The sequence below is a fragment of the Megalopta genalis genome, chromosome 1, assembly GCF_051020955.1.
Source record: "Megalopta genalis isolate 19385.01 chromosome 1, iyMegGena1_principal, whole genome shotgun sequence".
Classification (NCBI taxonomy): Eukaryota; Metazoa; Arthropoda; class Insecta; order Hymenoptera; family Halictidae; genus Megalopta; species Megalopta genalis.
In genome coordinates, this window is record NC_135013.1 from 17,066,619 (window position 1) to 17,190,247 (window position 123,629).

Genomic DNA, 123,629 nt, shown 5'->3' on the forward strand with positions numbered 1-123,629 from the left:
GTCCATGATCATTTATTTACACGGATTTTCCTGCGACTGTTTCACCGTGAAAACAGAGAAACTGGATTCACAGCGACTACGGTTTACCTCCTTTCCGGGGCACGGAAACTCGACTTTTCAGAAGGTTCAAGAACTTTTCGATCTCTCTCTCTCTCTCTCTCTCTCTCTCTCTCTCTCTCTCTCTCTCTCCATATCCAGTACATTTTATTTAAGCTCGAGAGATCCAGTTACGAGGGACATAAAACGAAAAGTTAAATTATATTCGGTGTCGCTGTTGAAAATCGGACGTTTCGTGTAACAGCCCGATAGACCCGACCGGGAGAAAGTGCTCGGGGAGACGAGGTAAGCGAAAGGGAAAGGACGAAAGAAGGAAAAAGAAGGGTGCCTCGGTCTGATATCTGAGCGGGGATCGCTGATAACCCGAGGAGAAAGATCGAGAAGATCGAGGAGACGAAGACTCGCCCCTTATCCCGGGGCGAGTCGGGATTTTCACGAGGCGAGCGGCTCTCGGAGGTGCATTAATTTTTATAGTCGAGCCGTTCGCGAAGAACGAACGATCGTAAGGTGCGCTTCGTCGGGCCGAAACAGAGTTTGCGTAATCGAGAGGCTATCGTTAGCCGATGACACCGGGAAAGGAACTGCTGCGAAAGAGAAAACACAGTGACCTTTCTTTTTTTGTTCGAACCGATCTTCGAACGGACGAGACGCTCTCGCTGTCTGTTCTCGAGTCACGATCCGATTACCCTCGAGGATGAAACGTTGCTTTCAAGCTTGTCGTCGAATCGAGCTCCTCTCGGATGTTCCTAAACGCGAACAGATGTCAGACCGACGTGTAACGGGTGGAATCTGTTCGGAATTGAATTCGACCCTCGAGATAGAGAGACAGTTTGATAGCGATCTCGCCTTTGCGAGAACGGTTCCGCGCGATCCTTGCGTCGGAACCAGCGAGAACTCCTGTCTCTCGGACGATCGATGCGAAAATCAGGGTATCGGTGACCTTCTTTCTCTCTTTCCCTCGCCACCTTTCACCCTTCCCGACCCTTTCCGACCCTCCTCGACCCTCCAGGAATCCCGAAGAACACCCATTTTCCGTCGCTTCCTCTCCCTCTCTTTTTCCCTCCTTCCTCTGTCCCTCACTCTCTCTCTCTTTCTCCCTCTCACTCGTACAACGCACCGACGACGATTTTCCAAGGAGAGACAGAGCTCTCCTTGGCGCGAGCATGACGTTCGAAGGAGCTGTTCTACTATAGCGTAACACTAAATATCTTGAAATGCTGCAGATTTAAAGGGGCTACTCTAATGCGTACCGTTATACTTGTATCGCTACTCGCATCGCTGTTATTACCGCCTAGTTCTAAATACTAAACGCTAATCTACTGTTATTCTACTTACGAGCAGCATCGTGACAAGTTTTTTCCGTCTAATAACGAGGCTGCGGCCTCCGTTCGACGTCCTACGGCGGCCGAGACGTTGTCGACGCGACCATGAGAGATTTGTTAACTGTGTCGAACCCGAAACAGTCTCGCACGGAATTTTTGACGATTGGCGACAGCGAACGTGTCCGTCGAATGAATGATTTGACCGCGCGTCGACGAATTGTTTCGTTACTTGCCCATCTCTGACGTTTGATAGGAATCCGGTTTCTCGTTGTCAATTCGAAAGCCGTGGAATCCGTAGTTGTACGCGTCGCGTCAGCAACGAGCCCCGTCGCCGTGCGACCTATGATTAAGGTCGCAGCCTTAAGGAACGCGTTTCTTGTAACTCTTTCGCTGGACTAAACGCAACTAATCGCGAAAAACTTCACGGAGGAGAATAGCAATGGAAAAAAAGACGCTTCTCGAAACAAGAAGACACGCGTACACGAAGAATATACACGTACACACACACACACACACACACATGCATTGTCAGAGATGCGACAGATGAACTAAACTACACTTGGGATATGCACACGCGCACGCGCACGCACACACGAACGGACAATGATGAACACACACGATGATGGATACACACGTGTACAATTTACAAAAACGTCAAGGTCTTTGTTTTACGAACTTTCTGTGATAATTATTAACAATCACTAAATACGAGGAGAATCACTTATTGCGAGACAACGCGACGGAGAGAAACGGCTGGACGGAATATACGGTGTATTACGGTAACGACGGGGGCGAAAGCCAATGACCGCGCGAAGAGGCAATTCGGAAACGACAAATACGGGAACGACGGTGGGTGGATATAAGGAAACCGCGACACACAATAAAAATAAAATACAAAAAAAAAATGATGAATAAGAGTCTTGTTATGTGATAAACGTTACTGTTCCGTAGCTCGTTGACGATTCACGGGGTCCGTCGACGATCCGGCGATCACGATCGATCGGTCGACGGAAACGCGCGAAGAAGTAAAATCGATACGCGACTTTGAAATGTTGCTCGGTTACCACGAAAATCTAAGCGCATTGTTATTTTGTATGGTTCCATGCGTTTTTTCTAAATGACGACGACGTCGTAACACACGATAACCGGTGGTGATTAATAAAAATAACTTGAAGCACACTCGTCGGATATACGTTATTCTTCCCCGGCACCCTCTCTTCGATCCAATATCCGAAACCGAACGCGATTCATCGAGCGTTCCCGATTGAACGTCGATTTATGAAATTTCGCGTCCGAACGCGAAAACAGCTCGAAACGAAAGTTTCGCTAGTTTGCAACAAATTACTCTCCGACGGAGTCGCGTTATTAGACTGCGGATGCTTATGCAATTGAAAAGTTTCATGGGCCAATTTCGATGAATTATATTCGAAAATTTCGTGCGCTCGATTAGGGCGCGCTATCGCAGGCTAAACGAAACAAAATGCTCGTCAAAAACTTTGTCCAACTTCGAATTTTATTGGATCGCAACGCCAATTAAGTTATATTCAATATATATTGAATATAATTATTAATTAATATAATATAATATTATAATATAATTATTAATTATATTAAATTATAATTATATTATAATATTTATAATATTATATTATATAATTATAATTATATTATAATATTTATAATATTATATTATATAATTATAATATATTATTATATTATTATATATATAATTATAATTATAATAATGTATATTATAATTATATTACAATTATAATATAATTATATAATATAATATTATAAATATTATAATACAATTATAATTAATTATAATATATGTATATATATATATATATATATATATATATATATATATATATATATATATTCAATTAAGTTATATTCAATATAAGATGGCTTTCTTATTAGCTACAAGTCGATTACTTATTAATTAGTTTCGGACGGACGTCTGGAACGTATCTATAATAGCAAGCGCGAATGGAGCAACGCAATTCGCGATGCATTTAATAAACGCACGAAATCCGCAGCCTGTTCGTCGCGTGTAAACTATTCGAACGAAATCCTCTGTGTTATCGACAACTGTACATCCGTCGAATGCGTGCGGGCTATCCGCTTTCGACATTTAAAAATTCACGTTTCCGGCTGCCGCGCGCGCCAGATTTAATCGATGAAGTTCCTCCGTGCGTCGCATATTCTCGTGCACCGCTTTTATCCTGAGCTGAACCTCCTGAACCCCCATCTCGGCGATCTTCACCTTTAGACGCTTCTCCTCCGTCTGCAGCGAAAAATTCTATTCTCAAGCGCAATCCGTTTTCGGTCTTTCGAGGGATCATTCCAATGCGACTCCGTTCTTCTCGTTCTCTACCGGTCGAGAAATGATTCGAAGTTGCAAAAACAACGTTTTCCGATGCTGTTCTCGAATGCAACAACGAACGAGAAGAACGCGTTGGAATCAGATTTCTAAATTTCGTCGCGCCAAAATGATACCTTTAACGGATACGCCACTTCGAAAATTTAGAAAAATGAAAGCCGATTGCAGCGACAAATTGCAGAATGGCCTGAACGAAGAGGAAGCTAGCAGATGGTAAATGTATTCACAAATATATCTGAATAGAGTACGAAGAAAATGTGTGCAGAGGCTTGAAAACATATTAACCCTTTGCACTCGAGTGGTGACTCTGAGGCACAATGAAAATTTGTTATGTCACCTTTCAAGATAATTTTTGATATTAACAAAGGTTATATTTAAAAGATTGTTAAGAGCGCGACTGTTGTGCGAATCTCAAGAGTCAATTTCATATGCATAAAATGCATTTTATTATATAAAGTAGAAATACTGTAAAAAATGATTTCATATTTTCAGTTAAAACAGCTTCGAGTGCAAAGGGTTAACACTAGATTTTCCAAGGGAGTCATTTTGACTGCTTTTTAATTTCAATTAAAAAAAAAATTATGCATATAATGATACAGTTTCTTAGAATTTTGTGACTTTTTGTACAAAATATAAATGCGTTTATTAATCATTGTAGTTACCTCCCTCCCTCCTTCATTTTCGGTATATATATATACATCACGAAGATATAATATTATATAAATATAATATTAATAATATTATTAATATTATATTTATATAATATTATATCTTATATATATTGTATATGTTATACCTATATTGCCCAAAAGCAGTCGTTTTGACTGCTTGGGAAATATAAAATAATCAAATGACTCTTATTATTGAATTGAGTAAATTTCTTATATGACCAGTTCGGCTCTGTATTGAAATAAAATTTTTCATTTTTTTTCGATTACCGTTACATGATAAATCGTCAATTTGGGCGTATACTAGACAAGTTGCAGTTGCTCGATATAAGCTAAAGCAGTACTTGTTATTCGTATCTTTATGTTATTCGTATCTTAAATTTTTTTATCGTTAATATTTACTAATAACCTGTTATACAACTGTAAACAATATAAAAAAATATTAAAAATTAATTTTAAACAAATTTCTTTACACATTAGTTATTCTTTCACGAATGCAGTGATTTTGACTGCTTTTGGGCAATACAGGTATAATACTAAGTTTCAGTCTTTCCAGTGTTAACAACTGTACGGCGTTTCAGACAAGAAAAAGAAAAGGTGGCGTAACCCGATAAACGTGCTCTCGATCAACGAACTTCGAGATGTTGCAGTAACAGCCTGTGCTTCAGCTGGTTCGGATAGTTGGTAACGAAAATCTTCGACCCGAGAGGTTCGTTCCTCTCGACGACGTCCCGTTTCGTCGGGACAACAGCTGTAGTGCTCTCCGCGGTCTCAGCGGAGAGAGACGCGGGCAGGATTCTTCTCGCGAGCTCTTCGGGGCGTATCCTGTGCTTCGACGAGTCGCGCTCTTCGTTACCTACTCGAAAAGAATTGCCGTTACACGCAACACCGCTTCGCGAACTTTTCTCTCAAGCTCGCCGCGTCTCCGAGCAACGCACGGCTCGCCCGACCTTTCCCAAAGTTTCTTTCGCACGACGCCCCCTCCTCCCCCCTTTAAACTGTCTCTATTATCAAACTTCCTGAGTGTTTGCGCGTGCAGTTTCAGAACCTTAGAAAGTTAAATGAAAAATAAAAAAGTAACTGGAGATTGAAATTATAACTCTGCAACGGTACCATCGAGGCCTGTTCTCAAAAACAACTTTCGCTCGTTCGCGTTACAAGATTCGGAGAACTGTGACGAATCGGAGGCGAGACGTTTCTTCGACTGCTTCGGGAGAATTTCGATCTCGCCGCCGTACGTTATGCTAACATATCTTGGCGAAGTTTCGCGGAGTTTCTAGGATGGTCCCCCGGTATAACGATTCATAACCCGAGCACAAGCCGGGTAACGTTGCAGAGTTAATGTCCCTTAAGTGTCCTCGGCGCACACATTTGGAAAACTACGAACTAACGTGTCCCCCTATAGACGTGCGAAACTAACAATCTGTTTGCTGCCCCTTGCTTGCGTTTTGAGAGTCGGAAGAGTCCTCGCAGGTGCGCCTCTGTTCCCGCGACTGCCATAAAACGTCCGCTAGAATCCGAAGAGAGAACGCGTCGGTAAACTCCGGTGCCCGCAACCATTCGTTTTCTACGATTACTGGAAACCGCTTCTTACTTGAGCACGAGTGTAATTCATCTTTCGCGGAGCGGTCGTTAGCGTCCGGATAGAGGACCGACACCGTCACGCTGTTGTCCGAAATGTTCGCGCTGGACACCACGATGCGATTTCTCGTTTTGCAATCAGTCGAATGGTCTAAACTAGAAACATCCTTCTTCTCGTCCAGTTCGTCGCACTCGGGACCGCCGTGGTCGCTGGACGCTCCTCCGTCCGCGTCCTCTTTCTCCATCTTTACGCACGAGAGATCTTCAAAAGTCGAACGTAAGTATTTACTAGCGAGATTAACCCTTTGAACACGAGTGGTGACTCAGAGGCACCGCTAAAATTTGTTACGTCGCGTTTTAAGATCATTTTTATGTTAACAAAGTTTAGATGTAAAACATTGTTAAGAGTGTAACTGTTGCGCGAGTCCCAAGAGTCGATTTCATATGCATAAAATGCATTTTATCGTATAAAATAAAAATACTGTAATTTTAATTTATATGTATTGAATTAAATATATATTAAATTTAAATTATATATATTTTAATTTATATATATATATTACATGTAATTTTAATTTACAGTTAAAATAGCTTCGAGTGCAAAGGGTTAACATGACTTCCAAACTAATCTCTGCAGAAATTTTAAATAATTCACGCGCGTGTACAGTAATGTCTCCCTAATTGACGCTAGGATTGCGCAGAAAAATGGACAACTTGGGATGCGGAGATGCGATTATTATTCGAGCCTTGCAACTCGTTTTTATAATTGTTGAAAATCGGTAACTATAAAAAACGAGTCGCGAGGCTCGAATTCGCAAGGCTCCTCTTCCCAAATTGTCCATTTTTCTGCACAATCTCAGTGTCAATTAGGGAGACATTACTGTACTTTCAATGCACAGTAATTTGGGAAGAGGAGATACGATTATTCGAGCCTTGCAACTCGTTTTTATAATTGTTGAAAATCGGTAACTATAAAAACGAGTCGCGAGGCTCGAATTCGCAAGGCTCCTCTTCCCAAATTGTCCATTTTTCTGCACAATCTGAGCGTCAATTAGGGAGACATTACTGTATGACTATAATCTTCTATAAATCTAAAGTTCAGTCTAACGTCTCGATACTCCCGACGTCGGATCCGAAAATACAGCTCCGACGTCTCGTGTAATAAGTCGATCGCCTAATCAATTATTAACACGACAGCGTGACAGTGCACGTGTACACTGTAGACGCGGGAATTCTTACAAATTTTTATTGCAATTAGTTTCGAAAATAGCAAAACGTATTGCCGTCGTGAAGCACAAAAATATGGCAACTCGTAATGCGGAAGTACACGCATTAAATTCCATCGAACGCAGTCGTTCGCTTTACTACTATATTTTTACGAGATACCATAACTTCTTACGAGTACCATTTTCTCGAATTTCCGACGTCCTTCCGTGCAAATTATCGCGGAACGTCAGGTGTTCTAGAAATAAGGATCAAGATACCGATTACGTCTAACGACGGGCGTCCATCTTCTTGCGTTTCGCTGGGCCAGTCCTTCGTTTCAGACGGCGGCTGAGAACTGTGCTGGCTTTCCGAAAACTTGGATGCGGGTCTGCTCTCAACCTGGACTCGGTGTCGATTCCATTCGGAGTCCTGCAATAATATAACGAGGGAAACGCTGAAGCCCCGATCGTGAAGTTCGATGGAATTTTGTGTATAAAACTTTATATTGGATGCCTGAAATAAAATGGAATTACCTTTTTGGCGAAGCGTCGTATATATTAATATTGCTAAATATTGCTAAATATTGCTAAATATTATTATATATTAATATCGCTAAATATTGCTAAATATTGCTAAATATTATTATATATTAATATCGCTAAATATTGCTAAATATTATTATATATTAATATTGCTAAATATTGCTAAATATTATTATATATTAATATTGCTAAATATTGCTAAATATTATTATATATTAATATTGCTAAATATTTCTAAATATTATTATATATTAATATTGCTAAATATTTCTAAATATTATTATATATTAATATTGCTAAATATTTCTAAATATTATTATATATTAATATTGCTAAATATTTCTAAATATTATTATATATTAATATTGCTAAATATTTCTAAATATTATTATATATTAATATTGCTAAATATATATGCTAATTATTATGTTAACCACAATATTAACGTTCGATCGAGCTGAGAACGTTGTCGTATTAAAAGCTGGAAACCCTTCGGTCCGAATGGAAAAAATGAAAGGAAACTTCACTCGGAAGTAGGATTTATTCGACCGAATAAAAGGAATTCTTTAATTCGAAGCGGCGCTATTTTCAAGCCCCGCCGCGACGAACCTGTCAGATCAATTAGAAGTTTCGCGCTGGCCAGGAGAAAGGTTTTCAGAGCGGCCGAATAATTCGTGGGAGAAACGCGTACCTTTGCAAGCTCCTTGGCCTTCTTGCAGTGGTACTTGTAGTTCTGCCAGTACTTCTTCAACTGGGCGGATGTCTTCCGCGTAAATACCATCTTCCTGAACTCGTTCTCGATGGTGGTCCAGATTTTCCTGCGGGCGAGCGTCGAGGTGCTCTTGTCCAACTGCGGGGCATACTGCTTCATTAGGGACAATAAATGAACCCGTTCCACCTTATCGAATTGATTCTTCTTTCTGTCGGTCTCCGACAAATTACGCGGCATTCTCGAGGAGCTTTATCGGAAACCGATACGGAAGTCGGGCTCTGTACGTATATATCGCGGACTGTCACGCGCTTCTTGGCTTCGCGGGCTCTTGGCTCCTTGGCTCGTTCGGCTTCTCGGCTGGCACGGTCTCACGATAGCGACGAAATCCGAGGCTTAAGACCGTAAGATCGTTTCTAGTCGCAGACTCTCTCTATCGGCGGAAGTTCGGCCGCTTTTGTTTCGCGCGACAAAACAGATCGACGAGAGCGATTCGCTATTCTTTTCGCCGCGATCCTAGCCTCACTAGCCTCGCCCGGTCTTGTCTTCTTCTTCGTTCCTACTCGGAGAGAACAGCGAACAATCGGCTCAACGGAATCTATCGTTCCGCAGCCTATCCCGGCACGCATACTTCACATCATTGCAAGCTCTTTCGAAGATGTTCGTTCGCGATGTCTAAACCGGCGCGCACAGTGCGGCCGGAAAATATTCACCGACCTCCTTTTGTAACCGTTTGTCGATGCGTGGATTCCTTTTAAGAGACAGTTCGACGCGGAAAGCTGGTCAAAATGTGCGGAATATTCCGAGACGTTTCCTTTCAAATGCATTTTTTAAGAAGATAGACGTCTCTGAATTGTAAATATGATTATACACGGTCTCGTTCAAATTCTTCATAGTTAAAATATATAAGAAATACTATAATTTCTTATGTATTTAATACTAATATTAATATATTAATATATATAATATTAATAATATATATATAATAATATAATAATAATAATATATTATTATATAATAATATAATAATAATATATATATAATATTAATATAATAATATAATAATATAATATTAATATATTTTATACTAATTTCTTATATATAACTCGTCGAGTATACTTAACTGTAATCGATCCTCTATTTTCGGGTATTAACCCTTTGTACTCGAGGTGGCGACTCTGAGGCGCCACCAAAAATTGCTATACTATTTTTCAAGATAATTGTAATAGTATCGGACTCGTTTATATCTAAAAGACTCTGAAAATTGCAAGTTTCGTACTTGCCAATAGGCTTTCATATGCATAAATCGCGATAAATCGTATAAAATAGAAACACCGTAGATCAGGAAATATGTTTCAAATATAATTAAAATAGCTTCGAGTGCAAAGGGTTAATGTTTCAACTCGTACAGTTTACTTATCGATCGCTGACATCGTCGAACGATCAGTACAAAATTGAACAACAAGTTCTCGATTTTTATCCGCACTGTGCGACTAGTCGATCTTCTCTTCGATCTAGTCGAATTCATCGTCTACCATCGATCATCGTTCCGAGCGAAACGATGGTCATTTCCCTGAAATCAATTTCCCCCCACGATTTTTTCTACCCCACGATTCCCCCTCGATTACATTTAACTGCGTTTATTTCGGCAGTTCGACCATTGGAATATTCATAGAACGCGCGCCCGTTTGATTTGACAAGCGATTCCTTCGGAAATTGGAAAAGCATCGGGCCATTAGGGATCGATTCCGCTATCGTGACGATACCTTGAAGTTCCAGACAGCACACACGCTCCCCGCCTGTTTGAAACTCCGTGTTCCCCGGCACGGGAAAGATGTTTGTACTTCGTCGGATGGTTTCGTCTCTCGAACCGCATAATTTCTGCGAGGCTACCGCGATCGGAACGCATGGTCGACCGGAGGAGCCACGTTGTTCTCCGTATTTGTGGACGGTCCTAGTTGCGGCTGGCAATTACTCGTAATTATATAGACGGAAACCTCTCGACTTTCTACCGTTCAAATTTCGCCGCATCTCGTTTGCGATCGTTGCCTCGATGTGTCGTTTCTTGCGCAATGTTTGCCAGCTGCGTTGCTCCGACGGCGCTGGCAAGGATCGCGTCGCGGCGATGCACCGGCGTGCATCTCCGTCCGTCTCTAAACCCTTGAAATTGCGCCGCGGTATGCGGCAAGACTACATTTTATAATATTGACACGGGCAAACTTCAACCGTTTAACGCTTCAGCGAGGCACTCCAGTGTAACGTTTCGAAATTAATTGAAAGGGAACCATCGAACCCCGGTCACTTTTACACGTGCGTCGATGCAGGTTTGAAGCAACACGATACATTTTTATAGGACGTTGGATTGACAATTGTGAGAGTTCAGGATAAATAAATAAATGTGCATTTTACGAATGTGTCTATCGTTCGATCTGATAACGTAAAAGAAAAATCGAGGAAATGTTTGAGGAAATTTCAATGAAGAAACCCGGCAATTATTTCGTCGAGATAGACGTTAAACATATTTTCGGAATCCTAAATTGCTTATGTCGGCAATCAACGCGCCTCGCAGACAAATGTCCGCTTCAATGAGACACTCTAGTGTAACGTTTCGAAATTAATTGGAAAGAGAACCATCGAACCCCGGTCACTTTTGCACGTGCGTCGATTCAGGTTTGAAGCAACACGGCACATTTTTATAGGACGTTGGATTGAAAATTGTGAGAGTTGCGGATAAATAAATAAGTACGCATTTTACGAATATGACTATCGTTCGATCTACTAAAGAAAAAATCTGTAAAAAAGGAATCGGGGAAATATTCGAGGAGATTTCAATGAAGAAACCCGGCAGGTAATTCGTCGAGATCGACGATAAACATTTTCGATAACAATTTTCGGAATCCTAAATTGCTTACGTCGGTAATCAACGCGCCTCGCAGACAAATGTCCCCTTCAATGAGACACTCTAGTGTAACGTTTCGAAATTAATTGGAAAGAGAACCATCGAACCCCGGTCACTTTTGCACGAGCATCGATACAGGTTTGAAGCAACACGATACATTTTTACAGTACGTTGGATTGGCAATTGTGAGAGTTACGGATAAATAAATAAGTACGCATTTTACGAATATGACTATCGTTCGATCTACTAAAGAAAAAATCTGTAAAAGAAGAATCGAGGAAATGTTAAAGGAAATTTCAATGAAGAAACCCGGCAGGTAATTCGTCGAGATAGACGTTAAAAATATTTTCGGAATCCTAAATTGCTTATGTCGGCAATCAACGCGCCTCGCAGACAAATGTCCCCTTCAATGAGACACTCTAGTGTAACGTTTCGAAATTAATTGGAAAGAGAACCATCGAACCCCGGTCACTTTTGCACGTGCGTCGATTCAGGTTTGAAGCAACACGGCACATTTTTATAGGACGTTGGATTGAAAATTGTGAGAGTTGCGGATAAATAAATAAGTACGCATTTTACGAATATGACTATTGTTCGATCTACTAAAGAAAAAATCTGTAAAAAAGGAATCGGGGAAATATTCGAGGAGATTTCAATGAAGAAACCCGGCAGGTAATTCGTCGAGATCGACGATAAACATTTTCGATAACAATTTTCGGAATCCTAAATTGCTTACGTCGGTAATCAACGCGCCTCGCAGACAAATGTCCCCTTCAATGAGACACTCTAGTGTAACGTTTCGAAATTAATTGGAAAGAGAACCATCGAACCCCGGTCACTTTTGCACGAGCATCGATACAGGTTTGAAGCAACACGATACATTTTTACAGTACGTTGGATTGGCAATTGTGAGAGTTACGGATAAATAAATAAGTACGCATTTTACGAATATGACTATCGTTCGATCTACTAAAGTAAAAATCTGTAAAAGAAGAATCGAGGAAATGTTAAAGGAAATTTCAATGAAGAAACCCGGCAGGTATTTCGTCGAGATCGACGATAAACATATTTTCGGAATCCTAAATTGCTTACGTCGGTAATCAACGCGCCTCGCAGACAAATGTCCCCTTCAATGAGACACTCCAGTGTAACGTTTCGAAATTAATTGGAAAGAGAACCATCGAACCCCGGTCACTTTTGCACGCGCATTTATGCAGGTTTGAAGCAATACGAATAGCTACATTGGAGATCGCAAGAGTTATGAATAAATAAATATGCATTTTACGAGTGCGTCCTGCATCGTTCGACCTACGAATATAAAAGGAGAAACGGCAAAATAACAACGATTTATTCAAAAGACTTTGCGGGGATTTCATCGGGATAGTGCAGAAACGCATTTTCAGTATTCTAAATTGCTTATGGCGGTGAGCAACGCGCTCTCGTAGATAAATGTTCCCTTCAGCCGAGGGAACACAAAACCGGAGAAAAGATCGTTCCGAGTTATCGGTTGTTCGGGAAGCCTTGACAAAGCGATCTGGTCGGGAACAAATCCGACTGAGCCGGACGCGAGTAGCCCGGAGCCAATTAAAATTAATTAGCGACTGGGATCCGCTTACGCGCATATAGACTCGTTAATTTCCCGCGGGACATCGTTATCGTTTACCTTTATTATTCGTGTGCACGCCGCGAAATGGCAGGCGGCGCGCGTGCCCGTTTATCGCCGATAGATCATGTTTCCGATTCTCATCGCGGCGAACCTGAAACCGGCCGACAAGTTTACGCGAATCGCTGCTGCGTCTCTCTCTCTCTCTCTCTCTCTCTCTCTCTCTCTCTCTCGTTTCCCCTCACTGAGTATTGGTATTAATGTCTATCCGTGCGCACGTGGTCGTGTCGCGGCACCGCCCACGCGCAGAATCCTCTTTAATTGATAATCCCAAGTTCCTAGGCGGAGGCGTAAGTATGCAATCTCACCGCCGGCAGCCGGTTAACCCATTAAGGAACTGCGACCAGGAGCATCGAATGATTAATGGGATCATCGCAGAGTTTGCGGCGAGTCCCTCGCGGTTTCCCAAAACTCGGGCGACTGTCGCGCGAGGCGTTTTTACCGAATCAAAGATTGTCGAACGAAAAATCAATCTTCCACGTTGCAAATCTTCGTTGATTAATGTCCCGAAAGCAGTCCGATCTATTTTCATGCAGCGTATAAGGATTACGCGAGTCAATGACACAAGTACAGTTGATCCTTCGATATATGAAAATTCTCTGCTACTCGAATATGTTTCACGTGTAATCAGCTCAGCCTAGAACAACTTATATGCAAAGCGATTTACTCTGCGAATCAGTCAAGATTAAGTCTGACACTGTGACTAAGTAACTGTTCAGGCACAGCGCATCGTTCATGTCACTCTGCTTAACTCGGATAATCGAGGTTCTATTGTAGTTATGCATAAGCCCTGGCAAAAAGTATTCGAATACCTTTCGAAGCGCATCGTCAAGCTACAGAATCCGTAATAATAATAATGGAATAATGGAAATAACTGCGAAATAATGGAATAGATAATAATAAATGGAAAAAATAATGGAATCCGTAATAACTGCGGCTTTCGCGATCTTTGATTGTTTGTAACTCGTAACAACGCTAATGGATTTCTCGATCTACAAAATTTAACCGAGGATCTAGAAAACGCATTTTTGACATTTTCGTTCGTACAGTAAACTAGTATCTCTTTAAATTAAAAAAGGACATTCAAGTATACTTGGTCCGGTTTTGTAAAAGCTTAAAAGGCGATCGAATGCTTTTCGCCGGGGGGTAGTACGTATCCAAAAAGGGAGGTCAGTCGTTGCGACGTCCTGTTTTCGAGGTAATTTTTCAAGTTGAAACTTTTTACGGATGCTCTCGTCGAGGCATTCAATTGAATACGGCGTATGGTATCGCTTTTGAAATCATTTTTGCAAGCGAACGACCGCGCTTCCCCGCAGAATTCAATTTCGCACCGTTTTGAAACGCTAACCGCGCCGCGAGACGCCGCAATCATCCATCGATCGCAATAAATATAGCACGCAGACGTCGGAATAAACGTGTTCCGATTTGAAACTTTAATCGCGTCGCGCTCTTAAAGCACAGCTTTCCAACCTTCTCGAGCGCTCGTCATCGTTTGCAAAGCTTCTTCGTTCAATGCTATCGTTTCGCCAAAAAATACCGCCGACTGCAACATTTTTGTGTCTTCAAAAGGTAGATCGCAGGATAAGGAAAAGGAAATAACGAGGAACTGAAATTTTAACGCGCCCGTAGATCTCAACGCCGACGCTGGGAAACCGTGTTTTAAAAAGTTGCGCCACTTTTCGCCCAGAAGCTCGGAAGCTGTTTGCAGCAATTTTTCATGGATAAACCAAGAAGTTCGCGGGAAATCCGTGTCAAACGTCCCGAGATGCACAAGAGTACAGTAAATTCTCCCCAATTGACGCTCGGATTGTGCACAAAAGTGGACAATTTGGGAACAGGAGATTATAGATTATAAATTATAAATTATAAAAACGAGCCCTGAGACTTGAGTAGTCGTATCTCCTCTTTCCAAATTGTCCATTTTTATATTGAAAACTGTTTCGACATCGCCATTTTGTCGACAATGTACATTGAAGGATTAAATTGTCCCTAATTGACGCGGAGATTGTGCACAAAAGTGGACAATTTGGGAACAGAAGATTATAGATTATAAATTATAAATTATAAAAACGAGCCCTGAGACTTGAGTAGTCGTATCTCCTCTTTCCAAATTGTCTATTTTTATATTGAAAACTGTTTCGACATCGCCATTTTGTCGACAATGTAAATTGAAGGATTAAATTCTCCCCAATTGACGCTCAGATTGTGCACAAAAGTGGACAATTTGGGAACAGGAGATTATAGATTATCAATTATAAATTATAAAAACGAGCCCTGAGCCTCGAACAATCGTATCTCGTCTTCCTAAATTGTCCATTTTTGTACTGAAAACTGTTCGCGGTCGCCACTTTGCCGGACAATGTAAATTTAAAGATTAAATTGTCCCTAATTGACGCGCAGATTGTGCACAAAAGTGGACAATTTGGGAACAGGAGATTATAGATTATAAATTATAAAAACAGCCCTGAGACTCGAATAATCCTCTTCCCAAATTGTCCATTTTTGTACTGAAAACTGTTTCGGCATCGCCATTTTGTCGGACAATGTAAATTGAAGGATTAAATTCTCCCTAATTGACACTCAGATTGTGCACAAAAATGAACAATTTGGAAACAGGAGATACGATCATAAATCATAAATTATAAAAACGAGCCCTGAGACTCGAATAATCGTATCTCGCCTTCCCAAATTGTCCATTTTCATGCACGAGCGTCAATTAGGGAGAATTCAATCCTTCAATCAACATTGCCCGACAAAATGGCGATTGCGGAACAATGTTCAGTTTCCATTGCCGAGTACGATAAAATTCTCTCGAATTTTCGCGACCCTCGAAATTGTCATTGGCGTGCATCGACTGACCAGAAGAACCATGGAAAGTTTCCAGATCGCCGGACACCGGAACGATCGTTAGAAGGAACGTTCGAAAAATTACGAGGAACCTACGAAGCATCGAGCAGGAGAGGAGAGGAGCAAAACTGCAGCCCGCGGATGTTATTATGGTAAAAGTTGGCGTGCGTTCGCACTGGTTGGGTAATAATTAAGCGTCCTTAACCCGGAGAGCGTGATACTAATTTCGAAGTAGATCTCGCCCCGTCGTTGAATCTCGTCGAATAACATCCTAACGATTTTCGCGAACGGATAACGAGCGTCCGCGTCAATGTTATTCCGTCGTATACTGCCAATTACTCGAACGCTAATGAACGCTCTTTTGCGCGCTCGGCATTCGCGAATCTCGGAATGCCTGAAAGCGGTTTCGCACGGTCGCGTGTGGCACGGAGAGGCAGGACGCGATGAAATTGAAGAAGGACCAATTCAATGAAAGAAAATCGGCTGTCTCGAATCGCGGCGGTGCGATTCGGGAAACGGGACGGGAAAGGCGGCTGAATCGATCGCGTACGTTTTAATTAGGATATCGCTGGTTCGCGGCACTCTGTGCAGGTGGCACCAGCACTCCGGAGCAATTGCACCGTCGTCGAAGCCAGATCTCTGTCTTACCAACCGATTTCTATTCATCGCCGTTCGATCTATCGTTCCCGAAAGCGCGCTCGTTTCCAAAATATTTGCTCAACCCGCGCAACGTCGGTGACGCAAGGCGTTGTTCAACGTCAAAAGTCGAATGGGCCGATCTCGCCTGGAACGCGACGCGACGCGTGCCGCTCGCCGAAAACACGAGAGAATCGAGGACTTCGTCGGCTTCGCGTCCCCTCGGGGCCTGGATCCTCGGTTTTATGCAATACTATTGAAATGTGTAGTATTAAACTTAACCGGAGGCGCGGTACAATCGCAGAAGCTATTCCGCCGCGCGACTTTCTCTCGACGTCCTCTCCTCGCCGTTTACGCTTCCAAAGGTCATTTCGTTCTGGGGCTTTTCTATTCGTCGCCGCCCGAAAATCGTCAAATTCTCAAACACGTCTCGCCGCCCACGCGGGAACCGCGCTTCGATTTCCTTGGCTCGCGTCGGCCCGTCGACGAACATTCCTACGCGAGAAATCCCGTTTCTCTTTGCTGGAAATCCGTCGACGCCTAAAACTCATTTTTTGGAAACGCGTAACCGCCGTATGCCTTTTTTGCGCTTTTTTACGGTTGTCGCTTTCTTTTTTTAACGTTGTTCTTCGCTGTTTAACGTATCGCGTTCCATGTCCAACGCCGAAACTCGTCGAGCGAACGGGTTAATTTCCTGTTATTTTCTCATTAATCCGCCTAATACGACCGCTTCGTAATTACCGCGTTTCAGACGCTGCGTCACGCTGTTTCCCAAGCGGGCATTTTTATTGCCGCTCGCGAGGTCTGTTTGTCACGATCCGCGTCACAGAGTTTTCCATTTGTTCGGGACGATCGGTCATGCCGACGGACGGTTGAGGAATCGAGTTTTAGGAAGCTCTCGCAGCTTTTTAATAAAGCGAAGAGGGATCGCCGTTCTTTCTCTGTTTGCGCGCGTTGCCTGACGGCGGATTTTCGAGCGACCAGGGGAACGCTGGAAACGATTTAGAGGCGTCCACGGGCCGGATCGTTGACAAACAAATTTTCATTGACGCTCTAAATGGAAGTAAATTGTTATTCCGAATGACAATTTTGTTTTCATCCTAGGTTCGAGCGTATAAGTCTCGAGTTCTACGATCGGGAAGCCGGAACGAACTTTCGGGGCCGCTCCTTTTCAACTGTTGTCACTCGATTATCGTCGACCCGAAAACTGTATGGATTTAAAAGGAAGCGGGAGGATGAAAGTTTCAGCAAGTTCTGCTGAATCCGTTCGCTCTATGGGACAATTGTACGGCACCGACGCAGCTGCAACTTTTCTTGCCACTTCATCCTCCCCCGCGAAACTGCTGCGTTGCCCTTAGGATCGGACGGGAAACTGTAACCTTATCCCTTGTATGCGGGGTCTTTAAGAGCCCCGTTGATTACAGAGACAATCATGCGTATGAAGGAGAGCAATATGATGCGGAGTTTTTAATATAAAAATTGAAAAACGATCCTGGTTCCACTATTAAGCAGTTAGCAATTTCTTTGAAAATTGTGCGAGTTGCTGTAATTATACGCTATATGTTTGATTTTCTTCGTAATTTGTTTAAATACATTTTTCTTTAATAAAGAATATAATAAATATAATTTAGTAAAGATAATAATAATATATATAATAATAATAAATAATAATAATATATAATAATATAATATAATAATATATAATATATATTAATATTATAATAATATTAATATAATAATAATAATATTATTAATATAATACTAATATAATATAATAATATATAATAATAAAAAATATATAATAAATATAATTTAATAAATAATATAATAGTAATACATTATTTAACCCTTTGCACTCGAACTCATTTTATCTGCAAATCTAAAATAATTTTTCTCACTTGTATTATTTTCATTTTGCACGGCAAAGTGTATTTTATGCGTACGAAATTGAGTCTTGTGATTCATGCAACAGCTACACTTTCAGTAATGTTTAAAATCTAAGCTTCGATAATATCGAAATTAGCTTAGAATATGATATAACAATTTCAGTGGTGCCTCAGAGTCACCACTCGAGTGCGCGTTGGGGGGGGGGGGGGGGGGTAATAAGTTAAATAACGATATTCTTTGATATTCTATATTAAATTATGTATATTTTCAAAAATATATATTGACGAATATACTCGTCACGAAGTTGTTACGTCGAGTATAGTCGTGAAAAACAGCTAACTAGGTTTTATTACGAATTCTCGGTGGTACTTTTTTTTCTTCGCAGCTCGGAGCATCGTAATGTCCCCACCAGGAAAAGTATTGTCGCTCCTTGTAAGGGTGGCAAATGACGAAACTCGCGCTTCGTACGCGCTCTAACATCTTCATTATCGTCGAACGTGATTCCGACGGTTTCTGTCGTCTTTGCCGGTTCAGTCCGCGTAAAAAATACGTGGCGACCATAAATTACGTTATTCGCCAACGCTCCTCTTCACCCCCTGTTTTATCCTCCAGCGGTTTTAAGCGACCAGGAAACGTAGCGTTCGTCCGCCGAGACTTCATTTTTAAGAAAGCACGATAATTCTTTCCTTTGTGTCCATTTGTTATCGTCGTGCACGAGCTGTCGCCGCGAACAATCACGATATTAATTGTTCGTTGCGCAATGACTGGACGAGAACGTATCGTTCGAATTTTTTAATTTCTGCAGGAAGTTGGAAATTTCAATTTTTAATCACTCCGATCGCTTAGTTTCGAGTTGGCCGATTCAACGCATTGCTGTCTGGCAGTTCATAGTATATATATAAAATAGATAAGATAAAACAAGAAAATAAAATAGAATAAAAATAAAATAAAATACAATAATTTATACAACGAGATAATATATACTATATACTATATACTATACTATATATATATATACTATATACTATATACTATACTATATACTATACTATATACTATACTATATACTATACTATATATATATACTATATACTATACTATATACTATACTATATACTATACTATATACTATACTATATACTATAAACTATACTATATACTATATACTATACTATATATATATACTATATACTATACTATATATATATACTATATACTAATACTATTTTTATACTATACTATATACTATATACTAATACTATTTTTATACTATACTATATACTAATACTATTTTTATACTATACTATATACTATATACTAATACTATTTTTATACTATACTATATACTATATACTAATACTATTTTTATACTATACTATATACTATATATATATATATATCATCTCGTTGTATAAATTATTGTATTTTATTCGAGTTCAATTTATTGTACTTTATTCTATTTTATTTTATTGTGCGATATATATGAGGTACGAGGAGGTGGACCACTTGTAATCCGTAAAGAAATCAATAAAGTTCATTATTATTTGTTATTGGTTATGTCATCGGTGATCCTATTACACCTTCGAAGGATGCTGTACGCGAAAATCTTCGAAAAGGGAGAAGGAAAATTGGAAAACCTTGATTTAACGGACCGTTGCGCAACGTTTGCCCTAAATTCCCTCTTCGGATGGCTCTTGGCCATCTTGGCTCGTCCCTTCTAACGAACCATGCGAAATCTACGCACAGGTTTGAAAATAGCCTAGTTCCGACGCTATGTAAACATAAATAAACAACGTATGGATCTGGAATGTGGAAGTGTCATTTGGTCAGCGCATCGGGTAACCCTCCAATCCTCCATTGTGCGAGTTCAGTACAAGTTCTTACTTACTTGCTTCACTTACAATATGTTAACTTTGCTGGAAAGTAGGGCAATAGCTGATCTGATTTTTCTTTATAAAATCCTCGATCCTTTCCATTCTTCCATACGTTCACATCATTGTAATACCTAAAACACCGCGTAAAGTTCTAATTTTTAGAACTACAGTAATGTCTCCCTAACCGACGCTCAGATTGCGCACAAAAGTGGACAATTTGGGAAGAGGAGATACGATTATTCGAGCCTTGCAGCTTATTTTTATTATCCATTTTTATTGTCCATTTTTGTGGACAATCCGAGCGTCAATTAGAAAGACATTGCTGTATTCTTTTTAGAATAAATCTTGCACAGTACGAATTTATCACTCGGATGTGTACTTTTGCTATTCTATATCGTACTTCGTTGACTTTTTCTCCACCTCCATAATTGCGATCTAAAAATCTTAACTCCGTCTTTAACACTAAGACTACGAAACAAGTCAAAACGACTAGTTTCTGAATTTTTCTTTTACAGTTCCTGCTGCTGTAAAAATGTTTTTGTTAGACATTTTCATACGAACTTCTCATTAAAACATATATTATAACAAAAATCGTAGGAAATGTAAATAAATCCAGTCTTGCCATTGTTATAACATATTTTTCTTTTACAGTTCCTGCTGCTATAAAAATGTTTTTGTTAGACATTTTCATACGAACTTCTCATTAAAACATATATTATAACAAAAATCGTAGGAAATGTAAATAAATTCAGTCTTGCCATCGTTATAACATATTTTTCTTTTACAGTTCCTGCTGCTGTAAAAATGTTTTTGTTAGACATTTTCATACGAACTTCTCATTAAAACATATATTATAACAAAAATCGTAGGAAATGTAAATAAATCCAGTCTTGTCATCGTTATAACATATTTTTCTTTTACAGTTCCTGCTGCTATAAAAATGTTTTTGTTAGACATTTTCATACGAACTTCTCATCAAAACATATATTATAACAAAAATCGTAGGAATAAATCCAGTCTCGTCATTATTATAAAACAGTATACGTTAGTCACGTTTAGGACTCGATAGTTCTAGTGTTAAATATCGTTATCTATTATACATCTATTATATATCTCTATCTATTATTATGTATCTTTATCTTTATTATTTAAATATCTTTTATCTTAATTATTTTGACTTCCTTCTTTCTATTTTCCTGCAACGTCTTTTTTCCGACTTCTCGCTTCGTCATCTTTTCGTATCGGTCGCCGCAAGGATCGCGTTGCATATATATAATTTATAACCGTGCTTGCAATGGAAAGCTTTTCTTCCCGCCGATCCAAGAAATTAAAGGTTACAAAACGGCCGATCCAGGAAATCGAATTCTGGCGCGGAGCGACGCCGTTTCGACCGCGATTTTTTCCTCCGGCGTTCTTTGGACCTGGCGTTGATGATACAATTACGGCGGACGACGGTGATGGCACGCTCTTTCTACAGACTGGCTAAGGAAAGGGGGTACAATACCTATATAAGCTTGAATGAAGATGCTCCCAGCTATTCACTCTCACCTTTCTCACAAGCGTGCGCACGACGCGAATCTTCCGGTCGAATCGCGAGGGAAGATCGACCTCGTCTTCGTCTCTCGTCGAAAGGATTTTCTTCGCAGCGAGGTGAGTCTTTTTCGCAATTTGACCCCGCGTGCCCTCTCTCTCTCTCGAAAATCGGAACAGCGTCGCTTCCCGCGACGATCGGAGACGAAGAATCGCCGGGTGAAAGCGGCGTCGCGACGAATATTTCACTCGGCGTTCGCAGGACAATCGCGGGATCCTTTTCGAGACACGTTTTCGATTTCCTTCCTGTCGACGTCGACTCGTCGTCCTCCTCGTCCGCGATCTGTGAGTGAAAATCCGATCAGACCCGTCCGACTCGTCGGTAAACAAAGTCTCGAATCGCGAAGACAAGTCCTGAGAGTTTCCAGAGGAAACGTTTCGGTTTCAACGGTTCGCGGACTTCGCCGCGGCGCGCGGGTTCTTCTAAAACGCGGCTGCATTTCGTAACGGTCGCGTAATTTTTAATAAGTTAATTGCCGGTGCCGAGCGTTAGCTCACTACGAAGCGGAGAAAGCGATCGATCGCGCGCGGTTGCGTTAATCTCCTTCCGAAAGAGTGATCGTGATCGACGCGTGGCAAGGTCTCACCGCGCGCTGTCAATAGAATTGCTCTGAGAATTTACGGTAAAAGTAAAAGAGCAACAGATGACGACATCCTAAACGCGGCTACTGCACTCTCGTCGGTGATCCGCGGATCGCGGATCCGTGTCTCGCGGCGATCGATTCGATCGGGCAGTTCGGTGTTGGAGGATTCGTGCGACGGTTCGCGAAAGCGCCCGGTCGTTCCGCGCCGCGGCAAATGCCTGTAAGTTCGTATGGACGATGGAAAACAACCGTGAGAATCTGTCACAGCAAAGCGAGAAACGCCGGCTCCTTTCGGAGACCGAAGAAAGCGGGCAAACAGACCGGCGGAACGCTTCCGAACGCGAGGAAGAGGATCCCGCCGCGGCCCCGCGGCGAGAACAGACAACGTTACGCAGATTCGTATGGCACAGATACGACTCTTAGCACATTGCTAGGAACGGGGATCTTTGCGCGCGTGTAATAAGTGCGCAGCTGTAAACATGCGTATTAGCGAAGGCAATTATGTGCGTTATAGTTGCGCGTTTAAACGACGTTCGAGGCAAAAATGTAAGGCAATTTTTCGCTCGGTTGATCTAATATCGTTAAATCGTGTTTTCAATTTAACGCTTCACTCTCGATTTCTTTTTATTGTTTTATGTTGAAGCTTGAAAGTGGCTTATCAGAGTCGTAACAATTTTTGTGTCAGTGTGCATTTTACGGAACTTTTCTAATTCATCGTTCGTTATGCGCGATGTAACTTCTCTGACTTACACTTCTGCTCTCAACGGTTCATATATGGTCGACGCCTCGTTCATGGAATAAACAGTAGAAAGTGCGAATTTTCACAAACACCACGCATTGCACGCGACAGTCGGTCACCGGGTTTCCTAAGATTTTAATAAGCTAGAAAAACTCTGTGCGATATATATATAAAAGGCTCGTTTTTATAATTTATAATTTATAATCGTATCTCCTGTTCCCAAATTGTCCACTTTTGTGCACAATCTGCGCGTCAATTAGGGAGAATTTAATCCTTCAATTTACATTGCCCGATAAAATGGCGATGCCGGAACAGTTTCCAGTACAAAAATGGACAATTTGGGAAGACGAGATACGATTGTTCCAGCCTCAGGGCTTGTTTTTATAATTTATAATTTATAATCGTATCTCATGTTCCCAAATTGTCCACTTTTGTGCACAATCTACGCGTCAATTAGGGAAAATTTAATTCTTCAATTTACATTGCCCGACAAAATGGCGATGCTGGAACAGTTTTCAGTACAAAAATGGACAATTTGGGAAGAGGAGATACGATTACTCGAGCCTCAGGGCTCGTTTTTATAATTTATAATCTATAATCGTATCTCCTGTTCCCAAATTGTCCACTTTTGTGCACAATCTCCGCGTCAATTAGGGAGAATTTAATCCTTCAATTTACATTGCCCGACAAAATGGCGATGCTGGAACAGTTTTCAGTACAAAAATGGACAATTTGGGAAGAAGAGATACGATTACTCGAGCCTCAGGGCTCGTTTTTATAATTTATAATTTATAATCGTATCTCGTGTTCTCAAATTGTCCACTTTTGTGCACAATCTGCGCGTCAATTAGGGAGAATTTAATCCTTCAATTTACATTGCCCGACAAAATGGCGACGCCGGAACAGCTTTCAGTACAAAAATGGACAATTTGGAAAGAGAATTATTCGAGTCTCAGGACTCGTTTTCATAATTTATACACAATCTGAGCGTCAATTCCTGTACTGCCACTTCTCCATGACGAGAAGAGCAGATTGTCCACAAAAATGGACATTTTGGGAAAAATGACATTTTTTGATTATTCGATCCTTGCGGTTCATTTTTACAGTTACGAATTGTCAACAACTATAAAAACGAGCCGCAAGGCTAGAATAATCGTATCTCCTGTTCCCAAATTGTCCATTTTTCTGCGCAATCTGAGCGTCAATTAGGAAGACATTACTGTATTTACTTTATTTCGACCAGAAAAAAGATCGTCTCGAGTAGCGCGCAAAGATCAACGGTCTAGCAGCGATGTAATCAGAACACGAGCGCGGATTTACGTCAAGGTCGCGTATCCTGCGGATTCATTCGGGCGACATTGCTCGCAAAAGGACGCGCGTCAATGAACGCGCGCAGATAGGCGCAGCACTTAGGCGCGGGAGTGCGGGAAATATTTGCGTTCCATAAAAATTAGTGGCGCAACGCGACGAGTAGGAAAAATTGGAATCCCGATGTCGTAATCCCTCGCCTCGGGGGTTTACTCGTTTTCGAGCGACTCGCGTCGTAGCTTGTCGAAGATGCGTCTGCGTTGCTCACCTTCGACGAGGGAATACACTAGCTAGAGAAGCGAGAGAGCTAGGATTTTTGATTTATGTCCGTTTTGCAACCTCGAGCGTTTCGGCAACGAGAGCCCGTCGAGGACGAAACAAACCGTTTGACATCCGATCGTTACGATCGTTGTCTAACACTATCTTGCCGATTTCTTTCAAGGACGGCGGCGTCCTCGACTTTCTAGTCGGAAGTTGCGAAAAAGAGTGATCTTTCCACTTTTATTATTTTCGGTTGCGAAACCCTCGCTATTAATTCCCAATGGAATTAATTATTCCGATGTTTCCGCCGGTGTTTACCTAAATGTCAAACATTTAGGCTCCTTTTACAGCAGCCGGGGAAATAGAAAGTTATTCCTTTTTGCGATAACCGCGGGCATTTGTGATTTGAACCAGCTTTTTATTCCAATCGCCTCGGGAGATCAAAGACGCACAGAGCCGGGGGTAAAAAATTCGTTTTATAGTCTCGCATAAATAAAAATTCACCCAATTGAAACGATTGCTCCGTAAGTTCGAACCACCGACCCAACATCGACAGTTAGGAGATAATCTGACGATGCAATCGACGAAACAAGTCGATCTCGGACCTTTGACCCAGAAAAGAGGCAATTAGGCTAGTCCGACGACGAAGACGAAACGGGTAAACAATTCGCAAAATCCTCTCGGCTCTTCGGGCGGCTTGACCCTTGCGGCGTTCGCGAACGTGGGACGGCTTAGCCTCGGCGTGTTGCGAAACACAATTTAAACGTTGTCGCAATTCGTCGAGGAAATGATCGATCCTCCGAGTCCCCGGAGAAAAGAGTCGCTATCCGCGGAACGGGACGCTGGAATCGGCGGATCTTTGCCAGTATGTGCGAACTCGGCTTTCGTCGCGCTGACAAATTGCCGTGGATAGGGTATCCGCGCCGCTCTCTATAGAAATGCTCGTTACAAGGCATGCTTTCGCCGAGGACGATCCGTTTCCCGTAGTCTCCAAACGAGACGGTCCCGTCGGACGAATACATCATCGACGAATACATCGTCGTTTCAATTCCAAAATATGCTTCGTCCGCTTTACGAACGACAGAGCTCCTCCTAGGCTCCGCGTAAAGTTTCGAACGAACGATTATCTACAAATTTTAGCTACGAATAATAGACGACGCGCGGGAGTGAAGTGGGCGACTGTCGCGATTGTCTCTTCTTTCGAAGGAAGCAATCGCTGTTGACTTTGCTCCGTGCGGTATCGACGGTGGTTGCGATTGCGGCAAGTTTCGAGGCTCTCCATTCATTGAGGCGACGAGCCCGATGGGACCCAGGCAGGCCCGAAGTTCGATCCGACCTCTGGGTTCCACCAAACCACTTTTCCCTCGCCTCTGTTACTCTCGGCCGCAGCGATTCAGCTGACATTGCGAAGTAGAAACCGCGCGCGGCGAGACTTTTCTCGGGCTCGACGCGTAAGGCGATCGATGTCCCCGTAACCCAGACCTATCGAACGTAACAGTTTTCACTGGCAGATCTTCTCTCGCAACCATATTCAGAGGCTCGTTCCCGATTAGCACGCTTACCGGTGCCGGACTAACGCGATCCATTAACACGTCTAATTGAACGGTTCACAAACGAATAGGTTTCATCGTTCGCGCGTATTTGCCGATTACGAAGTCGAGTTTAAACGTGTTGTGAATCGCGTATACTCGTGAGAAAGCGACAGATATTCTAACGAGGAGACAGTGTTTCTAGAAGAAAAATCTAAACCGATTGCTAATGCCGTTTCCTCGCGTTTTTTTGGACGAGAAGAGGAACAACCGTACAGAAAGTGGTTTCTTAACCTTTTAGGCACGCCGCGCCACTATAGTGGCTTCCGTGGATATCATCTGTTAGAACGACACGCCACTATAGTGGCTTTCGCGGATGTCATCTTTCAGAACGACACACCACTATAGTGGCTTTCGCGGATGTCATCTCCCTGGACGACACGCCACTATAGTGGCTTGCTCTAGTAGCTCACTCGCTCATCGTTTGAATCAATTATTATATATATATAATATAATACAATAACATAGTATAATATATTATATATTATATATTATTCATATGCTTTGTTTCACACTTTTTTTGTTTTCGCATCGATTTACAACAGTCTACAGGGTGTCCCAAAAATGTCTAGCAATCCGGAAATGGCAGGTTCCTCGGATCATTTGAAGCAATTTCTTCCTTTACAAAAATTTTCTCCGAGGCACCGTTAACGAGTTATCAACGAAAAACAGTGACCAATAAGAATCGAGTACGGCTGACGCGAGGCGGCCCAGCCAACCAGCGCACGAAGCCCAGTTCCGCTCATTGGCTCGGTCGCCTCGCGCCAGCTGAGCTGAGATTCGACCGCCTCGACCGCTGGCGCCGTTAGCTCGGTCGCCTCGCGAGCTCGCCTCTCATTGGTCACTGTTTTTCGTTAATAACTCGTTAACGGTGCCTCGGAGGACATTTTCGTAAAGGAAAAAGTTGCTTCAAATGGCCCGAGGAACTCGCCACTTTTGGATTGCGAGACATTTTTGGGACACCCTGTATATGTGGACAGAATATACAGTATCAGACTCTGCCGTCCAGAGAAATAGCCTCGCGCAGAATTCAGCCGTACCTAAAAGGTTAAGCAAACGTTTCGAACGTTTCGAATCGAGAGCTTTCTCGCCGAAATTTCGCAACGTTCTCTCTGTTCCCAGAAACCCATTCGATTTTATATAATAGATACTCGGTCGGAGAAGTCGCGAGAGTCTTTCTCCTAGGCTGCAGGAACGAAGTTTCTGTTTTCGAGCCGGAGCACCACCCCGAATCGTTAACGCGTTGGACGGCGAGGCGCGCTTCCCCGCGCTCATTATGCAATCGGGATAATAAACGACTAACTACCTTGTGCCGTCTCGTTATTAAGACCCCGCCGTGCGGCACGACGCACCGCTGAAACGCGGCATCGGCCGAAACCGCAGCATCTCAAGTGCATGCTACGAATTGCCTAACCGTGGCCACCGCAAACAACCACCTTACGCGCAACTCTTTGCAAACTTTACGAATCTTCCGCGATAATTGCGCGGCTATTTTCGACAGCGGCCGTCCCAGCGGCGGCAAGACAATGGACTGAAGTCTGATTGGTTGTCAGGTACGCGTATTTTTGCTACGGTTCTTAGCGGTAATGTCAACGGATCGGACTGCGCAACGGACGGTCGATTATTCGTTTCGATTCTGCACAGATCGCAGAATTGCGGGGAACGTCGCGGCCTGCCATAACTGGTCCATCGCGATTCCTTTCGCGGTTCGATGACGGCCGTCGATTTGAATCGGGGCTCGCCGCGGCCACGGTCAAGCGGAATCAAGTTTACGATTCGAAAGAGAGAGGTCGATGAAATTCGCCGTTTAATGGAGATTACGCCAAGCAAATTCGGGATTCGCGAGAGCGACGAAACGTCGCACCATCTACGGGTTCCAGCAAAAACGCAGCTCGTTATCGAGGGGATCGCCTGCCCGAAAATTTGGCGACGAGCCCCGCACAGACCGAAAGTTTCCCCGTTTCGATCGAGCGTTTCCATCGATTTTCATCGAGCGCGCTCGAAGCACGCCGACGGGCGCGGGCGTGAATCGAATTTTTTGTCGAGCTCGGCCTCGAACGGGAAAAGGATATTAAACGGACGGAAACGTGGGACGCGCCGGCAGTTTGATCTTCTCGCGCAAAATCTTCGGCTACGTTCGTAGCCGCGAATTTGCGCAATGCGAACTTTCACATATTTTCATTCGCGCAATACGGATCCGCGTGGATGATCGCGTCGCAATCTCCTTTATCCGGCCGGATCGTTTAACAAACTCGCACGATCCTAATTAATACCGGGACGTATTCGTTGGAGTCGATCCCCCCCTCCGTGCCGTTTCTCAAGCGCGTTGTATTTTAATGAACGCGCGACGTGCGACCGCGGGACCATGCAACGCGTGTGCACTGTCTCCGGGAATATTAAAGAGCGCTTGAAGAGTTACAAAATGTCGCATCGCACGTACACCGGCCGATTAGCAATAGCTTTTGAAATCCACTTTTACCATTGTAGAACAAACAACGTTATTCCGAGAAGGAACACAAACGTTCTCCTTTCGGTAAGAATCGCGAAAGATACTTTCATCGGTTAACTCCGTTCGCTCGTTAACGCGTTGACCGCCGAGCCTGTTTTGACGAAATCTGTTCCGCACGCCGACATTTTCTTTTTCAAATCAATAAATAATGACGAGAAAAAGATAATAAATAAATCCTTTTCACGACGCCGTCCCGTCAGCAACGAATCTTCAACAGAACTTTCCTTCGAGAGAAAACCTTCGGAACGGATCGCGGTAGACGGGAATTCGCGAAGAATTGCCAGATCTGGGGAACCTTGAGGAATCCGAGACCTTCGAGACCATTTTCCCGATTATTTAACAAACTTTTGAAATCCACTTTGAAGGAACACAAACGTTCTCCTTTCGGTAAGGATCGCGAAAGATACTTTCATCGGTTAACCGTGTTCGCTCGTTAACGCGTTGGCCGCCGAGCCTGTTTTGACGAAATCTGTTCCGGACGCTAACATTTTCTTTTTCAAATCAATAAATAATGATGAAAAAAAAAATTAATAAATCCTTTTCACACGACGCCGTCCCGTCAGTAACGAATCTTCAACAGAACTTTCCTTCGAGAGAAAACCTTCGAAAGGGATCGCGGTAGACGGGAATTCGCGAAGAATTGTCAGATCTGGGGAACCTTGAGGAATCCGAGACCTTCGGGACCGTTTTCCCGGTTATTTAACAGACTTTTGAAGCGCACCACGTGTACGTTGGCGCGCGGAACAGTGAAACATCCGCGACTTTCACCTTTCACCTCGGCCGAGCACGATTCCCTCGGTTGACTCTACGAACTTTTGCCCGGACAAGCTTAGGCTCGCTGCGATCCGCGATCCACGATCCACGCGGCGTACCGGCGCGATGGATCGTTCCCTGCCCGGGGATCGAAGAAACAGTGTCACGATTCGGTTTCACTGACGAGCAGCGTCCCCGGGACCGTTGCGGCCGGCAGCGGCCGATAAAATCGAAATCTCGCCGTGTCGTGCCGATGCCGATGGAAAGCAGGCGCGGATGGATATAGCGGGACACGTAGGCTCGTAAGTTCACCTTCGTCGAAAGCGACAGTGTGCTTCGGGTTCCCCCGGCGAAGACAAAGTCGACGCGAGAGCAGAAGAAGAAGAAGAGGAGTCGGTCGCGGAACTTTCTATCGCTAACGGCTCAGGTTCACGGAGAAACCGCGTTGCCGCGAGTCGATGCACCGAAACTCGCGGGGATCTCGCGTTCGCTGGATCGAACGGGATCGACCGCGGCCTAGCCGTCCGTAATGCAAACGGAAGCTATTAACCGCCGTTGTTCATTGTCTCGATCTCGAACGCGCCGCGCGTCGCTGAAATTACCGCTTCGACGCGACAATCGCGCAATCGTGCCCGCGGGCGTCGAAACACGCGGCGACGGCGGCTGTTAATTGGCTGCGAATCGAGTTCTGTACCAGAGATTCGACGGCCCCCGAATCGCGGGAGGAATTAGACGCTGATTGCGGATCCCCCTGTAATCTGATCTGACGAAACGTTCGCCGATGTACGTGAGAAGAACGAAACAATCGTGGAAACGGCCTTTCCCGGGACCAGAAAACTGTTTAGCGATTGCGCCTCGCCGCGACTCGTTAACCTCCCCGTCGAAATTATGACGAAACGAACGGGAGAGGAATCGTCGACGTCGATCGCCGTGTGGCTAACGAATTTCACGTCCGCGATTCCCCGTAGCCGAGCGCGACTCGCGCCAGACGCTTGGCCGCGATTAATTAACCTCTCGTACCGAAGGTGAACCAGCTAATTGCCCGGGACGCTTTCTATTGTTATTGCGTGCACGGCTAGTTCGCAGCCTTGGAACGAGCGTGCGGTACGCGTTCAAGGTTCCCTAGTTCCTTCTCCGACGAGCCTCCGCGTTCTACTAAAATCCGAAAACTGAAACTGCGGGGCTCTTCCGGCTTTCTGTACTCTTAATTCGTTGTCTTATCGAGACCACGAATTTCGGAATGCGGATGCGTGACGAACGGATGATTGCAGGTCGAGAGGATGAAGGGGATCGCAACGATTCTGATGCTGGCGGTCCTCGGCGCAGCCAGTGGCCAGGAACACGGAGGAGGACATGCCTTGTTCGTCAGAACGTCGCCGGCAGATGGTAAGAGAGACCCGCGTTAGTCTAGATCGCGATCGATCGCAAGATAGTGAGAGAGACCGACAGCCGCGTCAGATGTCAACACGACTAATCAGCGATCCGAGTTGATAAACGAAAACCATTTAACATCCATTAGCACACTCGAGAGTCCAGCGAGCCGCTCCAACGTCGCCCGCGGACGTGATGGCGCAAAATATCCTAGAGTGGATTCAAGGGATCTACCGGCAGGGCGCACGTAAAAGTACGTTCTCCAAAGGGAGCTACCTCTCCCTTAACGTTCGACCATCCATAGAGGTTAAACGAAGCACCGCGTTCTCAATTCCGTCGCACGAAACTTCGGTCGTTACCCTCGATAGCTTGTTCGGGGGGCCGAACTAGTTCGGCGAAACTCCGTGAATCGATCGGAGCCGGTACCCTGACGTAAAGACAAGTCAGTGGCTCGTAGCAAAGTGCAATAACCGTGGGCGTCCGATTAACCATACGTGCTTCCTGGAACTCGCACGCTTGCCGAATGCCAGCATCGTATTAATCTACCGTCCACAGGGGACCACTAATCCCGAGTTTTCGCTCGACCCTCATCCATTCCTCGGTCTTCCCTTCAAACTTTCTAGATTTCTTTCTGAAAAATGCTAAGGTGTGGTTCACAGCTAACGTGGTTGCACATACGGCTCAGAATCCGTGATAAAAGAAACCGGTAAGATCGACGCGAGGGACGGACGAGGGTTAACATTGGAGCCGAACGTTGATCACACGGTTTTAACAAGGTGAATTTCCGAGGTTGCTCTTCTTGCAGTTCGCCAGCAGTCGGACCCGGCGGGCTATCTGCCCCCGTACAGCACCCAGAGGCCGCCGGAGAGGCCCAGACCGTTCCAGCCGCCGACGACCGGTCAGCAGCCGAGCTACTCGTCGCCCTCCCAAAACGAGGTAACGAATTATCCTTACCAGAGGCCGTCCACGGGGTTCCCTCCGACGAACGTTGGCTACCCATCCGGCCAGCCGTCCACCGTTCAAGCTCCGCCGTTCTCCAGCCAGAGACCGTCGACGTACCTTCCGCCGAACAATCAGTCGCCCTACGGACCGTCGACTTCGTACAACCCGCGGCCAACCCCGCCGTCTTACTCGAACGCCGGCTCCTCGGCTTTCCCGCCATTCAGCACAACCAGAGGCTCCACGACGTACCTGCCGCCGTCGTCAGGGTACTCGACGACCAGCCCTAGATCGCCCTCCCCCGCGCAGACCGCTGGTCATTCTACCAATTACGGGTACTCGACACCCAGCGGATTCTCTGCCACCTACGGTTACTCGACCCAAAGATCCAGCCCTGCATACGGTCCCTCCGATGGCGGCGCTTCCAGCGGATACCCCGGACCCAGTGGGTTCACTCCTACTTACGGCTACCCGACCGAAAACCCGAGGCCATCCTTCCCGACGCCCGACTCAGGCTCGAACTCGTACGACCAGCCTACGGGCTACCCATCGTCTCCAAACTTCCCGAACCCCACTCCGGGAGGGGCGTTCCCACCCTCGGAAGGCACCGGCGGGACCAGCGGCGGCGGCAACGTTAAACCGCGACCAGGCCAAGAAGGTGAACAGACGAATGGTTTTGAAGCAATAAAACACCAGTTACTTTTGGTTTCACGTTAAATGTATAGAGTAATGTCTCCCTTACTGACGCTCAGATTGTCTACTAAAATGGATAATTTGGGAAGGGGAGATACGATTATTCGAGCATTGCGACTCGTTTTTATAATTATGGGCAATTTATAATTATACAAATGAACCGTAAGGCTCGAACAATCGTATCTCCTCTCCCCAAATTGTCAATTTTTCTGCGCAATCTGGGCGTCAATTAGAGAGACATTACTGTAGTAGATTCTGATTATTCGGACCACCGTTTAATCGAAACAGCTATTTATTTCGAACAAGACTCGGGGAACAGAATCTGAATCCTGGTCCTCTTCACTTAAGCCTACCGTCAAAATGGCCGGTCTCACATTTTTCGTTTTAACATCATCGAAATCACGAATACTTTTTCACAGGAATTGATTGAATAAATATCTTAATTTGGCTCAATATGATAAAAATGGCTCAGAGTGTAGGTAAATTCAGTGTCATCATTCTCGCAAAGCAACAGACGTCAATCGTTTTTTATTGGGTTGGGGAATAAGTTCGTAGCGTTTTTATTTGAAGGCGATTTTCTTTGTTGTTTTCGTTAAGCTCGCGAGGCACCCAGCTTCCAATTTTTCGGCAAATCCAATTGAATGAAGACGATTGAGAATCGTTTTATGATCGCAGTTCATTTTTTCGGCCAATTCACGACTTGTTCGGTGACCGTACTCCTTCGAAAGTGCTTTGAGACGCTCTTCGTCGAATTCAGAAGGTCTTCCGCTGCGGGGCGTGTCGACGACGTCAAAATCGCCATTTTTGAACTTCGCAAACCATTTCCGTGCTGTAGACTCGCCTATGACACCTTCTCCGTATACGTTGCAAATGTCCCGGGCTGCTTCGGCAGCTTTTTGGCCTCGATGAAAAGCGAAGAAGAGAAGCTGTCGAAAATGTTGCTTTTTACCTCCTGGAGTAATGGCCTCAAAAGTAATAAAAAAAACTTAAATTACTCGAAAAGACGATTAGCACAGTTTTGCAGAGCAGAAAGAGCACTATCGAATGAATATTATACACTTTGTCAAACAACAAAGAATCGTGGTAAAATATAAGAAAATTTAAAAACGCCACGAACTTATTCCCCAACCTAATAGTTCATAGTTCTCCAACTTCTTCTGGATCGCGGCTCTCTTTCCTCCGAAAGGAGTTGATTTAAAAAGATCGATAGAGCAAATGCGGATCTACTGGTCAATGGAAAACTATGAACCAAAGAAAATAGAATGTTCGAGGTAGAACGAGTTTAATGGTTCCCGCAGGATCCAGCGGTACCGCGGTGACGACAGGGCAAGGCGCCGCTGAAGACGAAGACCTGAAGCACCCGCCGCACATACACGCACTCGACGTCGTGTGCAGCAAGACCATGATGACCATCAACATCGAGTTCAATCGGGCTTTCGACGGAGTGATTTACTCCAAGGTATGCGATCGGCTCGCAAAGACTCGCGGTGTAAAGATCGTATGTCAACGAGAAATGTTCGCAGGGCTTCTACATGAATCCGGAGTGCAGATACGTCGCGCAAAACTCCGGCCAGACCAAGTACTCTTTCACCGTGAGCCTGGATTCCTGCGGCACGCAGTTCATCAACGACTTCGCCGGCGAGGCTGGCCAGGCGTATCTCGAGAATGTCCTCGTTCTGCAGGTAAATAATTTTCGCAAGCAAGAGAGCGATATTTGTACGGGCGATCTTTGGACAAGCAATTAAGTTGTTTTTTGCTAAAGAGCTCGCGCCCCGTCCTCCACCATTTCAGGCGTCAGAAGTATCTTTTAAGTGTTTGCTTCTTACGTTAACGGCTGATTATTCAATCGTGGAACACGGTTGAATATGCACGGAACTTTCTAAATGCGATTCTCTGTTTAGAACGAGCCGGGTATTCAGGAAGTCTGGGACACGGTTAGGCGAGTCAGGTGCCTTTGGGAAGGGAACATCAATAAAGCGTTGACGGTGAACTTTTCCGTAGACATGCTGAACCAAGAAATAGTGACGTTCAGCGGCGACACGGCGGTCGCCAAGCTGGATATACAGGTTGGCAGAGGCCCGTTCGCCGCTGCTGCCGACGGACTCGTTAAGATCGGCGAGACCATGACTTTGGTCGTCACGGTCGAGGGAGACCCGGCCTTCGATCTACAAGTACGGGGAGATCTTTGTTGAAAAATCTTACCGATCGGAGTTTAATAGCCGCCGCGAATCTAATCGTCGATCCAATTGTATCCAGGTACGCGACTGCATCGCCCGCGACGAGTCCTCCACCAACATGTTACAGTTGACGGACGAGAGAGGATGTATACTGAAGCCTAAGCTGTTCGGAGCGTTCCAGAAGACGAACGAGACCGGGAACACGGGGGCTTCGATCATCGCGTACGCTTACTTCCAGGCTTTCAAGTTCCCGGACGTCATGGACCTGTTCATCGAGTGCAACGTGGAGCTCTGCAAGACCGACTGCGAACCCTGTCCAGATATGAATCAGGTAGGAGACGTGTCGAACGTGTTAGAAATTTTAGAATAATTATTTTTAAATTTTCGGCTAAGAGTGAAACCGTCTAACACTGGCCTCTTAGCAAGAAACACTTTGGACGCTCGAAGAACCATCCACAATTGAGCCGTTTATTTTGAAAGTGGCATAAGTCACTTTGTTTTTAAGTCGATACATTTAAGGGTTTGCGTTTTAACACGTTTAAAAATACGGATGCTAACTTTCGAGAAGATTTACTTGTATTTGTTATCTCGGGATACTGATATTTTTCTCAGTATAAATAATTTCGTATAAACATTAAAAAATCACCACTTTTCATTACGGTAAAGTGACTTATGCCACTTTCAAAATAAACGGCTCAATTGTTGACAATCGGTAAAAATGAGCCGCGTTAATAATTTATAGCTGAAAACTTCTTAATAAATTGATCGGTGACACTAACTACAGGTAAATTCTCTGTAATTTTCCTTCAATTTCTAAACAAAAATGGGCAATTTGAAAAGAGGAGATACGATCATTCGAGTCTCGCAGCTCATTTTTATAGTTGTCGATTGTCAACGACTATAAAAACGAGGTGCAAGACTCGAATAATCGTATCTCCTCTTCCCAAATTGTCCAATTGTAAGCGATAGAATTTGGTATCTTTGCTCGAGCATGTGAAATTCACCGGTACAGTAAATGCTCCCTAATTTTCGCGTTTTTATAATTGTTTTTATAAAGTGACTTATGCCACTTTCAAAATAAACGGCTCAATTATGCCCAATCCCAAACATCCCCATTCGAGATCATCGACCCCTACTTAAGACTATTCGAAAATTCGATACTGTGTAGCTCGTTCGATTCTACCGAAACGCACATCGATGCTGACCGAAACGAATCTTAATTTTCAAGCAAATCGAGCCAGGCAGACGACGTCGACGATCGGTCGGCCTCCCAGCGCCTAGCAGACCCTCCAACACCTCGGCGGTGCTCCTCTCGGAGCCTGTACGAGTCGCCAGAGGGTTCAGAGTGATCATGGTGGACGACTTGAGCGAAGCCAGCAGCCACGTGCTGGAAAATCTCGAGCACACCAACGTCGAAGAGGTCGCGAAAACCACGACGAACGTTTGTATGACTTATAGTGGCTTCTTAGTGGCCGCCTCGTTCATGATGAGCACCGTCGTCGTGACAACGATCAGTGCGCTGATATTCTACGTGAAACTGCAAAGAGTCTACAGGTCAAAGTCTATAAGCTCGTAAACGTATAACATCGACGTGTTTGGGGGTGGTAATCGACGAGTCGAAGGGCTAGGATAATTTCGTGGGATAAAGCGGGGACCCGAGGAGACTCGGGTTCTGCTGCCATAGAACAATCGATACGCGGTAGCAACAGGTAAGAGGATGCCCAGCCTCCGCCCTCGTATCGTTTTCTGATAGCAACGCTCGCTTCTTCGTAGCCGAGTTTACAACGCTCGACGATTACGTTCTAGATATTGTAGACAGTTTCTGCTTGTTAGTCGATTGCTACCCTCGCGACACTCGTTTCGTACCATTGCAGAATTTTATTATAAACACGTTAACACTTGCTCGACTGTACAGCCATATATCACTTATCTACAATACAACTGGGCCGCGGATCTTTATGCAGAGTGAAATTGTTCTTTTATAATATTGGATAAGTCGAATAGTTTATTTTGCTCCGTACCGATATGATCGCTTTGTCGAAGTCGAAGTTACGTATCGTCAAATTGAATTCCGTGCTTCTAGAGCATAAACATCCGCAGTCTGCAACGAACTTGACGCATTTGACAGCGGTCGGAAAAGTTGTTTTCGCATATGTATCTGACTCTTTGAACTGAACATGAAGCGACAACAGAACCGTAGATCTTAGACAGATTTTTGTTAGGCGAATCCAAATAAATTATGTTTCTTAAGATATGACGTGTCGTTATTATCTGCGCCGTGATCATCCCTCACGATATACTCCAGACGTTAGTATATAAGTATATAAGAGTTGGAAAGAATTATTATTCTTCGCTGTAGCAACTGCTAGCCATGTTGGTAATAAACAAATGCGAGATGGAATGACAACGTAAGTATATCCTAAGTTATTTACAAACAGAATGGTACAACAACTGCTTAACATAACACCAACATAATCGATTTCAACTACTTAGATTATTAGAAGCATCTCCACCTTGTCCGATCTCTCTCGATCCAGCTCGTACTCATACTCGTACACATACTTGAGTACTCGGGTATTTTGATTAAAATATCTGAGTACCCTGGTACTCGCTCAGTCTAGATCCAAGTATCTTAGTACTCTGGTACTTGCTCAATTTAGGTACAAGTAACCGAGTACAAGGACACTCGCGCAATTTAGTATTTAATGATTCAAAGTTTGATTACTCGAGTACACGGATTTAAATTCGGATAGACGAATACATGAATTCAAATTTCGGTACTCTAACATTCAGATTTAAACTCGTTTGCTCGAGTTCTCATACTCGCATCCGGTCCACGAACCTGATATGACTACGCGATTTTCTGAAATCGTAAAATGTATAAATGCTCACCCCTGATTCTCCTTTCTGCTACAATCTCGCCCTTCATATTCATACTGCTAAAAATACGCAAAATATCCTCGGGATCGTTTTCTTTAATGGTTAACAGATAGAACGTCCCGGTGTCGGACAGGATATCGGGAATTTTCGGGAACACTCGATCCATCACTTTTCTACCATTCATACCGCCGGCCCAACTCTTGAACACTAGCCTTTCATCCAGGATTTCTTGATCGCTGGTTACTACATACGGCGGATTGAACACCACAATGTCGAAAACGCAATCGCTGCGCACGCAGCTCAACAAATCCATTTGAACGACCTCTATGTCCGCTGAGTTCAGTTTGCCTGTTTTCTTCGTGACTCTGCAGGCATTGTTGTTCAGGTCAATGGCAAGATGATATGCCTGACAGTGCCTGTTCAGAGCCATCGCCAGAGCGGTGATCACAACACCGGATCCACTGCCAATTTCCAGACACATAGCAGGCTTCTTAGTTTTCAAGTCCTCTAAGTCCGCTTCCAAGGCGTCTATCAAGAGGAAAGAATCCTCGGAGGGTTCGTAGACTGTTTCCAGATCGGCGTCTGACAAATTAGTTATCGGAGTTTCCATGGCGCTTCTATTAAAGGTATACAAGAATTTCTATAAGCATCCTGGGTCATTAATTATTCTTGTTCTGTCGGAGTAACGTCTTCTTTTTCTGGTTCCGCCTGTTGTTCTTCTCTGTCCAACGTGTTCGTAGAATTACTATAAGAGGAGCTATGATCCAATAAGGCTTTCCGTTTTGCCGTATTCTTTTCTACGGCCTGGTGAATCTTATTCAATCTCTCCTGGGTACTATGCAATATGTTACTGACAATCGTTATCTTGTGCTTGGCATTTATCAGCTTCTTTACATAGGAATCTGTTTCCAGCGGACACTGCAACGATTCGTTAATTCTTTGCAATTCTTCCGACAGGGATTCAATTTGCTGCTTCAATTCTATTTGACAAATTCTGTGTAAAAAACAACGAGTGCCAAATTATAAATAAACGTAATATAGAAAGTGAAAAGAGTGATTCTGCATGACTATGTGTTTTTGAGTGGAAGAGAAGGACGCATACCTTGTTGCACGGATTCTTTCATCTAATTGATCCACTGTAGGTTTCAGAAGACTCATTAAACCTTCGGTCAAGGCATCTCTCGTTGGATTCTCGCAAAAATCGTCTATTTTGTCATCTATCGACGTATTGTCACTAGCGGTGTCCACATCCATCTTTTACCTTCTTTCTATTTTCCGATCTCTACATCTTTAGTTGGTGGCAGCACCTACTGCATACATTTATTTGACTTACTCATTTCCTTCAAATACTACGAAAAATAGTTCCTGAACTGACCACAATCCATGAGAAGAGGACACTCTAGTCAGTCTCGAATTTTTCCGGTCGATCAAGCAGTATTATCGAGCCCTGAAATCTCATAAGATGTTTAGGCTATTCCTAAAATATTCTCAAAATATTCTTAGGAATATTATATTATATTATAATAATAATATAATTGATCAACATATGATGTATTCTTATATATTATATTATATTATATTATATATTATATTATATTGTATTATATTATATTATATTATATTATATTACAGTCAAGTACTACTTTATCGACCTAAAACTCGTAGAGTGACTAGAGCGACCTCTTTACTTCTGATCAACGAGCCAATGTACATACAACGCTACCTACATGGACGTGCATCAACTTACACATTATTCACAGTTTTTCCTATGCAAGTGCTCGTAGCCCGTGGTAATCACTGGTTCAATGATCCCCTATGGAAGACGTTCGCAGGATCACGATGGTCCAGCATTCTTCGCACCGTAACACATTCCTCGACCCGATACTCTCGGAGAACAGCCCAGTGCACCGTTTTGCGATGCGTCAATCGTTATACAGTAACCATGCGTACATGAACTTGGACTAACCTCTTCCTTGCCAAAAACATTTCGCACTGAAGATCGCAGGGAACCGAGTTACACCACGGTCTTTATCCTGCCGGGTGTCGTTCCAATTTTTAGACACCTGCGAGGATCTAACCTAAGAAAAGAAATAACTTGTAAATACGAAGCGAAAGAATTTTGAAAATTTACTGAAAATTCGTATCGAGTACGATTAAATTACAAAGACGTAAACCACAGTTTACACGAATATGCAAAGGTGAAAGAATCGTTGGTCTAACGAAGAAGTAGTAAGAAAAGGTTGCTGAAAGGCGACAGCGAGCACAGGGTAACAGGTTGGAGTTTTCGAGAACGACGGTTTGAAGAGCACTCTTCCCGGCCGTTGATACCGATCAACGGCGGAAGGGCGGAGGGCGAAGGACCTACCTGCGACCCTATTCCATGTAAGGGCCGTTCATTGGTCAATGCCGGCCTAGTACCTGCGTGGAGCGCGCAGTAGCAGGCAGGTATGCGTCTATCCTTTCCCGCACATGCCCCTTCCTTGCAAAAGGACGAGGCGGCGTGTCCGTTGGTTCCCGTTACGGCACTCTCCGGTCGCAGCTCGCGAAACATACGTCGAACGCCGACGAGGAATCGAACGGAGCGGCCAGGCAGAGCCGGTGTTGTTGAAATCGCCGCGAAGTTGCTCGGGATCTCCCAGTGTCTTGTTAACTCTGGCCGCGCGAAGTCGACGATTCCGAGACCGACTCGTAGAGTGCGTGCCGTGTGTCGTTCGCCGCGCATGGTCCGTCGTGAAGAACCACCCTGCTCTTTCTAATTACTTTAATTACAAAGAGGCCAGCCCGTGCGACGGGAGTGCGCGTTCCCGGACCTGTTCCCGTGTGCTCCGAGTGCTGCAAGCTGCACGACCGCCCGTGGAATCGACGACAATGGCGGCGTGAATCCTCGTTCTCGATTGGACTCGTCGATCGTTCGCCGCCAGCGGATTGGATTCTCTCTGCTCTCGTGCGTGATCCAGGTGGATTCGCCCGTGAGTCCTGCGAGTAAATTTACTTCGACGGTGTTAACCTGTTCGTTCTCCTGTCTTTAACGGAGCTACCATTTCCCGACGATAGAATACCGTCGGTAACGCGTGCGACGGCTAAAAAAAAACGCTCCGGTATCCCCGGCGGTGTCTTCTAACCACCCTGTACTAAAGTCGAGAAAGTGGGCAGCTTCGAGGGTGATCTCTCGGGTAATCGTGTGTTATCTAAACGTTACACCCGTTATTGGAGCTCTCGTGGTGTGTTACGTATCGGGAAATCGGACGGACGTGTGCTGATCTGCGATCAAGTAGAACGGAACGGTCCGTGGTATACCGGCAGACGCGCGCGTACCACGGATGAATGGGTGACGGTTTGAAAATTTGTCAAAAAAAAAAAGAAAAAATAGTTATCTAGTTGGTTGCGCAACGTTTCAAACACGCCGCTCGAAGATAAAACAATTATATTCGGTTTTGGTCGGCTCGGTTGTGTCAACAGCGGCGTTCTCGAGATTACTCGAATGAAAAATATTGATAAGTCTAAATCTCGCAGATAACGGGTGTTCGCTCGTCCATCCGACCAAACGCATTCGGCACCGTCTTACACCGTAAACACAAACATTCCTGCTGAATTAATCGCAATTTCTTCGCGCGTAATCACTCCCACGTAACCAAAGGGTTCGACTTTTGCGTCTGGAAGAGTTAACAGGTGAACGACCAAGACCATAAACTATAACCATAACCATAACCATAAAACTACATATCATTAGGAACAAAAATAAATTCGCGTGACATCGAGATCTGTCAGGGAAAGCATATACTAACGAAGGGACTTGTCAGTGTTCCGTAGCGGAGGAGCGAAAGGCGATAGGAAAGAAGCTGCATAGAGAGACACGACGCAGGCACAGAGAAAGGTAGAGACGGCACGAGATGAGAATCGGCGAGTCTCGGACGTGGTCGAATGAGAGGTAGCAAGAGAAGAGGGCTTGCCCGGATGGGAGTAGTTGCTGGAACGTCGATTCCTTCGGGTAGCTCGAGGTCGCGGCAAAAGGAGTACCGCGAGGAAGGAAGAGAAGGACAAAGGCGGTGTGTTGTTGTTCGCCGAGGCGGCACGCGGAAAAATCGGCGGTGCAGCGCCCGCTGTAGCTACCATACTATCGCCACCATACGATGGCGGCTACCACCAGCAGATACGGCGGCGGTATGGAGATGAGGCACTCGAGGAGCGAGGATCTGCTCGGCGTGATATCCGGCTCGCGTTCGCCGAGCCCCAGCGTGCCATTGACGAGCACCGCGTCCGAGGACGACCTGATCGCGGCCAGCGCCCTCCACGAGGTCATCGATACCAAGCCACCGTGTCCTCTATTGTCCTCGAGGGTCGTTAGACCGCCAGGTGTTCCCGCCGATCGCATCGACCCCGAAGATTCCATCAGGGACATTGTCACCGAGAATGATCTTTACAGGTTAGTGCCCTATACGCCTCTTTGTGTGTTTACCTTCCCACGTACCTTTAGCTTTCACGCGCTCAAATTTATTGGGTTGGCAACTAAGTAATTGCCGATTTGTTCAATGAAATACAAAATTTTTTTTTTTACTTGGAATGAAGTTTAATCTGTAATGTATTTTCCATTTTGTTCGATGACCTTTTGCCATCTCTCTGACAATTTGAAAATTCCACGCTCGTAGAAAGTCTGATCCTTTTCGGTCAAAAACTGAGTTAAGTGAGATTTTACAGCGTCATCGTCAATAAAAGTTTTACCACGAAGGGAGTTGTCCAGGGATCGAAATAAGTGGTGATCCGATGGCGCGAGATCGGGGCTATATGGTGGGTGTAACATCGATTCCCAACCAATATCCATCAATTTTTGCCGAGTGGACAAAGACGTGTGCGGCCTAGCATTGTCCTGCTGGAAAATGACACCTTTACGATTGACCAATTCCGGTCGCTTTTCCTTGACCACTGCATTCAATTTGTCCAGTTGCTAACATTCACGGATAATAAAAAATAACATAATAATAATAATAATAATAATAATTTTATAATATAACATTTACGGATATCATAAAAATGGAATGATTAAATATTAGTAGCAGGTGAATAAAATTGTATTATTTCGGTTAAAAAGGAATAATTAAGTATTAATAGTATCAAACGAATTTGAAAAGAAATCATTAAATATTAATAGCAAGCTAACAGAATTTTATTTCGGCTGAAACAAAATGATTAAATATTAGCTACAAGAGAATGCAATATTATACAAAAGAGAAGTAATTAAATTTTGATAGCAGGGGATTAAAATTGTATTTTGTTTGAAAAGAAATAGCTAAGTCAATGCGGTCTAGCATTGTCCTGGTGGAAAATGACACCTTTACGATTGACCAATTCTGGTCGCTTTTCCTTGACCGCTGCATTCAATTTGTCCAGTTGCTAACATTCACGGATAATAAAAAATCACATAATAATAATAATAATAATAATAATAATAATAATTTTATAATATAACATTTACGGACATCATAAAAATGGGAGTGAGAGATATCTATAACTGAAATCGGCAATTACTTAGTTGCCAACCCAATGTCTTCTTACGCTTCAAATTTATCTCAAACATCGAAGTGTTTTTGAAATCGTTAAACCAATTGAGATTCATGGCTGTAGGTACTTTTTGAACGCGAAATTCAGGTACGAAGTTGCAAGTCAAATTCTACAGGATGATTATCCATTGGAAACTTGAGAAAGTCGATCAAGCATCTATATATAGGGTGGCGTGAAAGTCGCCAGGCTATTTAAAATTTGAATAACTTTATTATTTATTTATTATTTCTTGGGAATGAATTGTGGAGAAATTCACGATTGGGCAACGAGTAAAAATAATCATTTTAGGGTTAGATAACCACCGTTCGAGCAAGCAGGGAACCATTTGCGATCTATCACGTGTTTCAAAATTCTGTTTATAGTTGTCTGAACCAAAAATTGCAAGTTCATTGAGTTAACACATTGATCGTTCATGTTCTCGATGAAATTCTATTATTCTCACTCGTTGACGTAATTAATTTTCAAGAAGCAATTCTAACGAAGCGAGAGAATAACATTAAAAATAGCTGATTATGAAAGAGCTATTTGAATTTTAAATGACCCATTGACTTGTGCGTACCTGCGCAAGTAATCCGTCTAATCGACGGATCATGCTCGACAAAGAAAGCCTCGAATGACAAAATGTCATTATCTTGTATTTTCAACTGGTTCTTTCATGTTTAATTGTCCTCCGTAGAATGTTTAAGCAACCACGAATGTTCTCAGGTATAAAAATCGAAATACCGTTAGGGTTTATGGATGGTTCCATTGTACTTCAGTTGTTAAAGCACCGTGGAAAAGTAAATACGTGCCGCTTGGAAACGAAACGTGGTTGAACTCGGGTTGGTTTTTCTTATCACAAAGCAGGGTCTGTTTGCCCCCTTCACTTGACAGACGGAAAGTATGCGAACCAGCATACTTGCGCGCTTTATTCATAGGCGATTTACTCGCGAAACACTTCGTGCAATGTTCCTTCGAGTTTCGTTATTAACGTAGCGATAAAGTAATCCGAGCACGACATTCATCTCAATACGATCGTTGCAACGAGAAAATGCTACAATACTGGCACCGTATTAAAAAACATTTTTCTCGTGGTTAAAACGGCGGGAAGGTGTTCCCGATTGAAAGAAATGTTCTTGGCACGCGAGATGCAACCTTGCTCCGATTTCAAAGAGCCGGCAATTGTATCTATCTCGCGGAGAAATTTGAAAGAACGAACCCGACACAATAATTTCCGAAGCTCCTCCGGTGCATATCCTGCCCCAGTTTTTAGTCCTCGCGTAGATAAAAGAAAGTGGTGTGGGAAAGGCGTGGCACTCGGTGCCAGAATACGCCGAACGGTCGTCATTATTTTATACGCGTTTGAAAAGACGAGCATCGTCCGTCGCTCGCGCACCTTCAATTTTTTACCAGGTCCGCGGCGCGTTTTTACCGAACAAGAACTGTCTTTCGCCGTCTTTTATAGCCGGTTTCCGCGCGCTTTTTCCGACGCATTTTTTACCGTTTCGCGTCACGGTCTTCCCTGCGCCTCCGTTCCTCGAACTACGATCTTTCGACTTTCAAACGTCGACGCGCGCGACGAAGTCTGTGTGTCGATGCATGATGTCACCGATTTTTTATCGATTCCTCTCGCAAACAAGACGCGCCACCGATCCGTCAACAACGTTGTCCAAATTTTAAGTCGCGGTCCGTTATCTCCTCGGGCCGGCTCTCTCAACCGTGACCAGAATCGCGGAACATGTTCCTCGCTTAGCAGGACACGATCTTTGCATTAGCGTAAAGGACGTTCCGGCGATCACACTACAATCGAGACGGCGATTAGCTGCACGTTATTGTATTTAAACGTTGAAATATCTTTGAACATCTTCGGGCTGTGACAAATTATCAGCGTGAGAATTATACGTACAGTAATGTCTCCCTATCTGACGCTTAAATTGTCCACGATAATGGACAATTTGGGAAGAGGAGACACGATCGTTCAAGCCTTGTGGCTCGTTTTTTATGGATATCGATTGTCAACAACTATTAAAACGAGCTACAAGGTTCGAATAATCATATCTCGTCTTCCCAAATTGTCCTTATTTGTCGACAATCTCAGCGTTTAACGTTTAACGTTAAATGTATAGAGTAATGTCTCCCTAACTGACGCTTAAATTGTCCGCAATAGTGGACAATTTGGGAAGAGGAGACACGATTATTCGAGCCTTGCGGTTTATTTGTATAGTTATAAATTGTCCATAATTATAAAAACGAGAGCCGCGAGGCTCGAATAATCGTATCTCCTCTTCCCAAATTATCCATTTTAGTAGACAATCTGAGCGTCAGTAAGGGAGACATTACTCTATACATTTAACGTTAAACGCTGAGATTTTCGACAAATAAGGACAATTTGCGACGACGAGATATGATTATTCGAACCTTGTAGCTCGTTTTTATAGTTGTTGACAATCGATAACAATGAAAAAACGAGCCACAAGGCTCGAACAATCGCACCTCCACTTCCCAAATTGCCCATTTCTGGGACAATCTGTGTGGACAATCCGAGCGTCAATTAGAGAAACATTACTGTATATTGGTACAGATAGGAACATCGTTCTGGAAAATGAAATCGTAGAGATTTCGAGATTAGACCGATTGAAATTGTCCGGAGAACAGTCAGATTCGTTTTCACCGAACGGTGAACCGCGATGCGAATTTTTACCAAAGGAATGCGAGAATATTTTCCGAACAGCCGCTATAGACAATTCTGGAAAATGAAATCGTAGAGATTTCGAGATTAGACTGATTGAAATTGTCCGGAGAACAGTCAGATTCGTTTTGACCGAAAGGTGAACCGCGATGCAAATTTTTACCGAGGGAATGCGAGAATATTTTCCGAACAGCCGCTATAGCCAATTCTGGAAAATGAAATCGTAGAGATTTCGAGATTAGACTGACTGAAATTGTCCGGAGAACAGTCAGATTCGTTTTGACCGAAAGGTGAACCGCGATGCAAATTTTTACCGAGGGAACGCGAGAATATTTTCCGAACAGCAGGCTATAGCCACGATCGGACTAATATCCTGAAAACTGTGAGAGCAAGAAGGGAAAGCGGCGTTGCTTACGAGACTTAAAGGTCGCCATTGTTTCGTAACGTGTTAGCCGAGTGATTTTTCGTTCGTAAGCGTCTATATGCAGACCTAATTAATGAGCAATAGAGTCAATCTAACGAAGATTCCGTTGCGATAGACAGGAATAGAACGTAGTTTGTATTATTACACAATGTGATGGAATCCGGCGAGATTTATGCTGCGAATTTTACGCGCATAACGGATCGAATGGTATACTGTTACGCGAATTTCTTTCGATCGCCTGTTCTGGCAGATGCGTTTATTATGAAAGCTTCGGAGACGCTTCTCCATCCGTAAGGCTACGATGTTCTATTTAATTCTTTATGGTCTTCGATCGATCTCTGAGAAAAAGTCTTGTTTCTCGCAGAGGAAAAATATAACGGAGCGAAGAGATGTACCATTTTCTGATAGTTTACGAGTCGATGGGTCTCCTTTCGAGGCTGATATTGCAGATTTGCAAGTCGTGCCACCGGAGATCCGGGACTCGAAATATCCGTGTTGACCGTAAATGCAGACGAGACGCCAGTTACGTGGGTTTACGATGATTTCTCGTACTTTACGATGGACGTAAAAGCACACGAGTGCTTACGCAGGCAGTATCCTCGATCTAAATGTACCTACGCGCTCGATTGTATTTATTAGTCCATTGGATTCTGGAAAAACGTCGATGTCTCTGGATATCAATTGCGCTCCGTTTCCTTCGTTCGCGAGCATCATATCTCGCCATTTAAGGGCTCGTCAAATTTGATTCGATGCTCGTTACACGCTATTTTACGGTTCGGAGTATGTATCTCGCGCGGGAAACAAGCAATTCCTGTTAATTTCAAGGTCTTGGGTAATTTTAGAAATCGTAGATTCATCGTAGATTCGTCGTAGATTGTCGATGTTCCGGCGAATATCGATTCTCGTAGACACGGCGACGAAGACTGGATTAATTTCGTCGAAACACTATTTGAGCCGTTTATTTTGAAAGTGGCACAAGTCACTTTGTTTTTAAGTCGATATATTTAAGGGTTTGCGTTTTAAAAATATTATTAGATTATAATTATGTTATATTATATATATAATTATATATAATATGATAATATATAATAATTATATAAATAATATAAATAAATATAATAAATAATAATATAATATATAATAATATAATAATATATATTATTATATTATATTATATAATATTATAATTTTACGTTTAAAAATATGGATGCTAACTTTCGAGAAGATTTACTTGTACTTGTTATCTCAGGACACTGATATTTTTCTCAGTATAAATAATTTCGTATGAACATTAATAAATCGCCGCTTTTCATTACGGTAAAGCGACTTATGCCACTTTCAAAATAAACCGCTCATTTTATCCCCGGAGTTACATCCTTGAAAAGTTTCACCGGAAGCGCAGACAATTGGGTTTCTGTATTGCGCGTCGAACTATCCGTCAAAGTCGACGTAACGCTAATAAAAGATCTGTAATAAAAATTTGCAACGATCACAACAGGTGTAGGGTTTCATGCTTCGCGACACGTCGCAGTGAACGCGAAATGTAACACTCTGTGACACGTGCAATGCCAAGATCACCGCGTTGCGCAAAACCATTACACGGTGGCAATTATTATTGCCACGACGGATGACGATATCAGAGAAGAACATTTTCTCCGTCGGCTCTCCGCGATCGATGCAGCGAATTTTGCATAAAGATTCGCAGTCTAGTTATGTTAGCCGCGAGAGCCTGTAATTTCGAGGCTACCGTGGAGGTTTCGGTTTACGAAGTGTTCCGAACTGGAAATCCAAGCGACCGCCTTGCATTTTCATGGCGGTCTGATATAAATACCGGCGCGCGCTAATTATAATTCTAATTTGAACCGGAAGCACTGTAAAACTGTGTCCCGCCACGCACAATGGCCGCGTCGAGGAGAACTCGGCGTTTCCGACTCTATTCTTCCATTGTGCCGGCTTTGATTTAAACCAAGTAGTTGAATCATTCACGTGCTATTTTAACAACCGGCATTTCCCGAACACGTCGTTCGTTCCCTTGAAACTCTTTAGGCTCGGCGTAACACCGTTCATCGAATATCGATACACGTCACGAAAATTTCACCTTGCCCGAAACTTCGTCATAGAACCGAAAAACTTTGTTTTCGACTCCGTCAAGCGGAAGAACTTTCTTCAATTAACACTTTAAGTGCCGGAAACCAACCCCCAGGATTCCCACAAAATACGATTTGATTGATGAAATTTGAAAGTTAAAATTCATCGTAATGAAAAATATTTTAACTTTTCTACATCGTAAATATTAATAATAATAATAAATTAACGTTTAATGTATGAATGAATATTTAATAATGATTGTTTATTAATAAATAAACACATTCTAAATCCTAGTAAGATTCAGTTTGCTCGAGCTTGTTACAGTAAAAATGAATTTCGAGAAGCAATAAAAATATCAGTGTCACCCATATGCGACCGACGCGACGCTCAACGTAATAAAAAGCCATCTTTAGTTTCAATAAATGAATGACTACAAAATCTTGCGTTTACTTTGATCGGCCGATCTCGCGATTGCCGATAATTTGCAGTAACCAGATCTTTTCCCCAATTTTCATAAATCATTACGCAAGTCCAGTTTGCTCGCGTCCACGTTAATCGCGTATCGATCGAGACAAACAGGAATTAATTCGAGGGCGTTTCCTCGATCTCCAGACGAATTCCATCGATACCTATCGTAATTAGCTTGTACTGAAAGTCGTTCTACGCGTACACAGTCGGCTAATTAACGAGCTCAGGAAACCGAACGCGGGTACGAAACATATCCGACCGATCGCGAAGGCAGTCGGTATGTATCTTATGCGAGCAGAGAAACATCGTTCAAACGGCGGGTTCTCGTTGTTCAACTGAACGTTTCCTACCGTTCAAGAAGGTGTTATTAAATCGTTAGAATATTAACATAAACAATGCTGCTGGCAAGCCGATGCACGTCTCGCATACAGGAGCCATAGGTATACATAGAGCCGTGTGCAATTATTCCGTACGCAATACGATGGTTAATTAGATCTGGTAACTATGTTACTAACCTGCTCGTGTTTACAGTCGAGCCATTTTCATCGAATTTCTTTTTCAACGGAAACAACCGAACAAAGATAGGAGGTAAAACGTATGTTAGGCAGGAAGAAAACGCGCTCGAGTTTGGCGTAGAGGCGTTTCGGCTCGGCTGATAATCGTTATCTGTAATTAAAAGCAAAATCGCGGCGAGTTACTGTAACGAACGCGGACTTGATTAATTGCATTGATTAAATTGCGCTTTAACCCGGACGCCGCGCTGCCGCCGCCGTTGCACCGCTGTTCCACCGCTCCTTCGTCGAGCTGCCGCCTGTACGGAGTGCTGCTAGTAATTTCCTTTGAAGCCGATTTCATTGAGAACACACACCGTCACGCGGCCCGCGTGCGTGTGCACACACGATCCTCCGCGGAAGCCGCTCCTTCGTCATTAAAAATGGAACGCTCTTCGCTTTCCGTTTTTAAAGCCGCGCACGCGTACACACGCACACACGCGCACGCACACGCACTCGCATCACCTCGCCGCGAATACTTTGTCAATGATTCAACGTCACCCGAAATCAAGCCGCGGACGCACGCGAGAGCAATCCTAGCGGAAATCTGCGTGTCAATTTCTGCGTTCTGCAACACGGAACGCGCGAATCTGCCCGCGTCGCGGGAACCAGCGTCCCGTGATTTTCCTCTCGTACCTGCGTTTTCCTCCGTTTTCGTTATCCAATTATTTACCTAACAATTATTATCGCGGAATGTTTCCACAGATTCTTATTTTTGTTGTTTCACCGCGACGATACGACAAAAGTAGAGTGAATTTTCTGCCAATCGCTGTGATATCAATTTCTTGCACTGCAACGAGTCGGATTCGCGATAAAGATTTCATACTACTACTAGATTTCTATTATTAGATTTCAAGCTCCTACTAGATAGAAACGTTATTCATTTCTCCTACACTCTCCGAAATCAAATTTGACGCATCTGTTGTCGGAATCTCGGAATGGAAGTAAACGAAGAAATGCAAGAGACAAACGTCGTTTTGTTCTATTAGGAAATAATAATTAAAACTAGGTTTAATATTGTATGTATTGTGATGTGTATTGTGACGCAAATATTGTAAAATATTTGATAAAAGTAAGAAGGATCCATTTATTCAGATTTTTAGCGATTGTTATAACATATTACATATTATATTATATTATATTATATTAAACAAATTTATTCGATTACTTCTCCATGAATATATGTTTGCAATCTCACGTGAGCTTACGCGAGATTAAAAATTACAAAATTTTGAGTCCGTCGAAATGACGGATACCGTAAACCTAAGTCAAATAGTTATCCTATTTTGACTCTAGGCTGTCTGTACGGATATTTCACAGCAAAACTAGTAAACATATGATCCTCCAACTCAGTGGATATGTTCACTAATTTCCGGAGAATATAATTATGAATTATGAATACTTTTTGTATTACACTGAAATTAATTTCATCCAGAATTGTGGTCCCAAAGCAAAGAATTCGGAGATTTTTAATCTGTGTCAGATTAAATATCATATATATGATATTTAATATATGATATATATTATTATATATTATTATATATATATCAACATATAATATATATATATATATAATAATATATAATAATATATAATATCATATATTAAATATCAATATAATAATATAAAAAATCAGATTTTTAATTCGTGATCACCGTCGCGACCACGAATAAATCATAAGGATACGGTGAAAAATTGGATTCTTTTCGAGGAGACGAGACAGAAACGTCTCGGCGCGAAGGGATTCGTGGAACCCGGGCAAAGCGAGCCGCGGTTCTCGAGCTTTTTCGCGTGTCGCGAAAGCTCGGAGGCGTGTCCGCGTATGAGACGCTCGCTTCGCAGTCAGTTATTTCGAAAACACGCGGTTCTATTTAAAGCTGCGTCGCGACAGTGCCGTGGCGGGGCTTCCTTGTTCCGAGTGGAAAGGTTAAGGGAAGCGGAGCCCGAGAGAGAGATCGGGGCCGACTGTCCATCTGTATCGCGTATTTCGGTTGAGGTCGACCGCACAATGGACGGATAAAAGCACGGACAGAGAAATATCCGCGCGGGACGTGCCAGAGATATTTCGGAGACGCTTTGAAATATTCGAGAACACGCCACCCCCACCCCCTTCGCAATCCCTTGAAAGCACTTTCTTTAGCTCGGCGCTTATGTTAAATGAAGGACATCCTCGTGCATCCTGTGACACGGATATCGGAATGTTTGCAAATAAAAACGAAGAAGCTCGCGCAGTCAGAATATAGACTTGTCGTTCGCGAATGCAATCTTCACCGATTTGTAAGATTCTTCTATCTTCGATGATTCTTGAGATATTTAAGATCTGCAATGTCGTCGCACAGATTAACAATCTCCGAATTCCTTGCTTTCGGACCACAATTCTGGATGAAATTAATTTCAGTATAATACAAAAAGTATTCATAATTCATAATTATATTCTCCGGAAATTAGAGAATATATCCACTGAGTTGGAGGATCATATGTTTATTAGTTTTGCTGCGAAATATCCGTACAGACAGCCTAGAGTCAAAATAGGATAACTATTTAACTTAGGTTTACGGTGCCCGTCATTTTGACGGACTCAAAATTTTGTAATTTTTAATCTCGCGTAAGCTCACGTGAGATTGCGAGTGGGCGTAGCTTCATGGACGAGTGTGACTTCTTTGCTCTCGTTTCAACGGAGCCAGGACAATGCCCCACGGGGCAACTGCTGCCAGTGGCTAATATGAATCCATAGGATATATGTATTAGGTAACGTAACATCAGAGTTCGTGCCGTAATACATTTTTACTTATCGCAATGCATTTTGTAAACATTAGCCGCTCTAAGGAAAAGAGTTCGAATGATCGAGTTCAGTCTAGAAAAGGCGTGCCCATTTTTGGCATGTTATGCTGTCGTGAAATTCCGCAAACAATACTTGTACTTTTTACGAGATAGGCGTTTTATCGTGGAGTAGAAAAAAGTTCGATCGATTGAAATAAATTTTGATCTTGAAGATCGACTACGTTCTCGACCGGTCTAACTGAATTTGACGAGGACGCGATTCGTAATCCAGTGGATGAAACGCGAAATTTGTAAGACCAACGGATGTCTGAAACTTTGAACATTCTAAAATCGATTAAATGTTTCTCGATTGTAATAATTTCTTAGGGAAGAGAAGAAATTGATATTTACAGTAATGTCTCTCTAATTGACGCTGGGATTGTCCACAAGTAAGGACAATTTGGGAAGACGAGATACGATTATTCGAGCCTTGTAGCTCGTGTTTATAGTTGTTGACAATCGATAACAATGAAAAAACGAGCCACAAGGCTCGAACAATCGTATCTTCTCTTCCCAAATTGTCCATTTTTGTGGACGATCTGAGCGTTAATTAGAGAGACATTACTGTGTAGTGTGCCTAGATTTACTTCAGCGCTTAAATATTAACGACAATAGGACAGAATTTTATTTCGATTTAAAAAAAAAACGAAATAACATTTATACTTAACAGATTATCATCATAAGTAATCATCATCATCATCATCACGAGTCAGACTCGTCAAAGTACGACAAGGGGTTAAAAAAAAAATGCGAACAGCAAGCGATACGAACTTGTGGGACGATGTGTAGCGGTGGGTTGTATACATGTAGTAGTGGTACAGTAGCAGATTTTCTATTGGGTTGGGGAATAAGTTCGTAGCGTTTTCATCAAGCAATTTGTAGGCGATTTTCTTTGTTGTTTTCGTTAAGCTCGTGAGGCACCCAGGCTCCCAATTTTTCGGCAAATCCCATTGAATGAAGATGATTGAGAATCGCTTTATGATCGCAGTTCATTTTTTCGGCCAATTCACGACTTGTTCGGTGACCGTCCTCCTTTAAAAGTGCTTTGAGACGCTTTTCGTCGAATTCAGAAGGTCTTCCGCTGCGTGGCGTGTCGTCGACGTCAAAATCGCCATTTTTGAACTTCGCAAACCATTTCCGTGCCGTAGACTCGCCTATGACACCTTCTCCGTACACGTTGCAAATGTCCCGGGCTGCTTCGGCAGCTTTTTGGCCTCGATGAAAAGCGAAGAAGAGAAGCTGTCGAAAATGTCGCTTTTTACCTTCTGGATATTCCATTTCTAAGCCTCGAAAGTAATAAAAACTTAAATTACTCGAAAAGACGATTAGCACAGTTTTGTAGAGCAGAAAGAGCTCTATCGAATATATTTGTCAATCAGCAAAAAATCGTGGTAAAATAAAAGAAAATATAGAAACGCTACGAACTTATTCCCCAACCAAATAGTTTCGACGTGAATGGAGAGAAAAGAAAAATTGCAGCGGTGAGATTTGTAGGTGAATCGATTGAAAGGGGACACCCAGTGGGTCCGGGGTCAGCCACAGGAAGGGTGAGGCGGTTGTCCGAATATCCGCTATCTTTAGCTCCATTCTTTTCTCTGGGATAGCCTCGTGTCGGCTCGATACAAGGCTCGCAGGCGCACGAGTCAATGGTCACGCGTCGCGGACCACGTTGATTCGCCGATTCCGAACCGGTGGCCTGTGCCGCGCCGGTGGCATTATGTTCCTATTAAAGCCTCCACGAAAAAAAGAACCGGTGGTCGGCTGTCGCGATGGCCGCGAAATCCACGACGAGGGAACTGGGACGAGCGCACTTTCCTCGCCGAGAATTCTTCTATTCCCGCGGTCTCGTAACGAAACGTTCCCCGGTTGCGTTCTCTCGCTACCGCTAGCAAAAAATCCACGCAGACAAATATCCCGGTGGGAGCGGAACGGTCCACGGAATCGGAGCAGTAGGCTAAACGATCGAGGCGAGCCGGTGAAACGGACGTCTCTTCGACGTTTTATCGATCGCCACGGTTGGACACCGGTTGGTAAAAATAGTCGGCGATCTTTTTCCTCTCTCGCGTTCGCACTACGCTGCGTTTCTTCCGTAAATAAATTGAACTTTGCGCGATCGCCTCTCCGCACCGCCTAGATCCTATTTGTCGTCGCGTTGATCCCGTATTTCGAGCACAGAAAGAGAGAAAGAGAATTCGGCGACGTTTACCACGCACGCGATTATCGAGTTCATACAGAAATTCCGTCACGATCTCATCGTGGAGCGTTTGTTCAGAATCGCGAGCGACGGCTTGTTTTTAAGGAAAATCGAAGGCTAGGTAGGAAACCGACGCTACTCCGCTTTCGATTAGTTTATGGTAAGGTCAGGGATTCGCGTAGCTTCTCAAGACGTAGTTCCCGTCGAAAGATGAGCTTCTGATGATGCCTAGTATAAGTTAAAATTGAAGTACTCGATGGGACGCGTTATTTGACACAGCTAATTTCATTTCTTTAGCATACATGGCCAGGTGCCGTTTCAATTTTCTACAAAAATTCAGCATAATACTACTATTACAACTACTACTACTACTACTAATAATAATAATAATAGTAATAATGATAATAATAATAATAATAGGACAATAATAATAGTAATAGGATAATAATAAAAATTAAAATGAAAACAATATGAATACAATATACAAAGTAAACGCAAACTAAACATTTTATGTACTGATAACATTATATATTTGATTTAATAATAATAATATTGATAATGATAATAATAATAGGACAATAATAATAGTAATAGGATAATAATAAAAATGGAAATGGAAACAATATGAATACAATATACAAAGTAAACGCAAACTAAACATTTTATGTACTGATAACATTATATATTTGATTTAATAATAATAATAATGATAATGATAATAATAATAGGACAATAATAATAGTAATAGGATAATAATAAAAATGGAAATGGAAACAATATGAATACAATATACAAAGTAAACGCAAACTAAACATTTTATGTACTGATAACATTATATATTTGATTTAATAATAATAATAATGATAATGATAATAATAATAGGACAATAATAATAGTAATAGGATAATAATAAAAACGAAAATGAAAACAATATGAATACAATATACAATGTAAACACAATCTAAACATTTTACGTCCTGATAACATTATATAGTTGATTTTAAAATTCATTAAAATCATCAATGAAGAAGTCAATGGAGTTAATAGAAGTATTAGTCGAATTGAGAATCCTATTCAAAGAGTCAACGCAGAGAAAACGAGAGACACGAGAGAGAGAGAGAGAGAAATGAGTCACAAAAACTCGTTGGATTCTGGCAAAAGATCGCGGATTGCTAAAATTAATCAGTTTGGTAACACTTTTGGTTTGTTTACTCTTATATATGCTTCGACAATTGCTACATATGTTCAGAAAGTTCGAAACTCTTCAGCAAGCACTCAGCGTTTACCTCGGAACCGTCAACGAAGCAGTCACATTTTTCTATCCAGCCAAAATTGTCTGCCATGCTCCAGCATCCGCAGTGTCCACGAATGCATGAAGCAGAACACAATCAAACCGTTCGTACGTGTTCAACATTACCTCATTAAAGCAATGAATTTCTATCAGAGTTTCCGTGTTCATAAATATTTTACGACCTCTTGCGCATAAAGTGCTGGGGTGAAATGACGCGCGGAGAGGTTTGCCAGGAAATCCGTGAGAACGACTTGTCACGCATGCCGGCAAGCCGAATCGAATCCTGATCGGAGAGAACATCGAATGTTGTCTTGCCAAAAAGTCGATGCTATTTCTGGGTCACCGGTTTGCCCGTACTTTTACCGTTGACCGTGCGCGTCAGAATTTTCTGTATTCCGCTCGAACGGTTCCACCTTCCGCGTATAACCGTACGCTTCGCAGTACGAGATTGCAGATTTTCCATTTCGAGTCCGCGGCCGTGCAACTTGTAATTTCACAATTCGCGGACCGGTAATGGCGGACCTTTTAAACCGCGGAATGGACGCGATCGGAGACACAGGCGATTACAGGAGAAAGGGAGAGGCGTTTCGCCGCTAATGCTTAATTTCCAGGCCGCAGATTTTTCATGCATTCATTTAGCGCGAACGAGTCGAAGATGCAGTATACACTATAAAATCGTGGCAATAAGATCTATATACTGTTACATTTCGTTTAGCTGATCGAGCTTGCTGATCGAGGTATTAAAAACACCGTAAAACTAATGAAGAAATTATTGATCTCGACAGAGCCGTTTTTCCTTTCCTTCGCAATAAATGAACTGGTTACTCTATTTAGGAATCGAGTGGTCTCGACCGGAACACGTTCGCGACTTTTCAATGATTTCTAAGCAGTGGCCCAGAGAATCAGCTCCGGGAAAGTAAAAACGCCGGCAACGATCGGCAGGCTGCTATCAAGTTTCTCGAACAATGTTAATAACGATACACACGCGCTCGCACGTGTTCGCGATCCGGTATTTAATCCCGGCGGAGGAACACGATGGAATTCATTACGGCCGATAATTCGTACATTTTTCAAACACGAACTGTTCATCGACTGCCTCGCTACCGGCTGCCTGCTATTTTCAGGCGGATTTATTTATTTATCCCGTGCAGCGGCGCGCTAAATTCCGAAGACTTCATCGCTGGGGAACGTTCCCGCTAATGTTCGCACCGGGCTACCGGTTTATTGAACGCGTTAATCACGAATTTCGTCCGACAGAGAGAGAGAGAGAAGTTTCACCATATTTGCTCGAGAAACTGCCTACCTTACCACCCCTCGGAAAATAGTGTATCGTAATCGGTATGCACCACCTCGAATGCATCAGACTTTTTTAAACGTATCTATCAAAAGCGGTCTCCAAATCGGTCCAACGCTTTATTTTACCGAAATACTATTAATAGGTTTTTCTAGAACCGGGTTGTGTGTAAAAGAAGCTCGATAATTCTCTTTTAAATAATAATTTCATTAAAATGTTGTTAAATAAAATAACAATAACAATAATAAATAAAAATAATATAAATATATATATAATATAATATAAATTTATATATATATATATATATATATATATATATATATATATATATATATAATATATAAAATAAAAGTAATAAAAATAACAATAATAATAATTTATTGAATTTCAAATGAAACTATTGTCGTTTTTGAGACATCTTTTAACGTTAAGTTTAGTAAGCTTTGAAAGTGATATTTTTATTATAGTGTAAACTTGTACAGGGTGGCCACTGAATGACCGAATGATATAAAACAGACATAAGTTTCACGAACGCACGCTTTCTAAATTTTTCAGTGGCCACCCTGTACAAGTTTACATTATTTACATTCAAGTCCTAAGCATCGGACTTCGTCTATTTTTTCTTTTAATTTAATCTTAATTTTACTCGTTATTGGACATCACACGTGATCATATTAATCTCCAAGGGATGCTCCATAATCTATAAGAAAAGAAAAGAAAAAAGATTGAAAGTGAACAAGCTATTATTTATTCAACCGTCTTTTAAGTGAGACAACAGTTTCGAAAGTGATCTTTGACTTTCATCCGCGATCTTTGATCTGAAAAAAAGCTATTGGAAACTGTCGTTAGATAAAGTGTGTTAAGTGTACTAATCTTTCATACTTTCAGTCGAAACGAAAGTCTAGAATGAAGCGTACAAACTCATGCATGTGTAATTCGAAGTGTATATTTAACAAGAATAGACGAGAAATTCGTGGAAAATGTCTTCCCGAGCGTGCTCCGCTCTCCGTGAACTGGGTAGCAAGTATTCAGATATTCCCATTTTTGTAGATCTTACGATTGCTCTCGTGGCCCATAATTCCGACCAGTGGGAACCGCATAAACGTTCCGTAGCGGTCCGATACAATAGCTCGTCGAACGAACACGTTTCCTCGGAGAATCTCGCTTTCGCTGGATGCTTTTTAGAGACACGCGGGGTCGCGTAAACAAGCGTTTCTTCGTGAAAAGGGAAACGCGCGCGAGTAATAAATATTTTTGTCAACGAGCGCGACGCCCGGCCTCTCCTCTCGTAAATCAGCCCCCCGGCCCCCCGTCCATAGAGAAACTTGCATGTAAATCGGTTCGACGATTCCTCCTGCCGGCAACGATTCGTTCGTTCGCTCGCTCGTTCGTTCATTCGTTCGGCATTCAGTGGGCGTGCAAAGAGGATTTTCAGGCAACTTTCTAAGCCGTGTATCCCGGTGAAAGGGTTAATAACGCTGAATAACCGCGGCCGAAGGCGCGAACGACCGATCACAAAAGGGCTCGGCCTTTCCCCGTCGCCCCACCCTCCTGTTCCCTCCCCCGCACCCTTCCGTGTAGCCGCCATCCATCTCATTACCGCTTGAAAAGATCGGTCGATGGACGAGCACAAAAGGAACCGAAGACTCGTTTCCATTTCTCGGCCCGTTTTTTAGCCTGCAGGCTGGCGGACGAATGCACGATCCTGTGGGACACACCCTTCGACGGGCCTCTCGGCGTGCTTCACCAAATGCAACACAATGCTTGCTGCTACGAGAGATTATTTTTTATTTCGAGTAATCCGAGAACTTCGTTCCTCTTCCTTCAAATTAAAAAACTATTAGGCTGTGCGCATGCGAAGTGATTATGATGATGTTTACGATCTTTTACAACCTTATTGCAAGCGTCATATTTTGCCGAAAAGAATGTTTTCGAAGCCCTGAATTTTTCTCATTTATTTTGAGGCTTGTACAGGTATCGATTTTACGAATATCCGTGTAATTACTTTTGTAAGCGGAGTTTATTCGTTCAAAAAACCTGAATTTCTTTCAAAATGGCATTCATACGTTAAAAGCTTGTTGGGCAAAGTGTATCGAGGCAAACGGGTCATACTTTGATTAAATAAACATCTTTCGAAAACAGATATGAAGTTCTTACAATTCACTTAAAAATTCGATATTTCATATGCAACGAACTCGATATAAATTCTTCGGTTAAAGAGTTCTTTCGCGCTAGATTTCATGTCACATACCGTGGCCGCGCATCGAAATGTGTACGCGAGCAGTCACGAATAGCAAAGCGCAGCTTTCTAATGTCCATTTCTTTCGCCGACTGCTGCTTTTGTTAGCGATCTTAACGGTTCGCCGTACAGTTAAATTTTTGCCATCGGCGTTTATGCGCCTGAATTGAAAAATTCATTTCCCTAGCGGTACACACCGAGGCGGCGGCGAACGTGATTAGGATCCGCAAGACAAACGACGATCGCTATGATAAATCCTCTGACCTTTCGGTCTATATTTCATCGAATAATCGTTGCATGATCGAAGGAATTTTTATGCTCGTTGATTAGACAGGCTACGCAGTTGATGAACATTTTGACGGATTGCCTGCGAGAACGACGGTTCTTCGGAACGCGCGCCTCTCATTGTTCCTTTACGAAACGCGTTAATTAACTTGCCGCGACCTTTAACTAACAGGCCATTGTTGTCTTTTGGTGTTTTCGTTACTATGCCGTACGAAAACTATGGAACGTGATTTCATTGACCGTATAACGGGCGTCGGGCCTTGAAACGGCCGGGATGAAGCTACATTTCAGAAGGAAGTCACGTTCACGGTGAAGAATGTTCGCCACCGGGAGTTCTTTTATTACGGACTTTCATTTCGGGTGCACCTTGAATTCTTAATTCGCTTAATCACCTCTTTAGCGCACCTTATCGAGCCGCGGCGGGCGTACGGATGAGTAAAGGTGTAAGTCATTAAAGCACCTTGGCGTGTCCAAGGTATGACGACAGCGTTTTGGGCTCATTGCCGCCGATATTTGCTACTCGTAAAAAATACGAAGCCTCGGAAAATGTCTTTCGAGTTCAGGAAGGAACGTCGGGGACCACGAGAATAAGATGCAAGTCTGAAAAGGTGCAACGAAGATATAATCTGTGATTATATATATGATTATATATATATATAATATTAAAATATTATATTAATATAATAATATATATATAATATAATAATATAATATAATATATTAATAATAAATGTAATATTTTTATTAATATTATATTAATATTATATTTATTATTAATATATTATATTATATTAAGATAATTAATATATATATATGATTATATATATATATATATATATATATATATATATATATAATTCGTTATTTTATAATTCGCGCAGATACCGAACCGGCGCTGTTACAATATAATCAAGGAAGCCTCGTTAACAGCCGCGAATGATGGATCGCAGAAAGACGAGCAACATGTTTATGAAATATTGATGCGTGCGAACGTGTAACCTCAAAGTAACGCAATAGTTTTATTTTGCCCGGAGAGGCATGTGTGCGACGGAACTCGTTTCCACGCTGACAACATTTTCTATCGCGTGATTAAGAACGGTTCACGTGTAAGACGGATGGAAGAGCGTTCTCTATATCAGTTGTTAAATATTTTCCGCCGCTCCGATCCGGGGGACGAGATAACAGCGCGAAATAGGTTCGATCTTCCGCGCCTACTTTCCTTCTACGCTACAAATCCTTCCAATGAGGCCAACATGACCGAAACGAGCGCCTCGAAGAGTTTACTATACTTCACCAAAGTATCGAAGAGCTAATACTTGTTCTCTTACCTGTCGGCTATCCCTGTCTCTTACTTGTCGCGGCCTGTGCTTCCCATTTTTTATTTACCATTCGCCGGATTAAGTTGACTCTCTTCTCGATTTGATCGAGAAAGACATAACACTTGAACATCTTTTCTTTTTAGCAACAGAACAAAATTAATTCATGAACAAATTCAATTGTTCGATCGTTCTCCTAGCATGCGCCATCGATACATTCGAGTACACTGTTAAATTAATAGTACACATTAAATACACTATTTTATTCTGTAAACCATCGCACAACATACGGATCTCAAAGTTGAATTAACATAACCGACAGGAAGTCTAAAACCATCGCTTCAGGATATTGTACGTTAATCACTTGACTAACTTTCATAAGCGATAATATTTCCTCTCGCGCGAATTTTATTTTATTCTTTCCCACGTGTTACCTTCTCTTGTGCTAAATGGGTTTTCCCGTGAATGAAAGAATAAAATAAATGAAATTCGGAATCTGCTAAATAACAATTTATAGCCCTCTTAATTTAATCAAGAATGTTTGGCCTAACACAGGAATTTTTCTTACCGATAGGATAACACTCGTAATCTTCGTTACACTTCGAAATCGGGTAAATGGTGACTCAAAATTTTCTCAATTATTCATGCAGCGCTTCATGATAAGCGATAATATTTCCTCTCGCACGAATTTTATTTTATTGTTTCCAACGTGTTACCTTCTCTTGTACTAAATGGGTTTTTCCGTGAATGAAAGAATAAGATAAATGAAATTCGGAATCTGCTAAATAACAATTTATAGTCCTCTTAATTTAATCAAGAATGTTTGGCCTTCTTACTGATAATAGCATAACACTCGTACACCTCGAATTTATAAACAAATTCGAAATCGGATAAATGATGACTCAAAATTTTCTCCATTATTCAGGCAGCGCTTCATGATTGATTTCAAACGAGATCCCTGATACCAATCGCGAGGAAAATCAGTCTAAGGGCGAAACGATAAATCACCCCATTCAATGTCACCCCGGAAGCCGGCGGAAGTGCTACCCCATGACCCAGTTCATCCCAGGGAAGATCAATCGGCGTTCAGAATCAGAACTAGTCCACATCCGATCGATGAATCATGCACGTCCGCTTTCGAGGCGGACTCGATCGGGGCCATCTCGAATTTGAATAAAGTTTTGCGATCGGATCCGGAGCAGCGGACACGCTCGATCGACACGGTTGCGGCGCGCACTCGTCCGGATCGAGGAACTCGGTGATATTTTGTCAAAAAAGATCAACTTTCTCGCACAGACATCTATCGCATCTATGCCGCTTCCCAAATGTCCATCAACGTCTCGAAAATCCGGACACGCTATTTCGTTTCGAACATTTATTTCGCTCACGTCGAACAATTTTTTCGATCGTCTCTGAAGAAAGTGCGATGTTCGTACGTTGTTTGTCCGTAAGAATGAAATCATGCACTAAAAATATTGATACTCTGAGACGGGAGAGATCGCAGAAATGGGAGACGGAATCATTCGGCTGGATCTAAAAATGAATTTTAAACATACAAAAAGATCAAAAGAGTCACGCGCGGTGTTTATTCTTTTATTTCATGGGATTTTCGAGGCCGATGGCATGACAGTTCAAAAATGTTCCATGATATAATAATTGATTACTGCATGATTAGCTGCAATCGAACCATCTTAACGTTAAAATCTACCGAGTCGATCAAGATAACAGGTTACACATTTTTTATTTTGAAGTTGCCGATATTATAGAGACTATTTTCAATACCTTAAGCAAGCTTAAAGGTATCTTAGCTTATTATCAAAATGGCGGAAAATCTGTCATCGTTTTGAAGCAATAAAACACCAGTTACATTTGGTTTAACGTTAAATGTATAGAGTGTTGTCTCCCTTACTGACGTTCAGATTGTCTACTAAAATGGATAATTTGGGAAGGGGTGATACGATTATTCGAGCCTTGCGACTCGTTTTTATAATTATGGACAATTTATAACTATACAAATAAACCGTAAGGCTCTCCCCAAATTGTCCATTTTTCTGCGCAATCTGGGCGTCAATTAGAGAGACATTACTATAGTAGATTCTGATTATACGGACCTCCGTTTAATCGAAACAGCTATTTATTTCGAACAAGACTCGAGGAACAGAATCTGATCGAATAGTCCTGGTCCTCTTCACTTAAGGCTACCGTCAAAATGGCCGGTCTCACATTTTTCGTTTTAAAATCATCGAAATCACGAATACTTTTTCACAGCAATTGATTGAATAAATATCTTAATTTGACTCAATATGATAAAAATGGCTCAGAGTGTAGGTAAATTCAGTGTCATCATTCTCGCAAAGCAACAGACGTCAATCGTTTTTATTGGATTGGGGAATAAGTTCGTAGCGTTTTTATTTGAAGGCGATTTTGTTCGTTGTTTTCGTTAAGCTCGCGAGGCACACAGGCTCCCAATTTTTCGGTAAATCCCATTGAATGAAGACGATTGAGAATCGTTTTATGATCGCAGTTCATTTTTTCGGCCAATTCACGACTCGTTTGGTGACCGTACTCCTTCAAAAGTGCTTTGAGGCGCTCTTCGTCGAATTCAGAAGGTCTTCCGCTGCGTGGCGTGTCGTCGACGTCAAAATCGCCATTTTTGAACTTCGCAAACCATTTCCGCGCTGTAGACTCGCCTATGACACCTTCTCCGTATACGTTGCAAATGTCCCGGGCTGCTTCAGCAGCTTTTTGGCCTCGATGAAAAGCGAAGAAGAGAAGCTGTCGAAAATGTTGCTTTTTACCTTCTGGATATTCCGTTTCTAAGCCTCGAAAGTAATAAAAAACTTAAATTACTCAAAAAGACGATTAGCACAGTTTTGTAGAGCAGAAAGAGCTCTATCGAATGAACATTATACACTTTGTCAAACAGCAAATAATAGTTCTCGATAAGTTTAATTCGGACCACAGGGCGCTACTCCTACTAGAATCGCGTATGACCTACACACGTTCGCTTCTTCCATGTACGCTACGCTGCATAGCGATGCGTCGTCATCTGCTCGGAAGTGGCCGCCTCCCGCGGATTAAAAGTTACATAAAAAAGTGATGAAATGTTTTCGATCCGGACCGCGTCGCAGCTATCGATTGCAAGCGTGTCGCAGTCAGCCGGATCCGTCACCTTCGCGAACGCGCTGGAATTACATCGGACAGGTTCTGCCTACGGTGAGGATGCTGGGAAAACTGGGTCCGGGAGGGTGCGCCGGGCTTCAGAAGCCACGGTAAGGACATAGTCGGCCGGAAGCCTCTCGAGGGATCGATTCGTGGATCGGCTCGCGCGGATCGGCTCGTGGATCTCTTTGCCGCGCGCGTCTTTGGGATCGTGAAAGCGAAAGTTCCGAGAGCCGGAGAACGGGCACTGGCGTGCACGAGTGCGAGCCGGGTCGAAGAGAAAAAGAGGCGGAGAGAGGAAGTTTCGGGGACTGAGAGGGCCCCGAGGAGAACGTCCGGCACCGGAGAAATCGACCAGAGAGAGGATCCGAGCGCAGAACAGGCGGAGAGGAGCTGGCCACCATGACCGAAAGGTCGGCTCTCGTTACTTTTCAAGCTCGTTCTACCTTCTACCTCGCCTGGATTCCATTCCGTGGGACCCAGCCGCGTTTCCGGTTTCCAAACAGCAGATTATCATCCTGGGACCGCGAGGTGGCTCGTAGGCAAATGACGCCGGCAATCTTGCGCCCAGTGAGAACACAGATTTGTTTTCGGGATTGTTCTTGGCGCCGACGATTCGCGGGGTGCTCGATGCCGATCCCGTGTATGCTAATTTACCGCGTGGTAATTAAGAGAGAGAACGTGTCTCGCCTTCGTGAAACTACTTTGCGAAATTTATCTTATTTTGTTGAACGACGGCTTGGGAAAACTCGATGCAGTCGTTAGTCATTTAATATTCAATGGTGGGTATTATAAATAACAAAATATATACTCGCCGTGGGAAGTATGTTGACCGCTTTTCAAACACAATAACTTTTTCTAAAGTCAAATGACTTGATTTTTTTCTTTTGTTTTTAGATGTTTGGCCGACTATTTTGCTAGGAAATAAGTAAAAAAATATTTGTTTAGGTTGCAATCGGTTGGTATGATAAATAAATTAAGAAATGGTGTTTTTTCAACTTTTTTTATCTGTATTTTTATCTAATAAAAATTTTAAAAATGCGTTCGGTAACTTATATGTGTATTTTTAAAATTAATCAAAATCGAAAATTTAATTGATATAAGCTGTAAAGAATTAAAGATAACGAGAATCACAGTTTTGTCCCGATTTTTGACACTTTCGAGCAATTATTATCAGAAATCTGCAGTTTATTAGATCTTGTAACGCCTGTAGCTTTACTCTGTGTTAATCAATTTTGGTAAAATTTTCAGCATTGCGTATAAGTTACCGAAATCAACAAAACGTATGTTTTAAATTTTCGTTATAGGCTCGGATAAAAAAAAGTTAGAGCAACGCCATTTCTTCATTCGTTCTTCAATTTGTTTACTCATTCTCTCGCAACCTAGTCGGACTAACATCCCAAAAAGATTCAAGTCATTTGAACCAATTTTAGAAAAGTTATTCCGTTTGAAAAGCTGTCGACTTATTTCCCGCAGCGAGTTTATAATGTATGCAATAACTTCTTTAAAATTGCACCTCATGACTTGGATATGTTTGGGATGTTAGGTCGACTAGTTTGTTAGAGAATGAGTAAACAAAAATTTGTAGACTGCGGATTCCATTCATTTGTAATAAAAATGGATAGGTGAAATTTGAGGAATATTAATATATTATATTAATATTACAAGAGTTTAAGGACATGTACGCATTATTTTCATCTCACTGAAATTATTAAGAAATTCCTGTTTAACTGGTTTAACTCGTGTATATTGCAATTGAAAAAGATCACTTTTATTCTGCATACAGATCCGCTGTCTTCTAATATGCATACTGAAAATTTCATTGAAATCGATTGACATTACTATGAGCTGTTAACATTTAAGATTCGTGAATAATAGCAATTTTCGACGAATTTCGACCAAAAGTATGGTAATTTTATATCTTTCGGTTGCTATAACTTTACCATGCGTCAACTGATTTCCATGAAATTTTCAACATGTTTACAAGTTACCAAAATCTACAAAAACGCATTTTTTAGATTTTCGTTATAACCCCAGACAGAAAAGTTGAAATAACATAATTTTTTCATTTTCTTATCATTTCAAGCACACAATTGTAGCGTAGAAGAAATTTTGTTTACTCATTATTGGGGTTATGGCTTGGATTATTTCTCAAATGAATACGATATTAATTATTTTTCTTAAAAGTTTCATTTTTACTTTTATTTGAGAGAAGGATATGAGAAGAATATGTACGAAATGACTGAGCGACCAAATTCAACTAACTGAAAATCGCCTGCTTATAGATCGCCTATAGATCTATAGATCCTATAGACCTGCTTATAGAGCCTTATAGATCGCCTGCTCGCCTTTTTGGTGTGGTCTTCTCCATCAATCAAAGACACCATTCACCGCCATTCATCGCGTTTTACATTGTATACGCGATACTGGGATCACTAACAGTCGAAGCACGATGTGCTGTAACGATACCGGACACGGAATTATTTAAATTAAAATATCATTTACGGACTTTGTTCATCTTCACTGTACACCTTGCATAAAAATTGTATATGGTACACATGAGGCGTCATGCATACCAGAAAATTAAAACGGCTGTCACGGTTAAACTACATATTATTTCGGGTCCGAAAAATTAGTAAATATTCTTCAGACGTTCTAAAGTAAAGGTGAACAGCGTTTTTCTTAAAAATATCACTGTTACGTAGTAAAAAAAATTCCGGAAAGTTCACGCTTCGTGACTTGTTCAATACTTCGAACGCGGCTCGAGTCCGTCCCGACCTTCTGTCAAAGCCTCGTGCTGCGGACTCTCTCGCGGACTCTCTCTCTCTCTCTCTCTCTCTCTCTCTCTCTCTCTCTCTCTCTCTCTCTCTCTTTCGCACCGTCACCTCTCATTGGCTAGTGTTTTTCGTTAATAACTTGTAAACGAAGTCGCAGATCGCATTTTCGTAAAGGAAAAAGTTACCTCAAATGACCTCAGCTACCCCTCATTTTCGGCTGTTAACACTTTATCGTCCGGTCGTGGTTGAGGCTGCCACTCAGTAAGGACTGGCTTAGTCGCGCGCGCATTTGCTCCCAGTACCGGCTAAATTTTCGCTATTCATTGTGTTGTGCTTATTCCTTTAAAAATAATAATAAATAATAATATAATTATTATAATTATAATTCATAAGGATATGGGGAGGTCAGCATACAGGAGGTCAGCTACTAACAAAACAGTAAAGAAGCGAAAACCGTCGATAGCTAAAAGTCGATTAATAGGCTATCGGTCGATAAGCATTGGCAATCGAAAAGCCGATAAATAGGCTAGCGGTCTCTCTCGATAAAGTGTTATAATAATTGTGGAACACCCTGTATAATATACAGTTTACATTACCATCGGTGCGCGCTGACGGAACCGGCGGAAATGTAATTTTTGTCCGAGGCTAAAGTTTCTTTTTCAACACTCATTCTCTAACCAACCTACTGGGTCGAACATCTCAGAATGATTCAAGTCGCTGTACAAATATAATATTATATCCGCGACATCGAAAGCGGCGATCGAGGGTTTTTCAACTGGGCGGTGCAGCGTTATTGGATAATTGATAGCTGTCCGCGTGGCCGTTTAATTAAACCGTTTCGAAAGCTGCGAATAACTCGGGCTGGAAACTGCGTGCGTCGGGATTCTCAAAGCTTCATCCGCCGAACCCTCGATTATCTGTGCAATCACCTCTGCCGCGACGCCGCAGAGGAACATTACTCGCGATGATCATTTTCTTGCGGACATAATCTCGGTCCGTTTCACCTTTCTTGCAATAGCAATCGTCAAATTGTTTCCTCTTTATCGTGTTTCGCCGTGGCTCGAACGTGTCTCGCGTTTCTGGCCGAAGAAATTGCTCGCGGTTCGTCCGCGGACGAATACGCGCGCGTTTACGGCACCCGTGAATTATTGTATCGACGCGCGATAACGACATGTGTAAGATTTATTTTTAAGCTTAATATACGATACGTCGATCCATGCGCGCGGGAGGAGAAATATAAAGTTTCGGATGTTATCAGGTGCATGCGCGTTTCGATCCCAGGCTGAAAGTGGGAAAAATGACTGCAGCCTGCTATACTAACTGCGCCTACGACTCGAATATCTCGATCGCCATTACTGTACACTGGCAACCTTCTGCAGAATAAATAATCTTATCTTATCGTCGTCGAGTGTCCCGTCTATGGGTGTTACCGCTCGGTTGCCAAAAACGTTTCAAGGCCGTTACGCAACCTGCGGTCCTTGACTCCTCGAGCGTAAACATTTTCGCCGCAGGCGTTCAGGACGTAATGTCCACTTTCAATGCCACCTAATCGACGGATTAGACACGTTGTATAGTGGACATTCTTCCGCAACAAGAATTTGCTCGATTCGAACGTGAACACATTCCATTGCAACGTGCACAAAAAGAAAAGAACAACCTCAATGTCAAGAACAATAAACACGTATCGAATAACGTTCCGTCGTGAGTAATCTGGATATAAAAGTAGCAATAGCGATCGCTGCGGAATTTGTGCGATTACAGCGGATTCCGACGTGCAGAACGCTGCGGACGAGCAACGACAGCACATTCGTTCAACATTTTCATGCGACAATGTTTAACCAGTTAGCTGTGTTCGACGAGTATACTCGTCATGGAGAAATGGCAATATTTTGTGACACGACGAGTATACTCGTCGCGCGTAAGAAGTAGTGACCATTGGCTATTTGAATTGTAATTTTAAGGAAGACAAAAACATATTCTCAAATTTCAAGATGTTCGGAATATTTCGAGGCCAATCCTGCACAAAGTTGTTTACACTGTTATAAAAATAAAATTAGAAAAGAATCACGGTATTGGTGTTCGACGTGCAAAATGCCATTATACAGGATGTCCCAAAAATGTCTCGCAATCCGGAAATGACGGGTTCCTCGGATCATTTGAAGCAACTTCTTCCTTTACAAAAATTTTCTCCGAGGCACCGTTAACGAGTTATTAACGATAAAACAGTGACCAATAAGAATCGAGTACGGCTGACGCGAGGCGGCCCAGCCAACCAGCGCACGAAGCCCAGTTCCGCTCGGTCGCCTCGCGCCAGCTGAGCTCGCCTATCATTGGTCACTGTTTTTCGTTAATAACTCGTTAACGGTGCCTCGGAGAAAATTTTTGTAAAGGAAGAAGCTGCTTCAAATGATCCGAGGAACCCGCCACTTTCGGATTGCGAGACATTTTTGGGACACCCTCTATATTGTTCCTTGCTTTGCTAAATACCACTCTCTCTACAGCAGCAATTTGAATTTTTATCTTTTATAAGTATTCGATTATTCCTGGGTTATTCGTTTATTATGTATATGGTATATGTTAACGTCAAGAGAACAAGTAAATATTAGTAATAAAATTGTTAATTTTATCAAATAAAACCGTCTTTTCGATCCAATATTTTAACTGCGACACTTACATTGTGTTCGACGAGTATACTCGTCGTCGCTTGATTCTCGCGACACATATAGATGCGCGCTCTGAAATGGAGGCGCCACAGCTAACTGGTTAAATATATACAGGCAAATTCAGTTGCAATGCAACGTAACGATTCGACTGTCGATCTTTATGCGGAATCAGAATTTTGCGCAGGAATTTTATGTAAAACTTTCGCGTATTTCTGATACGGTTTTAATCAGTTGATAATAACTTATCTCGAAGTTCTTCGATTCATCTAAATCTGTCTTCCGTTTTAAACGGCATCTGATCACGTCTGCCACAAATGCATCGAATCCGCGGTTAATATTCGTCGAACGGCAGAACAAAATTGTAAATATCGTTGAATTTAAATTCGAACATTTCCTCGTGTTTCAACGATGAAAAAGTATCAAAAATGCATAGAGATCCGATATCGACGGGAGAAAGCCCTCGAAGCTTCGCCGTGCAAAGTTTCCAGCGTTGAAGAGTTCACAAAGATCGTCGTGTTCTCATCGTGTCGGAACTTTTCATCGTGCCGATGCACTGGCACAAAGACCCTCGGATCGTGCAAATAGCTTTTTTTTCCCCCTCGAGAGCATGACTCCGGGGAAGAAAAAGCGACCGTCGGTTCCCATAAAACTCGTTCGATCGGTTTCCGGGTCCGCGTCCTTTGCGCTCGAACACGCTCCGGGGCTGATTGGATGTCCGCGGAGCGGAGCGGATCGAAGAGCAAAGCGGAGCCACGCGGCCGAAAATTCTCCGCGCAGCTTCGATCAAGAGGTGGTTGACATTCGACGTGTCGTGTTTTCTGTTCGCAGGTTCGTGTTGTTCAAGCGCCACTACGACAAATACGTCGCCCTGGCCGCAAAGTACGAGGAAGCGAAGGGGATCGCGTACTACCTGGAAGAACGGTATCACGAAGTCAAGGTACGTGGAAAACGGATTACCGATCTTCGCCGGCCGGAGCGGAAGCCTCGTAAATAAAGGCTGGCCGCGCTAATTGCGCGGAGACAGCGATCGGGGCGCAATCTAATCGCCGTATCGCGCGATTCCCGTAACACTCGAAATACACACTTATTTCAATCGGATTCGTTCCGGGAACGCGCCAATCCGCGAGTTAATTATTTCACGCGATCACCGACAGTCCTGTCCGTTTCTATTCGCTTAATTCGCCGGCGTTTGCTCGACCGATTCTTAAATAAGGTAAAACGGTTTCTCGGAATATCATTGGATGATCGTTTCAAAATTTTCACAGCCTCTCGCAGGCGATACCGATTGCCAAAGATAGCTTACAAATAGATAACATCGTCTACCGAACGAAAATTCGATGGAATTGGTCGGTTGAACGATTACGAAAAGTCTGAAACAATGGGTATTGCGCGGTGTCGGAGGCGCGAACATCCCATTAGCCAATGAAACGTGGCGGATTCGTTAGCCTGGGAAAGATCTTCGTTTCCTCTCTATTGCTCCGGATTACGTGTACGGTTAAAGTAGAATATGTCGCAAGATTAGACATCGGATACGTCGAAACGGAGGCACGTAAATGCTGAAACGCGACGAAGCCAAAAAAGCGACGTCGATCGTTGGCTGCGCTCTTGCGTTCCTTCTCTCTCTCTCTCTATTTCCCTCTCGCTTCCTCTTCGCAGAGAAAGACTGCGGCTGCCGCCGTTGCTGTAAACGTCGTCGATTTCGTAAACTCGGATAAAACGGTCGCCGAGACAATTATACGATGTACAAAGCTCCTGTCGGGCTATTTAGCGACGAGTCCGAAAGCGTTGGCAACGATCCTTGAGCCAAACTCGGACTTGGACCTCTGTGACCGCGACCGAACTGCGAAACTGGACTGCAACCGCGTTTTTCTCGAGGCTCGAGCTTTCGCGGGCCCGCTTGGAAAATCGAAATTCCACTGTTTCACGTTGAATTACGTCCATTCAGCGTGTCCCACAAACTCTGTTCGCTGAAATTGTACAACTCGGTCATGTGGAACGCGCCGTATATTCGATCGATGTTGCAAACGGGCCGTCGAGAAGATCTTTAAAAGAATCCCACCAGCTCGACAACAAATTAATTTAACGAATGCGATACGATCTTCGGGTCTCATTGAAGAACAATACGAAAGCAAACTCATGTCCGCTAGAAAGTTCCGATGATTTTCTGCACGTGATCGCAGACTCGCGACCGCGACAGTTTCCAAGATACTCGTCTGCGGCGTATGTACGTGTACCTGGCGCTGCACGTGACTCGCATTGTTTTTGGACGCTAATTGTCCGTATTCAACGTCCGCCGACGAACGTACCCTTTGAAAATCGCGACGAATGCAGAAACGCGCGCGGCGAGAAAACGCAACAGCGACGAACAATAGAGCGAAACGGCAGATAAAGCGTCGCAGACAATGGCAAGCCGCGGGATTAACGCGCGACGAATCCCGACCGGTTTTCGAGCGGCGGGGACCCTTTCGTTCCAATTCGGCGAAACCGGCTCCCAGAAATTCGCGCGAGTGCGCAAGTAATGGCGCAATTAATTCACGACGACGATTGCGGGGACGCGAGACGGCGCTTCCGCGATCTCGTTAGTTCGCGCGATCGTTATCCGCGGACTGCGTGCTTCGTTTCTTGACGGCCGCCCTCTGCTCCAGCACCCGCAAACTTAATATTATAATAGCGAAACCGAGCCGCGGTGTGATATTTCACCGATCGAGGTGAAAATGATTGGGTTTGGATGACGATCCAGGTGTTCGAAGTCACATTAGAGGCGAGGCTAAACGGATTTGACAGCGGTGCCCGAGACCCGTTCGAATTCGCTAATTAATTCATCGTCAATTAGCTCGATTAATCGTTACACCGCGGATCTTCGTGATCTAAATGCGAATCTACTTCCGACCGTTGCAAGAAAAGGCGAATCGGAACGGGAACGTACGTTGCTTCTGAGAATTATTTCAATTATTCGAAAGTAACACGACTTCTTTTGTACGCTTCCGACGTGTTTACCAGACTCGCAATGATGAAATCCGCAGTCCAGCGATCGGATACACTTCTAAACGGTGCTGTATACAATATGTTAACGCGTGTATCAGGGAATAAATCGCCGGCGGATCGTTCGTATTCTTGATTAATCGCGACCGCGTGATAAGTCATGGTCGAAGGATCATCCAATTAACTATGGTCCAATTTGATGGGTCGTCGCGGTAATTACATTAACGCGGCAGGCCTATTTTTAGCCGACCGTTAGGGTAGGGCTGCGGCTGGTTCACCGTTAATCGAGATAAGGGTTGAAAACTGCACGCGTCGCGGGCATGCATCGGCCCGTCGCGAGCACGCACCTTGATTTCATCGCTTTTCCAACGTGGTCGGCTCGCCGTCGATCGGAAGCTGCGCGACTCCAGAAGGAGAAATCTCCCTCCCACGCGCGCGCTAAATGTCTCGAGTGTTTTTCTGGGGCTTTCGCACGCTCTTCGCGGAGAAATTTGATAGCGATTCTGTTCCGTGGAAACGGAGGCCGCAAGCGCACGCTAACATGGTTAACCTAATCCAGATTAAACAAAGATTTGTTCGATGCATTCGATACCCCGCGTCAACTATAGAATTACTAGGGGAAATGCCGCCACCGCCGCCGCCGCTGCTAGGAACTCGCAAAAATTGGATTTCTCCTCTACTCTCATGCTCTATAATGGGTCTGGAAACTTAGCAAGAGAATCATAAACGCGTTAGAATCCGCGACGGGGGTCGTAGAGTCACGACAAAATTGTAAGGCACGTTAAACAGTTGCGAGGCTTATGGTAAAGGATTGATCCTCAAAAGGAAGCAGTTAAGACAGTTCATATTGTAACGAATAGAAGATAATTCTGCGAAGACAGGAATTAAGCGGTAATTCCTATATTTTATTACAAGTTATTAATTAGTCAACTATAGAATTACTAGGGGAAATGCCGCCACCGCCGCCGCCACTGTTAGGAACTTGCAAAAATCGGATTTCTTCTCTTCTCTCATGCTCTATAATGGGTCTGGAAACTTAGTAAGAGAATCAAAAACGCGTTAGAATCCGCGACGGGGATCGTAGGGTCACGACAAAATTGTAAGGCACGTTAAACAGTAGCGAGGCTTATGGTAATGGATTGATCCTCAAAAGGAGGCAGTTAAGACGGTTCATATTGTAATGAATAGAAGATAACTCTGCGAAGACAGGAGCTAAGTGGTAATTCCTGTATTTTATTACAGGTTATTAATGGGGACAATAGTATAGAGATGATTGCTAACGACGGCATAATCATTTATTATAATGGCAAACAAGAATCTACGTCTCGGAAGAAAAGAATAACATGCCGCACAGGAAACTGGGCTTACTTTCCGGTCGACCTAATATTATTTCACAACGGGTTGCGCAGTATTATACTCGGTAGCTTCAATGGGTATCCCCCAAGTTTCCCGTGTTTAACGACACGTCAATTACCATTCAGGTTAATCCTCGAGATCCTCCTTCCCAGGTATAGTGCTTCGAGTACTGTCTCAGTGTACTTGTCAATTCGAGTCGCCGAAATAAGGGATGAGTCACGGAGCGAGCGATACCTGATTTCTTGTATCAACAGTGTCCCTTTTCAATTTCTGTGAGTCTGACCTAAGAGCTTCCTTTTCGCAGTCATTGTAAACAGAGTAATGTCAACCTGACCGGCTACCTGGACAGGCGCCGTCTTCTTTTTGTTCCTCGTCGAGAAAAGATTTACCAAATTACTTTACAACTGTTTGCCTCTATTCGCATCTTCCAGTTCCACGACAATTGTTGTTATGCAATAATGTTGCCCGTCATAAAAGACAATCTTCAGTCTCATATTGCAGCTTTTCACTCTAAACCTACCGATTCGTTCAAACGATCGGTTTTACGTTTCGTGTTAGATTATTGAAATTATAAGGAAAAGAAATTAATATATCATCGTATATATATATGATAATTTTATTATTAATTTTATTTTATGATTTTAATATAATATTATTATATAATATTAATTAATATTATAAAAATATAATAGTTTATAAAATTATCATATATAGAGAGTATCCCAAAAATGTCTCGCAATCCGGAAATGAGGGATTCCTGAGGTAATTTCAAGTAACTTTTTCCTTAGCGAAAATGCAATCCGAGGCTTCGTTTACGAGTTATTAACGAAAAACCCCGACGAATCGGAGAGCGACTGCGGCCGATGCCGCGTCGCGCCGTCCAGCTGACGCAGCGGCAGTGGTCGCGAGGGCGGGGCGTCAGCGATCTCTCATCGGTCAGCGTTTTTCGTGAATAACTCATGAACGGTGCCTCGCAAAAAATGTTTGCAAAGGAAAAAGTTACTTCAAATGATCTCAGGGACCCCTCATTTCTCGGAAGTACCATAATTTTGGGACACTCTGTATATTATGTCATATATTATATCGTAAAAGAAATATTAGGGGGACCGGAAAGTTATGTCGTTTGTTTACATTAAATTCAAACAGATAAATTTTTAACTAGTTTTTATTTTCAATCAATGATGTAATCACTCTCATTATCAACAACCTTTTTTCATGTAGTATGCAAATTCTTAGTATGCAAAAATTAGTATGCAAAAAAAAAGGAATACTGACATGCGCAGAAACGACATCACTTTCCGGTCCCCCTAATACATATATCATAAAAAAATCAATGCTGCAAGGTCTAAATAAATTCAGTCTTTCCGTCGTCGTAAAGCAGCAGTTACTCTTAGCGCTCGGTAGGTTTAACGTTGAAAATGTTGTAGAATACCAGAGTCGTCCGTAAGCGATGGGCAAATCAGTTAGTAGCGAACTCGAGGGGGTCGCTTGTACGGGGCGAAGAAGCCTTTTCAGAAGGGACGCGTTGGACTCCTGGAGCCTTGTTCCTCGGCGAGGCACCGGTTTCCCCTTGGCCTTCCTCCGGCGGCCACTTGTACGTCTGCTTATCTGTCTCGAACCGCAGGATTTGCTCGCGGCCGGCAAAACCAGACCGTCGAGTCGGGAATCGCGGCTCTCAAGGGGGGAAAAAAAACTCAGGACAGACGAATCGGTTACGTTTCGTTACTCTGCTTTTCCTTCTGCGGTCTCGCGTCTTGTCTTTCGACGTGTCTCCGATCCCTACCCCTTTGTTCGCTCCCACTCTTTCTCTTCCTTTTTTCAACGTCGGAGACTTTCTTCGGTTTCCTGGCGGTCGTTTCCGTTCCGCCCGCGAAACTCTTCGCTGTCTGCTCCGATCCAGCCCGTGGATGGCGTTCATCAACCTCTCGAGGCTGGCTTACCCACCTAAGTTGACCTACAATGCGGCATCTAGCGCGGTGCTGCTTGAGACTCAAGTGGATTAAGGTGGATCCACACCTGGACCGATGCGAAACGATCGCCGAGACACCTTCGTGGACCGCGTTCGAACCGCGCTATCTCCCTTTGGGACGCGAGCCGATCGAAATTCTTCCGTAGCCGTCGATTCTTAGGGTTCCCCGCGTTTGCAACGAAAATAGGCGCGTGCTTCCTTCGGTACCAAAATTGTCGAAGGAAGAAACAAGCTCGACGGTGCGGGCAATCGGTGTGGACTCACCTTAATCAGGAGGCGCGGCACGCCGATTGATTCCTGGTCGTTTTGTTCGGAGCCGTGTTAACTCGAGCCAGACGCGGGCCGCCGTCGATGGGCATAGTCTGGGAGTCTAGGAGGATCGAACCGCTCAATGACGACCTGTTTGCGCACGCAGACTCGGCATCGCGGTGATTAATCGTAAATCGTTTACGCAATCCGACGTACAAGTTTCTCGCGATTCCGCGAGGACACTCGGCGATGACGCGTCGATTTTCTTGTTCATGATTTTCTTGATCAACCATTCGACAGGGCGTGAGATCATAAAGAGGCAGCAGACGCCTTTCGGCGTTTCGGGACCTGTTGCAAGAAAATCGGCGCACTCACGGTGTCCCAGATACTGCGCGCGTTACTTAACCGTCCCTAAACGTTTGTAATCGTGATCGTCGTGTTCGGAGGAGACACGATTCACGTAACTTTTCCCATCGAGGAGTCGAAATCGAATTTCTCGACACGGTTTTAAAAATCCGTGCTCGAATCGCCCGTCGGCTAGCCGCGGCGTGCGATCGACGAGTCGATCGCCATCCGATCAACCTGCACGGACGGCCGCAGACGCGATGACGCAAACCTGATTTAATTGCACGTTAGCCGCGCGCGTTTCGATCGGCACGGCGGCGGCGGCGGTGCGTACGGATGATTCATCGGGCAAAAATACGCGGACACGCTTACGCGATCCGCAAAACGCTTCCGAGAGGACCGCGCGGAACAATGGAATCCACGGTGGAACCGGCCGCGGCGGAGGCCTTTCTCGCATGCAAACATCCGAGCGCGCGCCGCGGCCGTTTCTTCCTCGGCGAGGAGAGCAGCAGACGCGGATGCATTTCGACGCAGCGGCCATGAAATTAGATGCAATGCTGGATACGCGTTCTCTACCATCCGCTTTTTTAATTGGGTCTATTAACTCGGTTAACTCGCGGCTCGGATCCGCTCGCGGCCAACCACGGTTGACAACCGTCGGCCGCTGATAACGACGCCGCGAGATTTTCGTGCCAGCTCTAGGATTACACGCCGAGGAAACCCGGCACCTCTCTATCTGTCTCGCGATATCTAATCGCGAATGATAAGCGCATGTTCGATTTTTCTACGAGCTTTCCTGTACCCAGACTCTTGGGAACGACGGTCAAATATTGCCAGGAATAATATTGAACGACGCGAAGGCGATCGCTGTGCCGGAAGTGAGCGGTGCACGCTCTTGTCCTTGGCGAAAGAGTTGTTGGGAATAGGAAACGTTCGATAACTTGGTGACGCGCTCGCTTTGCTGTATTGTATACTTGAACCTTTTAGGTACGGCTGAATTCTGCGCGAGGCTATTTCTCTGGACGGCAGAGTCTGATACTGTATAGTCTGTCCGTATATACAGGGTGTCCCAAAAATGTCTCGCAATCCGAAAGTGGCGGATTCCTCGGGCCATTTGAAGCAACTTTTTCCTTTACAAAAATGTTCTCCGAGGCACCGTTAACGAGTTATCAACGAAAAACAGTGACCAATGAGAGGCGAGCTCGGCTGGCGCGAGGCGATCGAGCCAATGAGCGGAACTGAGCTTCGCGCGCTGGTTGGCTGGGCCGCCTCGCGTCAGCCGTACTCGATTCTTATTGGTCACTGTTTTTCGTTAATAACTCGTTAACGGTGCCTCGGAGAACATTTTTGTAAAGGAAGAAGTTGCTTCAAATGATTCGAGGAACCCGCCATTTCCGGATTGCGGGACATTTTCGGGACACCCTGCAGACTGTTGTAAATCGATGCGAAGACAAAAGAAGTGTGAAACAATGCATATGAAGACGATTATTTGGTTCGAACGATGAGCGAGTGAGCTACTAGAGCAAGCCACTATAGTGGCGCGTCGTCCAGAGAGATGACATCCGCGAAAGCCGCTATAGTGGCGTGTCGTTCTGAAAGATGACATCCGCGAAAGCCACTACAGTGGCGCGTCGGGCCTAAAAGGTTAATTTAGAAATTTTCCGACGTCGTTGTTCCAGCAGAATGATGTTAACAAACGGTGTCGTTTTCAATTCGCGAACTAGACGAGGTCGTCCAAGAAAATGAAGTCATGCTCGTTACGAGGTCACGATGCAAATGGTACTCTTGTTAGACGATACGATTTAGGAACTGGGTCGTGTCTCGGCGACGTCTTTCGTTATCAGACTGCGGAAGCTTGCAAAGATTCGCATTATCGCGCGCACGTTCTTATAAACGGCTTGTGGAATCGTGGGGAAAATTGTTCTAACTTTCAAAAAAAATAAAAAAAAAACACCAAAGCCTACTGTTTGCCATTTGGAGAAAAATTATAGACCTTGCGGAATACGGGAGAAATATATAGAAATATATAGAAATATATAGAAATATATAGAAATATATAGAAATATATAGAAATATATAGAAATATATAGAATGCGGAATACAATGCGGGATTGTAACGGCAGTGAAAAACTTGATTTTCTGACGGTTCGATTTTTTATTGCAGGCCGAGAGGGACAAACTGGAGGAGAATCGACGCGCCTTGGAGAAGCGATTGGAGGGTTGCGAGTCGGAGCTTCGCGGCAAGGAGGACGAATTGTTTCTGCAGCTGGAGCGAAGCCTGCGACTCGAGGAAGAAGCCGAAAGAGCGAAGAGCGAACGAGACAGCTGCGTAGCGGCACGGGACCAGCTGGACAGACAGCGCGAGGTGGCTTTGCGTCGGCTGCAGATGCAACTGGCGCAGAACGAGATTACGAGGCAGACTCTCGAACGAGCACGACAGGATGTCGTCAGGCAGGCCACGGTGATTCGCGCCGAGCGGGATGCTCTTGAGAGAGAGGTGAAAATAAGGCCGCTGTTTTCGATAAACGACCGGCCACAGCCTTTATCGAGATCGATTAGCTATGAATGCTTCTACTTAATCGCGCTTTGTCCGGCACATTGTGATCCCATCCTCATCCCCAAGCCCCACTAGCTCGTGTGCTTAAACTGCCGCTAAAGTAACGACCAGTTTGCGAATTATCATGCGAATCTCAAGGCACTGAAACATGTAACGATATCGCAACTTGTTCCCTGGTTAAATATCCTTCGGGAACGTCGGTGCGACTGCATAGAGGTCCGCGGATTCTTGTGCCCTATAGCTTATTTCTTGAAAAGTTGAAAGGCTTTATGTTTGTCTGGAGTAATGAGTTTGTCGTTTTCTATTTTTAGAACGAAGTGCTGAAGGAGAAACTACGTGTGGAGCAGGGCGAATTAGGAGAAGAGAGACGCAGAAGGGAGGAAGGTGTCGCAGCCCTGACCCGGGAGGCGATCACGCTGAGACACGCTGCAAGGCATCTGCGAGCAGCGACTCTTCACGCCACGTCGTGCCGCCGTCGTCGCCGGTGTTCCGTTTGTTTGTACGCGCGTCGCACTTTCGCAGAGATTGATGACTATCGCGACGAGTAGGTTCCTTCATCCTTTTCTCGGTTCCCCGGTACCGCGCGACGCTTCTAGAGTCCTCTGCGTGCAAATATGCGACTTGACCCTAGACTGGCACATCGCGGAAAATGTTAGAAAAGATTGAAGAGCCAGCAAGCGGATTCGGTAATTTTTTGGAACGTTAACTTCACATCTTTTCGGCTGTACACACCCGTAACACGGCGCATAATCATAAAGCACCTTGTTAACCTTTTGAGCTCTGAATACTCCTGGCCGAAACGGTTCGTAGGGACGGAGCGCGGCTATCGCTGACCATCGCTGGGGGCGGAATACTTTTTTGCCACACCGAAGTGACCATTCAAGGCGCAAACAGTAATAAATTATAGCGATTCTTTTGCAGAAGGTTAAATAATTGATCTTCCGATTCAATGTCCGATGATAGTGATTCGCTATATTCTATTTCACTGTCGTCCCTTGTGAAATATTCCTCAAGATTTGACATTTTGTAGGGTGTCACGAATAAAAAAAAATAATCGAACAAGTTATATTCCGCACTATCGTTGTTGACGCGAGCGAGACCGTGAGGTTCTTACATTCGCAAGACGATACTGCTGACCGAGTCGTTTCGAGTGCTTCGAGTCGCGAAAAGGTGACAGTGCAGGTAATTATTTTGAAATCTAATTGGTTAGAGAGTGGGATATCAAATGGGATTTCCGTTTCGGAAATTCCCGGGGATTTTTATGACCCTAATATCGCCCAACCGCTACCTAAGGAAGGCAAATTATTAACGAGTGCCCCTGTATTAATTTTACACGAAAATAACTGCGTATCGATTGAAAAAATCGACAAACGCATATATGCGCCCTTAGTCCAGGCCGATGACTTAGAGAAAACACATAAATGCGGCCTTAGGCTACACGGATGACTTTCGCCAAACGCATATATGCGTACATAGAGCTCTAAGGGTTAACAAACAGAATGTCAAGCCCAACCCTCTGGTTTTTCTAGCTTCGGCAAAATGGCCGCAGAGAGATCGTAATTGCAACGTGTTACGGGAAACAGGCGCATTATGAAAGCCAACGAAACGTAGGAATTGATGTTGCGCTCCTATAATTGTTAATAAATTGCCACGTAGAACTTCAGAAGCGATCCAACCGGAGAACAGTTTTAGTTATTGTACACGAGTACCGGTCTGAGCTAAAAGTGAAATGAATCCTTCGAACGTTTCAGCGGCAATCTTTTCAAGTGCCTTCAAGCGCCGCTGCACGATTTGCGCACCTGGTTGCGACCCAGCGCGACGCCGACATCGACAACGTCAACGTCGCGTGTACAGAGGACCAATTCGCCGTTGGCCGACAGAGAAATAAGCTTCATCGACGATTCCAGCGTGGACAGCAGCGCGGTTGGCAGCAACCGCAGCAGTAGCAGCACAACCAGCAGCAACAGTGCTTCGGACGACGAAGCGTACCCCAGCACACCGGTCGCTGAAATCTCGCTGTCGTCGGCCAACTCTAGCGCTCCAGCCACGGCTAGAGCCTTCTCGTCCGATTCAGGGTTCGTGATCTCGATCCCTTCCGTCTACAATATATTATTTCCCTCGTACTGTACACAGCGAATCGCCTAACGCGACAAGGCAATATCACCTGCACGGATAAAAGAGAGTTAACCCTTTCGGTAAGAGCGCGTTGTCCGCCGTGACGCTCCCACTGTACGGGGTGCCGCGCCGAAAATGCGCACATAACGCAGGGTCAGTCCACTTTTGTACGAAGATTTTCTTAAGCGTTAAGTAATGACTGTGCTTAATCCGTTTCTAAATCTTTCTTTAAATGTTTCCTGTAAACATTCTGTAAAGAGTCTACAGAAATATGGCTTACATGGATGCCAGATGTATTCGGCACTCGTCCATATTGGTCATCAGATGGATGCCGGATATATCCGGCGCTCGTACCGAAAGGGTTAAACAAGAACGTGTATAATCCGTCCACGAAAAGATGGCAGTTTCGACAATGCGGTGCGGAGGACTTAGGTATAGTTCGCATATAGTAGGTAGATGAGATTTCAGTTGGTGAGAGATAGATCTTTACAATCTCTTTCTCTATGCTATCTTTTCGTGGACAGTCGGTACATGGTTGATCATCGCGTTAACGCGATATGAACGGTTTCAGTTTATTATATATTAAGTTTCGGTTTATTATATAATCCGTCCACGAAAAGATGGCAGTTTCGACAATTTGGTGCGGAGGACTTAGGTATAGTTCGCATATAGTAGGTAGACGAGATTTCAGTTGGTGAGAGATAGATCTCTACAATCTCTTTCTCTATGCCATCTTTTCGTGGACAGTCGATACATGGTTGATCATCGTGTTAACGCAATATGAACGGTTTCAGTTTATTATATAATAAGTTTCGGTTTATTATATTATAGTCCGTCCACGAAAGATGGCAATTTCGACAATGCGGTGCGGAGGACTTAGGTATAGTTCGCATATAGTAGGTAGACGAGATTTCAGTTGGTGAGAGATAGATCTCTACAATCTCTTTCTCTATGCCATCTTTTCGTGGACAGTCGATACATGGTTGATCATCGTGTTAATGAACGATATGAACGGTTTCAGGTTCTCCTCGGAGATTGGGGATCGAAGATCGAGATGTTACGAGAACGGGGGTAGCAGTACGAGCAGCAGCAGCGGCAAGAGCAGGAAGATCAGCGAGTCTCTGAGCTGCAGCGAGCCAGACGAGCAGAGCACAACGGCGTTTACGCGGTCTCGATGGACTTCATCTTTTCGCAAGCTGTTAGGCCGAAAGCCGAAGAGCAAGTCCGCGTCAGATCGTTCCTCGTAAAGAAACTCGGAAGACTGAGAATCGCGTCGTGGCACCGTGCACGAAACACGAAGTGCGAAATCACCGTGACATTTAGTGCCCCTTTACTGCCCCTCCGTCTTCTTTCTCTCCCCCCCCCTCTCTCTCTGGCTCTCTTTCTGTCTCTCGGTCTCGATCCATAGAAATCGTCCGTTTTGATCGATAAGAGAGCACTGTCGAACATTCCTCGCGAGTATCGTCGAAGCATAGACACCAATCCGACAACTGCCAGCGTATTGACATTCGCATTGCAAACGAACCCTTTCTATAGCTAAACCGAGCAGAACTGGGGTCTGTAGCGCTCATGCGCCGCTGAAAGAAAAAACGGTGGGTGGGCGTGTTCAGCACCGCCCACTTAGCCGCGGAACGTCGCCATTGGTCCGCAAGCAGGGCTGTTGCTTCCAAAAAATGTTTTCGATTGGCTGCTACACAGAGCGTCTAGTCGTGATTATCAACACGATGTAATTAGTTGAATTTTCTGGAAACTACTTCTACCGATTTACGTCATAGATTTTTCTTAGCTCCGTCCACTAATTCCCCTAGGTCCTTCTACGAACTTCAGATTTTCAAGGCAACCTCTTAACTACTGCGAGAGTCTTTCTGTACTCCGCTCGTTAGATCTCTCTAGCTCCCACCTGCAAACTTTGAACATATTATTAGCTCCGCCCTGTAATCCCCTCTAGTTCCTCCCACAGACTTCGAGTACGCTAGCAAAATTATTTAGCATCTACTACCAATTCGTCTCTTAGCTTTTAGATAAATTGTTCTCAGCTCCGGCCACTAATTTTTCCCAGTTCTATCTATGAACTTTGCGCATGTTTTTTAACTCCGCCCAGTGGCCCCCCTCTAGCTCCTCCTACAAACTTCGAGTTCGTTCGGTAAAGCTGTAGTACTCTAATTGTATTCGAAAACGCGTCAACGACCACGGATTTCGAGCGACACTCGAATGAAACTTTTCCTCGCTGATGATCGTCGTTCTCCGATCATTTTACTAATAGGTTTACTGTCCGTAAACGATACAGTGTGTCTGATTCGTCAGCCTGGCAAAGTCACGTAGGAATTGAAACTCGAGAACGGTATCGACGCGAACGATCGATCGAATTGATTCTGGTGCGTAACGATGTTGATCGTGTTTGTAGATGGAAAATATGTTGATTGATATTATTATAGTTGGACGCGAAATTCTAAAACTAATTGTTTCCAATCGGGTGATAAAAAACGACGTTTATTGTTCGCGACACGTTTTACGTTGTTGTCTTTGTACTGTTGTTATTAGGGTGAGTTGTTGTCTTAGCCAAAGAACATATAGTAAGGGGACGGACGCTGGAACTAGAATAATTGGATGACCGTCCGCTTCTATCGATAGATCGCAAAGTTATCGAATGTTGAACGGTATAATCATTTTCCTAGAATCGACTGGAATTTGAAGAGCTTCTTTTCCGTAGCAAAGTGTTGTCCAAGGAATTTCAATGGTTTTGTATACAAATGGTATACGTGTACGTTAATACCAAATAGGATCGTGTTAACTCGAAATCGTTAGAAACAAAACGAAACGGGGCGATTAGAGCGGGAATTGAATTGATTGCGTAGGACTAATTGAATCGAGGGGAAACGTATACGTTAATCGACGTTTACCGATTGCCACGCGGTGAAATTCGCGTATTCAGGGTAACAATGAACAGTTTTCTCTGTTTGGTGTCGTTAAAAATTAGTTTACGATATCGCCTCGGTTACCGGACGAGTATTTCGGTCACAATTTCTGCCTGAGTTCCATTACAAATTACGATCGTCAAGAGATTATCGCATATTTTCTATATATTTTTGTATTCTATTTATGATTCGGATGTCATAGTTCTTACAAATTCACGAAGGAAATTGTCAAATTGAGACGACTGCCTAAATATATCTTAAGTTGATGCAACAACAATTGTGGAAACACTTAGCGTAAATAAACCATCAAATATAGATAAAATACTACTATCTCGAGTTGTTTCTTTGAACTCCCACCAGAACGATGTCGCAGATAATGGAACCGTCTATAAATAAAAACGGTTACGAATTTATTAATTATTTCCTTGCGTAAAAACGCTGCGAAATGTTCAAGCATCTTCACGCGGCACGAAAGGTGAGTAAACGATACACTGACGCATTTCCATTTGTTGCAAGTTAATATTACCCGTTAACATACCTTACTCGTATCTCCAGCCCATTCATTGTATTTAAGATAAATTTCATCGATAGACCTTATTTTCGGCAGTACCATTCTATTTCTTGAATCATCTTAATGTCTTATTGTTGACCTATGGTATTCATTAAAAGATCTATATTTATACGAAGAAACAATTAACATACTGAAGATTACGAAGTTATAATCGCAAGATACGATCAGCGATCGGTATCTATGAATTTTTGATTATGGATATCAACAAGATATCGATACTACGAAACAAAGTTCCGTGTACTCGGAGCAATATATTGCGTTGCCGTTTGTCAATGTCGAATTAATCTACAAATATATTAACATGCATGTTCTAATCATTACGAACATACCACTTCCGTGTCGTTACCAATATTACCAACGGTTCATAAACCGTGGTTTTCTATAGCGGAAATAACGTATCGCGTACGTCTGTACACTTACCGATGACTAATATAATTTCGCGGGAAAGAACGTGTACACTTCGAGTACACTTAAAGAATTAAATTACGAACATTTACGTATGAGTCTTCTAGGATCTACTTTTGCATTTCTAAGACCCGATAGCCAACCTGTAGACTCCGAATTCTTTCTAGAAAAATCATTGATTGACCGGAGGAGAAAATGAATATCAACGAAACAAAAAAAAATATATATGTATATATATTAAATTATAAATAATAAATTAATATATAATATTATATAAATTATTATTAAAATTAATATTATATAATATTTATTAAAATAAATATATATACATAAATTAAAATACCTCCCTGGAGGAACAGCAGCATTTCAGTAGCATTTATTTTGTTCTGTTTTTATTTATTTACTTTGAACCCTTATCTGTTCAATGAAAGCAAAAACTCATTTGTCCCAATGACTCATGGCGGGACTTCTACCTGGCTGCATTGGAAGTTATTTATGACTCGACCTAATATACATATATGCACGTGTATCCAGTCTCCAGAGTGACGAAATATTTCGATACACTAATGTAAAACTGTCCAGGAAAACTACTCAGTTCCCCCGTCTGCAAGTTTCCTCGTTCTTATGGTTAACCGTTTCCTCGACTGCGAACTTCCACTTCTTATCTGAAATATCGGGAACTGCGGAAGATTTGTTCCGTTCTTGTATGACGCAGCCGTACATAAGTGCAAAAACGTATCATGCGAAACAAACTTCCCGAACAATTTAACAATAGAATTTTATTTGGACTTTAAAGCAGCATATTATCGACTTCTACGACCGAAATTAAATATTTATCTTTACATTGTGCTTTTTTGCACAATTGATACCGTCTGATGATTCATTTCAGTTCTGTTTATGTTCCAAAGATACGGTAGATATTCAATTGTTTCGTCGCGTATCAGAGTACCGCAAGAAGGTATGTACAGGGTGTCCCAAAAATATCTCGCAATCCGAAAGTAGGGGATTCCTGAGGTCATTTGAAGCAACTTTTTCCTTAGCGAAAATGCAATCCGCGGCTTCGTTTACGAGTTATTAACGAAAATCATTTGGCGCGAGACGGCCGAGCCAATGAGCGAAACTGGGCTTCGTGCACTCGTTGGCTGGGCCGCCGCGCGCCAGCCGAGCTCGCCTCTTATTGGTCAGTGTTTTTCGTCAATAACTCGTAAACGAAGCCTCGGAGAAAATTTTCGCAAAGGAAAAAGTTGCTTCGAATGACCTCGGGAACCTCCCGTTTCCGGATTGCGAGACATTTTCGGGACACCCTGTATATACAGTAATGTCTCCCTAACTGACGCTCAGATTAACCCCTTAATGCACAGTTTTTTTTAAAAAGGCCGGCCAAAGAAAATCAATTTTTTTAATGTAAAAAAACACAATTTAGAACGTTGTCTTGGCAAAAAAATGAAAAGAATACAAAAATAATCAAAATTTTAATTTTAATTTTGGATTTTGATCCACATTGCAGAAAAGAGCCGAATATTGCAATGTTACACGTACATCGACTTTTTTATCCTTCTTTTCGAATTGCTATTTTTAAAATAAAAAACATATTTTTATCGGTAAAAGAAGATAAGCAATATCTAACCAAATCCACATCCTCAAAGGTTTCCATTTGTTACCGGCCCTGATTCAACTTTTCTTTTGGTGGAGAATTTTGATATACTGCGCTTTTGTTCCATGGAAAAAGGCTATATTTTATTCTTGAATAAATAAGTGTTATATAGCTTACAATCCCATGTAAATGATAAATATCAATAAAACGATTTTTTTTCTTTGCTTTCACATTGTTATTTTCAATTCTCGATTATATTCGGGTGTGAGAAATTATAGCAGCATAAAATACAACGCCGCTCGAATCATCTCGAGTGTGCACAGTTTGGCCAGTTTAGCGCGCTCGAGTTAACTCGAGCGTGCACGTTAAGGGGTTAAGCGTAAAAATGGACAATTCGGGAAAAGGAGATACGATTATTCGAGCCATGTGGCTCGTTTTTTATGGTTATCGATTGCCAACAACAAAATATAAAAATGAGCAACGAGACTCGAACAATCGTACCTCCTCCTCCCAAGAATTGTAACTATAATTATATCTTTGTAATCGTATCGTATACAAGTATGTGTAATACTTGTATAGTATACAATTATAATACTAAGTAATATAATATAAATATAATACAAGTAAGTATAATACTCGTATAGTATACAAGTATAATACTAAGTAATACAATATAAGTATATAATATAAGTAAGTATAATACTCGTATCGTATACAAGTATGTATAATACTTGTAAGTAATATCAGAAACGAATAGTATCGGAAGCTTCTGTTCGTCACAGAGAGAGAGATTCTTCCTTGATGAAAGTTCGCAGACGTTGCAAAGAATTACGTATCGCGCGACGTCAGTTCGCAGAATTGCGACTCGAATATACAGCGTCTCCCACCTATCCGGCGCGGCGATAGCGTGCTCGGCTATATAGAAAATTTGAGTCGCGTGAAAGCGCCGCACAGACAAGTTGCTAGTCAGGCATCGTCGTCCTCTCATCGCGCCGGCGTATCGTCTCCACCGTCCGCGTGTATACATTGTAGTGTATCTTTCGCTTCAACAGGTACGTGTGCATGTGGATTCTCGTGGAACGTCCGTTGTAAACTAATTTTAGACGGTAATCGGTGCCGAATTGTCAGCGTGAATCGAACGCCCAACGTTTCCTATCTCGTACACACCGATCCGCCGATCTACACTTGAAATAATACCTTGAAACAGTGGTTCTCTTGGTGAACACAGATTCGATCGCCGTTTCTGTCTTTATTCGGGGACTTCCGGTCCCGGCGAAGCTCGCTCGTTGACGCCCTCGAATCGTCGTTGTTTATCGGAACTCGTGCAATTGCGTCAATTACATTACAGCTTCCTTTTGCCTGTGTTTAACAACGTATGTATAGCTTAGCGTAGAGAACGCTGCATTCTTACGTAGGTATTATAGCGAGACCGCGATGTACGAACGTGTGCATACGAGAGGTATGAAATTTCACGTTTCGGTGTCACGTTCCCACCTGGAACTGGCAAGGCTACGCCATGTAATTTTACATCGATCCCGTGTTCGTTTCGAAGCGAATAAATCCAAAGTATTTTTAGCTTTGTAATTCGGGCCACGGAATAAATTACTGTAATCTTTCGCGGTAAAAGTGTGCCGGAGAATGCACGAAACCATAACATTTGCTAACGCGCAAGTCTCTACGTTCGGTTTGAGTGTGTTTATGTAACACGCTACGTTCAAAATTTTATCCTTGAAACGAAAAAGCTATTTTCGAACGATGGCTTAACAATTCGTTGCAAAATGGAAATTTCGTTTCGTTCGCTGTTTAAAATGGCAGCATGCTGCACAAGTTGCGTTATCCGTTCGTTGATCCAAGATTCTATCCGATGAACGCGAATTTGTGGATTAATTAGACGTAGAATACGGATATGTTGTCCTATTAAATGCGAATGTTGGCCGAGCATTGAGCTTCATAAAAATAGCACCGAAAACAAAAGCGTTAACGTTCACGCGGAACATAATATTTTCGCAGTTGTACCTACGTTCTTGAGAATCGTAAACATAAATCTCTCGCGGACTGTTCCTTGCGAAAATAATGGTAGCCAGGGCGCACGGTGAAACACAAGACAGACGAATGTACAACACGCGAAGCTCTTGCCCTCGAAGTTCGCGTACTCTGTTAATTAGAGTGTTTCCTCGGCCACGATCCACGATATCAGGAAATTTCTGCAAGGTTACACACGTGTCGTTGCGTCATTTCGCTTGTATTTTGTTCTGTCGCATAATATTTCCCGCTTCGACATATCCTCAACGCGAAGTAGCTTAAAAATGTGTATGTATGCACTCGTCTGTTGTTCGTCGAAAGCGTCTTTAACCTTTTAGGCACGACGCGCCACTATAGTGGCTTCCGCGGATATCATCTCTCTGAACGACGCGCCACTATAGTGGCTTGCTCTAGTAGCTCACTCGGTCATCGTTTGAATCAAATAGTCGTCTTCATATGCATTGTTTCACACTTCTTTTGTTTTCACATCGATTTACAATATACAGACTTATCTTAACAATATAACTGTTAACAATATAGCTGTTAACAATATAACTGTTAACAATATAACTGTTAACAATATAACTGTTAACAATATAGCTGTTAACAATATAGCTGTTAACAATATAACTGTTAACAATATAACTGTTAACAATATAACTGTTAACAATATAACTGTTAACAATATAACTGTTAACAATATAGCTGTTAACAATATAGCTGTTAACAATATAACTGTTAACAATATAACTGTTAACAAAATAACTGTTAACAATATAACTGTTAACAATATAACTGTTAACAATATAGCTGTTAACAATATAACTGTTAACAATATAATTGTATCTTAACAATATACAGACACTCTGTATATTCATGTCAAGTTCCAAAATCAACTTTATCTTTTAAAAACATACAGCGAAAGTTCGTCTCCTTCGAAAATGCAACTTTCTCGTCGGAGTTCGAGAGTAACATCATTTCTATATTTAGAGCTACAATGTATCGGCGTAAGCATTGTCCTCGAATTTTTTTTTTCAAGTTTTAAATGTCGTCGGGGGTGTCTCGATAAAAGGACAGATTTCATATCGACCGTTGAAAATGTATCCTAAGCTACATGTAGGCAATGTTTGCCGATCGGATAGTAGCCGCGCGTTAGGCGTCGCTCTGCCGGCCGGCTCTCTTGCTCTATACTTCCGTTTGTATCTCGTGCAGAAAGAGAGCTGCTCCTAAAGTATGGTCTTAACATTGGCGTAGATTAATAATTAAATATCGTTTTACGCGAAGTTCTATAGAAACCTTCGAGAAACAAAATAGTCGCAACATCGACGTTCAACAGCGACGTCTTCCGTAGTGTTCGTCGTTCACGAAAAAAAAGCAAAAACCTGTTCTTGCGTGACACATCGGTGCATGGTAAAATCATAATTTACATTGTGAACTCTTGCATGCACACCTTCCAGGTATTATACTTTTAATCGTTTCTTTAGACTTGTATCGCGATCAGAATCACGCGAAAATTAAATAAATACGTTTATCATAAAGTAAGTCGTGATATCATAAAGTAAACGCTGAACATTTTCGGTGGTCTAAAAAAAAAATGGTTTTGTCAACTCCAGCGAGAGAGTACTATCCGATCGTTAATCATACACTTATCTGCTTCGTATCGGAACTCGAAATCCACTTCCGTCGCACGACATCGCGCTAATGAATTTCAAACAGGTGCCATGTTTACGAGCGTGTAAAAACGCGAGCCTCGTGTTCGACTCCGATCGATCAGCGATAACATCTTCTATCAACCGGGACCACTCCTTATTCGTCGGACACAATTTTCCAGGTTATAGAAAACGAAAGCGCAACAGCTTCGTAAACGTGACACTTGTTTATCCTTGACGTCTTATCGACCCGTTGTTATCTTTAATCTTAGTGCTCTCTCGGTATAGATAACGAATATCCATCGATGTACTTACCAGGAAAAAAAAAATTCAATCAACCAATCGAATTACATCGATAACGTTGACCTCGCGCGACATTGATACAATCTTTACGCGCTGCAGTAGATTTATTTTTATGAACGATTAAAATCGATCGAACGAAAAACGCGTTCTGTGCAAATTGCAGTGTGTTTATCCCGAGACGGATCGACGGTAATGTCGATGCGCAGTTGCCACATATGTACATTTCGTTCGCCGAATTTATCGTATATCGATCGATTATTACTATGGCGACGGGAGATTCGTGTCAGCCGAAGCACTGATATATCGCTTGTAGATGTATCAACGGAGCAATAATAAATTACAGAATACGCGGGATAATAATACAACACTTAGAGGATGATTGTGCCGTATGCTATACAGTGACACGATAAAAGATTGGCTTATTATCGAGATGCATCGTGGAATGAAATATACGTGTTGCATCACCATGGATTTTCCACTAAAACTATTTCCTATCTCGTGATAATGACAACGAGTATTCTATTATATAACGAAAAAAACAATGCGCACAATCGAATAAGCAGGGATGATAGTCATCGATAATCTTGAGACTAATTCCTGCATTTTCAAAATCATTTACAATCATGTTCTTTCATGGAAATTTTTCTAACCTTTTAAAAAGGATCCTCGTTTGCAAACGGTTGACAATATTCGCTGATCGAGATTATGATGATAAAAGGTAACATATTTACGTTCGATTAGAAAGTACGAATAGAAAGTGTGAAATGCACAATCGAGAGATCAACTAGTCGTAGTTCGCTTTAATATATCTAGAAGACGAACAGTTTAGCGAACAAGACAATAGATGCAATATTTAACGTTACGATGCACTTTGCAAAATATTTGAAGCATGCTGTTGGATATTACTGTACATGGTGCACCTATAATTTCGACGATGTGGATCGATGAATCATATCGCTTTATCAAGTGACTTGTTAGTCATCAATGTTATATACTGAGAGATCTGTTCATACTACAATACTGCTGCGCCTTATCAATGTTTTTCACGCTTACACGAACACGTCACCGCGACGACACTTGCATTCACAGATTTTTTTTTTAACTGTCTACTAAAATGGCGGTCGTCGAATTTTTCCATTTCTCAACGAGTTCGTTCGATTTTCTTTCAGATAAACGTTCGCCATGGATAAAGGCATGCCACCACCAGCTCCAGGTTTCGCGACAGGACCAACACCACCGCCAAGCTATGGTGCTCCACCTCCACACTACAACGATGGACAACCAAGTATGTAAATATATGTATAATCTATTGGGTTGGCAACTAAGTAATTGCCGATTTGTTCAATAAAATAAAAAATTTCATTTTACTTGGAATGAAGTTTAATCTGTAATGTATTTTCCATTTTGTTCGATGACCTTTCGCCATCTCTCCGACAACTTGAAAATTCCACGCTCGTAGAAAGTCTGATGCTTTTCGGCCAAAAACTGAGTTAAGTGAGATTTTACAGCGTCATCATCATTAAAAGTTTTACCACGAAGGGAGTTGTCCAGGGATCGAAATAAGTGGTAATCCGATGGCGCGAGATCAGGGCTATATGGTGGGTGTAACATCGATTCCCAACCAACATCCATCAATTTTTGCCGAGTGGACAAAGACGTGTGCGGCCTAGCATTGTCCTGCTGGAAAATGGCACCTTTACGATTGACCAATTCTGGTCGCTTTTCCTTGACCGCTGCATTCAATTTGTCCACTTGCTAACATTCACGGATAATAAAAAATAACATAATAATAATAATAATAATAATAATAATAATAATAATAATAATAATAATAATAATAATAATAATAATAATAATAATAATAATAATAATAATAATAATAATAATAATAATAATTTTATAATATAGCATTTACGGATATCATAAAAATGGGAATGAGAGACATCTATAACTGAAATCGGAAATTACTTAGTTGCCAACTCAATAGATAAAAAGAGAGCACGGCACTGCTACCGATGGATCAAAATCAACTGTTCCGTGAAACGTGGAGCTTCAACGGCCAGTTCATTTTAATCCAACTCTATACATGACAGCCTCGCATAATCCGAAAGCCAACAAAGTGCGAAGGCGCGTAAAACGAATTATTGAAACCCGACCGATCGCGTTTTGAATAATATAATCGCATCTTTTCGACAGACGTCGATCATACTTATTGCAGAGAGTGTCCTGTTACTAAAAAAGACACACTGCTACATATCCTATTATTTAATTTCTTTATTTTAATATTTCAGGTGTGATCGTCGTAGGATCTCAACAATTTGGTCCTGAATCGCAACGGATGACATGCCCCCGATGTCGTGCAGAAATTTCCACGCGAGTAGAGACCGAATCAAATACGAAAACTCATTTGTTTGCGCTGCTTCTTTGTGTATTCGGGTAATTATATTACAAATATTATTTTTAACTCGAACTAACATGATAGATTTTCGTCGTACGGTTACAAAAACCATTGAAAATGAAATTTTATTCAATTTCTGCTTCTTTAGTCGAGTTAGAATCATTTCAGGGAAAGTTAATTTAATTAATATTATTTATATAATTTATATATATAATATATTTATTTTATTATAATTACTTATTTATTATATTTTATTTAATTATAATTATATATATAATTTTTATATAATTTAATTATTATTATTACAGATTATGGTGTTGCGTTCCCTGTCCATACTGTATTAACAGCTGCATGACGCAAAACCACTACTGTCCATCGTGCGGCTCATTCTTAGGAAAGTGTGATAATTAATTCCATGCTGACATCTGCCAAAGTATAAACGACGATGTTCACGCGTAACCGCGTGGGGTAATTACATCAAAAACACGAAGAAAATGCCTTGTTTTTTTATCGTTTGACGAAGATACCAAAAGCTGTTAAAAATTATGATGTATTTTTACAACAGAAGTTGTCCGTACGAGGCACGCACACGTTCTACGAACGTAGAACACTTACTCGACGAATCGGAGACTCCTAAGAACAATGCTACTTGTTATTTTTTTATAAATACTTAAATATACAATCCCACAAGTATGCTTAAAAGGCCAGAGTCGCGCGAACGTCAAATCGACGGACGTTTGTTGTCCCTCTTTGTTTCAGTAATGATAAGCAAGGGAGATTTGTCCTTGTTTTTATCTTGAAACACAAGGAAAGATCGTCAACGTCCGTTTCTTCGATGCTCGTGTGACTCTGACCTAAGACCGTGACTGCATAGACGTTTTGTATGCTGTGATCAATAATCGCATGTGACAAATGATATTTTTGACGCCGCTCTTTGTACGCGGCGTACTAAACACTGTATAAAGTGCCCGTGTAGTCACACCCTAAGATTATGTGAATCTTAGTTTGTACTGAACAGAATTGGGGTAATGTTTAATCCACCTACGTATTAATGACTACAATTGAAATATTTCTTTGTAAATCGCAATCAACGATTATATTTTCTTGTGTAATCACAATTAACTGAAGCAACTATTTAATTATCGATTAGTTCGACAATTAAATTAGTTATTTGATTCGGTTAATGCCCAACTCTGATCCTGCGTTAGTATTTTTATACATAGTTACCATTACGCAACAACGTGCATTTATCTTGACGATCTCATTCAAGAGATCGGGAATTCATTCGTTCATTCTTTTATCTTTAGTTTATCTATTTAAACATACTATTGATTAGTATGTATAAATAATGTTTGACAGTGTTCTTTTGAAAAAATGTATAATTATTTTCAATCTGTTACACGACAGAATGTTGCACAAAATTCACTTTTGAATTATTTTCAAATGAAAGTGTGTATATATATATTCCAATGAAATTTGTATACGCGATGTTATTGATATCAAACTGTTTATTTATACAACATCAATATAATAAAATACAAAATGGCTCTGATACTTAATTATACCTATACTAATAAATCTATAGAGGGCAGTAATTAAATTAATCTAGTTATTGTTCCTTCAAGAGTAATTCGTATAAGAACCTGATTTATTATTCTCAAACAAATTTATGTACAACAGCTCCTTTTTTTTTTATGTTGCTGAATGGCAGTATACATGATCAAGACTCGACAAAAGTTTATCGACTTTTGACGATATGCAAAAAAATAGGCTGCAAAATTGTTAACACATATGTACAATTATTTTGTATCGTTTATTCGTAGATCCACTTCTCCGCCCAAGAAGACCAATCAACGACATCTTGTTTCTTGTTCTCTCCGAACCATAAGTTAATTTCTTTGTTTGCAGACTCCACAGAATCTGATCCGTGAATAATGTTGCGTCCAACCTGAATGCAAAAATCTCCACGTATTGTTCCAGGTGCCGAGTCTTTCGGATTTGTTTCTCCAAGCATCACACGACCAGTTTTTACTACGTCTAAGCCCTCCCATACCTGGAAGACATTAAGTAAATTTACTCCAAAATATTCGGGTACAAATATATTGTACAAAAAAAAAATTATTACCATAGGCACAACGGGTCCAGAACCCATGTATTTAACTAAGCCTGGGAAGAAGGGCCTGCTCGCCAAATCTCCATAGTGTTCTTTCAACAAGTCCTGGGTTGCCTGGCAAATATAAATTGCAATATTTGATCAGATATATTTCATTCTCAGTTTTATCTCTGGGCTATGTGCCAATATTAATTTCCAACTGATCAATTAACAATCTTTAATTCGCCTTAACGTTTCTGCGAACGGTCATTAAACGATTTAATTACCTCTTTTTAAACAAATAATTTAAGTTCTTTTAAATACGCGAATTAGTTATCAGAATGCTACAGTAGGTAGCAGACGAAGTACCAATTGAATCAAAATGACTACAGTTCTATTAGCACAGTTCGCATGAACACAGAATTGTGTGCGGACTATTCAGGAAGAGTAGACCGTCGTTCAGACCATTTCATCTTGACGGAAAAGATTACAATGTCAAGGTAAGCTGGAAACGATGATCGCGAGACTAATTACAGTTGCAAAAACGCGACAGGTGTGTTCGCATATGCAGCGCAAGAAACCAGAATCCACGTGGCCAACGAGATAACTGCATATGAGTATGCGCGTTTTTTTCACACAGAGGTTAACTCAGGGCTGATCACATTAATCATGTATCTACTTACCCAAACCATTTTCATTGCAACGAGCTTGAAGCCTTTATCTTCGAAACGTTGAATTATCTTTCCGACGAGTCCACGCTGGACACCGTCCGGCTTCACCATAATGAAAGTACGCTCCTTGTTCTCGGCCATAATTAATTTGCAAACTAAACGAAATAAGATCAAGACAGAACACAGAACCATGCAACGCCGGCAAGAGCAACGAAAGTATGAGAACGAAGAAGCGGCTCGAGGCAGTATGCACTCGTTCGTTTCGTTTCTCTTCTGCAAGAATGGTGGGGTGACAACGCTACATCCGGTGTCATTATATCTAGTGGCGGAACGTTCGAACTATTGAACGATGTGACCGACAGAGCAGTTGTCGATAATTTTGGCTAATAGTTCCAGCATTTCCCGGCTACGCGCATCGGCGCTGTACGAACCTTGAAGAGAGTTTCTTGAATTCTACACGAGGGGAGCTTGTATAGCAAAAGCCGCAAAAATTATGTTATCTTTATGTTTAACGAGATAAATAAACTTTTCTTTACAGGATATAGATATAAGAGATTCTCTTGAATATTTCTGTCACCTTTAAATATATTTTTAACCCTTGAATTGACAAAAAACACATCATTTTCCGTTCACGTATTCTCGATATGGCTGACTCGGTAAGAATCATCTATGCATAGCCGTAACAAGAAAAAAAAGGTCTAAACGTTTGTTGAATTATCGAGGTTATGCTCTATTTACACTGCTATTTGAATGTACAGGTCTTGTTCGTTTTTGATAATGTTATAATATTGGATAAAGACCATGGAAGAACATTTTGCAACAATGAAACTGGGAGAATCGGACTGCGATACTACTAAATTGACCAGAGCTTTCAGTTTTTCGGAACTACCTTCACCTCAACGAATACGTGTAACGGAGTCTTATCAATCCGGGAATTCTCCTGGCTTAGTTAGACAATACAGTTGCGAACAAATCTTTGGGAAAACTGGAAATTCTAGGTAGAATGAAATGTTTGCTTAAGTTAAGTAAGAGAACGCAAAGCTTTATTCTTAATTTATACAGTTGTACTTTGTTTTTAGACGATACACAGTGTCAGAAGTAATTTCATGTAGAAATAACGAAAGCAGAAACGAATGGCAGAAAACGATATCTTATTCAGATGCATTTAAAACACCTAATTGGCAACTATACGACAATAAGATACTAAGAAAGTCAAATCTTGTGTCGCATAAAATAACGAAGGATGTAGAACACATGGAAATCGATCATGTAGACACTGTAAAAGGACATACTCCTCCACCCGATGATCTCAAAACAGATACCAATACAAACAATGATCCAGTGCCCGTGCCGCTTGAAAATAAACAAGTCGACGTTGAGAAAGTAAAGAACATAAATTCTTATGAAGATGTTAAAAAGAAACTAAGACCACTAGTTGCATCGAAGGTTAAAGTTCCAGTTAAGAAAAGAAGAAATATGTTTTGCCGCGGTTTAACGTGTCTGTGCATCCTACCGATTATCGCAGGAATAATTGCTCTTTTATTGAATCCCGTTTCGTACCCTGTTTGCAACCGTATGTCGTGGTCTGAGAATATCGCTGTCGAACTAGAAGAAAAATTACATGGACAAACAAACGCGATCAAAAATATTGTTCATACTTTGCGAAACGACGTTGATCGTCTAAAGGCCGTGTGTCTGGTAGGTGGAACAGGCATTGGAAAATCCTACACTACCGAAATTATTTTGAAGAACTTCCCAAAGAAAGAAAAGATATTTATACTCGATGCGACAGTAGGACACGAACTTTATGAGAAAACCAGGCCTGCGATCGATTCTTTCGAGGTGCTGGTCGTAGACAATTTGAAGATGGTAGATTTGGATGGATTTGTTCATCTGTTAAGTAAACTGAAACAGATCAACGACACCTGCATCACAGTGATCGCGATGTTTAACGTAGAAAATGTGAACGACCAATTAGCACGGGAGATAGACTTAACGAAAAGTGTCGATGAAATTAGTCAAGCGTTCGCTGATAAAATGATCGATGTGTCTGTTGTGCCGTACGAGCCCTTGACCGAATCTGCATTGAAAATGTGCATAGCAGATGCAGCGACCTACAGTGATTTAAATCTTTCGGAGGATCAAACAAATGAAATTCTGCAAATTTTATTGTCATCGCATGCCGGTTGCAAAGGAGCTTATGCCAAAGTGCAACTTATTGGTCGAGGGTAAATTTGTGTTTTTTGTTTTTCAAACGATCTCTCTATTTGCTGTTTAAACGGTTATTATACTTATTACACGTACTGTGATTGCTGATTAAAATCTTCGAACGGCTCTCCTAATGAAAAAGGTTCTGACTGCGACACCGTTCGTTGCTAAATGCGTTTGAATGAATAGACTGTTGCATTTCTTAGTGATACAGGGTGGAGTATGTAACTAAAGCTCCGATCTAATTTAAGTTTAAACAAACAGACTCGATATTCGCGAAGCTATTCAAGCTTCCATCGAAATATATTATTCATTAAAATAACTGTTCACGATATAATCGAAGCTATTCCAGTTGTTGCATGATCCACCCCATATATGTATTGTTCCTTCTATACCATGTTTTTTATGGAGCGTGCGGTGGTACGGTTTGCGTACGTTTTGAATTTTGATAGAATATAAAATGTGTTTATTATTTTTGAACCGCGAAACGATTTCCGGAGGAAATTAAAATGTACGTCGCGATACGATAACGAGAGAAATAAAATGTACCGAATACTATTATTTGTTACGAATCCTTTTCGTCCGTCTCGTCCATTTAATGCGCACGCATCGTTAAAATCCTTTCACGCACGTAATTTCTCCATCCGCGGCCGGAACATACCTGCGGCTTATAGTCGCATTTCACTTTCCGATTGTAACTGTCCGAGTAGCATTGCGTGTCAAAACTAAGAAAACAGTCCAGAACTAAGGATTACGTGTACTTAGGCCGATGTTATTGCTATCGTTATGCAAAACCGTGATCATCTGCGTGACTATGTCGACGGTGAAATGCATTTAGCAGTCCTCGATTCCACATCTTTTACTGCTTCGACTAGGATTAATCACGGTGCTGTGATTCCACAGATAGCATCGACATGAAAAATGCAAACTACAATCGAAACGTTAATCCCTTGACTTAACGTTAGATTGCGGATCTCTGTGCACGAGCTTCCCTTCGTTCGCGAAATAAATCGCAAAGCGAAGGGTTGATTAGAGTAGATCCTTAATCCCTTGGCATATTTCAACGACTCCGGCTTGTCGTGAAAATGTCTAATAATAACTCATCGAGTATACAGTGATTTCACCCTAATTGCGTCTCGTTTTTATAGTTGTTGACAATCGGTAAGCATAAAAACGAGCCGCAACTCTTCCCAAATTTTTGAGCGCGAAATTCCTAATTCTGTATTTGTGCGCGATCTGAGCGCGAATTAGGAAGAAATTACTGTAAATGTTATTATGACCTTTAAAATTGCAATAAAATTCTAATCTCTTATCAATATTTAAGCCATTCAAGTAAATTTAGGCACACGGTAAGCATCAATTTTCTTTCCCTTTTAACACTTCCACGACCGCGCTAGAAAGCTCAAAAATTTTCATAAAATTAAAATATTTCATTCGATTAAACAAAAATTATGAAGCAAACTTATATGGCATCGATTACTTCTTCAGCATTCGTACCTCTTGCAAATCTTAATAAAATGAAGCAATCATTTTTAATTTTTCATTAATCATCCATTCGGTCGTCAACCGACTGAATTTAAAACGGGGAGATCTCGCCGTTCGGTTGGCTAAGTGTTAAGAAATTGCGAACGAAAAATTTCTAATCGCAGTAACTGCGAAGAAAATGGTACATCAAGGGGTTAAAATACTCTTAAAAGAGCCTTTGATACTGTCCCTATCAAGGGTGACTCGGTAATCTTTCAAAAATCAAAGACAGTTCTCTCAACGAATAGTTCATTATCTCAAGTGGCATTGTTTAATTATTTCTTTCGGAATTTTTTCTCGAGATCGAAAACGATTTAATTTTTTCTTGACATAGTGGCGTCATTGAGAAGCGTTATTAATAATTATCAAGAAGCAAACAGTAAGTGGCACTGTTTAATCATTTCTTTGGGAATTTTCTATCGAGAACAAAAACGATCTAATTTTTTCTTGACATAGTGGCGTCATTGAGAAGCGTTATTAATAATTATCAAGAAGCAAACAGTAAGTGGCACTGTTTAATCATTTCTTTGGGAATTTTCTATCGAGATCGAAAACGATTCAATTTTTTCTTGACATAGTGGCGCGATTGAGAAGCCCGTTAATAATTATTATTTATCAAACAATAAATGGAATTTAACAAAATTCAGGAATAACGACGTTCTACGAAGAGGGATGTATGACGTAATTCGAGAATTTTTGTTAAGTAGCTGGCCAACGGCGCGTAGAAAGAAGACATCGTTATGAAATTAACCAGCATTGTGGTTCGTTTAGGCGGACGGGAGGTGATACCTGTCGCGAGGCGTATATAAAAGCGAGACAATTAGGTAAATCGAGTTATTCCGTGGCTGCACCGGGAAGCATAATCACGAAACGATTCTCTGGAGGACGCTCGTGTATTTTGTCATTCGCTTGCCGAAACAGAGTCTCGACAGCAATCGCGACAGTGGGAATTGACCCTCGAAGGGTGCTGGCAAGTCGCTCGACCGCGAGAACTCCGGAGGTGGAGCTAGAAGAAAGGTGCGACTGGAAATTATAAAAGAGCGATCGGCGGTCAAGAGGAGACAGTCTCCTTCAAGTGTTCACCTGCGCGACTACGATTCGGGTATGTCAATTTTCGTTTTACTACCATACTCGCGGATGCTCGCTTCGAATTTTACGTCGACGTTATTCTTGCTCGAGAGAAGAAATTATTTCTCATTCCCTTTCGAGGATAACAATTTAACCTTAAGATTGGCAGAACAAAAGAAAAAAATAGTTCGTTAAAATTTGTTACAATACTCGAATTAAAATTAAAGTTAGTTACAATACTCGACAATATTTACGATATCTCAACTCGATCGTATATTTTTCGTTAACTTCGATCGTTAAAAAGACACAGGAAAATAGTCTACAAAGTTCGTCGATTGTACATCATTACGAGTGCATTTTCTTACGTTAGCCATTTCGTTCGTTTCGATGTCGCAAAAATGTTTGAAGAAGACGTCCTCAAATTTTCTCGAATCGCGACGCGAAACGACGGTTTTCCGAGCGATCAAAAGAATTCGCGGAAGTAAGGATACACGCACAGTAATGTCTCCCTTACTGACGCTCAGATTGTCCACAAAAATGGACAATTTGGGAAGAGGAGATTATCCGAGCCTTGCTACTCGTTTTTATAATTGTGGACAATTTATAAATATAAAAATAAACCGCAAGGTTCGAATAATCGTATCTCCTCTTCCCGAATTGTCCATTTTTGTGCACAATCTGAGCGTCAGTAAGGGAGACATAACTGTACCTCCTAACTTTTTGCGCTCGTTTCGCGATTCCAATTCACGATTATTCGAGCCTTGCGGCTTGTTTTTATAATTGTGGACAATTTATAATTATAAAAATAAACCGCAAGGCTCGAATAATCGTATCTCCTCTTCCCAAATTGTCCATTTTTGTGCAGAATCTGAGCGTCAATTAGACATTACTGTACCTCCTAACTTTTTGCGCTCGTTTCGCGATTCCAATTCACGATTATTCCGAGCCTTGCGGCTCGTTTTTATAATTGTTGACAATTTATAATCATAAAAACGAGCTGCAAGGCTCGAATAATCGTATCTTCTCTTCCCAAATTGTCCATTTTTGTGCCCAATTTGAGCGTCAGTAAGTACCTCCTAATTTTTTGCGCTCGTTTCGCGATTCCAATTCACGATTATCCGAGCCCTGCGGCTCGTTTTTATAATTGTTGACAATTTATAATCATAAAAACGAGCCGCAAGGCTCGAATAATCTCCTCTTGCCAAATTGTCCATTTTTGTGAACAATCTGGCCGTCAATTAGAGAGACACCACTGTATCTCTTTAACTCGAAGGATGTGACGCGTGGCTCCAATTGTAATCCGACGTACTCTAATCACGAACATCGGTGATTCGGTTATTCATCGATTCGACACGAGAAGAATTTCGAATCGAATGCCGCGTGTAGCGACCTTGTGTTCAACAATCGAAGATTTTAAAGGTCAAGAGTGCGGCGAGCGTCGACGTCCTTTATTAAAACACTAACGTGGCCATGGCTTAGCGAGAGAACATCGACGGAGGCGCGCGTTTCGAGAGGTTTTTTCGGCACATTAAAATGTAATTTTCCAGGAAGTAGACGCGAACGCTGGCCACGAACGGATTAACGATTCGCGCTGTATCGTATAACTGGCTCGTTGCGCAACGCGTCGCATTTCGGGGACTTCGGTGAACAAAGTACATATTCTCCGAGCGTAGTAGAATCCTTCGCGAGAACTTCGTCGACCGACTCGAAAAATATTCTGGAAAGTTCAGTCCCGCGTAAAGAGAGGAAAAAGAAAGAATTGAGCGCTCGGTCATGCGAAAATTGCCTCGGACTCGTGTTACGCGTGTTCTGACGCGCGAGGAAATTGTTGCGTTCGGGGCGAACGGTGATTGATGCCAAAGAAAAGAACTCGAAGAGTAATAATCTCATAAGTAGCACTTTCTACGCGGAAGACGCCTGCCGCGTTCACCTTCCCGATTGCTCGGTTCCACGGTTGCCCCGTAACCTGATTAGCGTTACGTTCATTCAGAGCTAAGCGTCGCGCGAATCTTTTATTACGGAACGTTTATTACGGAACGCAGCCCGGTTCGCGTTAATGGAAACGCGATTCGCTGTCGCGATGACGAAAGCCGGCCTTCCCCTGTTGCATACTGGACATCGAGACGTGGACTTCCCTGTTGCGTATTGGATAATCGAGGGCCGTGCATCTTTTTAACGGATGACTATGCACGCCAAGCTTGCAGAACAACCGGCCTCGGGAGCCCTTGGGACGCCGTCGATGGCCTCTGGGCTTCTTTGTACTTTCTTCCATTCCGACGCAGACAATGAATAATTTCGTATTCATTCGATTAACATCTGTATTTAATTATTAATCTATAAATATAGTTATATATATATATTATATATAATATTGTTATATAATAATAAATATTACATAATATTATATATAATATATAATACAATAATATATATATATGTTATATTATATAATAATAATAATATATTTATATATATATATTATATATTATAATATTATAATATTATATTATATAATAATATATAATAATTAATAATCTATAAATTAATAATAATTAATTAGATTAACATCTGTTCGAGGTAGAAAGACCGCTACGAATTCAAAAATTATCCGATATTAATAATAATAATAATAATATACACGTATATTCCAGTACGCATGTACAGTAATGTCTCTCTAATTGACGCTAAGATTGTGCACCAAAATGGACAATCTGGGAAGTGGAGATGCGATTGTTCGAGCCTTGCAGTTCGTTTTTATGGTTGTTGACAATCGGTAATCATAAAAACAAGCCGCAATGCTCGAATACGAGTAATGTCTCCCTAATCGACGCTCAGATTGTGCACAAGAATGGACAATTTCGGAAGAAACGATACGATTGTTTACGCTTTGCGGTTCGTTTTTATAGTTGCCGATTGTCAACAATTGAGCCGTTTATTTCAAAAGTGGCACAAGTCACTTTGTTTTTAAGTCGATATATTTAAGGGTTTGCGTTTCTTAACACGTTTACAAATATGGATGCTAACTTTCGAGAAGATTTGCTTGTACTTGTTATCTCAGGATACTGATATTTTTCTCAGTATAAATAATCATATTAGTATTAATAATCATATTATCATCGTCATTATTATTATTATATAATAATCATATTATCATCATCATTATTATTATAATATAATAATCATATTATCATCATCATTATTATTATTATATAATAATCATATTATCATCATCATTATTATTATTATATAATAATCATATTATCATCATCATTATTATTATTATATAATAATCATATTATCATCGTCATTATTACTATTATATAATAATCATATTATCATCATCATTATTACTATTATATAATAATCATATTAACATCAGTATTAATAAACATTAAAAAATCACCACTATTCGTTACGGCGAAGCGACTTATGCCACTTTCACAATAAACGGCTCAATTACAGAAACGAAAAGCAAGACTCGCGAATAATCGTACCTCCTCTTCCCAAATTATCCATCTTCCGGACAACCTGAGCGTCAATTAGAGAGACATTACTGTAGTCGGACGCAAAAGCCTAAATGCGACGAAGTTGCTCGACGAATGCGAAGCTCCCGAAAATCCGATGATAATACCATAACGAGATTAACGTCTGTTTTACGTAAGCAGGATCGTCTTCCGATCGCATTAACGAATAAGGGTTCAGTTTACGAAAGGAATTCTCCGCGTAAACAAAAAGAGGCCGGTCATCCTGGCCCCGAAACAGAGAGGAACGGCGTCGATTGTACGGTTGCACAAGAATTTCTCCGTCTCGCGCGATCTATAGATTGCGGACTCGAATTAGTTGGCGGATAGGAAAACACACACACACACACACACGGCGGATGGTAGAGGTTGTTTAATGGGAGACGATGGGGAAACCGATCGATCCGCATTAGCTCGTGGTAGCACAAAATTGGATAACAAAGATGGGCGCGCAGAGCCCAGACGATTGCGTAACCGGAGAAAGTTGTTGCGAAACTTTCCGAGGGACTCGCTTACAGCATACGTTGGGGTATCGTGTGGAACACGTAATACTCTCCGGCGTTCGTACACCCGGCAAGAACATTATATCATGAACCGAAGAAATTGTTATGTCACGAAATCAGCCGGCGAGTCAACGCTGGTTATGCGGATTACGAAACCCGCGGAGGGAAGGGGGGGCGAGGGCCCATTTCGTTCGCGGAACGGGGATGAAAGTAGAAAAATGAGCATAAGAGAGTGTGCATCGAGCGTGTCTGCTAAACTCGTCGCATCCGCGGTCTCTATGTTCGCTTTCGTCGACGACGGTGGCTTTGAACGGTGCCGAGGGAACCGTGTCAGTTGGCCCGAAGCTGAAGGAGTCGCACCCGCCCGAGGACGAGGAAACGTATCGCATCCAGTTTCCCGTGCTGTCGTACGCACACGTGTAGAATTTTATGTGCCCGAAAGAGCGGCCGTAAGAACATCGCCGATGCACGTTTAGGCTCGATGAATCGAGCCGCGATCCTGACGACGACGGTTTCGTAGAATTTCAGCTCCCCGGGACACCTTGGAACTTTGAGGATCGATCGAAATGGGCGCGGTAGAGTGGGTAACCGAGGAGGACAGCTACGAGTGCAAGCTCTCGAAGGAGACGCAACAGATCGCCAAGGATGAGCTCCGAGAGGACAAGAACACTCGGGACCAGGCCCTCGAGCAGATTCGTAATTGGATCAAAATGAATCCGCGAATCGAGAACAGCCGTCTCGGTGAGAGAATCGCGTTTTTCAATTAATTAATTAATTATTCTAGTATTAATCTATCATAAATCTATTATCAACTTATTAATCTATCATTAATCTATTATTAATTTATTAATCTAGCATTAATCTATTATTAATCTATTATTAATCTATTATTAATTTATTAATCTAGCATTAATCTATTATTAATTTATTAATCTAGCATTAATCTATTATTAATCTATTATTAATTAATTAATCTATCATTAATCTATTATTAATTTATTAATCTATCATTAATCTATTATTAATTTATTAATCTATCATTAATCTGTTATTAATCTATCATTAATTTATTTTTCTATCATTAATCTATTATTAATTTATTAATCTATCATTAATCTATTATTAATTTATCAATCTATTATGAATCTATTATCAATTTACTAATCTATTTATTAATTTATCAATTTATATATTTACTCATTCTTCTACGGGAATAATCGATCAACGTACAAGGAATTAATAAATTAATAAATCGTTATCGTTCGACGTCTTTCGTCCGCTGTTTCTAATCACCGCGTTCTTGCCGATCAACAGATGGCCAATTCTTATTAAGGTTTCTGAGATCCAAGAAGTTTAACGTACCGATGGCTGAAGAGGCCATCGAGAGATACTTGCTGCTGCGACAGGTGTACCATCCGGCTTTCAATCATTTGGACTCGACGGAGTCTACGATGGAGGAACTTCTGACTTTGGGGTGAGACTCGGGAAAGCGGTGATCGTAAATTGTCGCAGCATACAGGGTGTTCCATAATTATATTAACACCTGGTAAGGGGGGATTCCTGAGGTGATTTGAAGTAACTTTTTCCTTAGCGACAATGCCGTCCGCGGCTTCGTTTACGAGTTATCAACGAAAAACGCTGACCAATGAGTGGCGAGCTCGCCTAGCGCTAGGCGGCCGAGCCAATGAGCGGACGAAGCCCAGTTCCGCTCGTTGACTCGGCTGCCACGCGTCACGCTATCATTGGTCAACCGTTTCTTGTTAATAACTCGATGACGATGCCTCGGAGAACATTTTCGTAAAGGAGAAAGTTACTTCGAATGACCTCAGGAATCACCTCTTTCCGGCTGTTAACACAGTTATGGGACATCCTGCACATATTGTAATCCGCTTCGGTTCTCCCGGTTTATAGGTACCTGTTCGCCGCACCCGGACGCGACAAGAAAGGCCGCCGCGTTGTTATCGCTAGACCAGGTAAATGTCGCTCTCCCGGCATACCGGCGATGATAATGACAGCTTTCGCTCCAACGAGCAAAGTCTAAGAAAACATGTATGGGACTGTGATTGCACAGGCGTTTCCGTTGCTCGATCGCCGACACGATTATTATCCCCGTTTTCACGCGGCACGCGAAAATTGATTTCTCGCAACCAGTCCCCGGGTTGAGTCACCGTTCGCGAAATTTTCATCAATTCCGTTCGATCGCAGGTGTGTTCGATCCGCACAAGTACACGAACGCCGACATGTGCAGAATCCATGCGATCACCTACGAGACGCTGATGGAGGATGAGGAGAGCCAAGTGCGCGGCTACGTTCATTTCGCCGACGGAGCCGGCGTCAGTTTCCCTCATCTGACGCTTTTCACGCCGAAGGAGGCCGTCCGCATCGTTAAAAACGGCGAGGTACCACCCTCTTTTCTCTCACTCTTCTTCTTCTTCTCTGTCACTCTTCTTCTTCTTCTTCTTCTTCTTCTTCTTCTTCTCTCTGACGCTTCTTCTTCTCTCTCACTCTTCTTCTTCTTCTTCTTCTTCTCTCTCACTCTTCTTCTTCTTCTTCTCTCTCACTCTTCTTCTTTTTCTTCTTCTTCTCTCTCACTCTTCTTCTTCTTCTCTCTCACTCTTCTTCTTCTTCTCTCTCACTCTTCTTCTTCTCTCTCACTCTTCTTCGTCTTCTTCTTCTTTTTCTTCCTATCGTTCCTCCTTCTATTTCCGCCACCTTTTTTACCGCGAAACTGGGACCGGACCGGCCTATTCTCGATCATCGACATCCGCCGTGAAACGCTTCCGATTCAAGGACAATGATGCAACAGCGTTTCGTAACGACTCCGAAAAAGACGGGACACGATAACCGGTTCTTTAGCCCCTGTTCCACTTTTTCCCCCCTCCCGAATGTTCGTCGATGATCGGATAACGACTGTGATACTTTCGTAGCGATTCTGCCCCACTGAACCCTCTGTCGCTCGTCGAGCCGACAGAATTCGTCCTTTCGGCGAGAGACGACTAATTAACATTTTAATCGCGGATGACAAGTCGCCTCGTTGATCGCGGCCCACATACCTTTTCGGAGACTTTTAACTTTCTGCTTGTCTCACGCTATCAAGATTTAAAGAACATGTCTAAAAATTTCTTTAGCTTTCGTACCCAAGGTCACACGAAGGTCGTGGTATTATAGGTTATCGGATTCGTTTTGATCTTAGCTATCGCGATATAATGATAGAAATATGTAATCGTATTTGAAAAAACATCGATGACCTTGAAATCTCAAAAAATATGACCTTTACAAAAAAATAATTTCCATCACAAGATGTGTTCCTTCGAATCAAACGATTTGTTTCTCAAGCATTTCCGCGTATCATTAACGATAACGGAGATATCGCTTTGTAACACAGAGTTACTGAGACACCCTGTATATCAAATCGACTCAGAGGATGGATAATACTTTGTTTGGAACGGTTAATACAGTGTCCCAAAATTATGGCACTTCCGGGAAATGGGATCGTGAGATCATTTGAAGTAACTTTTTCCTTAGCGAAAATGCAATCCGCGGCTTCGTTTACGAGTTATTAACGAAAAACGCCGACCAATGAGAGACGAGATCAGCTGGCGCCTCGGCCGCGTTGCGTCAGCCGCGCTCGCCTCTCATTGGTCAGCGTTTCTCGTTAATAACTCGTAAACGAAGCCGCGGATTGCATTTTCGCTAAGGAAAAAGTTACTTCAAATGACCTCGGGAACCTCCTCGTTTCCCGGAAATACCATTATTTTGGGACACTCTGTATCGGGTTTACGTTTCTTCCAGCGTACCATACCTATGCGGCACAAGGAGGTCCACGCTATCAATACGCACCCTTCCGTGAAGTTTGCTCTCGACTTCGGGCTCACGTTGATCTCCGACAAGATCCGGAAGCGGGTGAAGATCTACACCAGCCTGGAGGACGCTGTGAACCAGAAAATGGACACCAGCCTGCTGCCGAAAGAATACGGCGGCACCATGCCCATGAAGGAAATGATCGGTGATCTTTCTTTCGCAGAAATTATAATAATATAATTGTAATTATATTATTATAATATAATTACAATTATATAATAATATATATGATATTATATATTATTATAATATAATTACAATTATATAATAATATATATGATATTATATATTATTATAATATAATTACAATTATATAATAATATATATAATATTATATATTATTATATATATGTAATAATATATATAACATTAAATAATTATAATAATCGAATTGTTATTGCAGATCTGTGGAGGAAAGAGTTGCTGGACATGAGACCCACTCTGTTGAGCCACGACAAGATGAGAGTGCGCCTGGAGCTGTATTCCGAGAAGGCTCGCGAAGGCGCGGTCTCGGCCTTGAAGCATGGTTTCGGATGCTCCGACATCGGATCCAGCGATTCAAACATGTACGGCATCACCGGCTCGTTCAGAAAGCTCGAGGTCGATTGATCACGATCCTCGAATCCTCGTCGTTAACGAAAGCATTATCGTTTTCATCGTATTTACTTTGTCTGAGGGAGGGGAGGAGAAGAGACATATAGTCGATATTTCTGTTGGTAGCATATTCGTATCGCGGATACGCCTAAATAAATCTACGATCTCGGTCGGCGCGACCGCGCGCTCGACAAATTGTTAATTATTAATTGCCGCTTCTCCCGGAGCGAAACGTAGAGATAAGGACTTAAGGACTTAACGCTTTTTTGTTGCCCGAGTCCCACGGAATTAGCAGCCGTGAAACGGTCGTGGGGAAACTCGGGCAAGGTGTACTAGTGTTTCACGAGAATATAGATCAGAGAACAATGTAGGATTAGATTTAATGTTGTATCATAAGTTGCACGAAATTTGATTGTGGCACCCGATCGGTTGTAAATAGGAAATAAAAGCACATTTTTCTACATCAACGATTATCTTGTTTTCTTTCGACGAGAATTACGAAGCGATCCAGCTGCCGATGATCTCTCGTACTTTTGCCCTTGCCTGGACCAGGCCGGGAACGTCCGCGGCATCGTTGTTCTGCAGATCGCGACAGTGCGAGGAACCTTGAAGAATTTACCGAGTTCAATTCTCCTGCTCACCACCCTTGCGTCGACGTCAATTTGATAAGGAAAAAGGCGAAGTTAGGAAAGCAAGTTCTTTACCGTTGATCAGTATAGCCGGCGAGAACTCGTTCAAGTCTTCAAGAACCGAAAGCACGTGCCACGGGTCGACGTCGCCGTTGGTGAAGATCACGTTTCGCAAATCCGGCCGCATGCCTCCGTACATTATATGCGTTCGTCTGACTCTACTGTCCAAGTATTTGCTGTCGAAGCTGCGAAGAAAGAGCGGGTTCAGCGAAACGGAAACACGCAATCTCACGCGAATCGCGTTTGCGGCACTTACTAATAGTCGTACAGATCCCTGCACATTTCCGTGAAGAAGCTCAACGGCACCATCGTGCCGAAAGTGGACTTCTTCGAAGTAGACGTTTGAAAATAACCGTACTCGGTGCACGTCTGATAGAACCATTGTCTCACTGAAAGCGTTCAAATTACGAAAGCTTGTTAACAGAAATGGACATGTTCGTGTTTTCTTAATCGTTTCGTACGACGATAGATCAAGTATTAATTTTAGTAATTAACGTATACACGTGTCTCGATATGTGCCGTTTTTAACATATGCGTGCACGTATATTCCGGTACACATGTACAGTAATGTCTCTCTAATTGACGCCCAGATTGTCCGCAAAAATGGACAATCTGGGAAGAGGAGATACGATTATTCGAGCCTTGTGGCTGGTTTTTTATGGTTATCGATTGTCAACGACTATAAAAACGAGTTGCAAGGCTCGAATAATCGCATCTCCTCTTCCCAAATTGTCCGTTTTTGTGGACAATCTGAGCGTCAGTAAGGGAGACATTACTGTACACGTGTATCAAGATCCGTGTATTTCAATACAGTAATGTCTCTCTAATTGACGCTCAGATTGTCCACAAAAATGGACAATTTTGGAAGAGAAAATACGATTGTTCGAGCCTTGTGGCTCGTTTATTATGGTTATCGATTGTCAACAATTATAAAAATGAGCCGCGAAGCTCGAATAATCGTATCTCCTCTTCCCAAATTGTCCGTTTTTGTGGACAATCCGAGCGTCAGCAAGGGAGACATTACTGTACACGTGTATCAAGATCCGTGTATTTCAATACACTAATGTCTCTCTAACTGACGCTCAGATTGTCCACAAAAATAGACAATTTGGGAAGACGAGATACGATTATTCGAACCTTGTGATTTGTTTTTATAGTTGTTGACAATTCGTAACTATAAAAACAAATCACAAGGTTCGAATAATCGTATCTAATATAACCGCAAGGCTCGAATAATTGTATCTCCTCTTCCCAAATTGTCCATTTTTGTGGATGATCTGAGCGTCAATTAGAGAGACATTACTGTATATAAGTACACATACTATACGTGTATACGTGTATTTCGATACGTGTATATCCGTGTACAGCAAATTCTCTCTAATTGACGCTCGAATTGTACGCAAGAATGGACAGTTGGGGGAGAATTTGCTGTAATCCGAACCTCGTCCGTTCCTCGCATCGTATTAGTGCAATCTATTTATAATATAATCAGCGAGAATAATTTTATCTCGTGTTATCTCCTTGATTCTTTTGCAACGAAGCTAAAGCATTAATTAGAGAGCATTAATTAGAGCATTAATTAGAGATCGTGAACGCGTGTTGCGCATGCGCGCGTACCCGTGTACTGCCGATATCTTTTATTTTGCGCAATTATATTTTACGTGGAACAAAATATCTGCATTTTCAAGTATTTATCTTTTAAGTATGAATGTATTATTAGCACGCGCATGTTTAATTATTTGTTGAAATACACGGGTACACGTGTACCGAAATACGCGTGTACACACATATCGAAATACACGTGTGTTCGCGTGTGCTGAAATACACAGATTTTGATACACACGTGTATACAGTAATGTCTCTCTAATTGACGCTCAGGTTGTCCACAGAAATGGACAATTTGGGAAGAGGAGATACGATTGTTCGAACCTTACAGCTCGTTTTCATAGTTGTTGACAATTCGTAATTGAAAAACAAAAATGAACCGCAAGAATCGAATAATCGTATCTCCTCTTCCCAAACTGTACATTTTTCGTGGACAATCTGAGCGTCAATTAGAGAGACATTACTGTACGTGTGCTGGAACACGCGCGTACGCGTATAATAAGAATGACACGTGGGAAAGAAAGATCTCTAAAATTAATACCTTATCTATCGTCGTACGAAATGATTAAGAAAACATGAAATTGAGAAATTGGGGGACGGAGGGGGGTGAACTCGATGCTCGGAATAAATCGCGGGCATGAAACGTACTGACGTCGGGCTGCTTGTCCCAGTCTTTTCTAGTGTGATTACGGATGAAATTCTTGTAATCAACAGCCGAGCATTCCTTCGGGTCGGACACAAGGCTAGCCAGTCTTTGAAGGGGGCTGCCTAAATAGGGCGCAGTCATGTGTTTGCAACAGGCAGCAATGTTCGACTGCCCTTTCACCACTTTGTCGTATTGAACGACACCCGCGAATGCCTGGCGGACAAGAAACCATTACGTAACCGAGAATTTTCCGGTTATCTTTCGCGCACGCGAAAAACAGGGTAAACATCGTGACATAATCGTACGGTTGAACAGTTTAAAGACCCGTACCTCCGCCAAAGTGTTCATAAAGAGCCCAAGGTCGCTGGGGGACTTCGCTGGTGGCGCGTCGCACAAGCTAAACAAATTTCATGCAAACAGATTTGAACAGTGTCGCACAGATACGAGTTACGGAGTTACGTAAAGTCGAATGGGTGTTACTTGAAGTAGGTTTTCAATTTCTCCAGGCCCTGCGGGGTCGCCAACAGTTCCTCGACCGCGTCGAACGCGGCTTTAATGTCGTCCACGCATTGCTGGCTGTGCCTACGCAGCGACTCGGTCACCACTTCGTAATACTCTGCAAAACGTAACCGATTCTTTTTTTTCTCTCTCTCTTTCTTTGCTTAACCTTTTAGGTACGGCTGAATTCTGCGCGAGGCTATTTCTCTGGACGGCAGAGTCTGATACTGTATATACAGGGTGTCCCAAAAATGTCTCGCAATCCGAAAGTGACGGGTTCCTCAGGCCATTTGAAGCGACTTTTTCCTTTACAAAAATGTTCTCCGAGGCACCGTTAACGAGTTATTAACGAAAAACAGTGACCAATGAGAGGCGAGCTCGGCTGGCGCGAGGCGATCGAGCCAATGAGCGGAACTAGGCTTCGCGCGCTGGTTGGCTGGGCCGCCTCGCGTCAGCCGTACTCGATTCTTATTGGTCACTGTTTTATCGTTAATAACTCGTTAACGGTGCCTCGGAGAACATTTTTGTAAAGGAAGAAGTTGCTTCAAATGATCCGAGGAACCCGCCATTTCCGGATTGCGAGACATTTTTGGGACACCCTGTAGACTGTTGTAAATCGATGCGAAGACAAAAGAAGTGTGAAACAATGCATATGAAGACGATTATTTGGTTCAAACGACGAGTGAGCTACTAGAGCAAGCCACTATAGTGGCGCGTCGTCCAGAGAGATGACATCCGCGAAAGCCACTATAGTGGCGTGTTGTTCTGAAAGATGACATCCACGGAAGCCACTATAGTGGCGCGTCGGGCCTAAAAGGTTAAACGTGAGACGAAAGTCTCGGGAAGCGTGAATCACTGTCTCTCACCGTAAAAATCGGCCTTCGCGAATACCGGAGCGCTGCTGGCCAACGCACCCTGTAAAAAGAACCGGTGACACTTTCGTCACAAGAAGGTGACACTTTCGCCGAAACCTCGACTAATTTCGACATTTTATCTACCGGATATCTGTCGGAGCGATCATCGTCCACTCGGGGACCACGAAAATTAATTGCTGAAATTCGGATGACACAGCAGTCGAGATAACAAATAGGCTTCTCAACGACTCTGTTGTATCCGGGAGAAGCTTATGATAGCTTGTCGACTCACGAATGAGATTGTTATCGCTACTGATTTACCGATCTACAGTATTTCTCCTTAATTCGCGCTCAGATTGCTCAAACCGATTGTCAAAAACTATAAAAACGAGACGCAAACCTCGAATAATCGTATTTTTGCGCGCAATTTGAGCGCGAATTAGGGAGAAATTACTGTATTAACAAGTTAGCTGTGTTTGACGAGTATACTCGTCATGGAGAAATGGCTATATTTTGTGACACGACGAGTATACTCGTCGCGCGTAAGAAGTAGTGACCATTGGCTATTTGAATTGTAATTTCAAGGAAAACAAAAACATATTCTCAAATTTCAAGATGTTCAGAATATTTCGAGGCCAATCCTGCACGAAGTTGTTTACATTGTTATAAAAATAAAATTAGGAAAGAATCACGGTTTTGGTGTTCGACGTGCAAAGTGCTATTATACAGGATGTCCCAAAAATGTCTCGCAATCCGGAAATGGCGGGTTCCTCGGATCATTTGAAGCAACTTCTTCCTTCACAAAAATTTTCTCCGAGGCACTGTTAACGAGTTATTAACGATAAAACAGTGACGAATAAGAATCGAGTACGGCTGACGCGAGGCGGCCCAGCCAACCTGCGCACGAAGCCCAGTTCCGCTCGGTCGCCTCGCGCCAGCTAAGCTCGCCTTTCATTGGTCACTGTTTTTCGTTAATAACTCGCTAATGGTGCCTCGGAGAAAATTTTTGTAAAGGAAAATGTTGCTTCAAATGACCTGAGGAACCTGCCACTTTCGGATTGCGAGACATTTTTGGGACATCCTCTATATTGTTCCTTGCTTTGCTAAATACTACTCTCTCTACAGCAGCAATTTGAATTTTTAACTTTTATAAGTATTTGATTGCCCCTGGGTTTTTCGTTTATTATGTATATGGTATATGTTAACGTCGAGTGAATAAGTAAATATTAGTAATAAAATTGTTAATTTTATCAAATAAAACCGTCTTTTCGATCCAATATTTTAACAGCGACACTTTAACATTGTGTTCGACGAGTATACTCGTCATCGCTTGATTCTCGCGACACATATAGGTGCGCGCTCTGATATGGAGGCGCCACAGCTAACTGGTTAAGAAAGGCTTTAGATAATCAAGGATAAGCGTTAAAAGCGAAAGAAGTACTTGAATGAGGTGTGGGTATTTCAGCCTGGACCAGGCCGCCATGTTGCCACCGTAAGACCCTCCGAAAACGATCACGATGCTGTCCTGGAACGACTTCTCCTCCTTTTTAGCCTCTATGAAATACGCCAAATCGGCCAACGATTGATCGACGCTCAAGTATTGCATGTTATCCAAGCCGAGGTCCCTAAAACGTATTTACGTCGGCGAAATTGGAATCTTGTCCGACGCGATCGGACCGGAAACGGATCTCTTACTCGGTCGGATGACTCTTGCCGTAGTAACGATGCTCGGTATAGTACAGCATAGCGTTGTGCGCCTTCGCTATATCGTACATCAGACCGGTCTGCAGGTAACCCGTGGATATTTCCCATTCCCCTCCGATCATGATAAAAATGGGCCCGCCGGGTTTGAACAACGCGGAATTTTCGTAGTAGCGCTGTCGAAATAAAACGCGCGGTTAATTCGAGTTACCGTGGGATTATGATTCGTTCAAGTACCATCGACCAGGTGCGATTCTCCCGAGGATTGAAGTGATCGAGGGGCTGCTCGATCCAGGCCTCGTTTATGCTCTGTGCGTCGATCAGGCCCGAAGTGTCCGGCTCTTGTAGACCTTGAAAACGGAACGTACGGAGGCCGCCGGCATCGCCGAGTTGGAAAACGGCGCAAAACGCCCACAAAATGCCGAAAACGATCATGTCGAATTCTCTAGATTCACCCAGAGAGACTTTGCAACCACTCTAATTCACCGAATACTGATTCTCAAAACGCTGCCGTGCGTGTTTTAAAACCTATCGGCAAGATATCGAGACAATCGCCACTAAGAACTGTTCAAAATTAAAAAGAAGATTTATCTGATAAATCATAGAAAGCAGTTGATCTTTTAATCTCCATCGAGTACACGCAATCAAATCCGATAAAAATACTGAATCGTTAGCAACGATATATTGCCACTCGATAGATACGGTTTATCGTTGGAATGCTTTGAATCAACGCAATCGTCGAGCAATATAGTTGCGCGATGCATTCAAGGGATGCTTATCGGCTGGTCCGCGCGTCGTTTCCATAGGGAACGGATGTAGTTGCACAATCGGAATCCGCGGATATAAAATACTTTATTGTTCAAATGCACTTCGATATGGAAAGAACGACCGATCGTCCGATTGAAATATAATTACAAGTATCATCGTTTGTCGTTTGCTGTCGCGTCGTTCTCGGAGTCCGTCGTGGCCCAAGCGTCGTCGGAGTAGCGTCTGCAGGGTTTCGCAGATGTCGCGGACTTGTCCGTGTCTTTCTCCTCGACGCTGCTCGAAGAGTCCGAGTCCGAGGACTCTGAACTGTCCGAATCGTTCTGAACGGAAGCGTCTTTATCCCACTTGGACTTTAAACAAGCGATATCTTTGAAGTGGTCGGTCTTTTCGGCGTCGACCGTCCCAGAGGTCGCCTTCGACTTCCGCCTTGGCGAATCCTCGAAATCTCGATGGCTCCTCGATTGTCGTCTGTCTTTCTCGCGACCCTCTCTCTCCTGCCTGGAGTATTTGTTGGAGTATCTTCGACTCTTCGAGTGGTAGCCACCGTCGCCGCTTTTCGAGTATCGCTTGCGATGGTACCTCGGCGACCTTGACTCCTCGCGATCCTCACCCTCGTCGTCTTCTCTCTTCTTCCGCGAGTACCTCCTGGACTCGCGGCCATTCGAAGCGTCCTCCTCTTTCGCGTTCTCCTCGAAATATTTCTTGGACGTCGAACGACGCCGTTTTCTAGCCGTCTCGTCGTTATCTGCGGTCGACCTGACGCGTTTCTCGCGCGTCGACTTTTGTCGGTGCGCCGACTCGTCTCCACGGCGATGTCGTCTCTCCGTGTTTCTGGAGTACTGTTGCTCGGTCTCTGGCTCCGGAGAGTCGGACCACCGCCAGTTCTTGCCGTCGTCCGCTTCGCTTCCGTCCTCCCATTTCGACTTGTTCCTGAGAGACGAAAATAATCATGCGATAGAAAGAAGCAGAAAGACGCAGGAAACAAAAAGTCTATGAACACAGTAATATTAGGGTGTCCCATAGGTTCTTTCCGCGCCGCGCTACGAATTAATCTAACCAGCTTTGTTTATATAAACACGCAGGCTTATCTCTTGGCTGTTTAGGGTATCGGTTTCAGTCGTCCCAGAGCTCTTCTAGAGTACGTTTCGTGGGTGACAAAATTCCTTATCAAATTTGTTCTACGCCGTTCAATATGGATAGCCGAAAGAAGCATTTGCGGCATGTTATGCTTCGTTGCTTTAACAAAAAAGTGATAGGGCACAGGACACTGCAAACGAGATTTCTACCGTTTACGGTGACGGTTCTACGACTATTAGGACAGTCCGCGATTGGTTTAAGAGATTTGGAGCTGGCAATTTTGATTTGAAAGATGAAGACCGCAGCGACGTCCAACAACGACGGATGCGGACCTTATCAAAGATATGCTCGCTGAAAATTCGCGATATAGTGTGCGCGAGATAGCAGATGCCACTAACGTACCCAGGACAACGGTACATAAGCATTTGATCCAGATGGGATATGTGAATCGATTCGAAGTTCTATTTTGACACCTATTCTAATTTGACACCGTCAAATTTTCATCACGACAACGCAAAACCGCATGTTGCGTTGGTCGTAAGACAAAAATTATTGCAATTTGCTTGGGACGTTCTACCTCATCCTCCGTACTCCGCAGACATTGCTCCATCCGATCGTAACAAATTCTCTGTTCTTCTCGTTCAAAAATTCTCTCCGTGAAAAACGGTTCAAGTTCGTAAGCGAAATAAGAACGCACCTTGATCGATATTTTGCAAATAAGCCTCAACAATCTTGGAAAGACGGCATAATGAGGCTTCTTGAAAGATGGAAGAAGGTAATAGAGCAGAACGGTTCGTATACAACTCGATGAATCAACCTTAAACAACAAATATCGTGTAATCGTTTCGCATCAGAAAAAAGGAAAGAAATTATAGGACACCCTAATATAAACATCACGCATTGCGACGTCGAGAACAAACCGAGGACAGACGGGAGCCCCCAGGCTGTTAGCCTACCTGTACTCGATTCTCCTGCTGGTCGCAACATCTTGAGGAAAGGAACCCGAGGTCTTTGCCCACCTAGGCGGGCTTTTAATATCGTACTCGTCGCGCGGATTTCGAAAGGTGTGCAGAAAGTTGCACGCTCTCCCTTTCGGGCATTTCGCCATGCCGCAGACGGCGCTCCTCCAGGACTTCAGATTGGCGAACTCGCAGTTAAGCTGCCTGCCGGCGTACCAACGCGCCTTCAGCTTTCTCAGCGCCCGGGCCGCCTCCCGTTCGGTATAATACTCGACGTACAGGTTCCCACGGAGATGGATCTCGGTGTTGCAGCAGTACTTCAAGGTCTTTATTCGGCCGAACGACTCGAGCTCGGGCACCACGTCCTTGTAGAACTCGCGGAAATGCTGCCGGGTCTCCGAACTCTCGAACTCGAGCGCTATATCGGTGTCATACTCCGCGGAGTTCTTCTCGAGGGAGAAATGTGTGTAGAATCCAGGTACCAGAATCACCTTGCTCAGGCATACTCGCCGATGGTTCCTCGAGCAGGTGTCGCCGTATCTGAAAGGAAGTATATGAATATATAATATGAAGAATATAATATAATATGAATAATAATAATATAAGAATATAATAATATAAGAATATAATAATATAAGAATATGAAAGAGATTATGTTCGAAACCAGGGTCGTTGGATTACCTGCAGGCGGCAGTTTTGGTGAAGAAAGGGCAGAGCTCCTTGCCAGGCTGACTGTCGATTACCTCGCGCAAAGTTTCCGGCGTCTTGATCCCGTTGTCGATGTAGTCGTCGATCTCCTTGACCAATTGCTCCCGCTTCTTGATGTCCTCCTCTCGCTTTTGTTTCTCCTCCTCGTGTTTCTTGCGAATCGCCTCCTGCTTCGCCTCGAACTCCTCCCGGATCTTCGCCTCTTGTTCCAGCTGCAACTGCCGAGCCCTTTGCTTCCGCTCCTGCAGGACGTGCCATTCCTTCTGCGCTCTCGCCTGAGAAAATCGAACCGAGCTATTTGAGACCGTGAAACAGCGTTTCGGGATTCGTATCGTCGCCTGCTTACGGGGATCGCGTAATAAACTGGCTTCGGCAGCCACATGGTCGCATTGCTTTCACGGTTATACAAAGTTCTTCTCGAAGCTATCGATTGCGGGAACAAAAGAACCACGACGCTAAGAGAAAAATAATTTTCACCTCTGACATTTGCTACCATTATCAGTTGTAAGCCAGACGCTAAAGCTACCTAGCGTTTACACCGTAACTACCTAAAGCTACCAATGTATGTATGTATGTATTATTTATTTATTTATTATTATTTATTTATTTTATAATATATAATATTATTATTGTTAATATATAATATTTAGTTAAACTCCGTATAATTGCTATTACAATATAAGAAGTGTATTTAAGAATTTCGAATAGAGACACTTTTGTAATATCAGGAATTGTTAATGAAAAATATCAGAAACCAATTATTGCGAATGATTTGGTAGTCTGAATTTATTCAATCTTTTCTTACGGAAGCATATATATGCTTTTTGAAAATAAAAAGTAGTGGTAAGGTGCCATAGTGAAAATAAAAATGGTAATTGCTGAGTCTGATATCAAATGCAAGAAATAGGAGTGAAACGTAGAGTAACTTCTCTAATAATTTTATAAGCTGTAATATGAGAGAGGAAAAACGAAATTTTTGATTATTTAAGAACAATCCTACCAATTTGTACATTAAATTCTCGATTTTTCGTTTGACCTAACAAATTAGTTTACAGATCAAGATTGCAACTTGATCTATAACTATAACTATGTCTACTCTGTCTACTATGTCAATCTATCTATAAGCTGTAAAATGAGAGAGGAAAATCGAAATTTTTGATTATTTAAGAACAATTTATACACTGTTATAATTTAAGTATAATTTGTATCCTACCTATTTGTACATTAAATTCTATTTCGTTTTACCTAACAAATTAGTTTACAGATCAAGATTGCAATTTGAACTATCTATAACTTGCTTACCTCCTCTTCCAGCCAGAGTCTTTCTCGTTCGTCGCGCTCCTTTTGTTCAATCTTCTCTCTTTCGGCCTCTTCCACTTCGCAGTTCTGCAACCAGTTCAAATAGTCCGGGTTTTTCTCCAGTGCTGCCCTCAGTCGTTCAGCGTCGGCGTCGCGCTCAGCGGCCGCGTTGCGACGCAGCCGCCTGCGACGCTCTTTTTTCGCAGTCCGTCGCCATTCCTTATGACTTCTCTTCGTTGTGCCGCAAACTTCCATTACCAGGCATTTTTCACGAGGTGTGCGAAGCTTGTCTTCGTTGTCCTCGGCAATGTGATTAATCGTTCACGAAAAGCGAACCGATAACCGTAACACGTTCGACACTCGCTTCTAGCGGAGGATTGCAGACGACACGTGCACGCCGCCATGTTGTCTTCGAGACAAGCTTTCGATCGAGATTGTCCCTAAGTTTTCGTTCGTATCGCGCTGATGAAATGTAATATCAAAATTCGTTCGTTTTAATATTTATTCGCTTCGAACGAGGCGGTGCTTCGTCGAGGTAATTTTTCGTTTTAATTTCGTTGTGCTTGAAAAGAACGAATTCGTCCTGCGGTCGACATTTTCTTTATATGTATGTAGGTCGTCTGTCGAATAACTTTACGCGTGCGTCACGAACCGTGCATTTCAAACGTGCCCCGTGAGAACAGTATTTTTCATCTTTCCTCGATTATGTTTCTCGACTAACGAAGCCTGGCGTTCCATACAGCATAGGGAATTATTTGGCCTAGGGACTTTTGCATGCAAAGTCACGGCCACGTCTATGACCACTTTTAAAAATGGAATCTGCTTTACAATCGTGGCATAGTAGGTCAAGTTCAGCCGAATGCATCGACCTGCATGCATCTCGCTCTCGTTGCATCATATTTTGCAATTTGTATCCGACAAGACGTCACTGTTTAAATGATTAAAATGTTGGAGCGGAAACTGCTTGATCGACGATTAAAGCAATAAAACCGCTCGTAGAGAAGCTTCGTCCTTGTCCTTCTTCTTTTGAGAAATCATTTCCTTATTCGCTTCCGTACAAAAGATCGCGATCTTTCGACGCGCAAAGCGCAATGCAAATAGATCGACTCGTAAGAGCGATCTACGTATAGACGACGGATTGTTGGACCGCGGAGGCAAAATGTATTAGGTTGGGGAATAAGTTCGTAGCGTTTTTATATTTTCGTTTATTTTACAACGAGATTTAATTTAATTATATTACAACGACAATAATATATATATATATAATATTATATATAATATTATATAATATTGTAATATAATATAATATTATAATATATATATAATATATATATATATATATATAATATTATATAATATTGTAATATAATATAATATTATAATATATATATATATAATATATATATAATGTTATAATGTAATATATATATTTATATATAATATTATAATATTATATAATATTCACTCGATAGAGCTCTTTCTGCTCTACAAAACTGTGCTAATCGTCTTTTCGAGTAATTTAATTTTTTATTACTTTTGAGGCTTATAAATCGAATATCCAGGAGATAAAAAGCAACATTTTCGACAGCTTCTCTTCTTCGCTTTTCATCGAGGCCAAAAAGCTGCCTAAGCAGCCCGGGACATTTGCAATGTATACGGAGAAGGTGTCACAGGCGAGTCTACAGCACGGAAATGGTTTGCGAAGTACAAAAATGTCGATTTTGACGTCGACGACACGCCTCGCAGCGGAAGACCTTCTGAATTCGACGAAGAGCGTCTCAAAGCACTTTTGAAAGAGGACGGTCACCGAACAAGTTGCGAATTGGCCGAAAAAATGAACTGCGATCATAAAACGATTCTCGATCATCTTCATTCAATGGGATTTGCCGAAGAATTGGGAGCCTGGGTGCCTCACGAGCTTAACGAAAACAACAAAGAAAATCGCCTTCAAATTGCTTGATAAAAACACTACGAACTTATTCCCAAACTCAATAGAATCTTCGAAACGCGCGGGTACAGGGTGTCTCATCTGGTACTACCGTTTCGATTTACGTTATTATTAGATCGAGGATTTAGCGCGGACACCTTGTATAAGGAAAATGACACCGCGGCGATGGTTCGCGTGGACCGTTTCGTCGGTACCGCAGCATCACGTTCGCAAATAGCCGGCGTGTTAATACAATAAAAGGGCGTTTTAGCGTGCCACGCCAGAAGTTGAATAAACTGTTAAATGCAGCACGCTATTTTCGGGAGCTTTTTAATATTTACGATGGACATTTAGTACTCCGCGTTTACGGCGCCAACCGAAATCCTATGCTCTTTCCCGAGAAAGATCTCTCTATACGCGGAACACCAGCAAAATATTTTCCCGGCAAATTTCCCCGTCCGATTGCGTTTCTCGAATTTAGAAAAATTTTTTTTTTAATCGCGTTTACACGAAAATACTGTAATTTTCGTTCGCAGACGGCTTTTATTTTTAAGGAAACAGATTTTCACGATTTGCCTATCATTTCCGCAAGGTTTCATCCCTTCTAACATCAGATAGCACAGTAATGACTCCCTAACTGACGCTCAGATTGCGTACAAAAATGGACAATTTAAGAAAAAAAGGTACGACAGTTTCACAGTTGTTGACGATCGGTAATTATAAATTCGGTAATTATAATTATATATTATATAATTGTATACAAATTGTATTATATACAATTATATATTATATAATTGTAATTATAAATTGTTGGCTCGAATAATCGCGTCTCCTCTTCCCAAATTGTCTATTATAGTGCACAATTTGGGCGACAATTGGGGAGACATTACTGTACTCGGATCTGAAAATTGTTTCACGCTAATCTACTACATCGTCCTAATTTTATTAGGATCTGCGGAACGTAAGAATGTTGACGAAGCAATTTCAATTTTATCGAATAAGATTCTTGCACTTTATGACATTTTTGTGGTTACTGGCGCGACGGTCAAAGCGTTAATCTTTGGACTGTCGGCATCTTAGACCGTCGCTTTCATCTGACTCGATTCGCGAGAAAAATTATTTATTATAGCCTGTACCAGCTAACAACGTGTTAGATCTCCAAAACATTTTTCTCGCGGATCGAGTCCGACTTCTCTTCTAAAATCGTCCATTTTTGTGGACAATCCGAGCGTCAATTAGAGAGACATTACTGTACAGTGAATTCTCCCTAATTGACGCTTAGCTTACACACAAAAATGGACAATTTGGGAACAGGAGATATTATTCGAGCGCGTCAGAGTCGCGAAGCGGAGAAGAATAAATTGTAACCGAATGCCGTTTAAGTCGAAGTGTCAGCTTTGAACTCTCGCGATACAGTAATGTCTCTCTAATTGACGCTCGGATTGTCCACAAAAATGGACAATTTGGGAAGAGGGGATACGAATATTCGAGCTTTTAGGGTCGTTTTTATGGTCATTGATCCTCAACAATTGTAAAAACGGGCTACAAGGTTCGAATAATCATATCTCGTCTTCCCAAATTGTCTATTTTTGTGGACAATCTGAGCGTCAGTTAGAGAGACATTACTGTATTCAAATACACGGATCTTGATATACGTGTACAGTAATGTCTCCCTTACTGACGTTCCGATTGTCCACAAAAACGGACAATTTGGGAAGAGGAGATACGAATATTCGAGCTTTTAGGGTCGTTTTTATGGTCATTGATTCTCAACAATTGTAAAAACGGGCTACAAGGCTCGAATAATCGTGTCTCCTCCTCCCAAATCGTCCATTTCTGTGAACAATTTGAGCGTCAATTAGAGAGACATTACTGTACTGAAATACACGGATCTTGATATATGTGTACAGTAATGTCTCCCTTACTGACGCTCGGATTGTTCACGAAAATGGACAAT

General features: G+C 42.4%; 10 protein-coding genes and 1 long non-coding RNA gene across 17 annotated transcripts; 5 read left to right on the plus strand and 6 right to left on the minus strand.

The window, feature by feature from the left end:
- Window positions 1–3,408: 3,408 nt before the first annotated feature.
- On the minus strand, window positions 3,409–9,013 carry LOC143263819 (uncharacterized). Its single transcript, XM_076528580.1, has 6 exons — window positions 8,457–9,013; window positions 7,502–7,652; window positions 6,031–6,279; window positions 5,857–5,946; window positions 5,072–5,292; window positions 3,409–3,672 (listed from the first exon to the last, which is right to left on the minus strand). Exons 1-6 carry the CDS (start codon window positions 8,712–8,714, stop codon window positions 3,520–3,522), a joined length of 1,122 nt encoding a protein of 373 aa, XP_076384695.1. The 5' UTR covers window positions 8,715–9,013; the 3' UTR covers window positions 3,409–3,519.
- A 10,913-nt stretch (window positions 9,014–19,926) lies between these two features.
- On the minus strand, window positions 19,927–26,715 carry LOC117221995 (uncharacterized). The gene is made up of 3 exons (XR_004490602.2): window positions 21,829–26,715; window positions 20,295–20,411; window positions 19,927–20,208 (listed from the first exon to the last, which is right to left on the minus strand). It is a non-coding gene; the product is annotated as an uncharacterized LOC117221995 (long non-coding RNA).
- On the plus strand, window positions 21,799–37,045 carry LOC117221951 (uncharacterized). 4 transcript variants are annotated; one of them, XM_033473334.2, is made up of 9 exons: window positions 21,799–21,930; window positions 30,885–30,999; window positions 31,133–31,237; window positions 31,790–32,581; window positions 33,915–34,075; window positions 34,140–34,298; window positions 34,518–34,787; window positions 34,873–35,124; window positions 36,022–37,045. In XM_033473334.2, exons 1-9 carry the CDS (start codon window positions 21,799–21,801, stop codon window positions 36,367–36,369), a joined length of 2,334 nt encoding a protein of 777 aa, XP_033329225.2. In that variant the 3' UTR covers window positions 36,370–37,045. The 4 variants fall into 4 exon arrangements, with proteins under 4 accessions (XP_033329225.2, XP_033329233.2, XP_076378627.1 ...); XM_076522509.1 differs by lacking the exon at window positions 21,799–21,930 and adding an exon at window positions 29,765–29,915; XM_033473342.2 differs by lacking the exon at window positions 31,133–31,237.
- On the minus strand, window positions 36,652–40,176 carry HemK2 (HemK methyltransferase 2). The gene is made up of 5 exons (XM_033473385.2): window positions 40,039–40,176; window positions 39,421–39,751; window positions 38,776–38,983; window positions 38,346–38,667; window positions 36,652–38,313 (listed from the first exon to the last, which is right to left on the minus strand). Exons 3-5 carry the CDS (start codon window positions 38,925–38,927, stop codon window positions 37,645–37,647), a joined length of 1,143 nt encoding a protein of 380 aa, XP_033329276.2. The 5' UTR covers window positions 38,928–38,983; window positions 39,421–39,751; window positions 40,039–40,176; the 3' UTR covers window positions 36,652–37,644.
- Window positions 40,177–40,224: 48 nt separating this feature from the next.
- Window positions 40,225–84,287, plus strand: LOC117221963 (uncharacterized). Of its 2 annotated transcripts, XM_033473354.2 has the most exons (7): window positions 40,225–40,642; window positions 41,474–42,096; window positions 70,298–70,406; window positions 78,535–78,867; window positions 79,239–79,471; window positions 80,679–81,002; window positions 82,064–84,287. In XM_033473354.2, exons 2-7 carry the CDS (start codon window positions 41,804–41,806, stop codon window positions 82,287–82,289), a joined length of 1,518 nt encoding a protein of 505 aa, XP_033329245.1. In that variant the 5' UTR covers window positions 40,225–40,642; window positions 41,474–41,803; the 3' UTR covers window positions 82,290–84,287. The 2 variants fall into 2 exon arrangements, with proteins under 2 accessions (XP_033329245.1, XP_033329254.1); XM_033473363.2 differs by lacking the exons at window positions 40,225–40,642; window positions 41,474–42,096 and adding an exon at window positions 64,145–64,442.
- A 3,139-nt stretch (window positions 84,288–87,426) lies between these two features.
- LOC117222318 (lipopolysaccharide-induced tumor necrosis factor-alpha factor homolog) lies at window positions 87,427–94,499 on the plus strand. 2 transcript variants are annotated; one of them, XM_033473960.2, is made up of 4 exons: window positions 87,427–87,579; window positions 91,671–91,786; window positions 92,793–92,937; window positions 93,208–94,499. In XM_033473960.2, exons 2-4 carry the CDS (start codon window positions 91,684–91,686, stop codon window positions 93,308–93,310), a joined length of 351 nt encoding a protein of 116 aa, XP_033329851.2. In that variant the 5' UTR covers window positions 87,427–87,579; window positions 91,671–91,683; the 3' UTR covers window positions 93,311–94,499. The 2 variants fall into 2 exon arrangements, with proteins under 2 accessions (XP_033329851.2, XP_033329859.2); XM_033473968.2 differs by lacking the exon at window positions 87,427–87,579 and adding an exon at window positions 89,763–89,959.
- Window positions 94,500–94,529: 30 nt separating this feature from the next.
- awd (nucleoside diphosphate kinase) lies at window positions 94,530–95,938 on the minus strand. The gene is made up of 3 exons (XM_033473948.2): window positions 95,675–95,938; window positions 95,025–95,126; window positions 94,530–94,952 (listed from the first exon to the last, which is right to left on the minus strand). Exons 1-3 carry the CDS (start codon window positions 95,852–95,854, stop codon window positions 94,713–94,715), a joined length of 522 nt encoding a protein of 173 aa, XP_033329839.1. The 5' UTR covers window positions 95,855–95,938; the 3' UTR covers window positions 94,530–94,712.
- A 222-nt stretch (window positions 95,939–96,160) lies between these two features.
- LOC117222302 (uncharacterized) lies at window positions 96,161–98,428 on the plus strand. Of its 2 annotated transcripts, XM_033473937.2 has the most exons (3): window positions 96,161–96,318; window positions 96,421–96,660; window positions 96,742–98,428. In XM_033473937.2, the coding sequence occupies exons 2-3, from the start codon at window positions 96,464–96,466 to the stop codon at window positions 97,892–97,894; spliced, it is 1,350 nt and encodes a 449-aa protein (XP_033329828.2). In that variant the 5' UTR covers window positions 96,161–96,318; window positions 96,421–96,463; the 3' UTR covers window positions 97,895–98,428. The 2 variants fall into 2 exon arrangements, with proteins under 2 accessions (XP_033329828.2, XP_076378643.1); XM_076522528.1 differs by lacking the exon at window positions 96,161–96,318 and having other exon boundaries at window positions 96,326–96,660.
- A 1,788-nt stretch (window positions 98,429–100,216) lies between these two features.
- Window positions 100,217–109,408, plus strand: LOC117222558 (clavesin-2). The gene is made up of 7 exons (XM_076522533.1): window positions 100,217–100,496; window positions 105,007–105,227; window positions 105,801–105,960; window positions 106,398–106,459; window positions 106,692–106,885; window positions 108,279–108,492; window positions 108,751–109,408. The coding sequence occupies exons 2-7, from the start codon at window positions 105,053–105,055 to the stop codon at window positions 108,954–108,956; spliced, it is 1,011 nt and encodes a 336-aa protein (XP_076378648.1). The 5' UTR covers window positions 100,217–100,496; window positions 105,007–105,052; the 3' UTR covers window positions 108,957–109,408.
- Window positions 109,297–115,614, minus strand: LOC117222548 (putative serine protease K12H4.7). Its single transcript, XM_033474305.2, has 10 exons — window positions 115,172–115,614; window positions 114,929–115,110; window positions 114,675–114,858; window positions 113,246–113,294; window positions 112,362–112,497; window positions 112,212–112,278; window positions 111,884–112,094; window positions 109,887–110,019; window positions 109,646–109,815; window positions 109,297–109,546 (listed from the first exon to the last, which is right to left on the minus strand). Exons 1-10 carry the CDS (start codon window positions 115,367–115,369, stop codon window positions 109,437–109,439), a joined length of 1,440 nt encoding a protein of 479 aa, XP_033330196.2. The 5' UTR covers window positions 115,370–115,614; the 3' UTR covers window positions 109,297–109,436.
- Window positions 115,615–115,767: 153 nt separating this feature from the next.
- LOC117222541 (uncharacterized) lies at window positions 115,768–120,935 on the minus strand. The gene is made up of 4 exons (XM_033474293.2): window positions 119,749–120,935; window positions 118,420–118,721; window positions 117,736–118,278; window positions 115,768–116,632 (listed from the first exon to the last, which is right to left on the minus strand). The coding sequence occupies exons 1-4, from the start codon at window positions 119,998–120,000 to the stop codon at window positions 115,855–115,857; spliced, it is 1,875 nt and encodes a 624-aa protein (XP_033330184.2). The 5' UTR covers window positions 120,001–120,935; the 3' UTR covers window positions 115,768–115,854.
- Window positions 120,936–123,629: the final 2,694 nt, after the last annotated feature.

Coding starts and splice junctions, on each gene's coding strand:
- awd (XM_033473948.2), bottom strand. CDS start 95,854: ATGGTTCTGTGTTCTGTCTTGATCTTATTTCGTTTAGTTTGCAAATTA. Junction 95,127..95,674: donor TTGCAATGAAAATGGTTTGG/GTAAGTAGATAC, acceptor TATATTTGCCAG/GCAACCCAGGACTTGTTGAA. Junction 94,953..95,024: donor CTGGACCCGTTGTGCCTATG/GTAATAATTTTT, acceptor AATGTCTTCCAG/GTATGGGAGGGCTTAGACGT.
- LOC117222558 (XM_076522533.1), top strand. CDS start 105,053: ATGGGCGCGGTAGAGTGGGTAACCGAGGAGGACAGCTACGAGTGCAAG. Junction 105,228..105,800: donor AATCGAGAACAGCCGTCTCG/GTGAGAGAATCG, acceptor GCCGATCAACAG/ATGGCCAATTCTTATTAAGG. Junction 105,961..106,397: donor GAGGAACTTCTGACTTTGGG/GTGAGACTCGGG, acceptor CCCGGTTTATAG/GTACCTGTTCGCCGCACCCG.
- LOC117221963 (XM_033473354.2), top strand. CDS start 41,804: ATGGCGGCTACCACCAGCAGATACGGCGGCGGTATGGAGATGAGGCAC. Junction 70,407..78,534: donor AACGGTATCACGAAGTCAAG/GTACGTGGAAAA, acceptor TTTTTATTGCAG/GCCGAGAGGGACAAACTGGA. Junction 78,868..79,238: donor GGGATGCTCTTGAGAGAGAG/GTGAAAATAAGG, acceptor TTCTATTTTTAG/AACGAAGTGCTGAAGGAGAA.
- LOC117222302 (XM_033473937.2), top strand. CDS start 96,464: ATGGAAGAACATTTTGCAACAATGAAACTGGGAGAATCGGACTGCGAT. Junction 96,661..96,741: donor GGGAAAACTGGAAATTCTAG/GTAGAATGAAAT, acceptor CTTTGTTTTTAG/ACGATACACAGTGTCAGAAG.
- LOC117222541 (XM_033474293.2), bottom strand. CDS start 120,000: ATGGAAGTTTGCGGCACAACGAAGAGAAGTCATAAGGAATGGCGACGG. Junction 118,722..119,748: donor GACTCTGGCTGGAAGAGGAG/GTAAGCAAGTTA, acceptor CGATTTTCTCAG/GCGAGAGCGCAGAAGGAATG. Junction 118,279..118,419: donor ACCAAAACTGCCGCCTGCAG/GTAATCCAACGA, acceptor ACTTCCTTTCAG/ATACGGCGACACCTGCTCGA.
- LOC117222548 (XM_033474305.2), bottom strand. CDS start 115,369: ATGATCGTTTTCGGCATTTTGTGGGCGTTTTGCGCCGTTTTCCAACTC. Junction 113,295..114,674: donor AATACCCACACCTCATTCAA/GTACTTCTTTCG, acceptor TTCTTTTTACAG/GGTGCGTTGGCCAGCAGCGC. Junction 112,279..112,361: donor AAATTGAAAACCTACTTCAA/GTAACACCCATT, acceptor AAATTTGTTTAG/CTTGTGCGACGCGCCACCAG.
- HemK2 (XM_033473385.2), bottom strand. CDS start 38,927: ATGGATGTGGACACCGCTAGTGACAATACGTCGATAGATGACAAAATA. Junction 38,668..38,775: donor GAAAGAATCCGTGCAACAAG/GTATGCGTCCTT, acceptor TTTTTTACACAG/AATTTGTCAAATAGAATTGA. Junction 38,314..38,345: donor AAGACGTTACTCCGACAGAA/CAAGAATAATTA, acceptor GGATGCTTATAG/AAATTCTTGTATACCTTTAA.
- LOC117222318 (XM_033473960.2), top strand. CDS start 91,684: ATGGATAAAGGCATGCCACCACCAGCTCCAGGTTTCGCGACAGGACCA. Junction 91,787..92,792: donor CTACAACGATGGACAACCAA/GTATGTAAATAT, acceptor TTAATATTTCAG/GTGTGATCGTCGTAGGATCT. Junction 92,938..93,207: donor CTGCTTCTTTGTGTATTCGG/GTAATTATATTA, acceptor TTATTATTACAG/ATTATGGTGTTGCGTTCCCT.
- LOC117221951 (XM_033473334.2), top strand. CDS start 21,799: ATGAAGATGCTCCCAGCTATTCACTCTCACCTTTCTCACAAGCGTGCG. Junction 34,299..34,517: donor AGAATGTCCTCGTTCTGCAG/GTAAATAATTTT, acceptor TTCTCTGTTTAG/AACGAGCCGGGTATTCAGGA. Junction 35,125..36,021: donor CCTGTCCAGATATGAATCAG/GTAGGAGACGTG, acceptor TTAATTTTCAAG/CAAATCGAGCCAGGCAGACG.
- LOC143263819 (XM_076528580.1), bottom strand. CDS start 8,714: ATGCCGCGTAATTTGTCGGAGACCGACAGAAAGAAGAATCAATTCGAT. Junction 7,653..8,456: donor AGGCCAAGGAGCTTGCAAAG/GTACGCGTTTCT, acceptor ATATTATTGCAG/GACTCCGAATGGAATCGACA. Junction 3,673..5,071: donor TGTTACTGCAACATCTCGAA/GTTCGTTGATCG, acceptor TTTTCGCTGCAG/ACGGAGGAGAAGCGTCTAAA.